The 103,710-nt window shown below is 51.7% G+C and overlaps 4 protein-coding genes across 9 annotated transcripts; 2 read left to right on the forward strand and 2 right to left on the reverse strand.

Annotated features, from left to right (window-relative positions):
• Positions 1-13,461: 13,461 nt before the first annotated feature.
• On the forward strand, positions 13,462-21,695 carry LHX5 (LIM homeobox 5; the record flags this gene model as incomplete). The annotated part of the gene is made up of 5 exons (XM_082667186.1): positions 13,462-13,634; positions 15,488-15,711; positions 16,412-16,689; positions 17,391-17,556; positions 21,328-21,695. 5 exons carry the CDS (start codon positions 13,462-13,464, stop codon positions 21,693-21,695), a joined length of 1,209 nt encoding a protein of 402 aa, XP_082523312.1.
• Positions 21,696-36,244: 14,549 nt separating this feature from the next.
• Positions 36,245-47,035, reverse strand: SDSL (serine dehydratase like). 4 transcript variants are annotated; one of them, XM_082667964.1, is made up of 9 exons: positions 46,934-47,035; positions 43,854-43,933; positions 43,317-43,511; positions 43,137-43,176; positions 41,745-41,884; positions 40,493-40,581; positions 39,531-39,758; positions 37,677-37,801; positions 36,245-36,647 (listed from the first exon to the last, which is right to left on the reverse strand). In XM_082667964.1, exons 3-9 carry the CDS (start codon positions 43,488-43,490, stop codon positions 36,454-36,456), a joined length of 990 nt encoding a protein of 329 aa, XP_082524090.1. In that variant the 5' UTR covers positions 43,491-43,511; positions 43,854-43,933; positions 46,934-47,035; the 3' UTR covers positions 36,245-36,453. The 4 variants fall into 4 exon arrangements, with proteins under 4 accessions (XP_082524090.1, XP_082524092.1, XP_082524089.1 ...); XM_082667966.1 differs by having other exon boundaries at positions 41,793-41,884; positions 43,854-43,976; positions 46,934-46,996; XM_082667963.1 differs by having other exon boundaries at positions 43,854-43,976; positions 46,934-46,996.
• An 11,424-nt stretch (positions 47,036-58,459) lies between these two features.
• Positions 58,460-66,621, forward strand: SDS (serine dehydratase). 2 transcript variants are annotated; one of them, XM_082667621.1, is made up of 8 exons: positions 58,460-58,592; positions 62,249-62,403; positions 62,700-62,739; positions 62,936-63,075; positions 63,174-63,265; positions 64,018-64,245; positions 65,044-65,168; positions 65,878-66,621. In XM_082667621.1, the coding sequence occupies exons 2-8, from the start codon at positions 62,254-62,256 to the stop codon at positions 66,084-66,086; spliced, it is 984 nt and encodes a 327-aa protein (XP_082523747.1). In that variant the 5' UTR covers positions 58,460-58,592; positions 62,249-62,253; the 3' UTR covers positions 66,087-66,621. The 2 variants fall into 2 exon arrangements, with proteins under 2 accessions (XP_082523747.1, XP_082523748.1); XM_082667622.1 differs by having other exon boundaries at positions 62,939-63,075.
• A 2,160-nt stretch (positions 66,622-68,781) lies between these two features.
• PLBD2 (phospholipase B domain containing 2) lies at positions 68,782-97,308 on the reverse strand. 2 transcript variants are annotated; one of them, XM_082667188.1, is made up of 12 exons: positions 96,987-97,308; positions 86,278-86,371; positions 84,005-84,163; positions 82,099-82,199; positions 81,666-81,880; positions 75,907-76,004; positions 73,062-73,222; positions 72,371-72,466; positions 72,039-72,110; positions 71,220-71,372; positions 70,439-70,601; positions 68,782-70,335 (listed from the first exon to the last, which is right to left on the reverse strand). In XM_082667188.1, the coding sequence occupies exons 1-12, from the start codon at positions 97,274-97,276 to the stop codon at positions 70,168-70,170; spliced, it is 1,770 nt and encodes a 589-aa protein (XP_082523314.1). In that variant the 5' UTR covers positions 97,277-97,308; the 3' UTR covers positions 68,782-70,167. The 2 variants fall into 2 exon arrangements, with proteins under 2 accessions (XP_082523314.1, XP_082523313.1); XM_082667187.1 differs by having other exon boundaries at positions 71,220-71,375.
• Positions 97,309-103,710: the final 6,402 nt, after the last annotated feature.

Consider the following 103,710-nt stretch of genomic DNA (forward strand, 5'->3'; position numbering starts at 1 on the left):
GAAAAAGGGTAGGTTCTGGAATCCTGGGTCTTGAAGAAGTCTGGCAGATCTGGTTTGAGATCAGAGGTTCTCAAGCAGGGATGATTTTTGTACCCCAGAGGACATATCTAAAGACACCTTTGGTTGTCATAACTTGCAGGGGGAAGCGCTAGTGGCATCTGGTGGGTAGAGGCTGGGGGTACCACTAAGCATCCTCCTATGCACAGGACAGCCCCCCACCCAATGAAGAATTACCCAGCCCGAAATGTACAGAGTGCCAAGGTGGATAAACCCTGATCTATTTGTATCAGCAGATGAATTATGATGCGGGGTCGTTACAAATGCTGGGGGACAAAATGCTTTAGGGTCACCTGGCTATTCATTCACTCACTCAGAACACCTTTATCAAAACCTTCTGGTAGAAGACAACCATGAGAAGGAGTGGGTAAGGGAGAGACAGGGATGAATATGGCCCAGCCTCAACCCCGGCCCCCCACCAAGCTTACCAGCTCCTGGGGTCTCCAGTAAGGATGGGCAACACGAGAATGCTGAGTGAAAAATGGGAGGTGTATGCAGTCAGCCAAAGGGAGAAGAACCCAAGAAGAAGAATGAAAACTGCCTTGGAAGGTACTCTGAGAAAGGGAGACACCGTCCCTCTTTAGTGTCATCATTATGTGATCTTTTCAACTATGTGTCTGTTAGGTACACCAACAGGGGAAACACATTGAAAGAAGTATGGCTTTCAGGGCTGGGCCCCATTTTAAGTATTTCTGCTCTATTCACAACTAATATTTTTGCATCCCTCTACAGAAGGCTTTTACAGACAGTCCATATTATATTGTGACAGTTTCTGTTTAAAACTATTACAAAAAAAAAAAAAAAAAAAGGAAAGGTACATTTACATCATGGTCAGTCATCAGATCCGGGAACAACGCTGGGCAGGCTCTGACACTTCCTAGCTGTGTGACTCCCCTGTCTTCCTTTCTTCCTCCGTGAAATGGGGCTAATAACAGCCCCTCGGTCCTAGCGCTGTTGTGAGAATGCCAAAAGATGCTGTGTTTTCTATAAATCATCTCACTCCATAGCAAAAGATCCGGCACCTCAAAAGATTCAATGACTTTTTAATGCTTACAGATTAGGGAGTGATCATTAACTTAACAAAAGGATTGTTGGCCGGGAGAATTACCTTAAAGTCACATTCCAGTAGCGCGTTTAACATCTAGTGACATTGGCCATCATGGGATGGAGACACATCTCGTAGAGCACTTCTAGCATGTAAAGGATGGTTCCCACTGAAGGGTGACAGTGACCACAGTGGCCCAGATAATGCCTCTGGGAGCCAGCTCTGTCGGAAGCAGGGCCAGCTCCAGCTCTGGGACTGGATATTGGAAGGCCCTTTAATGACTCCAAGCACATAATTATTTACCCCTTTCTCCAAGAGGATAACCCTCACCTCCTACTCTATCTATTCCAGGCCCCAACAAAATGGATTCATTCACTTTAACCAGCTCAAGGAGACACTTTGTAAAGGATAAAGAAATTAGTTCCCCCCCCCCCAACCGAATAAGGCCCAGTAACAGCAGCCGTCTACTGCTTTCCAGTTTCCCGAACATCTCCCCCAGTGCTCCAGGAAACCCTATGAGGCAGGCACAGTTATTGCCCCACTTTACAGATGAGCAGACTGAGGCTCAGAGAAGCTGAGAGTTCCTACCTGCCATGACTGAGCTGGTCAACATTGGAGTTAGGACTCAGCCAAACCCTCTAATTTCAGACCCTCTTCTACCTTGACAGACAAGAGAAGAGCTCTTGAAGAAGAAAATGAGATTTTTGAAGGTGAGTCTCATCTTTTTCCCTTTGTAATTCAGTCTCTTTGCCCCATCACCTCCCCAAACCCACATCCCCAAACATGCTCTGCTCCCCTTTTCCTCTCCTATACCAAACTCTGACACAAGGAAAACAGACTAAAACAATCCCACATGGCCACTCTCTGAGACAGGCATACTCCTGTATCCTTATTCCACAGATGAGCAAACTGAGGAACAGAGAGGCTAAATGACTTGCCCTATATCACACAGCCTGTAAGCGGCGGAGCCAGATTCTAACCCTGGGGAATTGGGCTCCAGAGTCTGAACTGATAACACAACACTGTATTACTTTCCCTGCAAGTAGGACTGGTTAGATTTAAAAAAAAAGAAAGAAAGAAAGAAAAGAAAGAAAGAAAGAAAAAGATTTTGTAACTTAGACAAATTCCTGGTTTGCTGTGTTTTTCCATTATCACCCTTTTGTTTGTAACCAAGTGAAGGTTTCAGACCCAACAAGAGCAAATAAAAATCACTCTCCAAGGTCAAAGGTCCATTTCTCCATCCTGACTCGATATCTAGTCTGCAAAGACTACACCCCCTTGGGGTCCTTGGGCAAACTTTTCTTACTTCCTTTATCCAAGCTGGGAACCCACCCAGCCAGCAGCTCCATTTGCAGAGCCCAGAAGATAGGCAAATAAAGTTCAGTCCCTTCTCAGCTTTGCCCATCCATCTCCATTCATTTCTGTAGCTCTCTCGTCGTCTGTGTACTACTCCTTCATTATTCATTCAGTCAACAAATACGTATTGAACAGCTATGTTCCAGTTACTGAGCTGGGCACTGGGGATTCAACAGTGAACAAGACAAACACAGTCTCTACCCTCATGGAACTAATATTTTATTAAGGAAGATAGACAATATGCACCTAAACATATAAATAGGATAATTCTGGGTATTGATGAGGGCTACAAAGAAAACAGACAGAGAGGTGGACTAGAGAGTCGCTGGGGATGGGGTGCTTTTAGATAAGATGGTCAGGAAAGACTTCTCCTGAGAAGTTGACATTTGAGCCGAGACCTCAGTGACAAGACACAGCCAATCTTGTAAGGATCTGGAGGCAAAAGGACAAACCAAGTGCAAAGGTCTTTAGGTGAGAAAAACTAGGTGTGTGTGAGGCTAAACAAGGTGGGGCACTGAAGGGGAGGGGGAGTGTTACAAAAGGCGGGCAGGAGCCCATCACAAAGGCCCCTGCAGATCGCGGTGAGGAATATGGATTTTATTCTAAGTGCATTGGGGAGTCGTTGGAGAGTTGAAAGCAGGAGAATGACAAGCTCTGATGGCAGAGGAGGGCAAGGATAGAAGAAACAGGGAGGCCAGTCAGTAGGCTACTGCTCTAAAACAGATGAGATGATGTCGGCTTAGACTAGGGTGATAACAGAGAAGAAGATGAGAAGTAGATGGGTTGGAACATATTTGGAGGCAGAGTTAACTGAACTTGCTGTTGGATTGGATATGAGGCAGGAGAGAAAGAGGGAATCAAGAATGACTCTTAGGCGTGGGTTTAGGAGATGGTCCAGGACGCTTTTCATGGAAAACTATTCTTATTTTGTGAAACACCCACCCAACCCACATGAAGGAAGAGTCCTGTTTCCTCTTCATTCTAATTTCTTGCGTTCACATTTAAGGTTTAAACCAACTTCCAAATCCAGACCATGGGCCATAATGGCCTGGAAACCCAAAGGGATTGTACTAAAGAAACTTAGCAGAGTAACCACTGGAATATCCCCTGTATAACTGTCAGTGTGGCCCCCTAGAGCAAGCACGGGCCCCATAACCAATGAGACCTGGGTTAAAATCACAGGTCTTCACTGTGTAACCATAAGCAACTTAATGAACATCTCTGAGCCTCTATTTCATCACCTGTAAAATGAAGTCATGATAAATATCTATCACTTTTCAGAGTTGCAATGAAAACTAAGGAATCAGATGTACATAACGGTCATTCAATAAGTGGCTTTTTTTTTCATTTCTCCTTCACCCACCCAAGGGCAGGTTTTCTCTCCTGGCATGATGAGGTTCTGCATTCCAAGAGGTTGAAAGGCATATGATCCAAAGGGATGACTGTTTTGGCCTTAATAAAAGATCTGTGAGTGTTTTGGTGAGAAGATAACAGTCAGGGTGTGGAAGAACTGGGGTCCCATTACCTCAATCCCAAAATGCAACCTCTTATTAAAAATCACTCTCATTTGAGAATTCTAGTTCCTCTTCCTTTATGGGCAAATTATCTCTAGAATGTCCAGGTGGGGAAAGGAATGAATCTATTCCATTGAATTCTCAGGGACCCCTCTCCATAGATATTGGTGATGCTGACAATGGGGCTTAGCTGGTGGGGAGGCTTGGAGGGTGCTGAGAAGACCAAATAAAGAGGTGGCCCTAGGGCATCTGGGCTCTCTGGGAGGCAGTGTATCTATGAGACGCCACAGGGATTGTGTATAATACTTCTGTGTGCACTAAAATGGGTGTGCCCCCCTTCGAGGGAGTAGGTAATTTTTTTCTCCCCTGTGCAAACTTCTTTAGACAAGTGCTGCATACAGATATGAGCGGAGGAATCAATGCTTGGTTATACACCACCCAGAAGTCTAGATAACACCGCGCACATTTAGAAAATGAAGAACCAGATTAACACTTTTGTACCCAAACTTTCAAAGGGAATCGTTTCCCTGTTAATAATCCAGAAGGTTGTTATCCTTACAGATCTCATCTTTTCCTCAAAGGGTTAAGGCAACTTAATGTCCATCACTTTCACCCTCCTAAGCCATCTATTGACTCACAGGCAAGCTCCTTAGCCTGTTCACCTTCATATTTGACCGCCAATCCTCCCAGCTCTTATATTTTCCCACTCAAGAAGTTAAGATGCCAAGGATATGATATTCCTGGAATTAAATATTCTAAACCCCTTACCTCTTCTTCAGAATAAAGCAAAGGAAAGATTCAGGATATTTGTATCTATTGTTTTAAGCATGAATTTCCACTTCTTTGGGGGTCGGGATAGCTGTTTGTATCTGCTTTAGAGTACATTTTCAATAAACCTTTCTTTCGTCATTTATTTGGGAAGAAAGGAGAAGACACCGTTTTTAATCAATTGTTTTGTTCTTTGATTACACACGCACACACACACACACACACATCTGTGTACAGGACGCTAGTTCTAAGGAAAAACAAAAAGGGGAAATAAACGCAGGAGAGGACAAGAATCACAGAGTGAAGGAGAGCTAGAACGAGGGCGTAAAGGAGGAGAGGGCGGGTTACAGGAGCCCATTTGCCCTCGCGGCGGCGCGTCAGGTTCAGCACCGCGGACAGCTCCCGTCTTTGTCTTGGTCCAAACTCCCGCGCCCGCGCGTAGCCAGGCTGCGACCGGGGCGCACCCGCTGCCTTCTCCGCCAAACCTGCTTCGGGAAAAAAGAGAGAAAGACCAGAGCGGACAGGTAGAGGTTTTCTCATCCTCTCCCCGCATCGTCCGAACTCGGCCCTGATCCCATCCCACTGCATTACGGCGGTCGATTTTAACTTGGTTTCACGCGGAACCTTGCTTCTGTCTACACAGCGTTGGGGGCCAGGGAAGTTCACATGGCGAGTTCAGATTAGGTTTGGAATTCGTTTCACTGTCACTGCCCCAGGCCCTAGCCGCCCACAATCTGTCCCCAGACAACACCTAGCCTAGCCTTCGACCAAAGAGGGGGGAAATAGCGATGTCTAATGTTTTATCGTGGGTATACGGGGCTGTGAAAACGCAAGACCACCCAGACCCCAAGACCCGCAGCATCAAATCCAAGGGAGGGGAAACCGAAGCTCAGAGAGGGAAGTCAGAGAGATGAGAAAGGGTTGATTCCCATGCAACCAAGGCCCAGCAAAAAGGAATGAATTATGCTCTGATCGGAGACTGTACATCCCGCCGCTGGAATTCTGCAGAGTTTTTTCTCCCTTTTGCCAGGAAAGGCGTCTTTCTCCGAGTTCAACAAGCTTCACCCACAGAGGCCTCTCAAAATATTTCTTTCTCTTTTTTTTTTATGGGCCCCTTCGTAGAAGCCAGAATAAAAAGAATTTCTTCTCACGTTCTCCTCTGCCTGAAACCTTGCTTCCCCGAGGGAGTGGGAAATGCCGCGCGTGTGACGGTCATTCTCCAAATCCTACAACCACATACATAAACACACAGAGACACACACTCCAGCCCATGGTCAATAAAGTTATGCGCTTCCGCCAACCTTCAGAGAAGTCGGCCAGCCAAGCTACGATGTACTCTCACGGAATTCGTTCCCTAAAGGAGCCCTAGGGTAGGGGTACACAGGGGAAGTTTAGGAATGAGTCTAACCACGAGAAGAAGACTCTTCCTCAGTCCGTCTGCCAATTTGTTGGGAGGAAAGAAAGAGAACTCTTGCAGACTTTCTAATGCCTGGGGCCTCCACACCTGCGTCCAGGCCGCAGCGATATTGCCACAAACCAACCAGCCAAAGACCCGGAGCCCAGCTCCAGCCGCCGCGGACTGATTGGTATTCACCTCCAAAATAAGACCTCTCACCGCCCCCCGCCTCAAAAAATCCCTGGAATTTTTTTTTTCGGAACAGCATTCTGCCCTTCCCCTCCTCTTCCCCCAAGAAACGGAGGAGAAAGGCCACCGCGCACTGTTGGGCAGCTCAAAGGAGTTTTAGAGAAAGCGCGATCCCCGCTGTGGTCCCCGAGGAACAGAGGGGCGCGCAGCAGGGTAAACATACTCGTCTTGGGAGGAAGGTGCTGGGGGTCGCCTTCCCGGAGCCCTTCCCCCCTCCCGGGGTCCAAGGACGGTGGGCAGCCCCTCCACCCCCCAGCCGGCTCCAGCGCGTTGTTCAGCCAGGCTGCGGTGTAAACCGCGGCTTTCCGATGCAGATTTCCCTTTTAACACCTTCTAAACAAAGGCTAATGAGGCCACTGCGTTGCTCTATCAACACACAATCATTAGCAGCCGAGAAATACACACACTCACGCGCGCGCGCACGCACACACACACACACACACAAACACAGCGCGCGCGGGCTGCCAAAGTTGGGCGATTTCTAAAGGAACCCATATTAGGCTAACAAAAAGGAGGTGGGATATTGGGGGGGGCGGAGAGGAGGTGGGAGAGAATGGGGAAAGGAGGAGAAGGAGGTAGAGAGCCAGAGCCGGAAAGGGAACGAGAGAGAGAAAGAGAAATGCTATCGAGACCACAGAAAAGACCAAGATAAAAGAAAGGGGAAGCAAGATACAGACTCAAACTCAGACTAGCTAGCTAGTCGAGGGAGGATAATTAGAAAGTCTGCGGGATGCTGAATTTGGAGGTTAGCGCTCCCCATTTGGGCTCCAGAGGTGGAGCAGAGTTGCAAGCATCTTCTTAAAAACAGCTCCCGGAGCTCTGGTGATGGCCTCCACCGTCGGTTACCTCAATGGGGGCAGAGAGGCCATGACCACAACCCCACGTGCCCCAGAGCTGCCTGCTCTCGGACATCAATGGGCTGGGGCGGCCGTCCAGGCTAAACCGCCACGGCGAGAATGCGGAAGATGCCAGCGGCTCTCAGCTCAAACCCTCGGCTAGTCTGGCCACCTAGGATTTGAGCCTCACTGGGCAGCTGTCGGGGCAGCCTCCAGCTCTGCACAAAGTATGGGGTTTTCCCTCTCTGAACAAAGAGTCAGCGTTGCCCCCCACAAGTTGGAGGACTGGCTCGCACCTTTCCTTCTGTCCTCCCCAGGCCCCCCTCGGGCCCCCAGGGATCAGCTCCAGTCTGCACCCTCCCTGCTACTGCTGCCTAAGTTGGGCCCTGGGTTGCAGCACCGAAGAGAGTGATGTAGCCTGCGGGAGCTGGCAAGGCAGCCTGATGGGTGGGGCCTCTGAGAGATGCATTCCAGGAAGGGGTGTCTTGCTGGAAGGAGAAAGGGGACACCATGCTCCACCCTACCCTGGCCCCAACCAGCCAGGTCTCTAAGCTGGCCAGCGCTCACACACACACACCCATTCACTCTGGAGCTGGATCTCCCCGAACGGCCAAGTGCGAGCAGCCGCTGGCCTCCAACCTGCTCCCACCCAGAAACACTGGCCGGGCCTGGCCCTGGTGGCTCGTAGGGCTCCGCAGCAGACTCCCACCAGCCTCTGCCCCATGAAGCTGACCACGCCTTCTGGCCTCAGTGCCTGTCCCAAAGCCACTGAACACAACAGTGCTGCCCAGCTCCTGCCACCCGCTCACGCCCCTCAGGCCCCTTAAAGTCCCGCCCCAGATATTGGACTGGGGACTCAGAGCCTCGCTCCCCAGCGCTGGGAGGGGGTGTTTAAGGAGGGGAGAAGCTTTGCCATTGTTGATGGATGAATAAATAGATGAAGGAAAGAGGAGGGAGGAAGGAAGGAAGGGAGGGAGGGAGGGAGGGAGGGGAGGGGAGGGATTCCCTGCCTTTTTGATTAAACGTTCCAGGTCGGGCCAGCCCAGTTAACGAGACCGTTAATTAAGCCGCGCACGATTCAACTGACAGGAAGGCCCTGCGCCCCGCAGAGGTGTTCTGGAAACCAAGCAGTCCACAGCAGAGTGCGAGGGGACACACTGGCCTCGTCGCCCCTGCCTTCCAGGGTTCAGCCTATGTCCTGCCCTGGTGGGGACGCCCAGGCCCGCACACTCTCCCAGCCTGGACTCGGGGCTGCCCCCAGCTGGCCGCCCCCGCGGGTATCCCAGAAAGCTCCTCCACTGCCCCCTCACTCCCATTCCCCCACCAGTCCCTTCTGCATCCCTGCCCGGATGCCTAGGCCCAAGCCCTCGCCCCGATCCACGCGACGCACCCGGTGGACGTCCACCCAGGCCAGCCTGGGCGCACACGGTCCGGGGATCATCGGGCAAACCCGAACTCCCGAGGGCAGGGACCGTGGACTGCACCTGTCGGCTCGGCTCTCTGGGTCTCTCCGGAGCGCCAAGCCAGCCGCTCTTCTCCGGCCTCCGGGCGGTAGGGCCCAGCCTCCACGCCCGCTCCTACCCGGGGGCCGATTCCTCGCGGCGGCGCGGCGGGACGCTGAGTATGTGTGCGCAGCGCGGCCTATATTTACACCCCAAACAAAATAATTACACTTTTGTCGGAGGGAGAAAGCCAGTGATTAGGCGCGGGTTCTTTGCGGCAAAACAGTTTCTCAGTGGTACACCAGTATAATTTTTCACGGCTGGCTGAAATCAAAGAGGGGAGGTAATGAATCCGGCGAGCAATTTAAATTTACAATTTGTAACGCCGCCGCCGCGCAGACCCGGCCGAGAGCTCAGCTCTGAGGCGCTCGCTGCGTTTGTTTAATGTTAAAGCCGCGCTGGCTCCGGCAAGGGCGGGGGCGGGGGGGGGGGGGAGGGTGGAGTGTGCGTGTTGGGTGGGGGGCGGTAATGATGGAAGTCTCGGGAGAGGATGGGCTGAGTCGCCCAAGAGACCACGGGGAGACGAGGGCGAGGGGCGCGCTTCCCGGGTCCCCCCAACGCGCGCGCTCCCCGAGAAAGCAGGCCACTCCAGTCCGTTCAAAGGGAGGGGCTGTCTTCAGATGGGGCGAAGGGAGATACTCTGGCCTCCAGAAAAGCCCCCGTTTCTGCTCGGCTGCAGAATCTCCCCAGGCTGGAGAGTCCGGTGAGGAGCCGGGAGGTGTTGCACGACCTGCGGGAAGGTCGGCTCCAAACGCCCAGAAGAGTCCGCATTCCAGCCGCTGCCCCGTGTCCCAGGCTGCAGAAGTCGGGAAAGGCGCACCCCGCCCCAATCCCCAGCTCAGCGTGCCTCGAAACTCCCACCCCGAGCGGCTGTGTGCCTCCGCGCCGGTAATTAATTACCGAACTCAAGGGGGAATATGCAAACCGCATATTACTAACTCTACAGGGCTTAAGTGATTGGAAACAGATTATTATCTTGTTTGTCTTTTGTCTGTTTTACTTATCCCGCTGCCGTCTGTCGCGTTGTAATGTTGATACTCTTTACTCTAGGAGGAAGATTTTTATATAGTAAATTCCATCAACATCTTGTATAAGTGACATTGCGTCTCCATGCATTACCCTGTTAAGACACAAGCGGTTTATTAGTTACATATAGGAGGGGATTTCGCTGCCTGGTCGCCATCTGTTAGCGCTGTTAGGGAGGGATAATTCGTTTAATAGTTGGTCTGCTGGCGTTTTTCGGAGGCTGTGCGCCCTGGAAGGTGGAGGGCTGACAAGGGCCAAGCAGTATCCCCTGAGACTGGGCTGGAGCGAGGGGGTTCTGGACTGAGGGTGGGCTGTGCTGAGGCTCCCAGGGCGATTCCAAGGGTCTGTGACCTGGACAGGATGCGTAAGCTCAGCTACTGGAGGGAGGAGGCCAGGCCGGGGCTTCTGGAAGCAGAGACCTCATCTCCTGCCACCGGGCATCCAGCCCCGGGTGACTCGCCCGCATCCAGGCTCAGAGCTGCTCTCTGAGACTGCCCACATTCCTCCTACCTCCCCGGCCTGGCACGGCAGCAGCTGGGGCCAGGCTGTGCACTGGCATTTAAGCATATCCAGGAGGTGAGGGTGGGTGAATTTGTCCTAGAGGGAGCCTGGCACACAGGCACCCAGCAGCCAGCGTGGTGTGCAGAGCTGGGGCTAGAAAGACACAGCAGACCTGGCTCTTCAGATACCCACTTGGGGGTGGAGGTGGCAGCTAGGCTCAGCGCACCTAGTCCAGGGCGAGGGAGAAGCCTCCCATCTAGATGCCGGCTTTTAATGACTGTAGAGTAGTTCCCCACACACCCCCCAAAATCCGCCTGGAACACAGTGAGAATCCTTCATCTCAGCCTTTGAGCCAGATGCTGGACTTGGATGCCCAGAGAGAGGCAGAGGCAGAGAAATAAAAACAGAGAAACCGAAAAAGAAAGCGATGGGGCAACAGCGGGAAAGGGAAACAGAAGAAGAACAGAGGCTGAACACAAGAAAGAGAGACAGAAAGGAAATGAAGTGAAGAGAACTCAGGAGAGAGGAAGAAACCCCAGCGAGACAAAGACCAAGTACGCAGCGCAATTCGCCTCCACTTGGAGCCCGGGTGCCTCTCTCCTCTCAGGTTCTTGCTTCTCTGTCCCTGCCCTGTCTGAGCCCAAGGACCCTTCACACCCCAGGAGGGCAGGGCCAGGCACTGCCAGAAACTGCAATTGATTTCATTTGGGGCTCCTGGAGCTCTCCCAGCCCAGCCTGGGAGACCAGACAAGATCCGGCCTGCTTCTTCCTGGCCGAGCCGAGCTCCGTCCAGCCACACCTGTCCCTTGCTCGGCAAGCTGGAGGTTGGAGTAACAGCAGAAGCTGCCCAGTCCAGGGACTCCTTTTCAGAAGCCCAGCTTCTGGGTCAATGCCCCACCCAGTGACCAGCACCTGTCAATTCCCTGTCAGAAGCCAGATCACTTCACACAGAAACTGTGGACTGTGGGGGGAAGCTGGAGGTCTGGACAGGAACCAGGGGGGAAAGGGAACATCTCTGCGCCTCCACCAACTGCCCCAATACAGGCATTCACAAATCGTGCTCCCATTCAAATCTACAAAGGCAAGCACACTAGAAGTGCACACACAAACATACACCTCCCCTCAAAAATAAACACGACAGGAGTCACATAACCAAAACTACTGCTATCTGCAGAAATACATACATGCAGACACACACGTAATGACTGGCCCACAAACACAGATCCAAAAACTTCTGCACTCACAAACACAGCCAGCCCGGCTCAGTCAGTCACATACACGTACGCTCACCTGCACGCGATTCCGACGTTTCAAAGTCCACTTTCACATCAATGTTACCACACACCTGTACAAATAATCTTACACAGATGCACACTCACACAGGCAAACACCATCACATTCATGTGACTGCAGATACGTATGCACATATATGTATATACACACCGACCAACAAAAACAGGACCGCACAGACTAATACACACAAATATTAGCAGAACTATGCACAGATACAAACACACAAAAATACACGTGCCAAAACGTATTCACATGATTGATTCATGAGTAACTCTAAAGAGAGGCAAAAACAGGATTCTCAAACAGCAAATGTATACTAACAAACTCAGCAAATGCACCCAAACACACATCCACAGGCGAGCCTTAGCGCACACACATGCTCCTCTGGCCCCCAGCCTGTGGGCCCAGGCCCTACAGACCCCGTTAGCCCTCTTTCCTGGACCGGGAAGGGAAAATTCCCACTTTGCCTGCCTGCCCTCCCTAACTTAGAGCACCCCGGTCAGGCGCTGGGCTGGCATCTTGGGAAAGGAGGCATGGCCCTCTCCCTCCCCCCACCAGAGTCACATTCCTCCTCCACACACACCTGCGAACGCCCCACACACCCTCCGAGCCCCGTGGAATGGTACTTCCTGCTTCCTATGATGGATCGAACTTGCACACTCCGCCCGGACGCCCAGCGTGTGCAAACAGCGCCCCGCGCAATCTCCAGCGTACCCTCCTCGGCCGCGCTACCCACTCACCGCGGCGCCCCGACTGGCTGACCCGGGATCTGGAAGGTGCAGCGAGGAAAGCGGAGACGCGGTGAACATCACTTCAGAGCTGGCTTCGGGAAGACCGGTGCATCCTGGATCTCCCCCTCCCCACATCTCCCCCGAGCCCCGTGGCCAGCGCGCTCCGGCTGGAAACAACTCCGCGGTCTGAGACCGGGCCAGAGGACATCCCCCGCCAACCTGGGTCTGGGCTTGCTCGGCCTTTCTCTCTCTCTCTCTCTCTCTCCCTCTCCCTGAGAAAGGCCGGGCTGGGCCCCAGCCCCCGCATATGACAAAGGAAGCCGGTGCCGCCTCCGGGAGTCCCGAGAACCTCGCCGCCGCAGCTCCAGGGCGCTGACCCCAGGGGTGCGCGGATGGGGGAGTCCAAAACGACAGGCTGGGCTGGGAAAGAGGAGGCAGACGTAGAGCGCGATCCCGGCCTCGGGCAACTTCTGCAAGTTCCGTGGATTGTGAAGGGGGCAGAGGTCCCCCTCCCACTAGGCCTTCGAACCCCAGCCCCCCAAATATGTGTGAAGAGAGAGAAGAGAGACGCAGTTTTCAGATCGCGCGGCCCCCAGCCCCAAGCCCCAAACTGGAAGGTAAATACTTACTTAGCCTCCGAACCAGGTACAAGCTAATACTCAACAATACTGATGCCTTGTTTTTTTTGCTCTGTCCGGACCGCAACGCTGTAGCCAATTTAGATATGCTATAAATTTAAGAGGTTGCCATGGCCACCGCGTACCCATTGGCCGCCGGGCCCCCTACGTGCCTCGCCACGTCACCAAATCTGAATAAGGATGCGCGAATTAGGCGGCGGCCAGACAAAGATGAGGATAGGAACCGCTTGAAAGTGGGGGAAAGTGCCGGCGCCTCCGCCACCGGGAAAGCCGCTCGGCAGAGGCGAAGCCCGCGGCCACCCAAGATACACTGGGGCGCGCGGCCCGGGGCATGAGGCTGTGAACGCCACCACTCCCCACCCCGCCCAGGGCAGCCCAGAGCCAGGCCAGCAATCACCCAAGGACTTGACCGGCTGAGTCTTGGTTCGGACCGGACTCGCCCGGCGGCGGCCAAGAGAAGAGGCGGAGAGCAGCGGCGGGGCCAGGGGGCCCGAGGGCCGGGGGCCCAAAGGGAGGGCAAGGCGGCCCGAGCCGCCGGGGCGCGGGGCTATGATGGTGCACTGTGCTGGTTGCGAGCGGCCCATCCTCGACCGCTTTCTGCTGAACGTGCTGGACCGCGCGTGGCACATCAAATGCGTTCAGTGCTGCGAGTGTAAGACCAACCTCTCGGAGAAGTGCTTCTCGCGCGAGGGCAAGCTCTACTGCAAAAATGACTTCTTCAGGTAAGAAGCCGCGCCGCCCTGTTGCCCGAGCGCCCGCCCTGCAGGCGCTCCGCTGGGGCGCCGGGGAAGGGGACACCACGAAACCCATTCCAGCCTCCCAGGCCCACCAGGTTCAATGGGGAGCCGGGGAGCCCACCACTCTCCTCCTGCCCTCGGTCCAACAAGGGCCTGAACCCAGGCAGAGTGAGAAGAACGCTGCTGGGCTGCTTGTAGCTGGCTTTTCCAGGCCAGCTTGGATCGGTGGTGGGCCAGGGGGAGGAAGCTTGACAAACTTGCTGCCCATCCGTCTCTGCCTCTTGCTAGCTGAGGCCACCCCAAAGGTGGAAGCTTCCAGCCAGGCTCGGAGAGACTAAGGATTTTTGCGAAGTTAGGGGCAGGCAGAGTGCGGAGTCCAGAAGCTGGGCTCCAGGCAGGTGGGACCCCCAGAGTGCTTCTGGACAAACAGAAACTTCCCAGCTCCTGAGGGGACTCAGCCAGAAAGGCCTCCCCTGGTGATGGGGCAGGGAATCTTCTCCTCACTCCCCCCACCAACTCCTTAAACATTTTCTCCTCTGTTGAAAGTACAAATGAAATGGAAGCTGGAATCAGGACCTCCGGAGTCCAGCCTTGCTGCCCACGGGCGCCCTCAGGCAGGGCACAGCAGATCACTTCTCTGAGCCTCACTTTCCCAGCTGAGAAACGCCGAAGGTCGGCCTGGGAGGCTGTGGGGCTTTTGGCATCTCAGCTCTGCCCGCTTCCCCCGGCTTTGTGAGCGCCAACTGCGTGGAGGGAAGGGGGGGCGTGATTAACGCCCTGGAGAAAGGCTGCTCGCCGGCCCCAGTACCTGGCACTAGGGAACTTGAATAGGAGAAAAGGTCAGACGCGCCTTTACACGTGTAGACTCCTCGGCCCCAGAGGCCCGAGGCCCCTAATGTGGTGGTGCTTGCAAAGCACCTAATGATTTTTGATAAGGTGCATGTGGCCAATTACGCTGCCGGATAAGGCCCAAAGTGACTTATGGCTTCTAATGCCCTCACTACATCAACGTCACCCAAATTCGCCCTGTTTAGAGACGTGGGTACGAGGAGCCGTGGGGCCCCAGCGTCCTGGGCCCTCGTCCTCCCCCTCCCCCGGCACCTCACCCCTCCCTGTGCCGGTCTGCACCATCCATTTCGGGGGAGGCCAGCCGTCTCCCAGCGCTCAAGGGAGAGAGAAGAGGATTTAGACCAGGGACACAGAAAAGGTGGCATGGGAGAGAGCCCGTGTTCTGGCCGGGCAGGTTTGGGATCGCCTTCTGGTCACATTTTCCCGCTGCCTGCCTGAGGACCAGCAGAAGGTTCCCTCCTTCCTGCTAAGGTTCAGCTCAGAAGAGGGGCTCCCCCCAGCTCCATCGCTAGGACCCGACAGCCAGGCTCCTTGGCCCTACCTGGACCCCAGCAGACTGTTAAGGATCCAGGAGGCAAAGCTGAGAAATGGTCCAAACCCGGCCTGCCTGGCTTTAAATGCTTCACGACCTCCAGAGCAGAGTTTGCCAGGAGCAGCCCCGGCCCATCTGGTAGCGATGTGGGGTGGGGGAGGGGCGCCACTTGAGGTGCTCTGGGCCGTCTGCTGGGCTGAAGGCTGCGGCGCCCATTGCCGGAAGCCCAGCAGAGTCCAAATAAACCTGACCGAGGCATGACAGTCCCAGTCCCAAGAAAAGACCTGGATATTTGTCTCACGTCTTGCCTTCTGACCAGGGAGGACAGGATTGGGATCTCATTTGACAGATGTGGAAACGGAGGCTTTTCAGAAGCTAGGGCAGGGTGGGAGGTCAGGGCTTCAGGAGGATGGGACACTGGGCTGGCCCTGGGTGACAGGCCCTGTTGTGTCCGCAGGCGCTTCGGCACTAAGTGTGCAGGCTGCGCGCAAGGCATCTCGCCCAGTGACCTGGTGCGTAAGGCCCGCGGCAAAGTCTTCCACCTCAACTGCTTCACCTGCATGGTCTGCAACAAGCAGCTGTCCACGGGCGAGGAGCTCTACGTCATCGACGAGAACAAGTTCGTGTGCAAGGACGACTACCTGAGCTCGTCCAGCCTCAAGGAGGGTAGCCTCAACTCAGGTAGGAGGCCCCCTGCCCCTCCCCAGGCCAGGCCCCAGCGCCCTCCAGCCAAGACCTGCCTGCGCTCCCCTCCTTTGCCCCCTGCGTGCCCGCGGTGCACGGCTCAGAGCTCTCCACTCGCGCCGGGCAGGTCAAGGTGGGGGGGAGGTGCGGGGGCTGGGAAAGAGAGTCAGCGTTTGGAGCCAGCCTTCCAGGATGCCTACACTGCCAGCTCTAACCCGCCCTCCTCCAGTTCAGGAGGCTTTTCCAAGCTGCCCTCCTCCCCAAGTTTGGAACCGCACAATTTCCCCTTTCCGAGTCTTTTCAGCTCCTGGTAATTTCTAGCTGCACTGGGAGGACACTAATTGGGGTCTCGAGGAAAGAGAGAAGGGAGAGGAAGATCCCTGGCCCGGAAGGCATCTGTACCCTCCTCCCGTCCCCTCTCCTAGAAGGCCGGGCTCTCCAGAGAGCGCGACTCCCCCTTTCCCAAGCACTAGCTGAAAAGTGCCGAGAGGGCTTGAGAAGGGCGCTTCCAAAGGCCCAGCCCCGCCTGGAGGGAGTGGGCGGGCGTCGGGCCCCTGGGGGAGGGGCTGTTGCCGGCTTTGGGAGGGAACCCGCCGGGGTTGGCGGTGGCCTGAGCCTGCAGGAACAGGCTACCCGACGGGAGAGGTCTCGGGCCGCCGCTGACACCCTGTCCCCTTCCCGCTCCGTCCTCTCGCAGTGTCGTCCTGTACGGACCGCAGCTTGTCCCCGGACCTCCAGGACCCACTCCAGGACGATCCCAAGGAGACGGACAACTCGACGTCGTCGGACAAGGAGACGGCCAACAACGAGAACGAGGAGCAGAACTCGGGCACGAAGCGGCGCGGCCCGCGAACCACCATCAAAGCCAAGCAGCTGGAGACGCTCAAGGCCGCCTTCGCCGCCACGCCCAAGCCCACGCGCCACATCCGCGAGCAGCTGGCGCAGGAGACCGGCCTCAACATGCGCGTCATCCAGGTTCGGCCCGGGTCGGCTCTGGCCGGGTCACCCCAACGCAGCCCCGCTGCGTCCGCGAGCTGTGAAGCTCGGAGGAGCCTCCCACCCAGCCTCCTTGGCTAGGAGCGCGCCGAGCCCGCTCTAGGGGCAGACGGTGCGCCGGAGATCGGGGCCGGCTGGTCACACTCCGAGCCAAAAGATTCAGCCTAGCCCTGCTGGCTTCCGGCGGCGTCATCTTGGGCGGGTCACTTCACATCTCTGAATCCCACCCCCGCCCCTTTCAGGGAAGGTTTTAAGCCTCGCTTAAAGGACAGGACCTTTCCTGTCCTCCCGTCCTCTGAGCAGAGAAAGAGGCGATGCTCTTCACGTGCTCCTTCCCTGCGCCCGACGCGCGGGCAGACAAACGGCCAGAGCCCGGCTGGGGAGTCGCGGGGCCGAGACCAGAGCCGTGCCGGGCGGCGGGCCTTTATGAAGCCGTCAGGCCGCGGATGGGCCGAGGACCAGGAAGCTCAAGTCTTTATGAGTCGCCCCACGGGTCCGCGAAATCCTTCATCCTTGGCTGGTTCGCCGAGGCCCCTCTCCACCCCTTTGGTCTAATCCGGCCCGGCCCCCGGCTCAGGGCATTCTTGGTGCGGAGGAGGCGCTAGGACTCAGCGGGGGTGGCCCGGGCAGGGAGAGAAGGGGACCCGGAACAGAGTTCACAACCCCTTCCTCTGTCCCAGGTGTGGTTCCAGAACCGACGGTCCAAAGAACGTCGGATGAAACAGCTGAGCGCCCTGGGCGCCCGGAGACACGCCTTCTTCCGGAGTCCGAGGCGCATGCGCCCGTTGGGTGGCCGCTTGGACGAGTCTGAGATGTTGGGGTCCACTCCGTACACCTACTACGGAGGTAAGCAACCTCCTAGGACGCGGTGCCCCACACCTAGGTCAATGCTGCTTGAGGGTGCAGGGCCGGATAGCCGTGATCTCAGGCTGCGCCTGGACCCCTCCCTCCCTTCTACCGCACCAACACAGGTACACTCACCCGCAGATACTTCCTGGACAGAAAATCAGACACATGGGTTCACTCAACCATGCAGTGGTACCAACAGATAATAAACACGTGAGAAAAGCAGTGACACACTCACCCATGCAGGACCACACGAGTTCAGAGACCTCGGGGACACGCATCTAGACACATGGTCACCCGTAACCAGCACAGGTATACCCCACCGCCTAGATATGCTGGCACTCTCACGCGTCATACCAAGTCAGGCACTTCTGCACGCACCGCATCCCAACCTGATACACAGCCCTTGCTGCCCTGGCCCACAGCCTGGTGTATTTGGCACCAGCAGGAAAGCAGGCACTGGAGGGCAACACCGGCAGTAGGGATGGAGGGGTCAGGATTCATCTGGGGTTGCCCCCTTGCTGTCTTCCAAGTCTGCATCTCCTGTCGGGCTGCGGGGACTGTGTGCACAGCATCCGGCCCGGTTAGCCCAGACGCTGGCGGTTGCCCTGGACTAGGACGCCCGCCCACCCTCCAGCTTCAAGCGCACCAGGGTTCATCAGGGCTGGGGTGGGCACGGATTGAGCCAACCCAGTTATGCATTCTCTGTCTCTGGGGCTGCAGAGGGCGAGGAGCCCGCTTTGCACAGAGGAATTTCCTGGTTGGTGTTGCGAGGCTCAGGCCTGGGTGAAATCTCCTCTCAGGTCACCCCTTCCCTTCCTCCTTCCCGCCTCTCTCCTCCCTTCACCCCACTATGTTAACTTACTTCACTCTCCTTCCTGGATTACCTCTTCTGACTCCCTCACCTCCGTTTTTCGTTTTTTGTTTTTGTTGTTGGTTTTCTGGTTTTTGGTTTTTTTGAGACCCAGTTGCTTTGGGGCACTACTGCACTGAATCACCATCCGACACATTTCAGACTTGTGGACTCTAGGAAGGCACCTTCCCCTTCTATTCCAGAGCCTCTGGATTTGGGGAGCCCCCAGGAATGCCTCTGCCTGAGGGGAATCTGTGCTCAGTGCCACCCAGCCTGGGGGAGGAGGGGCAGAGGCTAGTAGCCCAGTCTGGGGAGAGGTGGCAATGTGGAAGGCCAGGAGCCAGGTGCCCAGGCAGACCCAGAAGGGAAAAGAAGAGAACCCTATAACTCGCCTTGGTACATCCGCAGGCCTGGGAGGTTAGATCCTCTGGCCTGGCCAGGGGCCCCAGAAATTGTGGATGAAATGTGGTGATGTGCTTTTTCGGGAGAGACAGAGATGGCAGGGTCCAGGTTGGGGGGCTACAGACACCAGAGGCAGCTGGGATGGTGGACTTGTCCTGGGGCCTCTACTCACCAACTCTCTTCACCTATCTTTGGCTCCTTGAGCGCAAAATCTCCGCCCGGCGCAGGGAGGCTGGCGGGGTGGTACCAGTCCGGAATTTTTCCCCGCCTGGGTAATTAACCAAGGTTTCCCCCAGGACCAGTGTGCCTCTCACCAATCCCACCGCCTCCTCTACCCGCGTGGCTGCTGGATGGGGTGACGGCCTGGACACGCGGGCCCCTCTTTCCCCGGAATGGGGGGGGCGGACCCCCCAATCCCAGGGAGGCAGCCCCTCCTAATCCGTGCTGGGAGATCCCGGCGTCGGCGGCCGGCAGCGGGCGAGAAAGGGGCCGGGCGGCGGGGCCGGCGGCTCCCCGTGGGAGCGCGGACAAAGCCCCAGCTGCGGCTTTTGTGCGCTTTTCAGACGGCGTTTGTTCCAATTACCTCCGGCCCGGCCGCCATATGGGCGGAGGCGGCGCGCTCCGCGCGGGGGCCGAGGCCCTCCCTGGCTAGCCGGCTTGCTAGGCGCCGTGGCCGTCCCCCATCCCCGTCCCTTAGGGGCCCCAAATTCGCCGCTTCCAACCTTTCTCTTCCCTTACGGGGAGAATGGAACGAGTGGTTTTTAAAAAGTAATTGGCGACCGTTTTAGCTGTGGCCTAAACCGTCTCCAAGCCCGCCTCCAGACACTCCCCATTTGGACTGATGTCAGGGGGGGTTTGGAGAGGGAAGGGGGCGGCAGGGGGCGTCCAGAACTCGCCCGGGTGACAGACCCCCAACACTAAGCAGGAGGCGTGGGTTTGCAGAGGAGACCCCAGCTTCCGGGCGCACCGGTTTTCCCGCCGTACAAAGCGGGTTATTGTCACGAGTGCGGGCTACACGGTGCTCCTTTCCTGCCTTCCCACACCCCACTCCTTCGGGGCCGACCCAGGGGGAGGGGAAGAGGCTATGCGGAAGGACTTCAGGAAAGGGGGCTCTAGAAGGAGGTCACACGGTTGATGCAAAAACACTTTGTTGAGAATGGGCGAGCGTGTCATCTGGAGCCCCTGTGCTCCCTGAATTTGTGGGCAAAATTCGCGTTTGTGCATTTTTCCGGAGAGAGAGCCCATAGCTATCATCACCTTATCAAAAGAGCTCCATGTCCCCAAATACTCCAAAACCTTGGGGTCCTGGCAAACCCGCCCGGGGTCAGCCTGGAGGACCCGAGGCACAGGGAACTCTAGACGTGGCCCGGCGAGTGTTCTCATCCTCTTCCCCTCTCCCGAGTGTCTGGGCCTCAACTTTCTCCGTTCCAGGCCAGGTGAGGCCAGGACAAACGGTCGGAGTCCCACGTTCACCGGGACGGACGCGGGGCACGGGGCCGCGCCAGGTCGGCGGGGTGCAGGGGGCGAAGGAGAGGGCGCTGAGGCCGCCTTGCGCGCTCCGAGTCCAGGGTTCCGCGGCCGGGGCCCGACTCGCCAGCCCCTCGGTGCTCCGGCCGCGCTTCTTCCCGACGGGGTCTCGGGCCGATCTCAGTCCCTTCGCGTTCTGGTCTCCGTCCGTCGCCCCTGCATCCCCGCCCTACTCCTCTCGCCGGCCTCTCAGCCCCAGCGCCTCTGGCCGTCTCTCTGACTCATCTCGCGCATCTCTGGGCGCCTCTGTCTCTCCCGACCTTCCGTCTCGTTCCTGGGTCTCTTGCCGGGTTTTTCCCGTGTCTCTAACCACACGACCGTCTCATCTTTCTCTTTGCGTCCCCTAGACTGTCTCTGCCTTAGTCGAATAAAGCCGGGTCTCCGGCTCAGCCGTGGGTTCGGTGACTGAGGCGCTTTTCTTGCCTTGACACCGACTATGAGTCTGGGGGCTCCCTGCTGCATCCCCTCTCCAACCCCCTTTCACCCTGTCCTCTGCCGATCTCTCCCTGTCTCCTTATCTGGCAGTCATCGTGACTCTCGCTCTCTGTGTATCTCTCACCAACTCTAAGACACTGTCAGGAATCGTCACTGTGTTGCGCCTCCCGCCACCGCTGTCTCCCCTCCATCTCTCTTTGTCAAGGAACCTCTCTGTGTGTTCCTCATCGTCTCTGAGCCTCTCCCGGCCCCTGAGTGTAGCCTTTCCGTACTTCTGGTTGTCTCTCTGCCCAGCACGAGCTCCGGGGCTGGTCCTCCGCCCCTCCGGCCTCCCTTGGTCTCCGCAGGCCTCTCCACGGGTCTTTCTCTAACCCCGAATCAGTGTCGCGCGGTCCCCCGTTAACGTCTTGTCCCGGTGGCCCCCACCACGTCCCACGTCTCTGGCCTTCGTCTCCCCGGATTCCCTCCCCCGAGTCTCTTCCGCCGGGTCCCTCGAGTCCCTCGGTGATCTCGCATCTCTCACTCTCCCCTCTCCCGCCCCGTCCCGTCCGCAGACTACCAGGGCGATTACTACGCGCCGGGAGGCAACTACGACTTCTTCGCGCACGGCCCGCCGTCGCAGGCGCAGTCCCCGGCCGACTCGAGCTTCCTGGCCGCCTCGGGGCCCGGCTCGACGCCGCTGGGCGCGCTGGAGCCGCCGCTCGCCGGCCCGCACGCCGCCGACAACCCCAGGTTCACCGACATGATCTCGCACCCGGACACGCCGAGCCCCGAGCCGGGCCTGCCGGGCGCGCTGCACCCCATGCCCGGCGAGGTGTTCAGCGGCGGCCCCAGCCCACCCTTCCCCATGAGCGGCACCAGCGGCTACAGCGGACCCCTGTCGCACCCCAACCCCGAGCTCAACGAGGCCGCCGTGTGGTAAGGCCGTCGGGCCGGGCCGCCCCCCGCCCCCCGCGCTCGGCCCTGGGGCCCCGCCCGGCCGTCCCCACCCCCCACGCCCCCCCACCCCCGCGCCCGGGACGCAGCCTCCCGAAACCAAAGCGCCCGACGCGGCCGCGGCGCGGGGCGCCCTCGGGGGCTCTCTCTCGAGTCCGAACTCAACCGGCAGCTGCTTCTCGGCTGGGCGCGGAGGAGTACCGACCCCCGCATCTGCATCCACCCCTGGGACTCTCCGGGAACCCCCTGCCCTCCACCAGCGCTCCTCGGCAGCCGCGAGCAATTTCTTGGGACCAAAGTGAATACGGAGGGTCAAGAGATTTCAAGCACGCTCTAGACTTCCCCCGAACCCCCACCACCACCCCGCACCTCTTTGGACCAAGAGAGGGCTGAAGCCAAGGGACAGAGACAATTTTTCCCCCTCCTTGCAATCCGAGTGGCATTTTGTAATCTTATTTCTCACTCTGCTTTCCCCTCTTTAAAAAAAAAAAATAAGAAAAAGAGAGATCGAAGAGAAGAAAGGGAGCAAAATGAGTTAGAGAGAAGATGGAGAGAGCGCCAGTCAGAGAAAGAGAAAAGATGGAGAGAGAGAGTGAGAAACACGCTTGGATGGGGGTGTCACTGGGAGGAAGACAGATCCACCTGCGCGTTGGCGCCCCCTGGTGGCCAATCTTGAGGATCACGGTCAGCTTCTCTAGGAAGGGGCGGGGGGCGGTCCGGACATCGGCGCCCCAGGGCCAGACCCCCACCTCTTCCTTCCTTTGACATTTATTCTGACCCCGGGGGTCCAGGCCAGACTCAAACACTCGCCCACCCTGCGCTCCCCCTGGGCAAGGCGCCAAGATTTCTTGGGCCCTGGCCCACAGACCACCCTCCGTGCCCGGGTCCTGGAGGCTGGGTGGTCAGGATGTACAGTATTATACTTTTTTGGAAGTTGAACGCTTCTAGTTTCCTTATTTTGTATAAAGAAGAAACAAATAAAGTATGTTTTTGTGTTTACTGTTTATTTATTGTACACTAGTTATCTGGGGTTGGACATTTTATATTTTTAAGAGGAGGGTGGGCAGAATGAGGGAGGGGAAGCAGAAAGAGGTTTACCTAAAAAAAAACACACAAAAAACCCCACAAAAAAACCCACAAAAAATCAACTTTTTTAAAAAGAAAGATTAATAAAAAAAATTCTTTTTCCCTCCGTGCTGTGTGGTTTTCTTTCTTTCTTTCCTTGTTTCGTTTGTTTGTTGTGCCCCTGTCTTCAGTCACTCAGAGTGAATGGAACTATTCTGGTTCCTGTTTCTGACATAAAACAGACTTGATGGGTGCAAAGACCTCTCCTCATCTAGAAGGGTGGCAGGGGGGTCTTTTGGCTATTACCAGGTAAGGAAGGTGCCTGTCATGTTTTTTCTTTTCTTTTTTTTTTTTTTTGGACTGCTACTATGCACCAATAGCATCTCCCCCTGTACCTAATACCCCGCTCTAACACAAGCCAGCCTGGCACACAGGAGGCCTTCAAAATATTTGATGACTGAATGGATGTGTGATTTGTTTGTCCCCAGAAGAATTCTAGCTTCACTCCTAATTGCGCCCCCATGTAATTCCAGGTAGCAGAAACAAAACCAAACAAACAAAAAAACAGGCTGGTAGGTCCAGTGCTAGTTATCTGCAAGGCTGTATTAGGACAGAAAATGCCCCCAGGGAGAGCAAGGCTGTTTGCCCTGCAGTTCTTATGCAGTGCCTGCGTGTGCCCTTCCGTAAACCAGCATGACGGAAGGGAGTCCTCCAGGAGACTTAATGGGCCTGAGGCCACTCCCTAAAGACAAGTCTCTCCCTCTCTCTGCCTCAGTTTCCCTACTTTCAAAAGTGGGGACTGGAGGGAGGGCTTCCTATGCCTCATTTCCTTTCTGCTCAAACACTGTAAGATGAGAAAAGCAGATGAGGAGAGAAAAATAGATGGAAGAGGGTCCCGCGTTTAGATGCCTTTTCGCCCAAGCTTAGGGTGGGGGGAGCTTGCCCATTTTAGCAGCAGCAGGAAAAGAGGGGGGACAAGGAACTGGTGGGTAGTGAACCACCAATGGGCACATGCTAAGAGTTTTCCTCATCTGTCCTTCTTTTGTGTGGACATCACAAGAATTCATTCGAGGTGACCTGGCTTTTCCTTTTCGTTCCTTATAGCGTATTTATCTTTATCAGACAAATGCGACTTGCTCTTTGTGGAAAATCTAGAAATTTCAGATAAGCAAGAGGAAGAAAAGGCAGTCACCCAGAATCTCAAGTAAAGTAGTGGATGCATTTCCTTCCAGTCTTTTTTTTTTTTTTTTCTTTTTGAGACTAGAGATCGTGCGCACATAGACACAGAGCATAGACTTGCCCTTGGCACGCTCACAACTCTGAGGGCACCAGGCATGGGAGAGGCCCACTCTTGTGTCAGGGGATCCTGGAATAACCCTGGGGTGGCCCTATCAAGATGTCAGAGGGTGGCTTCGGAAACCAGAGTCCAGGAGGGATGTGATCTCTGGCGTCACGATCCGGACTTGAGACTAATTCCCCAGGGGCTCTTCCTCTGCGTGTTTGTTAGTTAGGAGGGTTGGGAGCAGAGGTCACCTAGGAGTGGGATGAGGGAAGAACAGAACAAGGGCCCTGGGGTCTGGGAGACTATCTGGCTGGTCACTGCATCACCTTTTTGAGCCTCAGTTTGCTCCACCGTGAAATGGGCTCACAATGGCATTTCATCCACATTGGAGAGATGCAATTTAACCCATGGCCAAGGTTTAGGAAATATAGGTCTTGGATTCAGTCCTCATCTCCATCCTCTGCCAAACACACACACACACACACACACTCACACACCAGCCTCCTTGGACGATGACAAGGGGAGAGAGAAGGGGACGCTTGTCAAAATCAGCTCAAATCCACCCCCACTCCTGTGAGCTCATTTCAGCTCCCCTAGTGCCTGCTGGGCCCAGGGGCTCTGGGAGGAGAAATCCCACCCCCACTCCACCCTGCAGCAGTGACCCTGCAGGTGTCACTGTCATGGTCTTGGGTGCACTTAATTAGGGAGGCAGTTCCTAAGGAAGGCTGAGTGGAGAAGGAAGAGGGTTGGAAAGGGACATTTGTCCCTACACACCCACAACCATTTTCTCCAGGTGTGGGCAGAAGATGAAGCTTGCTAAAAATACGTATCCCTGGGCCCCCGGCTCACGGCTGGAATTGCTCTCTGGCATGGTGCCCAAGATGTTTCACATTTGTCGAGCTCCCCCGTTGCTTCCGAAGTCTCCCAAACTTGCAGGACCTCTGCCTGAAATCGACTCGTCCAGAGTCTAATACGGTCCTCACAGCGCCCCTTCAGGATGAGCGTCGTTATCCCCATTTTACAGACGAGGAGACTGAGACTCATGAGCTGCCTGGGGTCACACAGACATGGAGTAGTTTTGAATCAAGAGCTTCTGCTTCCAGAGCCCACATTGTCCCTGGACCCAGGACGTTGCCCGGCACAGGTAAGACCTCATTCTGTGTCTAACGACTACATGAACGAATGAATGAATGAATGAACGAATGAATGAAATGAAAACAATGTGCTCCAGCTGCCGTAAAAAGAGCTTCAAGAAAGACTCTCATGAATGCTAATTCTTCCTGGTAGCAGCCTCACTGGATTTTGTTTAAAAGCCCTTCCGGGGTTAAACAAAGCCAGTCAGAAGGGCAAAGGGCTCAGTGAAAATTGCCAAGGTCAAAAGACAGAGGACTTCCAGCTTCTCCACGTTTGTCCTTGTTTCTTTCTCTCTCCCCCGTCCTCGTCCCTTTCCTCCTACATTAATGTATCTGTTCATCTCCTCTATCTCCTCATTGCCTGTATTTATTATCATTTAAAAATAAAAGATCTCCGAGAGGACAAAAAATACTGTGAGCTGTGCAGGTAAGGAGGTTAGCCAGCCCCTGGCTGCGCCTTCCAGCTCTGGGAATAGGGGGACATCGCCTCTCCCTTGCTGCCCCGAGGCTGTAATTCTGGCCAGCACTGGACAGTGAAGCCACATGTATTCCAGCCCCCGGCATGCATGCTCTGCCCCGCCCCCATCTCTGTCCTCCTGCGCTGAAATGAACACCTCACGGAGCCCGAGCCTGAGATCTGACCCACTGTGCTTAGGACTAATATTTAAAATGCAGAATGGCTGTGGAGGGTTCCTGCTCCCAAGCCTTGTCGTGCAGTAAAAAGATATAAACAGAATAAATTACCTCTCTAGCTCGGATTATGAGAATACCCATCTCCTGACCAGAATTTTAAGTCCTGTCTCCCTCGTAGCGCTGCATCCGGCTGATTTATGGAAACCCGAGCACTTCTCTGCGTATTTCTCCTGCTCGGCCAAGTGACCGAGTTTACCCTTCCTATGCCATTAGCGTTATTAACACCTGGGCAACCGATCATTGCAAATGGGCCATTTCTGTGATGAACGGAAACCTCTCCCACTGCTTCTCCGGGGCCTTGCCGCCTCCGGCCTCCTCTTTCTGCACCGTGTGCCGGAGCTCAGGACCACCCCCAGCACCTGCTGATGGGCTCCAGGGGGTCTGGGAGGAAACCTCTCACCCCAGCAGGCGTCCATGCTTTCAGGCGAGCACGCAGAAAGTGATGATACCACTCCTATTTTTATGCCTCAGAGAATGTTCCAGATGGAGGGCAATGCCCCCATTGACCAGGGAAAGAAACTGAGGCTCAGAGACGGCAAAAGACTAGCCGAAGTTCCCTGAGAAAGTTTACGGCAAAAGTTGGGATCTGAATTCAAATCTCCAGCCCCTTGATACTCAAAGTATGGTCCGCGTATCAACAGTAGTGAAATGCAGAATCTCAGGCCCCACCCCAGAACTTCAGAGCCAAAGAGGCACAAGCCCCAGGAGACGAGGGTGCACGTTCGGTTTTTCGAAGCATTAGCTTAGAAACACATGCAGGTTCTCAATAATTCCTTTTTCACTGGAGGAAAACCTTATGGTGTAAATTCTCCTTGCTCAGAAGCAGCAGGGACCCCGCTTCCACGGTCATATCGAGTGAAGGTGAAGCAGTCGGCCAAACCAGTGTCACCCACCTAGGCACCCGTAGCACTGTGTCCACTGCTTCTTCCATTATAACACCTCAAACCCACACAGTGTCTGTGTCCTGATTCCCAGGCTGTGAGCAACTTGAGACCAGGAAATGTATGTGACTTGATTTCGGGCACTCAACCTCTTTGAGCCTCAGCTTTGCCATCTATAAAAAGGGCACAATAAGATCTAACTTCAAGGGTCATCACAAGGGTTGGGACTTCCCTGGTGGTCCAGTGGCTAAAGCTCCGTGCTCCGAATGCAGGGGGCCTGGGTTCGGTCCCTGGTCAGGGAACTAGATCCCACATGCCACAACTAAGAGTTCACATGCTGCAACTAAGATCTCACATGCCGCAACTGAGACCCAACACAGCCATATAAACAAATATTAAAAAGAAAAAAAGAATCATCACAAGCGCTAAATAAGTCTTCATATGTTATGGTCTAGACACAGTGCTTGGCACGGAGCATACCATTGACTAATAAACACTGAATGAAATAATAATAATACAGGGATAATACCAATGGCTGTGTATCGGATGCTGTAGCTACTGTTATCATTATCCCATTTTCTTCTTTGAAGAAATGCTTAAAACGTATTCTAAATCCAGGACTAACTTCACAGCCCATTTGGACAGAGATGCAATTTATTACTTTCCACAACATACCTCAACATATCAATGTTATCTAACGGAAAATTATAGGGCTTGTAGAGATAAGAATAGTAAGAGATCAAGGGCTAATGAAGAATAATCTGGCAATCTGTTTCTTTTTATTTTTTGGCCGCACTGCGTGGCTTGTGGGATATGGGATCTTAGTTCCCTGACCAAGGATTGAACCTGGGCCCTCGGCAGTGAGAGCGTGGAAACCTAACCACTGGGCCACCAGGGAATTCCCTGGCAATCTCTTTAAAAAGAAATGCACCACCAATGGATGAAAAGGGAAAATGTGGCATATCCCTACATGGAATATTATTCAGCCATGAAAAGGAAGGAAGTACTGGTACAGGTTAAGACGTGGGTGAACCTTGAAAACATGATGCTAAGTGAAAGAAGGCAGTTGCAAAAGGACCATACATTGTATGATTCCATTTGTATGAAATGTCCAGGACAGATAAATCCATAGAGACGGAAAGCAGATTGGTGGTTGCCAGGGGCTGGGGAGAAGGGAGGTATGGTGATGGCTTAATGGGTGCAGGGTGTCCTTTTGGGTGACGAAGATATCTTGGAACTGGATAGAGGAGGTGGTTTCACAACCCCGTGAATGTAACAAATGTCTCCGTATTGTTCACTTTAAAAGGATCAGTTTTATGTTATGGTTCAGCTCATTTTAAAAATATGGGGGGAAAAGGAATGCAATTTTACTATATTCGGGGACCTACAGGACATCCAAACCTTGCTTAAAAAGAAATCCTGGTACCTAACAGAGAGCGTGGGAACCTCTGCTCAGACCTGCTGCAGGCACTCGGGCTGTCACTGCTTCCCAATGGCAGAAATTGCTGGAGGAAGAGTTTGCCTCACATGCCTTTGCGGGTCCCTGAGATCAAAATCGGTATCATTGTGCGATGCTGCCATGCTATTGTTTAACCAACAGTGTGGGACACGGACCCACGGGAGGAAGCAGGCATTTTCACAGGTGCCTGATGCCTCATGAACAAGTCACTGTCTTTTCAGTTCTTTGTCAGTCCTTCTGATCGTTTTAGGGAGAGTCTCTGGTGCTAGCTTGCTAACCCTGGCTTACACAGGCAGGCGTGGAGTCTCGGCGGGACAGAAGCTAGCTACATGTAATGGCATCGTTTTGTTTATCCTTTTATATATTGCTACATGTATCTAATTCTGGGAAGTGATACCGTTTCTCCATTTAGAGTGGTGATAACTGTTCCCTTTCTAAACAGCATTTAAGGTTTCAAGAAACGTGTGAATTAGGTAATAGTAAAGATGATGCATGGACCTGGCACAACCCTAGGTGGCAAGATGGGTCTGGGGATGATATTTCAGGAATGTGTGCACTCAGAGAGAGTTGGTCCCTAAAGGCCCACTCCAGGTCACTGGAGACTTCTCTCTGATGAACTCACAGTCCCATGGGATTTTCAGTTTTGGACCGGCTTTGATGTGGCTGTGCTGTGTGACTATGATTAGGTTACTCACCCTCTCTGGACCTCAGCTTCCTCGTCTGAAAAATGGGGATGGGACATGGAATGAAGACCCTGCCATCAAGTTATCCAGACCTCTACCTGCCTTCCTGAATCTGCTCTTCATTCATTCACTCGGTCATTCAGCAAATATTAGTTGAAATAGTATGCACTGGGCGCTCTTCTGGGCTCTGGGGTACAGATGTGAATAGGACAGACTTGATCCCAGCCCTCACTGAGATGATATTTTAGTGGGGGAGACAGACAGTAACCAAGGGAGAAAATACTTGGTCATTCCAAATAGTGGTAAGAAAAGAAGGTGGTGAGATTGGGAATAACTGGGTGTTAAAACAGGCAGTCAGCCAGGCTGGGCTAGGGTGAGGCAACTGGGGTACTCATGTTGAGTGCAAAATTTAAAGGGGGTGCACACCAAAAACTTAGGAGTCAAGATAAATAGTACTTTTATATAATATTTTGAAAACTCAAAATTAATGCAAAATAATCCGTAATGAACAAAACGGCAACATTTTAAATAAAGACAGGATCCGACAGATCTGCCATTCAGGGGGGATGAGACATCCAAGTGCAAGATGAGATCCTACCTTTATGTAAAATGTCCCTATGTTTTTCACCATGAATTTCTGTTGCCTTAATTTTCATTTTAAAGTTGTTTTATTACAATCTTTTTCTTGATTTCTGAGGTTTTTTTCTTCCTTTTTGTAAATTGATTTCCAGTTTTGTGGCACCCCTTCCATTTTCCTCCCAAAGTGAGTCCCTTGCTCGCCTCACCCTCGTCCTGGCCCTGAGTGGCAGGCAGTGGGTCAGGAGGGCCTCTCTGAGGAGGTGACACTTGAGTCGAGTCCTGAATGAGAAGTTGCCAACTTTGCTGAGCTCTGGAAGGGTGTGGCAGGCAAAGGGAACAGTACTGACAATGGCCCTGAGACAGGATCAAGCTTGGTGAGTTCTAGGAAGAGAAAAACGCTGGTGTGGCTGCAATTCAGGGAGTCTGGAGCTGGGGGAAAGAAGGAGGGGCTGAGATCCCAAAGGTCCACAAAAACCAGATGACATGGGGCCCTGTGGGCCTAGGTGAGGTGTCAGACCTTTATCTGAAATGCAGCCAGAGGCACGGGAGGGTTTCAGCAGAAGGGGTGATGCTCTGCCTTGGGCTTAAGACTATTCTGGTGGTCCAGTGGTTAGGACTCTGAGCTCCCACTGCAGGGGGCACGTGTTCGATCCCTGGTCAGGGAACTAAGATCCCACGTGCTGCACAGTGCGGCTGAAAAAAATCCAAAAAAAACAAACCAAAAAATCTATTCTGTCTGCTGAGTGCGAAATAGGTTGGGGATGGGAGTGAGGACAGCCTCAAAACTGGTGGCAGGAAGGCCTGTGGGGAGGTTGCTAGTCACCCGGGGAAGGGACATGCCCAGCTTCTGCCCTCTGTGTTTGCTGTCGCATGTCTTCTCCCTGGAAGCCTTCCCGGCTTTATTCCTCATTTTGCAGGAGAAGAATTTTGAGGCTCAGAGAGGTTAATTCATCTCCTCAGGGTCCTAGCTAGTAAGAAGCGGAGGTAGGCTTTGAACCCAGGTCTTCAAATACCCAGCCTGGCCCATTCTCTGCCTACCTTACCACCTCAGAAGAAAGGGTTAGCATGTAACTTCAGGCAAGCCTCAGTTTCCCTCATCTGTAAGATGGGACGAATGACAGCACCCACTTCCTGGGGTGAAGGAGTCCGGAAAATTGAATATGCCCTGCACAGGCTGAGTTCTCAATAACTTTTACCTTAAAAGGAAGAAAAAAGACCCTTTCCCACCACTTTCTCTCTCCCTCTCTCTCTGTCTCTCTGCTGGTTCTCCCCTAAAAGGAGAAACTTTGGTATTTATTCTTCAAACATTTATTTTATTCTTTAGGGTTTTTTTGGAAGGGGAAGGATTGGTGAAGGCAATCAGTTTTCGGACTTAAGATAAAAAATCACAGCAAAGGGTCGACTTGACTCTTCATAATTAATGGGGCGGCTTGTAATAGGATTCTCCTGCCCGTGGCGCTCCCAGAAACACCTTTTTACATAAGATATTGCCCACGCCGGAATGGCAGCAGGGTGATTTATGGGGTTCTTTGCTCCAGAAAACCTCTCCTGGGGTTGCCCAGCCAGTGGAATTTATCAGGGAGTTTGGAAACCAGGGAAGAAACCTGCCCGTGACATTTTTGGTGGAGTTTAAAAAGCACAAACACTGGGGAAGGGAGAAGCCAGTGGGATGGGGGCAGGGGGAGAGGGTCCATTTACGTTGGGTTTTCCACCAGCAGAGCCTGAGATGGGGGTTCTTGGCACGTGATTTATCAAGAGTAGAAGGGGATGGGAGGTGAACAGGAGGAGGGGAGGGTTCAGGCGGAATCGGGTCTCAGCCTCATCCCACGGGGAGCTCTGCTCTGTGGATGGGACCACAGAGCTGCCCCCACCTTGAGGTTGCCGGAGAGACTGCATCTCTGAACACAGTGGTTCCCACTGGCTGTTCTCTGGAGAAGGGGGCAGCTGTGGGCCGTCAGCAGCCAACACTCTCAGCAGCTGGGGGGCATGGCTGCACCCGCCTGATCCAGGAGATTCGAGTCGGTGGTGAGGCGAGCACCAATCGTAAGCGAAGGTTTCTCAGAACAGGAGATGAAGATCGAGGCTGGGGACAGAGCGGAGGGAGACGGGAGGCAGGGATATGGTCTCATGCTCCACTCCCCTAGGGCTCTTCATCGTCCTCAGAGTAAACACCAAAGTACTGACCACAGCCCGCAAGGCCTTTCGTGATCTGGTGGCCCTTCCCTCCACCCATGCACACTCCTTACCTCCCTGTCCATCTTCCACCATCATCTACTTTCTCTCCCTTGCCCTTCCCTCTGCATTCACAGTGGCCTCCTCACAGGCTCCCACCTCAGGACCTTTGCACATGCTGTTCCCTCTGCTCTTCCCCCATACACCCCCACATACACCTTCATTTCCCTCAGTCCTCAGCTCAAATGTCACCTTTTCAAAGAAGCTTTCTTAACCATCCTATCTCAACTAACCAAAAGGTTAAGACACTTAGGAAACAGATCAACCCGCTGTGTGACTGGAGGCTCCTGGCGCTGCTTCTCTAAACCTGTTTCTTCTGCTATAAACTAGGATCAATAACCCCAGCTTCATATAAAGAGCTTCTGTAAATGGATTCCGTAAATTCAGCCGCTACCCTGGTGAGGTGTTGGTGGGATCATTTAAATTTTCCAGAAGTTTCTTCTTCAGAGCAGTCCAGGGACTTCCCTGGTGGCACAGTGGTTAAGACTCCACGCTCCCAATGCAGGGGGCCCGGGTTTAATCCCTGGTCAGGGAAGTAGATCCCACATGCTGCAACTAAGAGTTCGCATGCCACAATTAAGGAGCCCGCCTGCCACAACTAAGGAGCTGGCAAGTCGCAGCTAAGACCCGGCTTGCCAAATAAATAAATAAACTTTTTTTTTAAAAAAAAAGCAGTCCAGTGGGTTTAGGGACTTGGTGAGATGCGTTGCCTCATTGGGTTCACTACTTGCCCGTCATCACAGCTCAGCGAACCAGGTTCTACAGGGGGCGGACCGGGGTTCCACCTGCCTCCTTTCCTCCACTGTGGAACCCCTGGCTACTCTGGCTATTATGGTAATTAGGGTCCTTGACTCTGGAGTGGGCCTGGGTTCTGCCTCTCTCTCAGCATCCCTTTCTTCATGTGTAAGACAGGGACTCCTCCCAGGCATTGAGTAGTTGCTTGATAAAGTGATAACAATTAAAACAGCATGCCATCTCCCAGGAATACACAAATAGAAATAATCCAGAGACACCTCCCCCCTCCCAAGAAAAAGGCCCAGAAGAGATGAGATTTGCCTAACACAGGGTTTCCCAACCTCGGCTCTACTGCTCTAAGGTCCAGTTACTCCTTGCCGTGGGGGCCATCCTGTGCATTGTAGGGTGTCGGGCAACTTCCCTGGACCTCATCCACCTGGTGCCAGGGGCACGCTCCCCCAACCCAGTTGTGGCAATCAAACACGTCTCCAGAATTTGCCAAACAATTCCCAGCTCACATCCTGAGAGCTGCTCTGATTGGACAGTTTGGCTCCTGGGCCTGCCCTGAACCAGTCACCATGGCCAGACAGAATGCAGTGCCTGGATTGGCTGAGGTTGGGGTCACAGGTTCCTCCTCCTTCCCTGCAGGACCTGCCCAGAGCCTTTTTATAAATATGCAGGCTTTTCCTAAATTGCTTTGAATCTGAGCTAACACCAAGCAATTAGGGGATCTGTTATGCTGGGCCTGCTATTGGATAAACTTGAGCAGTGGCCACCTCCTTTAGGCAGAATAGGAGCTTCCCCGTTTGCTCCAATCCCCACCACTCCCTAATGTCTAGCCCCCAACCTGCTTCATCGTATACATCTGAGTTTGATGCCTGGCTAGTGACTGGATTATAAGTCCCAAGTGCAAAAATGTGAAGCCCTACACGGTTTGAGGGAAATCCTTCAAGGCATTGCAAGCGTTGCCTCATAAATACATGAGTGCATGTACTCTCCCACACATGGACACAAACATACATGCATGCCCACAGGTACAAAAGCACACAGCCATGCACGGATGACTTGGGACATAAAGCCAGTCTGAGCCATCGTGTCCACAACTGAGGGTCAGACCCTTCTCTGAAGGTACTGGAGCACGTATCTGCTTTGTACTGGGCTCTTGCCCAGGCTGGAGAAAGGAGAGCAGCAGTGGCATAACCCTGGTCCGCCTTCCCATGCCCCTGCCATGCCTGGGGCCAGCTCTGGGGTAAAAACACCCCCTTTGCCAACCAAAGGCTGGATTTCAACCGTCACCTTGGCTTAAGGCTGGAGTGAAGGACTAGACGGAGGCAGCCTCTGGAGGCAGGGGTTTTAGAGTCCACCTGATGAGAAGACAGAGGGAACCTCGGCTGGTAGAACCCACAGGGAACCAAAGGGCCCCCCCCTCCCAGGAGAGGGGCCCCAGCTGGGATGGGGAAGCTGGGTGTATCTCAGGCAGGTACACACACCTGGTGACCCAGTGTTCAGTGCTCTCCACAGAGCCCTGGACCAATACAGAAAATCTCGTGCTCCCAGGACCCTCTTCGTAGGCTCCCCATTTCCCCCACTGAGTGGTCCAGGAGGGCAAAGGCAGAATGGCAATAGTTTCTCAGCTCCAGTGCCCATCCTGCTACATCAGGTCATAACAACCATCACCTCAGCTTCAACCATCCACGTCCTGCTCTCTCCCTGTGCCTCCGCCCTGCCCTTGGCATTCCTTGGATGTCAACCAGGAAGGGCTACTCCAAGGTAATTGACATGTGTTATCTGAACAGGGTCAACAGGCCCCTCGGGTTCTTATCTCAAGCTTGCGGAGACCAGGAGAGGAGCAAATGGCAGCTGAAAGGTCTCCCAAGAGTGCAGCCAAGGACAGGAAGCCTGAGTGGGAGACAGAGCACCTGGAGTGGAGATGGGCTCTGCCACTCACCTGGAGGAGTGTGGGGTTGGGGAGACGGTCTCTGGCTGAAGCAATCCCAGGGGCTTCAGGGAGGAGGCTGCCTTTACACTGAGCTTCGAAGAATGTGTAGGATTTAGAAGCGTAGAGGGCATGGCATGCAGGAGGCATGGCTTAAGCAAAGGAAAGGTGGTAGGAGAGCAGTCGTGGTTAGAGGCACAAGCCCAGGTGTTTACATAGCAGCGTTCCAGTTCAGCTGTGTGACTTGGAGTAAGTGCTTGACTGCTCTGTGCCTCAGTTTCCTCATTTGCAAACATGAAGATTATAATAGTATCTACCACATAGGTTACTGCAGGATTAACTGAAATGACTGCTGAGACCTGAAGCACACAGTAGGTGCTCAACACAAGAATAACTACTAGTTCCTCTGCACCCCTCACTGTTGCAGGAGGAACACTCAGGAAATGGTAAGAACTAGCAGTTACTGAAAGACGACACCTGTGCCGGGTCCTAGGCGGAATCTGCAAACAACCCATTTTACTAATTAGAACACTGAGGTACTGAACCAGACCATCATTTACTCAAGGTCACTGTGGTAGTGAGTAGGAGCAAAGTTCAGGCTCAAGCCTGGCTGTGTCCCGCTCTGGAGCGCTCAGTGTCTATTCCAGGAACCCACAAGGACATAGGGCTGGGTCCTGGAGCCTTCTGGAGGGACAACCTTGGCAACCGAGGTGGACGTCTACGGTCAAAGGGAGGATGAAACCGAAGCAGCGGGAGAAGCAGAGGGAGGCCACTGCTGCTCTCAAATCCTCAGCCACACCTGGTGGAGGGAACAGTTTGGCCACAGGAAAGGAGGTGGGAAGCAGCAAGTGGGCCTCCTCCAGCACAGAGGGGCAGCCTGAGGCCCAGAGAGGAGAAGGCACTTGCCCAAGGTCACACAGCCCTCATGAGGCAGCCCCTCAGCGGGAGCCGGAAGCTGGGTTCTGCCATGGGCTGTGACACAGGGTGGCCCCCACCCTCTCTGAGCCTTGTTTCCTGCAGCGCTGGGAGGGGTTGGATAGGGCTCCCCCCATGCCCAGACTGTGCGGGCCCATTCGCCTCTGGACCTCAGCACTCCCCGGCTGGGTAGAGTCAAGGAAGACCCTGGGGCAGGTCTCACCTGCCTGGAGCCGGGCTTCCCCATTGGAGACAGTTTGCTGCCCCCTGGTGGCCACAAAGGATTCTACTTTTCTCTCGGTTTCTGAAGAGATCCTTCCCAGGGGCTGCAGGTGCCCAGTTTCAGGACCAGTGTCCACCCTCCTTGTGTCCAGACCGACCTGGAGGCCCTACCTCCTTCTCCAATGTCCCACCACACAAAGAAGGCGGAGGTCCAAGAAATACAGAGTCATGTCGAAAATCACAGGGTTTGAAACTGGCCGGGCTACATTCCAGCCTGTGTGACCTCGAGTGAGTTATGTCACCTTTCCATGCCTCAGTGTCCCCATCTGTAGAACAGGGACGATAATAATGGTTTCTACTTCATAGTGCCTTTGTGAACGTTAAAGAAGCCAAGGAATAGAAAGTTCTTAGAAGCATTTCTGGCCCATGACAAGCACTTGATAAAGATTGGTAATATTGTCCTACCAGCCCAGGCCTGAGAAGTGACAGAATGTCCCTCTCCCCTTCCTGAGCAGGTCCGCCAGGGAAGGGAAGCCCGGTTAGGAGCTCAGCATGGCCGGATTCCCTTAGGAACCGGAGTTCTGAATTCTTGGCTTTGTTGCACAAGCTGTGTCATGTGAAGAGAGTCACTTCATCAGAGTGCTGGCATCAGGCTGCTGTGTGCCTTCTCTGAGTTCATGGAGGCGGAAAAAATGGACCTGCTGGAGTTACACGCCCAACTCAGAAAGAGTTTATTGGCCAGAGCTGCAGGGAAGCCAAAGGGAGTTCAGGAGGGCTTCCTGCAGGAGGCAGCCAGCGTAGCAGCACAGGGCAGCTGCCACTGCCATCCATGAGCACAGAGGCCCCTCAGCCAGCAACCCCCTCCAGGGGTGTCCAGGAGCCTCTTGGGGATCACTAGGGACCAGCCGGCCCTCCTAAACCAGGAGCCCTCAGCCCTGGCCCAGCTGGGCTTTCAGAGCCTGTAGCTCTCCACTGTCAATGTTGTTGCCTCCACACACGATGACCACGACTGAGGCCGGGGAAGGGTGCAGGCGGCCCTCAGCCTGGAGCCTCCCCAGGAGGCCTGAGTAGATGGCGGCTAAGGCTGCCCCGCAGGCAGGCTCCACCAACATTCGCTCATCATCTGCCCAGAGCAGGGGAACAGGGGTGGGGGGGGGGAAAAGGGAGGAAGAACCAGTTAGTGCTCAGCAGGCTCTGGGCACTGCAATTCCATGAAGCCAGCCATCCAGGCACCCATCTCGCAATCCATCATTTGTCTGACTCTCTCTCCATCCATCAATCTGACCATCTATCCCTCCATCCATCCGCCTTTCATCTCTCCATCCATCCATCCCTCCCTCTATCCATCATTAGACTGTCTGTCTGTCCATCTATCAGTGTATCTATCAATCATTGTTTTATCCATCCATCCATTCATCCATCCATCCATTCATCCCCTATCCATCATTTGACTGTCTGTCTGTCCATCCATCAATGTGTCCATTAATCAATGTGTCCACCCATCCTTCCATCCATTTCATCCATGTCATTTGTCAATCCACTGCCCATCAATCCAACCGTCTATCCACCCACCCATCCACCTATTCATTATCCACCTTTCCACTCACTCATACATTCATCCATTCACTCAACAAATATTTATTGAGCGCCCCCTCCCTGCCAGGCCCAGTGCTAGGAAGGCCCTGGGGACACAACAATGAACAAGACACACCAGCCCCCGCCCTCATAGAGTTCACAGTCTAGCGATGTAGTTGGATAAGAATCTGGCAGTTATGAGACTGTTGGGATTGGTGCATAGGAAGTCTTCAACCCAGGTGGGGTGGGGGTGAGAGATCAGAGGAGGCTTCCTGGAGGAGGTGCCATGATAGCTGAGTAGCCCTTAGTTACATGAAACCAATAGGGAGCAGGGCCAGGATGGGCAGCAAGAGGGAAGAAGAGTGGGTGCAGAAGTCCGGAGGCTAGAGACAGCAGGACACACCCCTTCCTCACCCCCACCCTTTCCATCCACTCAACGTGCACTTACTACATGATTACTGTATATCCAGCCCTGCGATAGGCACTGAGGATACAGGCAAGAGAGAGCACACCCTCTCCAGGGGATCCAGGGACTTTGCTGGTTTCTGAGCCCGGGTGGGGGGCAGTGCTTACTCACCCAGGAACCGCTGCACAGCGCTCACGGCCTCAACATCCTCCACCACCTCAGAGAAGACCTTGAACTCCTTCGTACACGCCAGGGCCTGTGCAGCCACCGTCCTGGCACCCAGGCACTTGGCTACACTGCAGGAGCGGGCAGGCGGGGCAGGGAGGGCAGGGGTGCGGAGAAGAGCTGGGGACTCAAGTCTACTCCCCGCACAGCCCCAACCCTCCCCAGCCCCGGGCCCCCCTCCCATCCTGCAATGGGCCGGGGGCCCAGCATTCCAAGAGTCTCGAGCAGCGCCTGGCTCAGAGGCAGCACTCAGAAATTGTGTGTCCCGTGAACAGCTGGTGAATGCACATCACCCCCTCTGGCTCTGCAGCCGTGACTGTGTTGTTCTTGCACAGACCCCAGAAAGCCAAGCCTAGAAAATGAGTTTTTCATTTTATTCATTAATAACCATTTACCGTGTCTACGCTATAGCTAATATTCACTGAATGTTTCCAAGGTGCTGGATGCTCGGATTTTCCGACAGGGGTTTTGTTTGTTTGTTTGGTTGGTTGGTTGGTTGTGCCGTGCAGCATGTGGGATCTTAGTTCCCCAACCAGGGATCGCACCTGAGCCCCCTGCAGTGGAAGCACGGAGCTGTAACCACTGGACCGCCAGGGAAATCCCTGGATTTTCTGTCTTAATCCTTATGCTGTCCCTTGGAGTTAGAAATGTATGAGTTCCATTTTATAGGTCAGGAAACTGAAGTTCACAGAGGTTGAGTAACTTGCTCTAGGACACACAGCTAGTCAATAGCAGAATGTGGGCTCAAATTCAGGTAGTCTGGCTCCAGAGTCCACGCTCTTTACCTCCGTGCTTGGGATCACCTACCTGCTGGTATTTCCCTGAGCTAGGCAGTGTTTCAGGCCTGGGAGAGGCTTTGCTGAGCTCATAAGAACTGGCTCTGAGCCCTAAGTGGCCCAGAGTACGGACTCTGGTACCAGGCTGCCTGGTTTCAAACCCTGGCTCTAAACTAGCTGTGTGACCTTGGAAAAGTCACCTCGCCTCCCTGAGCCTCAGTTTCCTCATCTGAAAAACTGGGCTAATAACAATAGCTGATAACAATAGCTAATAACAATAGGCTCACGACGTTGTCGCAGACAATGAGCTAAAACATTTCAAGTGCTTAGAATAGAGCCTGACAGATAGTGAGTTCTACAGAAGTGTCGGTTGCAATTATTGTTATTGCTGTTATCAAGAACCAAGTCTGGGAGGGGAGACAGCAGTGAGTAAGGAAACGCAAGAACAAGTAAGTAAATGCCCACTGTAGGTAGACACTATGAGGGAGAACTTGGGAGGGGAAACCTCGATGACAGGGTTGTGGGGAGAATCTCTCTGAGGGGAGAAAAAACAGCCAGAAGAAGAAGAGGGAACCCTAGGACTTCTGGGCCGAGGACACAGCCCGTGCAAAGGCATGGCGGGAGGAAAGAGCATGACCCCTTCAAGGGACAGGAAGACGGGCCAGCGGCTGAAGTGGGATGGGGAGGAGTCTGATTGGGGCCTGAGAGCGTAGGGAACACACTGATGGGTTTAAGCGGGGAATGAAAAGTCCTATAGATCAGCCATGCAGGATTAAGGAGACCCCCCCTTGAGGGGACTTCCCTGGTGGTCCAGTGGTTAAGACTCTGTGCTTCCACTGCAGGGGACATGGGTTCGATCCCTGGTCAGGAAACTAAGATCCCGCATGCCATGGTGTGGCAAAAAAAAAAACTTTTTTTAATTAAAAAAAAAGGTGACCCCCTTGAGTGCCCCACTTCCACTAAGTGGCACTGGGAGGTCCTAGGGCAGCCTAGCGCCCCACAAATGCCCCCAGCCTATGCCTACCTGGTGATGTCCGGCAGTGTCACCAGCCTGCCTGCCTTAACGGCCGCATTGAAACAGTGTGCCCCTTGGGTCTCCATGGCAATTATGGGCACGTGCTGCCAGCCCACCTCCGCCAGACCAGCTGACACCCCGGCCAGGAGGCCTCCGCCCCCCACTGCCAGCACCAGGGCACCCGGTGGGGTCCCCAGCACTGCCTTCAGCTCCCGCACCAGGCTCCCGTGGCCTTCCCTGCAGGATAAGGGAGCAGGAGAGAGGAGCAGGGGTGAGGGAGGCCGCAGTCCCACAGGCTCACAACCACACAGACTCCCCGCGTCGCCATCCGCCTCCCCACCCGTGGCACGTGGAGGGGAGACCCTGCCACGCTTAGTTCACTCAGCTTTCATCCACTCAGGTTATTCATTCACTCATTCTTTCCGCCTTTCATCAACCTCCCAGGCACATTCTCAATCCATTTAATCCATTCCACAACGCTGGAAAGAGGCAGCGTTCTTGTGTCTGGTTAAGGGGAGACCAGAGTAACACTCAGAACCAGCCCAACTCAAGTCCTGGACCTGGGACCCAAGGTCTCTGCCACTTACTAGCTGTGTAATCTTCAGCAAGGAGCTTGACCCCTCTGTGCCTCAGTTTCCTCACCTGTAAAATGGGCATTAAAAAAACCATGTGTAGGGCTTTGGGGAAGACTAAACGGATGGAATGTGTCCCAAAGTACACACTCAGTCAAGGGGATTTATTATTAGCATTTCCATTTTACACACGTGGAAACTGAGGCACGGGTGGTGAGATGCTTTGCAGAGTCACACAGGTCACAAGTGGCAGAGGCGGGGTCTGGACCTCCACGTGCCTGGCTTCCAAGCCTCTTCTCCTCTTGGGGCCTCAGTTTCCCCTCTGTCCAGCGGGAGGACCCTGACTCAACGAGGGTCTCTCAGTGCTGAGTTCCATGGGGAGAGGGGCACCAGCCTTACCATATTAGGGGGTGGTCAAACGGGTGGATGTTCACCCAGCCGTCCTTCTTGGCCAACTCTTGTGCCCTTAGATTGGCCTCGTCCCAGACCTAAAGAGAAACCGAGGCCCTCAGAAGACGGGAGTCAGACGGCTATGGAGGTTGGAGCAGAGCCTGAGGTCTCCTGGATGGCTCCAGGGGCCAGTGGGCTGAGGAGACCCCCGAGGGTGAGACCAGAGCTGGTGTGGACCCAGCAGCCTCCTGGGACAAAGGCAGAGGCTTCCAAGGGGACAAATGGATGCCATGTGCTTTCTACAATCCAGGCAGGACCCATCATGTTCTATTCTCATCATCTGGTTACCTGCGAGTCTCCCCAGCAATATTTGGAGCTTTGTAAGAGTAGAGACCATGTCTTATTACCTCTGTATTCTTAGCACTGCCTAACATAGTGCAGGCACATGGTCTGTGCTCAATGAATATCTGTTGGATGGATGATGGACGGATGGAGGGGTGGAAAAGAAGGCAGAGGGAGGGAGAAAGGGTGATGGACGGAAGGATGTTGAATGAATGAGTGAATGAATGAGTGAGTGAATGAATGAATGGATGAATATATGAAGGAAGGAAGGAGAAGGGAAGACAGAAAAGCAGGCAGGCAGGAAGGAAACTGTATACACTAAGTATTTGGAGACCAGCTTTGGGGTACCATGATATGGCTTTTAGTTTTAACCTTGATGGTTTTTAAAAGCCTGTTTTCCAGGGATGATGGATGGATGGATTTTTTTTCTTCTTCTTCCCAGGAGGGGGGAAGGATGACATGTTTGGGTCTCTGTTTCTTGGGTAACAAAGTGAACCAATGATATCCTTATCAGATGAATATCCTTTCATTTCGGGGTGGCCTCAGAATGGGGGATGATGCTGTCACCATCTTTCTTTATACTTTTTGTCTTATTGAAAGGCAAAAATTTTAAGTGGATAGTACCAAGTGTTAGTGAGGGTGCAGGGAGACAGATACACTCCTGGTAACCACCAGCCTCCTGCTTCTCTTGGGATCACACAGGAAAAGTCTCCTCGAGGTGGGGAGAGGCAAGTTGACAGATCCCAGCCCTTAATACACAACACATCCCACTCACCCCTCAGCTCAGCCATCCTCGGGGATGACTGGGTCCCAGGCACAATTCACAGAACGGAAAAGGAAACAGGATCTCTTGGGGCTGAGGAGGGAGTAAAGGGGGAACAGCTCCCTTCAGCTGGTCTCCCCTTCTTGAGGTCCTTACCTTTCCCGTCAGCTGAACTTCGGCCCCCTCCCCCTGCAGCCTGCTCACCACCTGCAGAGAGGTGCCCTCGGGGAGCACAATGGTGGCTGGGATGCCCAGCTTCCGAGCAGCGTAAGCGGCAGCGATGCCTGCGTTACCCCCTGTGGAGGCAGTAGAAGGGGGGGCTGTGGGCATTTGCATTAGCCTGTTGACACACTGCTCTCCCACCCCCTCCATTCCCCTTTGGGAGTCACGCCTTCCCGACACTTATACGCCCCACCATTGGCCCCAGAGGTGGACACATGATCTATGTGGAGCCAATCAGAGAACGCACTCACCTGAACCATGATTGGTTCAGAGATGAGTACATGGGACAAGCTGGGCCAAAAAAACCAATTCATGGATTGATGAGGCCATTGGGAAGGGGTACTCCCTTTTCACCAGGGTTGGTAGGATGGTAGGAGGCAAGCCTAAAACTCCGGATGGCCATCTTGCTACCATGTGGTCTATATGAGAGTAAAGTTAGTACAGAGGAACGACAAGCCAAGAAAAGGAGAGATACAGAGGAGAGCTCCTGGGTCCAGCTGTGCCTGAAAGCCAATTATCCCAAGAATTCTTCAATTCTTGGAGCCTGTAACTTAAACCCGCATGATTGCGGTTTTATCACTTACTACCAGGAGGCTTGAATGATGGGAAGGGGGCTGGGAGAGGACATACAAAGCAGCCATCTGACCATGACCTTGATGAGACTGGACCTTTAAGAAGAGGCCAAGGACCTCCCTGGTGGCGCAGTGGTTGGGAGTCCGCCTGCCAATGCAGGGGACATGCATGGGTTCGAGCCCTGGTCCGGGAAGATCCCACATGCCGTGGAGCAGCTAAGCCCGTGCACCACAACTACTGAGCCCACATGCTGCAACTACTGAGGCCCACGTGCCACAACTACGGAAGCCCAGGCGCCTAGAGCCCGTGCTCTGCGACAAGAAAAGCCACCGCAATGAGAAGCCCGCGCACCGCAACGAAGAGTAGCCCCCGCTCGCCGCAACTAGAGAAAGCCCACGTGCAGCCAAAATAAAACAAACAAATAAATTTATTTACAAAAAAGAAAAGAAAGAGGGGCTTCCCTGGTGGCGCAGTGGTTGAGAGTCCGCCTGCCGATGCAGGGGACACGGGTTCATGCCCCGGTCCGGGAGGATCCCACATGCCGCGGAACGGCTGGGCCCGTGAGCCATGGCCGCTGAGCCTGCACGTCCGGAGCCTGTGCTCCACAACGGGAGAGGCCACGGCAGTGAGAGGCCCACGTACCGCAAAAAAAAAAAGAGGCCAAGCCCTGGACATCTACTGCTGCTCCAGCCAGGTCCTCCTACCCCAACCCAGCCCTGAGGACCCGCATGAAGTAGAAAGGGGTGGGCTCACCTGAGGAGCACACCAGGTGTCTGCATCCCTTTTTGGCCACCTGGGAAGACAAGGTATGTGGGTGGGGGCTGACCCAAGCAGGTGTCATGGAGGCCAACTCTCCCCACCCCTCGTCCTGCCCACAGCTGTCCCCTTCCACCTGTACAACCTCACTCTCCCCTCCTGCCCACACACCCTCACCTCCTGGCAGAAACGTCCAATGCCACGGATCTTGAAGGAGCCAGTCGGCTGCACGTTCTCATACTTGAGGAAGACAGGCATGCCCACCACCTGGGACAGTGCCCAGCTCTCCAGCAGAGGTGTGACGATGTGGAAGTGCTCACCCTTGGCGCACTCCGCCAGAGGGCCCTCCATGCCAGCAACCACCTAGAGGGCCTGCAGGAGGGCACAAACATCATAGCCCAGGCAGCTCCAGCCAAGAGTCCCTGTGACCAGAACGGGGAACGGGGAGAGGGAGAAGCTCCTCCGCTTGGCGCCCTTAGTGCCATATGGCTGCCAAGCTGTGAGGCTCCAGGGAAGTATCCGCGCCTCTCTGGGCCTCACTTTCACCAGCTGGACAGGGAGGTTTGGACTAGGGGCTCTTTTCTTCTGTAACTGGGGCTGCTCACAGCGCTGGGGATGGAGAACGTGGCCAATATGGTGATGAATGAATGAGAGTGGGAGAATTCATTCATTCATCATTCATTATTCATTCAAAAGACATTACTGAGCACCTACTATGTGCCAGGCAGTTCCAGGTTTTGGGTCCCAGCAGGGGACACGTCAGAGGCAGCCCCTGCTTTGCCGGAGCTCACGGTCTAGTTGGGGAGACAGAACCACAGAATTTCAAACAGGAGTGACCTAGAGGGGAGGGTATTATTTTAGCAAGGGTGGTCAGCAAAGCCGTCTCCCAGGAAAGAAACTTTTTTTAAAACTTGTATTATGGAAAATTTAAACACAGCAAAAGTGTCAAGAACTGTCTGACGAAGCTCCCGTGTAGCCATCACTTAGTTTCAACAATCATCAACGCGTGGCCTGCCTTGTTTTCTCCATATCTGTGCCTAATCCTCCTTGCTGTATTATTATTTTTTCCTCCTTTATGATTATTATAAATTTCCTCCCATATTATTTCTTCTGTAAATATTTCAGCATGTAGCTCTAAAAACAAAGAACTCTTTTTAAACATTGTAGCCACAGTTTCAGAACAGTATACATTTGTCCAAACTCTTCAAATTCTAACCTTGAGTAAGCTAATTTTATTTTATGGAAATTATGCCTCACTGATGTTTATTTTTTTTAATGTAATCACAACGCCATTATCACGTCTAAAAATATTAAAATGATTTCTTAATATCATCAAATATCTGCTAAGTGTTCAAATTTCCAATCATCTCATTAAATGTAATAAACCACCCGTCTTGCTGTTGGTGATGGTTTAGGGTTTTGTGCATTTTTGGTTGGTTGAGAGGTAATTTACTTTCTTTTGACCTGCAAGTTCTCGAAGGGGGAACTTTGAGATGAATGACGAGAAGAGAAGCAAGGGAAAAGCGTTCTGTAGGGGGAACAGCAGGTAGAACCACTGCCTTGAAGGAAATGAACTTAGAGCGTTCCTGGTGCTGAGAGAAGGGACTGGTGGAGGTGCGAGTAGGAGGCGAGCGAGGAGAGGTGGTCAGCGATGTTGGGGAGGGCGTTCCAGCCCACGGTGAAAGTTGAGATATTATTCTAATTCTACTTGCTATGGGAAGCCGCTGGGAAGTTTTAAGCCTGAGTGCGGATGAGTGAGTGAGTGAATGAACCAGTGTGTAAGGGCGAGAAGCAGAGAGGGAGGACATTAGAAGGGAGAACAATAGAAGGATTTTTTTTTAAGGAGCAAACGCTCTGCCCTCCCACTCACCTCCCTTTTTTTTTCTGGCGCAGAAAAGCATTGGGCCGCCCAATAGTGGGGCTGCAGTTCCATTATTTGCCACTAGGCAGAGCGCTGCAACCTCCCCCGCCCACCACAAGCCCAAGTTTCTCGTCCACCCTTGCTTAGTCAAGAGCTGGGCTCCCCGCTTCAGAGGTTTCCAGGTCTCCTGTCCCTGGATTTGACTCTGGGCCTTTGTTGGGATGGCCCTGGGGTTCCCCAGGCATGGCAAAGCCTGAACCACCTCCACCCAGTTCCATCCAGGACAATTCTTAAGCGGGGCATGGCATTGGGGGAGGGTAGCCCACGGGTCACCCAAATCCCTCATACCCAGCCCTGGGCCTCACCTCAGCCCCAGAGCCGAAGAATGTGAGCTTTGGGGTCAATCAGAGACCAAAGTTAGAAACTAGCTATGACTTCTTGGCTGTGTGACCCAGACAAGTGTCTCAACCTCTGTGTGCCTATTTCCCCTTCTATAAAATGGGAATAATAACATCCCAACTCACAGGTTTTGGGGCAGATTAATAATAATAGTAATAATAATAATAGCTATCCTTTGTGGAATCCAACTACCAGAAACTGACTGAGTCTTCTGGAGGCATTATCTCACTGGGGTCTTCTAACAGTGCTGGTAGGCTCATTGTTACTCTAGAATGCTTCCAAGGTGTAGGTCCTGACCTAGGAACTGGGGACACCATGGTGAACCAGACAAATATCTACTCCTGGGGGTGACTTATAATCTCAGAAGGGGATCGACATTCAACAAATAACTGTATAGACAAACAATCAGAAATGGTGAGAACTGCTAAAAGGGAAACAGGCATATACGGAGTCTTGAAGAGAAGAACAGGGGACCTACTTTGGGTCAGGAGGTCAGGAAAGGCCTTTTGGAGGAGGTGACCATTAAAACTGAAACCTGAAAAATGCAAAGGAACTAACCACACAACAAACTGGGAGAAGAGCTTGTACATCACAGGATCATTGTGATGATTACGTGAGACCACAAAGTAAAGGCATCAACTCTGCTTCACATATAATAATAGCTAATAATTATATGGGACTTACTTTGAGCCAGGTACTATACCAACCACCTTATATTTTATCTCATATAATCATTACAATGACCCTGAGATAGGTTCAATTATTAACTCCACTTTATAGACAATGAAACTGAGGCCCAGAGAGGTTAAGTAACTTGTCCAAGGTCACACAGCTAGAAATGGCATGGCCAGGATTCAAACTCAGGCAGTGCACTTTGGCATCTGTGTTCTTACCCACCATGCTTTACTTTCTCTTTTATATTAGCATTATTATCATTAAAGGGGTGAGCATTTAGTACTTAACTTTCGGTTGTCCTTAGGAGCTAAATGCTCCTGTCCAGTCCCCAGGCGCCCCCAGCCCTCTTGGTTATACCGACTGCCCAGAAGAGGACAGCAGGCGTCAGTGAACCCCAAGCTGCCAACAGCCTTATCAAGCCCAGACGCCCAGGAGGGCACCTGCTACTTCTATGAATCGGGGTAAAAGACCAACTGACTACCTTTTCCACCTCCCTTGTCCCTCACGCTTTTCCCCAGAGGCCACCTGGGTGACGCTCAACAGTCAGATCTCTGGTGCCAGGGCTGGGAAACCTCAGCCACCCCTTGGCTGGCAGAATGTCAGCCCCACCCCACTGGGATCAGGACGTGCTCCCCGATCCTCAGGGTCCCAGATCCCTAGCCTTCTAGTCCAAGGCAGACGGGCCACAAGCACCCTGAGCTGAACCCATGTTCCTGGGAGGACTTCGGACAGTCTCACCCTCCCACTTTCTGTCCACTCAGCTGGAACTTGGCCCCAGAACTTTCCAGACTAGCCTCTACTCACATTCACAAATGTACGTAGAGCCCCAGGGCCCTATTTGGGCCCCAGACCCCCTTACCTTCCTTCTCAACAGTCCCCAAACCAGCTCAGTCCCAGCCCACTGCCCACCAGCCTGCCTGGGCACTGGCTCTGCCAGCTTCCTGCAGCTTCCTGTGGCCTTGGCCGCTCCTCCTGTATTAAAGGGACAGCTCCCCACTGAAGGAGAAAGGGGACAAGATCAGCCTTCATTGCCTCCCGGTTTGCTGTCCGAGACATGTGATTACCTGGTCCCATTTCACAGACGAAGAAACTGAGGCCCAGAGAGGGGGACTCACTCAGCCAAGGCCACCCAGCCAGCGAGGGGCACCCTTTAGCTCTCACCCTGGACCACCTTTGCTGTGACATAGACACCTCCAAGCCCAGTGCTTGTGCCAAATGCCAAGCCACTTCCCCTGGACCACTGTCAAGGTCAACTTAGGTCTGAGACAAGAAAACAAGGATAAAGGAACAATTATTATCTGTCACATGAGAAAGGCATGTTTTCTTCTGAAGCTCCTCCTCATCTGTGATATTTTATACCCAACATTGGGACTCAAACAATTATTTATTGTTCAAATGAATGACTCTGACAACCGATTCATTCACTCAAAGAATATTTATTGGACACCAACTATGTGTCAAGTCCTGGGACCTTTAGCTTCAAACAAGACAGCATGTCCCCTGCCCTCAAGAAGCCCCAAGATACCACTGAAGAGCAGCTATGATCAATGCTGTCAGATGTTGGCAAGAAGAGGTGGGGTAGGGCTGTGGGCGCCCAGAGCAGGTACCTCACCTGGCCCTTGAGGGCTGGGAAGGCTTCCTGGAGGAGGAGACTGAGAGGGGTCAGGAATCAGGAACAGGGAAAGCAAAGATCTGAAACTGAAAAACATGGGGTGTTCCAGGAACAGAGACATGTGCAGGAGGACTCGAAAAGAAAAGGCAAGGATGGGACAGCATGTGGGTTTGGGGCTGAGGAGGTGGGCAAGGACCAGAGTCCACTGGATGCCTGTGCCAATCCAGAGTCTGAACCTCACCCCAGGGGCACTAGGGAGCCATGGAAGGCTTTAGGCAGGGGAATGACGTGATCACATTCATGTCTTGTCTCTATCAGCATCTCACTGGGTGAATCTGAGCTGGTCACATTAATTTGGGGGGGGCCTCAGTTTCCCTATATATCAAATGGGAGGTGAGGTCCAGGCAGCACCTGGCAGCCCAGATGGTCTGTGCCCTTCTTGACCTGTGTGTGACCTCCCCGGGTTTGATGATTAACTCCTGGCCACTTGGGGTCAAGAGGAACTGCTTGGTCATGATCCTTGATGAGGACTTTAGCAGTTTCATCCCCATCCTCACATTATACAAACACCATCCTTGACAGGTGTCCTGTCCTGGCCTGGGCACTGGGGACACAGAGGTGATAAACCCAGTTCATGCCCTGAGGTGGCCCCCAGCCTGGAGGGGAGAGGAAGTCACTAATTCAGTGACAACCCTAACACCCCCTAGGAGAACAGAGAACAGAAGGTCCCCATAGGGCAGCTGAGGGTGGGTGTGATCAGGGAGGGCTTCCTGGAGGAGTGGGGCCTTAGCATATAGTTCAGGTTTGGACAAGAAGCATGATGGCTGCATTTATTGCACGCCTACTGTATGCCAGCCCTTTTGTGTTGATGAGAGATTCCCAAAGGTTTTTTACTAGTTGGGTATTTATATCCTCTGTGTGTGTGTGTGTGTGTGTGTGTGTGTGTGTGTGCATATAAAATAATACACATAATTTTACGGATGTTATTGCTTAGGAAGAAGCTAAGGCAGGTATTAAAGTTTAAAAATGGAGGTTTTTTTCTTTTTTTAATATTAAATAGTAGCAGTAAGTTTCTGGCATGAAGAGGCAGTAACAATTAGAACACAGACCCTGAAGCCAGCCTCTAGTACAAATACCAGCTTTGCACTTACTGGCTGTGGCTTGGGTAGGTTACTTAACCTCTCTGTGCGTTGGTTCCTCAAGTGTAAGATGGGGATAAAATACTACTTCCCCAGTAGTGTATGCAGCTTGTTGCCTGTATGGGTTGCCCTAAGGGACCTTGGAGACAGCCCTTTCCAGTGGACATTCATGTCCGGCATGCGGTCCCCAATCTAGGCTCCAGACAGGTATGCGCGGTGCCTTTGGAAAGCCCCAGGGCACAGTGGCCAGGGTCCACATTGGCCAAGTCATAATGTTCATCCGCACCGAGCTGCAGAGCAAGGAGCATGTGATTGAGGCCCTACACAGGCTGAGTTCAAGTTCCCTGGCCCCCAGAAGATTCACATCTCCAAGGAGTGGGGATTTACGAAGTTTAAGCAGATGAATTTGAAAACATGGTGGCAGAAAAGTGGCTCATCCCGGATGACTGTGGGGTCGAATACATCCCTAATCGTGGCCCCCTGGACAAATGGCAGGTCCTGCATTCATGAGAGCCTTGGCACTGTCCTCTCCTTACTCATGCCCACCAATAGATACTACTTTCCTGTCCAAAAATTAAATTAAATTAAAAGCTATTTTTCCTTACATTAAAGCAGTATGGGAGGAAGACTTTGAAGTTTTGATTATAATACTGAATTTCCATTTGGTGCGTAGAAAAAAAAAATACTGCTTCCCTAGTGGAGTTTATGTGAGGATCAAAAGAGTTAACAGATGGGGACTTCGCTGGCAGCCCAGTGGTTAAGACTCTGCGCTCCCCATGCATGGGGCACGGGTTCGATCCCTGGTCAGAGAACCATCCCCCATGTTGCACAGTGCGGCCAAAAAAAAAAAAAAAAAATTAACAGATGTAAACTATTTAGAACAGTAGGAAGTATCCTGTGTTTGCTGCTGCTGCTGCTAGTGTTGCTTTATCAGTATTATAAAAGGTGTGACACAACAGTGTGGCAAAAATTGCAAAGGCAGCACGTGAATGTACGAAGTTTGGGAACATGACATCGTTCTATCACAGGACGCTTACAACACCCTGGGGGAGGTAGGTATTGTAATGAACTCCACATTGTGGAATCAGATTTGGCTCAGAAAGGCTAGGTCATTTTCCTGAGGTCACACAGCAGGGGCAGAGCCAGGGCTTAGACCCAGAGCTCCTGACCTGGAAGAGGATGGAGTGAGGAAGCCAGAGTGGCTGCATCAGAGAGCAGATGAGGCTGGAGAGGGGTCCAAGTCACTGACCCATCCCCTCCCAGATCCACATTTGTTAGCCAGGCACTGTCCCTGACACCTCAGGCTGCCAAACACCCTGGCCAGTCTCCCGGATTATTCATTAAGCTTCATTTCACCATCTTCACCCCCAGCTGGCCTTCTTGTTCCCAGGGCAAGGAAACTGCGTAAAGGGGAGGGATGGAGTCTTGGACACAGTTAACTGGCCCTCTGAATTTGCAGGTTTAACTCTGGACTCTGCGTCATACACTTTCCAAGGCACAGAGGTTCAGTTCCATTAACAGATAGAAGAACTGGAGTCCATGCAGTCAAGCATCCAGTCTAGCTGCTGCGTAGCCCAGCTGGGATTTGCCCTGGATCTTCTAACACCCAATATGTCTTAGCTAATGTCTCAGACCCTTGCCAAGATGATCAATCATTCTAGAGCAGAGAGGGTCTCAAACTAGAGGGCCACGTTTTTGCTGGCCGGAGCTGATTCACTCTGTCCTCTGTAGAGCTATCCCGTGGGGGACTGTTCTATTTGCCACTGTCCCCATCTTTCTCTATTGCATCCCTAAGACCCAGAAGGCTCCTGCCTGGTTCCTGGAGTTCTTTGAGTTTGAAACCCTGTGCAGAGGAACTTTCCCTCTCTCCTCTTGCCCTGATAAGGAAAGGAGTCCGTTATTAAGGGAGAAGCTGAGGCACAGAAAGGTTAAATCACTTGCCCAGCAAATAGCCCATGGGACCAATCACTGAGGGATCCCACATCCAACATAGGTGTTCTTGTCCCAAGAGACTTACAAATTCACAGCCATGATATCTGAGCTGAAAGAATTTGTCAGGGCCATCTAAGCCATCCTTATAGTGGATGGGGAAAACGGGGCCCAGAGGAAAAAGGGGAACAGTTCTGGCCCCATGTTCAGATTTTTGAAATAAAGATAAATGGATAGCCAGCTTTAAGGGTGCAGTGTATTAAATATTGCACAATATAGGAGGTGGTACAACTCGATACACTTGTATACATTTAATAGCACAAGTGTAGGGACAAGCCATGCGATTGGAGGAAAAACCCAGGACTGAACTGAGTGGTCCTCTGTTACTGATAGAAGCTCCCTGTGAATTCAGACCTGAGACCGAGGAGTTGGTCAGTACATAAAACGCACTGAATTCAAGACAGACAGTAGCAGCAGGGTAGATATTAAGGAATTGTCTCTTGCCAATTAGGATTGGCAGTAGGAGCCAGTCTGAAGTGAGCAGGGTGGCTGGAGACTGGAAATCTAGATGCTGCAGCTCAAGTCCAGGATCTGTAGATTAGAACAGTGGTCTAGAGATGGAATGATTAGTGCATTCTTCAAAAATCCCAGATTTTCCAAACAACTTCTTAGGATGCTTTCCTCAAACAGGGGTATGATGACTTTTTTTTTAAACAAACAACAATGTTGCTTTTAAAAAGACAACAAGAACAAAAAGTTCCTGATACACCAGTCTATGATTGCATCAATACCTGTAGGTTCATGGAGAACAATACTGATAACATCATTTGTCCTGGGGAAATGAGAGAGGTGGGGATGAGGGCGGAGTGGGGCAAGGAGGCGGGGGCCATCATGGAAACATGGCATGAAAATGGTCCGTAATCTCCGCTGTGCAATATGGTAGCCGTTCACCACCCATGCATACCGAGCTCTTGAATTGTGATTCTGCAACTGAGGAACTGAATTGTAACTTTTGTTTAATTTTGTTTAATCGATATGTAAATAACCTTAGGATGGATAAACAACAAGGTCCTACTGTATAGCACAGGGAACTATGTTCAATATCTTGTGATAAACCATAATGGAAAAGAATGTATATATATATGTATAACTGAATCACTTCGCTGTACAAGAGAGATTAACACAATATTGTAAATCAACTGTACTTCAATAAAAATTTTATTTTAATGTAAATAACCAGAGGTGGCCAGGGGCTACCATACTGGAGAGCATGAGCTAGAGAATCTGTCTAGGAGGCAGTGTGGACCCAACACGAGAGGCGTTACTGTCACCAGGGGAGGGGAAAGCGTGTTAGTCAGTCCTTGGGCTTTGTGTAATGATTCCCCCACTGAGACAGACAGATCCAAGTGACATGCAGACAGAAGGACAATCACAACACAGGGACAGGAAGTCCCCCAAGTAAATATGGGATCTGTGCGCCATACACATGGACGCAGCTCAGAAACACTCCACACCTGGAAGAAAGAGGAACGTTACAGGGGGGACACCTGACAACCAGCACCTGGGCCAGGTGATCGAGGTCAGCATCCACAGTGATGAGTCATGTTGGGAGTTGGCATGGTCTTAATGGGATGGGATGAGATATCGCCTCCATGGTCTTCCTCCCCAAATCCTATAACCCCCGTCCTTCCACTCATGAGAAAAAACATAAAATCCACGACAGTTCTGTTCAAATCTGTCAAGGTCATCAAAAACAAGGGAAGTCTGAGAAACTGTCACAGCCAAGAAGAACCTAAGGAGACAGGATGGCTCAATGTAACGTGCCGTCCTGGATGGGATCCTGGAACCGAAAAATGACGTCAGGGAGAAACTAAGGAACTCTGAGTAAAATATGGACTTCATTGAATAATAATATATCGACAGTGGTTCAATAATTGTGACAAATGTACCGTGTTAATGTAAATTAATAATAGGGGAAACTGGGTGTGGGGTATATAGGAACACTCTGTACTATCCATGCAGTTTTAGATTTCCATTTCTGTAAATCTAAAACTATTCTAAAATAAAAAGGTTTTTTTTTTTAAGTCCCTATACCCAAACCTGCAAAAGTAGTGGAAAATAACAATATTTCTTACAAGAGGATTCCTTGCTTTGCAGAAAGATTCTCCTCAGAGGGTGCTTAAATAACGAGGTGCTTTTTTTTTTTTCATTCTCATTCAAAGCGAGCTTAACTGACTAAAGTCCTATGTTTTAAAACGGAGGGAGAAACAGGCCCACTGCATGGACGCAGATGTTGAGAAGCTAGCCGATGACAGAGAAAAAGCTGGAAAAGAAACTGACTGCAACCATTCAGTAAAGAGGGGGCAATGAACAAGAGCCAGTCCGGGATCCGCAGTAACAAGTTTTTCCCTTTTGCCATAGTTATTTTTCTGTATAATCAGGGGAAATGCATAGCAGAGGCATGTATCATGGAGGAATAATATTTTGAGAATATTAACTTATCACTCCCTCCCCCTCACTTCCCTCCCCTGGGGAGGAGACAGACAGTGAGAGACAGAGAGTAACAGAGAGATAGAGACAAACACAGAGAGACAGAGACAAAGAAAGAGAGACATTGAGAGACAAAGAGGCAAATCAGAGAGAGACAGAGAAAGAGAGAGAAAAAGAAAAAGGAAAAGAAGGAAGGAAGGAAAGAAGGAAGGAGTCCTCATTTGTAACATTTGTTGATTTTCATGGTATCAATAGTCTCCAGCGGATAGTTCAAGCTACCAAAGTTTAACGACTTATTCAAACTTTCCTGCAGATGTACAGTTGATAGGCATCTACTCCACACTCCGCTGCTGGAAGAGGGGCCGTGCACTTTGCCTCAGGGAATGGAGATAAGAGAAAGTTTAAGGCAGTGGCCAAAACAGGGAGGGGAGTGAAGATACCTTGAGTCTCCAACCTTTCTCTGGAATGGTTGCCCGTGGCCCCCAGACTGTGGGACAAGGATTCACGTGGCAGGGAATGAGGAAGGGCCCCCCCAGCAAGCTGGGGCGGGGGTCAGACAAGTGAGGACCAGGCAGCATCCCCACCCCATCTTGTGTTGACTCAGCCCTGGAATGTCACTGCCACCCCTAGTGGGGAGGGGGGAGGGAAAACCCCTCATGGTCTCCAATTATTTACCTGCTTGAAATAAAAATTAAGCAGAGTTAGAGGAAAATAAAAAAGTCTTCATTTGGTGCACATGCGGTTTGTGTTCTGAGACTGAAACCCCCTGCAAATATCTTGGTATATGCTGGGCTTACAACTGTCCTTACAACTTTACATCAATTAAGTCATTAAATCCTCACGACAAATCTAAGGGGTGGATACTACTATCCGTTAAAGCAAGTTCATGGCAAAAGTTGGATTTGAACTTGGTTCTGTCAAGAAACTGACTCACTTGCTATCTGGAAACGGACACGCCTTGGATGCTAGAGTCATGGGCATGAACTGATCTCTCTGAGGTTTGTACAATGACAGCGGCCAGCCTCCCCCTAAGACCCTCCAGCAGCTCTCCGCACTCTCCCGGCTCTGAAGCCTCGAGAACACCGCTAGGCAGCAGTAGTTTAATGGGGAGTTTGCCTGCTGGGAACTGGGGGCCTGCTGGGGTCTCAGTTCTTGGCTGGCCCCCGAACACGAGGTTGGCAGGCGTGTGACGGCAGCAGGTAGGAGTGAGCCACTGGTGCGGTGATGAGCAGGAAAGGGAGGGCAGCGGCTGTTGGCCTGTGAACCTAGGCAAGAACGACCAGCCAACACAATCCAGACCAAGGTCCGTGGCTCAGCTCGGTCCTGTGCAGCTGGTCAGTGGAACAGACCTGCAGGTGTGGCTCTTGTCACTCTAGGACTGGGTTCAGGGTAGAGCCTGCTGACGAGCCCAGGGCACCGCCCTCAGTTCTCCAGGAGAGTGAACCGGAGTGGAGCCGGGGGGGGTGCGCCCACTCAGCACCACGGCCACGCGCATCCCGTCTGCCGGCAAGGGCAGTGGAGAGCCCGGGAAAGTCATGGCCTTGAAAATGTCCTCTGATGACAAAGAACCTGCAGGCTTAACTTCTGTGTGGAACGTTGGTGTGCTGAAAAGCAGTTCTGTGTGCCTTTCCCCCTTGGTGTGGATCAGCGATGCTGAGGCAGCAGGCGTGTCACAGAAGTGTGAGCAGAGACCGTCCGGAATGCCCGAACTCCAGGGAAACTAGAGGTGACAGCCAGCCTAGTGAACAGGACAGGAGGCGGGGGCAGCAGCCCAGCAGGGGCCCCTCGTCTCAGGGCCCTAATCCTGGCTCCAGCCGGGTGGTCAGGGAAGCCGCAAGGTCTTCTGGGCGAGCAGAGCCCACAGTCCTAGCTGTTCTTCGCTGTGTTTGGGTCATCTCCTCCCATCCAAGGGGAGAAATCTAGATGAGGTTTAAGAATTAGTGCTTTAAGAATGTGGATCTCATAGTCGAAACCTCGGAACACGTGTTTTCAGCACAAGGTGTTAAAGTGAACAGAAGGATTCAACGCCCTTTCAAGGAGGGTGTGGGCAGAACTAGAGAACAAATGGATCTTGAATTTTAAAAAAAAAATTAAAATTAATAAATAATAAATAACAATAAAAAGGAAGGAAGCACTGACACATGCTACAATGTGGTTGAACCTTGAAGACAGAATACTCAGTGAAAGAAGCCAGACACAGAAGGCCACATAGTATATTACCCCATTTATATGAAATGTCCAGATAGAAGAATTCATAAAGACAGAAAGCAGATTGGTCGTTGCCAGGGGCTGGAGGGAGGGGGGAGAAGGAGAAGTGATTGTTATTGGGTCGGGGGTTTCTTTGTGGGATGATGAAAATGTTCTAAAGCTGATACTCTGTAAATGGGTGAATTGTATGCCTTGTGAATTATATCTCAATAAAGTTACTTTTTTTTTTTTTGGCTGCACTGTGCAGTATGGTATGCAGTTCCCGACCAAGGATGGAACCTATATGCCCCCTGCACTGGAAGCACGGAAAGTCCCAGTAAAGTTACTTTTTTTTTTAAATGCCCAGACGGTATATCAAAAATGATATATCTTTTGTCTTTTCCTCTCTTTTTGGTTCTTATAGGATTGATTTTCTTAATTTGGTGTTTTTCAAATCACAGCCGTGATCCATTCTTGTTGAAATTAATGGACCAATACATAGAGGTCAAAAGAAAGAATTAATCACCTTGTTTCCACCACTTGCAGCTTCCCACCGCCCAGTCAGGGTGCTGTTCCACTGGAATGGAGCTTAATCCCCCATGTGGAGGCAGCATCAAAAGCCTAAATCTGGGACTTCTGACTGTGACCAGGCTGGGCCAGATGCCCTCCCTGACCCCCACCTCCAACCCCTCCATCAGCCTTGTATCCATGAAGGACTCAGAATTCCTGAATTTGCACTTGACAACTAAAAAATGTCACTGGTCACCTGGTTCTACAAGAGTGACGTCGCTAGCCACTGCAATCTCTGACCTTCAACACACCCTGCCCAAAAGGAGTTCAGGGCTGTGATCAGGAATGAGGCGCTCTGTGCTCTGGGAAAATTGGCAGAACAGGCCTTCAGACAGTTGGATATTTTCAGGAAAAATTTTTAGGAACCCAATTTCTTGTATCTTCTCATACCTAGAAAAGCACTAAAGTCATTAACGGAGATGTCTGTTCCTGGTGAATAGCAGCAACGCTGTACCGAGATGTTTGCTGGATTGCGTGCACCCCCTTCACCAAATCTTATATGTATTGACCTCTCCGCGCCCCCCCCTCCCACCCGCTCCCGCCACCACCTCTTTGGAGCAGTTCCTTAGAGCGATCTGGGAGGATGTCTCCCGCCCGGGCTACTGTCCTCAGTAAATTCCCAAATAAAACTGAAACTCACAGCTCTCACCTTGTGCGGTTTTATTTCAGTTGACTCATTTCATCCCTGCCTCCTGGGTGACCTTGGGCAGTTTTACTTCACCTCTGAGCCTGTTTCCTTACCTATGATGTGGGATTCAAAATGCCCACTCCCCTAGCTGTCTGAGGGTTAAGTGAAAACCCACATAGGAAACACTTGACATGGAATCAGGCACAAGCAGATACTCGGGCAAAGTGAGCGCCAGCTGTATACACTCAGATGCACACCAGGAGGCTGTGGCTACACGTGAGCTTCCTGATGCTCACGTCCCTTCAGCTCCGCCACCCTGAATCCCCAACACACAGCTGTGGATGTCCCACTAGGAAGGGGGGCTCGGGATTGTAAGGAACGGCACCAAAAAATGGAGGAGAGCTTAAGCAAGCTTTATTTGGGAACGCTCCCGGGCGAGGTTCACTGGTCCGAGAGAAAGGGGCCAGAGAAGTCGCGCCCGGGTGTGGGCACGAACAAAATTTATAGGGGTGGACGCAGGGGAGGTGCTTGCTGTGTGAAGCAGCACTTTTTTGGTCATCTCTCGGGTGTTGTGGCAATGTCAGGTGTCGGTTGCATCAGTCTCAGAGCCCTTGGTTCCGCCCCTCGGGGAGTGGGAAGACCAGGGCCGAGTGGTGTGGCAATGTCAGGTGTCGGTTGCATCAGCCACTTTGGTGGGGGTTCCGTCTGGCTCCCTGGGCCCTTCCCCGGACCTGCTGGCCTTACAGGGATGGCCTGTGGGCAGTCAGAGGGGGACAGCTTGTCGCATGGAGAGGGATGGCTGTGTGGTCTGTTTGTGCCCTCTCTGCCCTCTGTCTCATCGATATTCTCGTCCTGGCCAGTTGGACAAGAAAGCTTTGTTGAAGGGGCCAGGGAGAAAGCCGACTCTGTGTGTGTGTGTGTGCGTGTGCGTGTGCGTGTGCGTGTGCGTGTGTGTGTGCGCGCGCGCATGCGCACCACCCCTGTGGGGATGCAGACCCCTGCAGACAGCCAGCGACAGATCCGAGGCTTGGCATGGGGCAGGGAGGCAAGACCTTCCACTTCTGTGATAATGAAGATGATGGTGATGGCTGCCAGCACTTACTGAACACTCACACTCAATTCCATACATACATACGTTATCATGTCATCTAATCCTAGGAGGGAGGTACCATTATCATCCCCATTTTACAGATGAGTAAACAGAGCCCCCAGGAGCCAAAGTGACTTGCCTAGGGCCACGCAGCTAGTAAAGGGCAGAGGCAGGATTTGAACCCTGACCCTCCTGGGTCTTACCCATAAGGCTGTCTGCCCCTTTAGGACAAAAGGGTCATAAAGGATGACAGGGGACGGCAATTTTAAAAACCGTGTTTAGATTGCAGTTTTGGGAGTCAGACTGCTGCGTTCAAGTGCCAGCTCATCCCTCTTACTGTGTGCCTCAGTTTCCCTTTCTGTAGGACGGGGATGATAACAGTATCCACTTTCTCCACTGTTTGTTTCTTGGGTGCCTACGAAGTGCCCAGCACGCGCTAGCGACTTTAAGTGCGTTATCGCACACCCTCCTCCAGCAGCCTCCTAAAATCCCTAGGGAAGTAGGTATTTGTCCTCATTTGCAAGTGAGGTTGTGGATGGGGAAGGAGAGGTGGCTAGCGGGACTGGGAAAAAGACAGAAGCAGCTGCCAGAGAGGCGCCGCTAGCTGCTGGTTCCCCTCCTGGAAGCCCCCGGCCTTGCGCCAGGGGGCGGGGCCTGGAGGGGGTGTGGCCTGTCCTGGGGCCCCATTGGCTGCCCGGAGGCGCCTGGGGGGATAAAGCCCGGACCCGTTAGCCCCGGGACGATTCTGAAGACACTCTCTACCTGTTCTGCACTTCATCTGTCCGTGGGCCGTCTACCCATCTAGACCATCTCCAATCTATCCCTCCCTTGCTCGCACGCTTTGTGCAGCCGCCAGCTCATCGCCTTTGCCGGGTAAGCGGCCCCATCCATCCTCAGCTCCATCCCTGCGACTGGAGTGCCTGCGGCCAGCCTGGGTTTTCCCAGGGGAAGAGGGGGAGGTAGAGTCAGTTGAGCATAAAAACCCATGCTTTGAAGCCAGACTGTCTGGGTGCACTGCCAGCTCTGTGCCTCAGTTTCCTCATCTGTAAAGTGGGGGTAATAATAACAGAACCTTCCTCTTAAGGTTGTTGTGAGGGTGAAATGAGATAGTGCACTTAAAGTGTTCAGTCCATGTATAATAATAGTTCATTTTTACTGAGCTCGTACTGTGAGTCACGTGAGACTGTAACTTCTGACTGCCGGGTGACAGGTAGGCAGACTGCAGCTTCCCGCGCCCTCTCTCTCCTCTGCGCCTGGCTCAGCCTCCTTTTTTGAAGTCTTAGCAGGTGGGAATGGCTGCCCAGTGCAGTTTACAGACGCCCCCTTTCCACAGGGCACTGTGCTGGAGGGACCCTGCCCCCTCACCTGAGGGCATCCGATGGCACAGTGGGAGACGGGTTGGGGGCGGGTGTTCCGAATCCACCTGAAAGGGGTGGGTGCCTCCCCCACCCCCACCAGGAGGGCTCCCTGAGGCCAGGACTTGGCTACCTGCATAAGACCTGCATAAGACGTTAAGGTCCAATCAGTCAGAACAAGAATGCCATTGTTTGAGGAATAACCTCCAGGAACTAAAAGTTAATTCAAACAGATCTGGGGATGCCCCTGGTTTGGAGTGCCTCCTGTCTCTGACTTTTATTCAGCAGATCTAGGGGAGAGGTGGTGTGTGTTTGGGCTCCCCCCTCCCAGGCCCTGAATGTCAGTTAATTCAGACAGACATGGGAGGCCCATATTTGGGGGGTGCTAATGCTGCTGGGGTGGTCAGAACGCCATCCCCCACTTTTCTTCCAAGCCAGGCATACCTGGACCATTCCGGGAGGGGGGATGCCTGGGCCAGGAGTACCCAGGTCCAGGGGCTGGACCAGTGGAGTCACTGGAAACGTAGTGGGGGGATGGGAGGGAGTAGCCACCCTTGCCTGGCCTTCTGGGGTGGGGGGGAGGGGAGGAGCAAATAGGCTGTTCAACCACCCGCTGATCAATTCTGGCTCCGATCAAGTTGGGGAGAATCAGTTTCCCCTGTGACTCAGCAGGAGAGGCAGGATGGAAAGGGGGCGTGGTCAGAATCTGGGCCACCTTAGTTTCTCAGTCACCCAGAATCCGTGCAGACAGGAGACCCTGAGCCACACCCATGTGTCCTGGAGAGAGCCTGGCTCTGGGCCTAGACTGCCTGGTTCAAATCCTGTCTCCCCCACTTAGGAATTCTCTGGCAGTCCAGTGGTTAGGATTCCACGCTTTCACAGCCAAAGGCACAGGTTCATTCCCTGGTTGGGGAACTAAGATCCCACAAGCCACGTGGCATGGCCAAAAATAAAAAATAAAAGTCCTGCCTCCCCTACTCCCTAGTTGTGTGATCTTGGGCAAGTCAATACTCCAGCCTCTATTGCTGTGTGACAAAGTGCCCCAAGGTGAGTGACTGAAAACAGCAGCAGACATTCTTTACCTGTCATGACTCTGGGGCTTGACTGGACTCAGCTAGGCAGTTCCCACTTGGGTCTCACCTGGGGGCTGCAGTGTGATGACGGTAGCTGGGCTAGAGTCATCCCCAAGTCAGACCCCATGTCTGGCCATCAGCTGGAATCTCAGCTGGAACTGTCGGGCGGGACACCTACCTGTGGCCTCCACGTGCGGCCTGGGCTTGCGCCCATCATGGCATCTGGGCTAGGACAGGGAGCTTACCAGCCAGGTGGAAGCTGGGTCACCTTACGTGGACCAGCCTTGAGAGCCACACTGGGCTAGAGCCACACACTAGAAATCAGGACTTTCTTTTCCTTCGGAGAAGCCACAGTTAAATATTCACCAGCACCTCACTGCTTGGACGTCACATAGCGTCACTTCCACTGCAGCCACAGCGCCCCTCCCACCTCCGGCCCAGTTCAAGAGGAGGAAGCATAGACCCCACCCCACCTCCCATCTAGAAAAGTGTCAATGTCGCATCAGAAGAGGTACATGTGGTCAAACTGAAACACAGAGTCAGAGTCCGTTTCCTCCCCAGAACTGGAGAATAATGACACCTCCTAGGACTGTTAAAAGGATTAAGTGAGTTAATATCTGTAAAGCTTAAGACAGTGTCTGGCACATGGTAATCACTTTAGAAGTGATTATTAAATAATATAATAATTATTATAAAAAATAACAATAGGGCTTCCCTGGTGGCGCAGTGGTTGAGAGCCCGCCTGCCGATGCAGGGGACACGGGTTCGTGTACCAGTCCGGGAAGATCCCACGTGCCACGGAGCGGCTGGGCCCATAAGCCATGGCCGCTGGGCCTGCGCGTCTGGAGCCTGTGCTCCGCAACGGGAGAGGCCACAACAGTGAGAGGCCCGTGTACTGCAAAAATAAATAAATAAATAAAAATTAAAAAAAATAAAAAGCTTCCCCTAACTGGGTACAGGGCTTTCTGAAGGTTAGTTTTTTTAAAAATGAATATTTTGGACTTCGCTGGTGGCGCAGTGGTTAAGAATCCACCTGCCAATGCAGGGGACACGGGTTCGATCCCTGGTCTGGGAAGATCCGACATGCTGCGGAGCAGTTAAGCCCTTGCGCCACAGCTACTGAGCTTGCGCTCTAGAGCCTGTGAGCCACAACTACTGAAGCCCACGTGCCCTAGAGCCCGTGCTCCACAAGAGAAGCCACTACAACGAGAAGCCCCGCACGCCGCAATGAAGAGTAGCCCTGGTTCGCCGCAACTAGAAAAAGCCCACACGCAGCAACGAAGACCCAATGCAGCCATAAATAAATAAATAAATAATTTTTAAAATAAAACAAAATAAAAATGCATATTTAAATAAGTAATATATATGCACATGGCAAAACATTCAAATTGTACATAAGAGGATGCCGAGTGCCAGTTCTCCTCAGAGGTCCCCACCCTGACTGGTTTCTTGTGTGTTTGCTGAGATGTTCTGTGCACACAGGAGCATGTGGATTGTGTGTGTGTGCGTGTGTCCCTGCACAGACTAGATCTGATATCCCGCCCCTGCTTCAGCCACTTAGCCATCCTGTGGCTCATTCTGAATCAGCACCTGCAAATCTATTTCCACCTCATGCTCTTCAAAAGTTACAAAGTCTGGATGTTCTTTCTTTCTTTTTTTTTTCTCTTTTTCACCGCGCCATGCAGCTTGTGGGATCTTAGTTCCCTGACCAGGGATCGAACCCACGCCCTCGACAATGAGAGCGAGACGTACTAACCCCTGGACCGCCAGGGAATTCCCTGGATGTTATTTCTGATGTTCATAGCTTCCCAGCATAGCGTGTGTGTGTCTTGGGGTGGGCAAGGTGGGGGGCAGATGACCCTTATGCCCATTTTACAGATGAGGCAGCTGAGGCTGAAGGGAGATTCCTTGTCCCATGTCAAGTAGGTGGCCGAGTTGAGATTTGAGCTCAGGTCTCCAGGTTGCTATAAGCTGGGCCTTGTCCTTGGCCTCCTGGGAAGTTAGGGACAAGGTCCCTCCCAGCCACACTGCCTACTGAATGGCAGCAGCTGCCACCAGGGCCAGCTCCCCTGACCCTCTGGGTTTCCTTCCTTTCTCCCAGCAACGATGTCAGGCGAACCCCTGCACGTGAAGACCCCCGTCCGTGACAGCATGACCCTGTCCAAAGTGGCTGGTACCACCGTCTATCTCAAGATAGACAGTGCCCAGCCCTCCGGCTCCTTCAAAATCCGGGGCATCGGACATCTCTGCAAGACGGTACAGCACGGGCTCTGCATCACCTGGGAGAGTGCAGCAGGTCCTCTTTCTGGGCAGGCCAGGGCCAGTGCCGTGTGAAATCCTAGGAGATACAGGCTAGGCCCTGCAACTTCCCTGCAAGGCCTGAGCACCCACCAGTAACGCCTCCTCTGGTTAAGGGGTGCCAGTGCAGAGGGTCCCCTTGTGGACTGATCCCAGAGCCATCAGTGGCCTGACTCTCCCTCACCCTTCCCTGAGCCAGTCTCTTTGGGGAGGGAAGATGTACGGCCTGATCCCCTCCCTCTTTGTCTCTACAGTGGGCTGAGCGAGGCTGTGAACACTTTGTCTGTTCCTCGGGTAAGTGGCCTGCATGCCTCCTCCTGTCCTCTGCTGTGTGTCCTGAGGCCAGGGGCTCCACCTCTCTGGGCCCTGCAAACATCTGCAGAAGTCCCAATTTAGAATTCCAGCTGGAGGCCAGCAGCCACCCAGGGAGGGTTCAGAGCCTGGAGGTCAGGGAGTCCCACTAACACTTTCCACCCCCCACCCCTGGCAGCAGGCAACGCGGGCATGGCAGCTGCCTACGCGGCCAGGAAGCTGGGCATTCCCGCCACGATCGTCGTGCCCAGCACCACGCCCGCCCTCACCATCCAGCGGCTCAAGAATGAGGGCGCCATGGTCAAGGTGGTGGGTGAGGTGAGTGCCAACCTGGGGCAGGGGCCACGGAGGGCACCTGGTAGCAGGGCCAGGTCCCCCAGCCCCTCACCCCTCCCGCCTCGTCTGTGATCTTGCAGACATTGGATGAGGCTGTCAAGGTGGCCAAGGCCCTGACGAAAAACAACTCAGGCTGGATCTACGTCCCTCCCTTCGATGACCCCCTCATCTGGTACGTGGAGCCCAGGGTCACCCGGGGTGGGTAGTGACCACCCCACCACCCCACCGAGTAGACACCTGCCATGATGCACACCATCACACACAGCGGTGTACACGTGTGTGCACATCACCATGTAGAAGCACACGCACAGGCATGGCAGCTGGTGCCCACACACACGTGCACCAATGCCCATTCTCCTTGACCGTGAGCAAACACATGGGCTCAGATACACAGGTGTGTGCGATCGGGTCCCCCAGAATCAGACCCCGAGACAAAGATTTCAGGGAAAGCAGTTGACTTGGGAGGTGACTCATTAGAGGAGTGAGGAGGGAAGCCAATAAAAAGCACTGATGGGCCAGTGACCACTGTGGGCAGCTGGCGCTCAGTCCCTCGGGGGCCCCTGGAAGCCAGTGTGGAACATGAACCAGAGTTACCACACCTGCAGAAGATGATGCTGGGGCGTCTGTGCATCGACTCCCGTAATTCTTAATTCCCATAGTTGGTTGAGGGCTGCTCTCAGGGGGTTTCGTCTCCTGGCACCGCCAGCTGCCACAGTCATAGTGCTCCAGTGGTCAGAGAAAGCCCTCAGGTAGAGATGCAGATTCTGCCAGCTGGAAATCAGGGCGGAGTCGGGGACGAGGTGACCAGCCCCGAGGCCCATTAGCCGCCTGGGATGAGGGCAAATACAGAGGGTAAGTGGCATCTTCAGGGCTGCCTGGGGTCTCCAGGAAGCCCAGCCCTGACCTGCCACCCCCCTCCTCCAGGGAAGGCCACTCTTCTATCGTGAAGGAGCTGAAGGAGACGATGAGCGCAAAGCCGGGGGCCATCGTGCTGGCGGTGGGGGGTGGAGGGCTGCTGTGCGGAGTGGCCCAGGGGCTGGTGGAGGTGGGCTGGGGAGACGTGCCCATCATCACCATGGAGACCATCGGAGCCAACAGCTTCCACGCTTCCACCAAGGCCGGCAAACTTGTCACCCTGCCCCAGATCACCAGGTAAGTAGGCAGGGGTGCTGCCACTATGTTCTGTGAGCCTTGGGGAGCTCTCCCCTCGGTGCTGGCTGTGAGGCAGATCCCGATGCCAGTCCCATTTTATAGGTGAAGAAACTGAGGCTTTGGTCACTTGCCCAGAGTCACACAGCCAGTGAGTGGTACGGCTGGGACCAAACCCAAGTCTGTGTGACTCTGTACCAACATCACACTTCCTTGCATGAAAAGTCTAAGATTAATCATTTATTGGGTTCCTCTGGGGCAGGGTTTTACACACCTCACTAATTTACCAACCATTTACTGAGCCCCTAATATGTGCAAGACACTGGCTGATCCTGGGGAGACAGTGGTGAATAAACACAGCTCCTGCTCCCAAGGAGTTCTTATCCCAGACCCAAACTTTTGACAGATGGTGTTTGATTAGGATTAGGTTTGGCCACATTATACAGGAGCCCAAAATATCAATGGCTTAAACAAAATTGAACTTTATTTCCTCTCATATATAAAAATAATCTGGAGGTAGGCAGTCCAGGGGCAACTCCACGAAGCCAGGGGCCCAGGATCCTTGAGTTTGTTCTCCATAATCCTTATCATGTAGACTTATGGCCCAAAATAGCTGCTTAAGTGCCAGCTATCACACCCATACTCCATCTAGCAGGAAGAAGTCAGGGCAGAAGCTATGCCCCCTCCCTTTAAAGACACGATACTTCCATTTACCTCTCATTGGCCAGAAGGTAGTCACATGGTCTGCCTCCCTCCTCTCTCCTATCTCTTCCCCCGCTTCTCCATCCTTGCCTCTCCCAGTGTTGCCAAAGCCCTGGGCGTGACCACTGTGACAGCACAGGCTATGAAGGTGTTTCAGGAACACCCCATTTTCTCTGAAGTTGTCTCGGACCAGGAGGCTGTGGCCGCTGTTGAGAAGTTTGTGGGTATGTGCCAAGTCCTTTCAAGACCCGACCTGCTGATTCAGGACCTAAGTGGCTGTCCACTGGGCGTGCCAAGGGATCCCATTCACAGTTCTGTCTCCCGTCCCTCCCTGGAATTTCCCATTAATGGAAGTTAATGCAATGCGGTGGTAAAAATAGAAAGACCAAAGGGACAAATGAAGAAGTCTGATAACATAACAGCAAGGAAAAATAACGAAGTATTTAAAATGTTGGCTCTGAGTTCCCTGGTAGCCAGGGTAACAAAGGAAACTATGGGCCTCAGTGTTGGATTCAGAGGTGGGTCTGTAACTAAGTTGGACTCTTACCGGGTTCATCCTGGGACAGGGATGACAAACATACACACACACACACACACACACACACTTAAGCTGCCACTTAATTCTCCTATACTCACAGTTAGTTTGGCTAATCAACCCTGGCATTCTTGCTCAGATGATTCCTCAGAATCCTCAACACGGTGCTCAGGAAATTACAATCATCTTTTCAGTGTTAGCACTGATGATGAAACTCAGCCCTGGCTCAGACCTTGGAAGTTCAGTGTAGGGTAATGATGGCAGGTGGGGTTGGTCCTGGACCAGAGTCTGTGCCCAGGGCTGAGAGCTGAGTGGCTTATGCTTTACCAGTGGCCCGACTGTTCCCTTGCACCCTGCGGAACTCTGGCTCTACCCTCACCATCCCCCTCCTCTGGCAGATGAGGAAAAGATCCTGGTGGAGCCCGCCTGTGGGGCAGCCCTGGCCGCCATCTACAGCAACGTGGTTCAGAAGCTGCAAGGAGAGGGGAAGCTCTGTACCCCACTGTCCTCCCTCGTGGTCATCGTTTGTGGGGGCAGCAACATTAGCCTGGCCCAGCTGCCGGAGCTCAAGAAACAGCTGGGCATGAAGAGCGGGCTGCCCCAGTGAGGACGCCTCCCCTACCCGGGAGACCCCTGGAAGGGCTGGAGTTTTATCTAGTGACTTGTGAAATATTATTCTCGTGTCTGTTGGGAGCCTGTGGCCCGGGCCAGCCCGTAACCTCATTCTCATGAGAACACTGTGCAGAAGGCCCGGAAGGGAAGCAGCTAGCAAGGCTGTGAACTGCACTCTTTGGTATCTGTGTGACTGCTCTGTGGTTTCTCCCCGCCCCCCGCTCTTATCCACCCCTGCTAGGGTGACAACTGCCCACGTGGGATAGACCAGGTACCCAGAGAGGGTGGGCAGGAGGGACAGGAACCACAGCAGCGGGGCCTCCTCAAGATGAGATGTCCCCTGATGCAGACGCCCCAGCATCATCTTCTGCAGCTGTGGTAACCTCTCCCTGGGAAGGTGGACAGGGCCACAGTCCAGGGTGGAAGAACCATCTTGTCTGTCCTCCCAGAAAGCCCAAAGTCCATCCTTACTCACTTTTCTAATGTGCAAACTTTCATTGAAGAAGAAAAGCATTATTTATTGAAATGAAGCTCCTTTGAGTTTTTCCAACATGGCTGTCTTCCTCCCTCCCTCCCTCCCACCCCACCATGCCTGCTGTCACCCCCAGCTCTCAACACTGAGCACCATTACATCCTCCACCCCACCCCCACCCCTGGGAACCCCGGGCTCCCACTTGGAGGCCAGGATCCCAACTCCCGCTGGGCTTGTGTGCCGGGAGGGGGCATCCCTGCATGGCAGGGAGCAGGTGAGGGGGAGCTCTGCTGAACACCAGGGGTTTGGGATGGGATGCGGGCCTCCAGTGGAGGCAGAAGAGTCCAACCTCATTCTGTTCAGAAGTCCTTCCTGATAACAGAATGATTTTATCACAGAACCACTGGGAGCGGAGTAGTGAGCCCCCCATTCGTGGGGGTTTGTAAACTGACACTGGACACCCATGTCTGGTCAACGTCAAGCAAACCCTCTCAAACACAAACCCTCTCTTCCAAGGACAGCACATTACTGAAGCCAGCCTATAAACGGACAGAAGAGGAACTGCCGGGGCTGCCTGGAGGTCCTGAAGGGAGTCCCGCATAGCCACTCAGGAACACCCCTGCACTACCTATAGCAGCCCCTGGGACACTAGTGGACCCCCAAGTCCAAAGTGAAGTTTGAGAACCAACCTAACCCTTTGGGATACCACACAGATCCACATGGGCTTGCACGCCTTGACAAAGAGCAGGTGCTGTGAAATTTCAGGGAAAACCCATCCCGGCGACAGGCCTACATGCCGATTTCCAGCCAGAAGGGACAGCACATGTACTTTAAAAACCCAGGAGAGAGGACAGCAGGAAAGGGCAGGCAGGGATGGGAAATCATCAGCCCCAGGAGTCTCCAGCTTCCACAAAACCCCCAAAGAAGGGAGGCAGACATCTCTGCCCACTAAAGGAGGAGCCGCTGTGGGCCAGGGTCGACCAGCTGGCCAGACCCTTGTCCTGCAGGGGAGGGCAGAAGTCACAGATGAGCCTGCGGCTGCCATCTTGAAGCTGAAGATTGTGGGAAACCCCCAGGGCAACGGTGCTGAGGGAAACTGCCTTTCAGGCTGCCCCTGCAAAGGTGGGTTCTGCCTTTACTGGATCAGCTGAAGCTCAAGGAGGGGCCATCTGCATGGCCCCGCATCCTCTGTTCAGTCACCTTAGCTTCACGCCTACCCTTAACTCCTGAAAAGCCGCAAGAGGGGCCAGAATCGTCCTAGGGAATAGACAAGAGTTGCCCCTTCCTAGAGAGTGGCCCTGTTTGAGTTCCACCAGCCTGAGCCACTGACTGTATCTGCCGAATGGGTCTCATAAAAGCCTCAGCCTCAGGAGTGGTTGGGAAGATCCAGTGGCCGGCGCACGGTGGTGGGGGGTGGTGACCTTTGTCCTGCTGGGGCCTGCGCCATCACAAGGAGGTGGGGAGGGAGAGCTGTGTCCCGTGGGAGAGTCTGCAGACCTGGGCCCCCGTCCTAGTTCCGAAGGGCCCAAGACTGGAGATTTCAGGCACGTCACTTCCCTTCTCCAAGTCTGCATCCGCACCTTTTCACCACATGTGAACATCCCGGCCTACCCCGCCTAACAGGGCTGTTGTGAGCTCAAGAGACCTGGGAAAGACAACACTCTTAAGGGAGCTGGGAAATGTACCGGCAGAAAAGTTACTTTTTAGAACCACAAGTTGTCAATTCCCAGATAACAAGAATTGTAAAGCTATGGTGAGAAACAGCAAACTTCCCTGGCGGTCCAGTGGTTAGGGCTCCGTGCTTCCACTGCAGGGGGCACAGGTTCGATCCCTGGTCAGGGAACGAAGATCCCACAAGCCACACAGCGAGGCCAAAAAAAAAAAAGAAATAGCAAACCCATCCCCGGCCCTCAACTGCGCTTTAGTTTCTCCAGAGCACTTACCAGCATCTCACACGCTGTATGTCTATTTTCACTATCTACCTCCCCAATGTAAATGTCACAAGAGCAGGGATTTTTTTTTGGGGGGGGGATACCTGTTGTTCTGAGGTATCCCCAGGACCTTATAACAGTGCCTGGAATGTTCTAAGCATTCTATAAATTCTCGCTAATGAATGAACGTTGCGTGTGTGAGGCCCCGTGTGGGCTACGTCACAGCCACCTTTGCAGCAAATCCTCACCCTCCTCCCACCAAACGTGCACACACACGCGTGGGAAAATGCTGCTCATGTGGTTATATCTATTTTACAGATGAGGTAACCGAGGCTCAGAGAGATTAAGTCCCATAACTAGTAGGAGGTGGAGACAGGATTCGAACCCAGGCCTCGGACTCCCGGGTTGTGTGCTTTCCTCTCCCGAAGCACATCGCATTGTGCGAGTCTCCACTGTAGGCTTTGGGTAAGATCAGGTGGGGAGGGACTCTGTGTTGTGTTGATCTGTCCCCGCCCCACCAGTAGGATTTGGGAAGGTCTTGGTGGTTAAGAGAGCCCTAGAACAGGACCCAGAACAAAGTAGGTGTTCAATAAACACATGGATAGACGGATGGTGGGATAGATATGGATGGATGGATGAATGGGTAGATGGGTCAGTATCTGGATGACGGATGGACGGATGGAAGATTGGAAAATGGAAGGATAGATGGATGGATGACTGCAGATGGACAAGGGGTGGGTGGGTTGGCAGGTGAATGAAGGTATAGATGGACAGACAGAAGGATGGACAGGAGGATGCATAGGTGAATGGTCAGAACCCAAACCTGAGAAGAGAGAGGGCGCCAACCCAGCCTGCCCCATTGCCCCAAGAAGCACAGCACGGGGGCCATGGCCTCTCTTTTTAATGGCAGCACAGCCTGCAATTTGGTTCCTGTAGCAGGGGACCTGTGGGCAATGCCCTGAGGCCAGGGGCAGGCCTGGGTTTGAGGGGGCACGGGCCGAGGCTGGAGCAGGGGGCTGACACTCCTGCCTGCCCCCAGAGAGAGAAGGACACTCAGGCCCTTCCACCCACAAGTGGCCAGAAACTTTGGTTCTTGTTTGGTTTCAAGTTCCTGTCCTCAAGGGGGCTGTCCAGGAGGAGAAACAGGGGAGCTACTTCCCAGACGGAGCAGAGTGGGGCTGGGGTCGGGAGCTGGGAGGAGAGATGCCAACCAGAGGCAACGCCCGGGTCTCGGGGGCTGGAGCTCCAGAGCCGCCGTTAGAAACAGCACTGGGAAGCAGGCACTGGAACAGGCCTCTCCTGCCGGCCCCACTAGGGGCCCCGGAACCTGGTCCCAGGATCCGGCTCCCGCCCTCAGGAAGGGGCGGCATGAGGAGGGGGCCCAAGGCTGGAAAAGAGTGAAAAGCAGGGGGAGAGAGAGAGACGCAGAGAGGCAGAGGGAGACGGGGATGGCATCACCCACTTAGGGGGACAGAGGCAGTCCTGGGTCCCATCGGGTTCCGTTCCCCACCCAGGAGGCCACCCAGACGAGAGTGAACCTGGCCGACCCAGGTCCCCAACCTGGGCACAGTGGCAACGCTCACACGGGGGACCGGGGCGGGGGGCCAGGCAGGAGGGCAGGGTGGCAGCCAGTCGGGTGGCCCTGCTGGGGTCAGCAGAGTAGAGATGGAGCCTCAGTCCCACCAGACCTCGATGGGTGAGAACTTCCAGAGGTCGGGCTGGCCCATGTGCAGCAGGCAGCTGAAGGGCGAGCTGCTCCACTGGAACGGGGGCAGCTGGTCCCACGTGGGGCCGCTGACCGCCAGGAGACGCAAGGCCTTGGCCAGTGCCGTGCTGGTCACCTGGGGGTAGAGGGGAGGGCAGGTCGTTGAGCTGTCCCAACCTGGGAGTCTCTGCTGCTCCCTGCCCCAACTTGGACCCCATCCACAGCCCCAGGCCCGGCACCTTCACGTCGATGCCCCCATGCGAGCGCTGGTGCAGGGCCTGGAAGGGGTAGGAGCCATTGGCTGGGTTGAGGTCAGAGCGGGCCGAGACGGCATTCTCCCCGTTGGGCTTGGGGTTGCAAACTTTGCACAATGACAGGGGGTCATGCAGGAAGTCGTTGTACCTGGATGTGGAAAGAGAGGAAACCTCAGTCGTGCGGGGAGCGGGGGAGGCCAGACTGCTAGCGGCAGCCCCTAACCCAGCCGCCTGCTTTCAGTGTGCCCAGCTCCCTCCCGCCGCCTGGGCTTCAGCCACCACCTCCCCCTTCAGCTGGTCACTCCACAGGTATCACTCAGCCTCGGCTCTGCCATCCCTCCCTCCGGGAATCCCTCTGGGCCCCCATCCCAGGCCAGGCTAGAGGCCCCGTTTTGTCCCTTCATAGCATTTCCTGGAGCTCAGACGGTTCTCGTTACACGTCCACATCAGTGTGAGTACGGGAGGGATTTCTGCATCCCCCAAAGGACAGGGTGCTCCCCAAGGACAGTGGGGACACGTTCTGTGCCCGTTTCCCAGTCCCAAGCGCGGAGCCCGGCACAGGGCGGTCACTCCACGGCTGTCCGTCATCCTCACCCACGACATGAGGGCAGCAGCAGGGCTCAGCTGAGCGCTGCCCCGGTTCTGCCGTCTTGGCTGCTACACAGTTGCACCCCACCCCTGCCGCCCCCCCGGGCTTGTCGGGAACTTGAAATGAGTTACGACAAAGCCCCACCACGTGACTCTGGGCTCATGATCCCCCATGTACCTCATAAGCCGGATCATGGAATTCAGGTCGTGTACCAGGGACTGGTTCCGCCGGAAGATCTGGGCCCGGGGGCTCCCGTCGTAGGAGAACCAGTCCCCAAAGTGGGCCACCAGGGCCGGAAGCCCACTGGCATTGAACACAGACTCAAAGGACCTGCTGGGAACGAGGATGGTCACTCACGACCTCCACTGACTTCACCTGGCCGTGACTGTGGCCAGGGAGGGGAAGGGGGCGGTCGTGCCACGACATTAACACCAACAACCACAACAGTCGGGATAGCAATAATCATGTCTTTTGTTTGTGCTGTGGGGTGGCTTGGTGGGGTGGCCAAGCTAGGGCTCTGGGGTCCAAGAGGCATGGGTTCAAATCCTGACTTCACTGTTGGCCACCTATGGAACCTTGGGCGAGTCAGGTACTTTCTCAAGGCCTCAGTTTCATCATCTGTGAAATGGGAATAGGAGCAGTGGCTACCACGCACGGTGGCTGTACGGATCAAAGGGGATGACCCAGGTAAAGCACAGTGAGGGTCAAGAGGTGCTGGCTGTGCAGCCCAGTTAAAGCAGCGCCAGCTGGAGAGCCACGGCAGGGGTCGGCACCTGAGCCAGGCCGCCCCTTACCACCCTGCGGTGGGTGGGTGCGGACTGGGAGGCTGAACGGATGCCGACCTCCCAACTGTACCCTAAAACCGTCAGGGCTTTCCTGGAGAAAAAGGGGGAAGGGTGGGTTTCTTTGTGGAGTTAAAGAATCTCCTGGGAAGCACCCCTCCCCAGCACGGAGAGCTGAGCAAAGGGTGGGGAATACCAAGAAGGGGGGACATACGGGATATTGTAGCTGGCCCAGTAGGTCTTCTGGTAGAGTTCCGAGGTCCTGTCAGCCACCACCACCATGCCCCTGCAACCGGGAAGGGACAGGAGGCAGGAGTGGTGGTGAGAAAGGGGGCTCCTGTGGGTGCTGCCCTGCTCAAGGACCCTCGCTGGCTCCCCATTGCCTGGAGCTAGATTATGTTCCCAATCTCTAGCAATCAGGGGCTGCCTTCTCCTCCAGTACTGCCTTCCTGAGGTTTCCCCTCCCACACACGATTCAGCTGCCTCCAGGCCTCTGCCTTGGCAGTTCCCTCTGCTGGAACGCCCTGCCCCTTTCCGGGTACTCACGGGATCTGCTCCAGGATGGTAAGCACCCTTCTCCCAGGGCTGGGCCCGCCGGGGACAAATGCCTTGTAGTCCACGATCATCCACTGGTTGTTGTACCTGCCATGCCCAAGGAAGGAGGGCTGAACAGACCCTGGGGTCACTGCCCCGGCCTCCCCCTGCCCCCAGGGCCACACACAGTCAGGAATCATGGGGCCGGGGTGGTCTGGGCACGTCCGGCCATCCGACCGTCACCCGGACACTTTAGCTTGACCAGGTGTCCTCAGGCTTTTCTCTCATCATGCTGCTCACCTGCTCCAGAGGAGTCTATGGCTCCCTAGTGCTTACTGGAACCAAGGTCAATTCTGCGCAATGTTCTAAGACCCTGCCCTATCCAGTTCCCGCGTCTCTGGCTGATGGGGCCCCCATCCACCCATGTCCATCTCCTCAGACGGCCCTCTCCACTGTCCCCAGAGCTCTCAAGTTCCAAGTGTCTTCCTGTCCTTCCTCTGGGAGCCTTTCCCTGGATGGAGAAGCCTGCAAGAGGGGGGCAAATCCTTTCCTTCCCCGTGCCTGTTTCCCCACGTATAAAACAAGGAAAGGACTCAGCAGAGGGTGTGGGGTGTGTGGCCCTTGTGCCACATCAGGTCTCCCAGGGTCTGAGCATTAGCGGGGAGGTTGGGTGGGACGGCCACAGTTCCAGAAGCCCACTCACGTGCCACTATTGAACCTCTTGAAGATATCGGCCCAGGAGTCCCCATCCAAGGCCAGGCGATTGGCCACAACATTTCGCATCCACTCCAGCACACAGCCCTCGGGTTGCACGTACTTCCACAGGGCCGAGTTCCGGTTGCCGATGGTGGTCTCCAGGGTCACCTGTGGGAGAGCCGAGGGGGCGCTGCACGAAAGGGCCCCCTCACTCACAACCGGGGCATGGTGTCACCAAGTGGCAGCGCTGCATCAATCGTGGTTCAAATCTGTTGACTCGTTTTTTAAAACTTCATGTCCTGGCTTAGGTGCGTGTTCCTCACTAGTTCTTTGGATGAGCATTGAGGGGGTTCGTGATCAAGATCGTGCATCCACCTTTGCCCTGGGAAACAGCCCCTAAGAGAGCCCAGGGTGTTGCTCCTACGGGACCCACTCCCCCTACCAAGTGGGTCAACTCTTTCCCCAGAGAGATAGTATCCCATCTCTACCCCTTCCCTGCAGTTCCGCAGGGAAAGCTGGGAGGCTTGGGGTTGGTAGCCTGATGGACAATCTCCATCAACTCTTACAGCCCTCCGGGGGAAAACACAGCATTGCTATTAAGCCCCCTTCTTCTTGAAAGGTAAACTTGAGGCCTGGAGAAGCTAAAAGACTTGCCAAAAGGTCATGGCCGCTACGTGGATGGGCCAAGATTTGACCCTCAGACTTCCAACTCTTAAATCGGGGCTTGCTCCCCTACAGCAGGATATTAGCATGCTTCTTCCTTTTTTATACGAAGCTGGAAAACAACTAAGAGACAGCAGTAGCCATAAATATGTTTCAAAGAGGAATGTGCAAAGCAAGCCTCTCAATAGCGATGCCCAGGTAGGAAGAGCTTCTCTACTCCCTCCACACTTGTACCCTCCTCATCCCTCTAGTGTCCCACGTCATCGCCAGGATTCAGACCCGCATGGCCTCAGAAGCCCTGGAGGGCAGTTTCCTCTCTCTGCGCCAGGGGTTGTTCTCAACCTGGGGCAGTGCTCGGGGAGTCTGCAGACTTGGGTGGGGAAACATTACATCTTTATTTCCACTAATGTCAAACCGAAATGCAGCATCTCCTTCCACTGCTAATGAGGTGACACATGACAGTGTTATTAGCGGTAACTGAGATCGTCACCAACAGAAATCACAGATGTTTTCCCACCACAGGACAGGATTGCACACATCTCAAGATATCATTTATGCTCCTCACTATTTGTAAATTATGGCAGGTAGCCCACCTGCGACCGGAGTTTCTTTCTGTTTTTGGCCACACCTTGTGGCATGAGGGATCTTAGTTCCCCGACCAGGGATCGAACCTGTGCCCCCTCCACTGGGAGCACGGAATCTTAACCACTGGACCACCAGGGAAGTTCCTGGAGTTTCTTATTTAACGTGCTAGTAAAGCAGCACATACAGGCGGACCCGAGAGAGATCGCGGGTTCTGTTCCGGACCACTGCAATGAAGCGAATACCACAAGAAAGCAAGTCACGTGGATTTTCTGATTTCCCAGTGCATATAAGAGTTATGATTCCACTATACTATAGTCTATTAAGTGTGCAATAGTATTATGTCTTAAAACCCAATGTACATACCTCAATTTAAAAATAGAAAAAAAAAATACAAAACAAAAAATCAATTACAATAGTCACATCAAAGATCACTGATCACAGATGACCATGATGAATATAATAATGAAAACCTTAAAATATTGTGAGAATTACCAGCATGTGACACAGAGATACAAAATGAGCAAATGTTGTTAGAAAAATGGTGCTGACAGACTTGCCCGATGCAGGGTTGTTACAAACCTTCAATTTGTAAAATCTGCAATATTTGCAAAGTTCAATAAAATGAGGTATACTTGTATATTACATTAAAAGTTTACTTATATAATATTTCGATAAATGCATGTCGATACACTTGGTTTCCTTTATAATCCCATATATGTTGGCTTGTGCATTTAAAAGCATTATTCTGAGAAGGGGTTCACGGCTCCCCAGACCGCCAAAGGAGTCTGTGGCGTAAAAATAGTTAAGAACCCAGATGGAAGGTAAATTTCCTTCCCGGACACTTTTTGTAACTGGATGAAACTATTTCAACTGTCCTTCCCCAGGCTTCACTCCTGCTTTCCCCACCCCAGACCGCAGCAAGGGGGTCCCCTCACCCACTGCCTGGCCCCTTTCATGCTTCTTCCCACATTTAAGGGAACTAAATCCCACGCTCCTCTCACAAAGTAATAGAAGAAAAAGAGCCCCTTCCTCTCCCCTCCCCAGAGTTGGCGTCTTCTGCGTCTAGGATTTTTTTTTTTAAGTGATGTTTTTTCTCCTCTGCAGTGTTACCCTGGCGACTACAGGGCTTGCTGTGTCTAGAGGGGTGCCAGGAACAGATTTCTAAATGAGTTTGGAGCCCAGCCAGGAAAACCGATAAAAACAACACATTGTAAACAACATTTATTCAGAAAACCCAGCCAGGTTTAGAGGGGGTTTTGTGGAAAGCAAAAGGGAAGGCAGAAAGAGCAGAGTCATGGTAGGGAGAGAGATGGCTCGTCCTAAATACATAAACACAAAATGAGGTCACTGGGGCCACGGATGTTTCAAAAGGGCCCAAACCAGGGATTTCTGAGGAGCTGCAGGACAATACAGAGTCCCAGGCCAGCTGCAGGGTCTGGAGGCCCGGCCGTGACCTGGGGAGCGACATTTTACAAGCGCTTCCTGGCCTCGGCCCTGGGGTGGTGGTGATGCGGGAATGGGGGAGTCTGCGTCCCCCTGCTGTGCCTAAGCTGCTGGGTGCAAAGCTGCCCCGGGGAGAAAAGTGACACCAGAGGATGACTCACCAGCCCGCTGCCCAGGATGTAGAAGTCATCACAGGAGAAAATGGTACCAGGGTAGGATGAGAAGATCACCCTGTTGCCGGGAGCCCGGGTAGATTGCTCTGCAGGCGGGAGAGTGAGCCCGGGGTGGGGGGGGGGGGGGAGGGGGCCTGGTCAGACAAGCACATACAGAGAACCCCACTCCCCCTCCCAGCAAGACTTGGGAGTCTCCAGGTGGAACAGCAGGCTTCAGAGAAAGCCCCTACTCCATTCTTTCTGAGAATCAGCAAACCAGGCCATTTGTGTAAAAGCTAGTAGCAATATATATACATACATACATATACATATATATATATATATAAAATTGTCTTGATTACTGTACCTTTTTTTGGCTTGCTTTCTTTTTTTTTTTAATTGCAAAAACCTATTGTGAAAAAGCTAATTCACAGAGCAAATACCCAGGAAGTCTGAGAGCACGGACTTTGTTTTTTTGGGGGGTGGGGGGAGGGTTTATCCCCTGCTTTACTGAGGTATAACTGACAAACAAAAATTGTCTGTGTTTAAGGTGCACACTGTGATGTTTGGATAGGCGTAGATGCTGTGAAAGGATGGCCACAGTCAAGCTAATTTACACAGCCATCACTTCACATCGTTACCTCTGCTGTGTGTGTGGTGAGAACACTGAAGTTCCACTCTCTTGGCAAGTTTCAAGTATACAATACAGTGTTGTTAACTACAGTCACCATGCTGTGCTTTAGACGCCAGAATTCACTTGTCTTCTGACTGGGAGATGGTACTCTCTGACCAGCATCTCCCCATTTCCCCCTCCCCCCAGCCGCCTGCAACCACCATTCTACTCTCTGCTTATAACAGTTCAACTTTTTTTTTTTTTTTTTTTTTTTTGGCCGTACCACGCAGCTTGCGGGATCTTAATTCTCCAACCAGGAACTGAACCCGGGCCCGCAGCAGTGAAAGCACAGAGTCCTAACCACCAGACCGCCGGGGAATTGCCTCGAGTTCAACTTTTTTAGATTCTACATGAAAGTGAGATCATACAGTATTTGTCTTTCTCTGACTTATTTCACTTAGCATAATGGCCTCCAGGTTCACCCATGTTGTCGCAAATGGCAGGATTTCCTGCTTTTTTCAGTTGAATAATACTCCATTGTGTGTGTGTGTGTGTGTGTGTGTGTGTGTGTGTGTGTACGCGCACATTTTCTTTATCCATTTGTCTGGCTATGGACATTTACGTTGTTTCCGTATCTCAGCTATGGTGAATACTGCAATGAACACAGGAGTGCAGACACTTCCTCAAGATTTTATTTCCTGGAAGTGAGATGGATGGATCAGATGAGAGCACAGACTTTGCGGGGAGGAGACCTGGGCAGAATCCCGGTTCAGGCCCTTATCAACTGTTTGATTTATGTCAAGTTACTTAGCCTTTCTGAGCCTCAGTTTCCTTATCTGCAAACTGGGAATAATAATCCTTCATCCCACACAGGGCAGTTGTAAAGATTTAATTTATAAGATCGTGGAGGTAGTTTCTAGCACAACAGTGGGTACCCACTAGGCCTACAATCAAGGTTACTGCGTAACCAGACCAGCACTTGTCAAGGGATGGACTTTCGGTACAAAGTGTTCTGGGGTGGGGATGAGGGCCACTAGGGATGAGGGGATGGACCAAAGGAGCTATTTCTATATAACTGATGAATAGATAAAAGTAAAAAGGGCAAAGTCATCAATGAACAGCTAAAACTGGAAGGGAAAACAACCAACACCAATGGTGGTTTTTCAGGGGCTGGTGGCAGGGTGGGTTACAAGTGATTTTTATTCCTTCCTTGTGCTCTATTTTCTAACTTCCTACAGTGAACATGTATGACTTGATTAATTTGTTTTAATTATTGAAAATTAGTCTAGAATACAAAAAGAAATAACACAAATATCCATCAATAGATGGATGGATAAACAAACTGTAGTATCGCCACGCGGCGAAATATTAGGCAGTCGGAAAAAGGAATGAAGTGCTAACACCTGCTACGACATGGAGAGGCCTTGAAATTATGATGCTGAGTCAAAGAAGCTAGTCGTAAGAAAACCACCATTGTATGTTTCCATTTTTATGGGATGTCCAGAACAGGCAAATCTACAGAGATAGAAAGTAGTGGTTGCCAGGGGCTGGGAAGAGGGGGAAAAGGGAGTGATTACTCAGTGGGTACAGGGTTTCCTCTCTTGGTGATGAAAACGTTTTGGAACTAGACTGAGTGGCAGTTGCACAACACTGTGAATGTACTAAATGCCACTGAATTGTTCACTTTAAAACAGTTAATTTTATTATGTGAATTTCACCTCAATTAAATAAATAAATAAAACTAGAAAAAAAACCTTTTTTTTTTTTTTTTTGGCTGCACTGTGAGGTACGCAGGATCTTAGTTCCCTGACCAGGGATCAAACCTGTGCCCCCTGCAGTGGAAGTGCAGAGTCCTAACCACTGGACCGCCAGGGAATTCCCTTAGAAAATTTTTAAAAATTAGTGCAGGTTTATATGAAGTTCTAGAACAGGCAAATCTAACCTCATGGGAAAGAAATCAGAAGAGCGGTTGCCTGGGGAGAGGGGTGGAGGCTAACTGCAAAGGTCACAGGGAACTTTCTAGGGTGATGGAAATGTTCTATATCTTTATGGAATGGTGTTTACATGACTGCATGTTTGTCCAAACCCATCAAATTATATGCTCTAAATGTGTATTTAAGCTATCCATCAATAAAGTGAATTAAAAAAAAAACCAGAACAAACTTAGTCCGGGACATCATTTATCACCCAGTAGAATGGCAAAAAAATGTGAAGTGAACGATAATACCCAGTGCTAGCAAGGCTGTGGGGAAAGACAACATATCCACAGAATGGCGGTGGAAGTGTAAATTGGCCCAACCATTTTTTGAGGCAATTTGGCTGTTATCTATCTAGAAACTAAAATTTTAATTATACTCATCTTTTAACCCAGCGTTTCCACCAGGAAACACATCTGGGGGCCCACTTGCTTGCTGTAGTACTGTTTGAAACAGCAAAGACCTGGGAATTCCCTGGCAGTCCAGTGGTTGGGACTTCTTGCTCTCACTGGACAAGCCTCACGGTGTGGCCAAATAAAGAAATAAATATTTTTTAAGAAGAAAGAAGGGAGGGAGGGAGGGAGGGAGGGAGGAAGGAAGGGAGGAAGAGCAAAGACCTGGAAATGGCCCACATCCTCAACTGGGGACTAATTAAAATTTAACGTCCAGGGCTTCCCTGGTGGCGCAGTGGTTGGGAGTCCGCCTGCCGATGCAGGGGACACGGGTTTGTGCCCCGGTCCGGGAAGATCCCACATGCCGCGGAGCGGCTGGGCCTGTGAGCCATGGCCGCTGAGCCTGCGCGTCCGGAGCCTCTGCTCCGCAACGGGAGAGGCCACAACAGTGAGAGGCCCGCGTACCGCAAAAAAAAAAAAAAAACAATTTAACGTCCAGCTGTTAAAAGGTGGACCGAACATGACAATATCAAAAGCTCTCCAAGGCTGGCCGTGGAGCAAGAGGAGCAAGTGGCAAACAACCCATATAGGATGATCTCATTTATGTTTTTTTTTTAAAAACCCAGAAAGCAAACTTTTTAGGGCTGTACAACTATTCTGTAAATACTGTAATGGCGGATACATGTCATTGAGCGTTCATCAAAAATCCATAAAGCTCTACAAAGAGTGAACTCAAATGTAAACCATGGACTTCAGTTGACAATAATGTATCAATATTGGTTCATCAATTGCAACAAATGAACCACACTAATGCAAGAGGCTAGTAACAGGGGAAAGTGGGAAGGGGGATATATGGGAACACTCTGTACTGTCTACTCAATTTATGTCAATGTAAAATTTTTCTAAGAAATAAAGTCTATTAATTTTTAAAAGGTCCATATATACACACATATAAATGCATCCCCCCAAATCTAGATAGATCCAAACCAAAATGGCATCAGTGCTTTCCTCTTAGGAGAGATCTGGAATTTGGGACGAAGGGATCAAGGGAGATGTATTTCTTCATCTCCGTTGCTGGAATCTGTGCCAGTGAGGATGTATTTACATATAAATAGTATAATAAAAATATTGATAAGTTAAAACAAATGGAAAAGTGAGGTACGTTTTTTAAAAGTCTGAAAAAACAACCAAGTGTTTGCAGAAATGACCTCTTGTGGGATGTGGGGTGTTCCAGTGACTTTCATTGTGTGTATGTGTGTTTTGCCGCATTTTCCAATTTTCTATAACATACATGTATGACTTATGTAGGTTTTTCAGATATTAAGATGATAGTGGATACACAGCAATGGGAACGACAGATCTGCAGCTACAGAGGACAACGTGGATGAAACTCACAGACGTTACACTGAGTGAAAGAAGCCAGGTGCAAACAAGCTCATGCTGCATGATTCCATTCGCAAAACATTCCAAATCCATCGAACCTAATCCAGGCTGTGAGAAGTCACTACGGGCTGGGGACAGTGCCTGGAAAGGGACAGGAAGGAAGCTTCTGGGGGCTGGGAATGTTGTTTCTCTGTCTGGATGCTACACACACAGGTGTGTGTTCAACGTGCAAAAATTCCAGCTGTACACTTATGATGCCCACACTTTTCTGTACAAATGTCAACGTAGAAGTTTAAATTTAAATTAATGGGCATTAGGTTGTTTCCGAACCACTAATGCAGCTGACAGCCATGTACACAATCCCCTTGCAGAAATAGAAATGTTTCTCCAGGGACAGATCTGAGCCAGAGGGCTGCTGGATCACAGGCGAGACAGATTTTAAATTTTGTTAGACGCCAGCTGGGCTCCCCTTCAAAGTGGCCGTGCCAGATCCCACTCCCGTTAGCAGTGAATGAGGGTATACATTTCCCCACCCTCTCGCCACCTCCTGGCAACATTAATTTTTTTAAGTTGGGCCAAGAAGGAGGCACTGCAAACATCTGGCAGTGGCTACCTCTAGACTTAACACTGGGGCCAGGAATGACGGGCACACTGTCTGGCACTTGGGCCTTAGTGGCAAGGTTTTCACATTTGACAGGAAGAACGTATTCATCCATTCCTGTGTAGCTGTTTGCAAAAATGGCTGTAACTCTCCCCATGCTTGTATCCACGTCATCTGCAATGTGACTGCAGTTCTTTACATCACATGGTCGGGTCTATTTCCCCACTTCTTGAATCTGCACGGGTCACTTGACTTGCTTTGAGCAACAGAACGCTGTGCCAGTTTCAATCAGCCCTCGAGAGGCCTTCCACACTTGCCTGCCCAGATGTCACATGAACAAGCCTGAGCTAGCCTGTGGGAGGATGAAAGACCATGTGGCCCAGCTGTCACATCCTCCCAGATGACAGCCAACCCCCAGACGTGCAGACGAGGCCATCCTAGGGCAGCCAGCTCACCCCAGCTGACTACAGAAGCATCAGTGAGGCCAGCCACAATCAGCAGGCTTGTCCCAGAATAACAAAACCACCCAGCAGACCAATGGACATGTGAGCAAAAATAAATGGCTATGTTTTAAACCTTTGTTGTTTTAAGTTTGGGGTGATTTGTTACACAGCAGTAGCTTACTGATATGTCTTGTGAGATAAAAATTAAAAGGAAATAGACATGTTAAAAATAACATGAACTCTTAGACTGGCCTTATGGTGACCCCAGTGTATACGGGGCTGAGGCCCACACCTCCCAGTACTAAGCCCACTGTGTACCCACATACATGCTCACACACAGACCCACCCACATCTACCCACCTTGGGGCCCTTCTCTGAACTGGAACCAGTACTTTTTCATGATGCGCAGCATGTACTGGTAGGAGTGCCAGGTGTTGTGGGCGACCAGGAGGTCACTCTGGCCAGGCAGCAGCTTGATGAGGGCAGAGCAGGAGCCAGAGCCCGTAGCATGCTTGGTCTTGGTCTTATTCAGGGCCAGCTCTAAGTCTTCGAGGTCCCCAGAGATCTGCAACAGGCTGAGGAGGGTCAGAGTGCCGGAGGGTTACCATGCCTGCTGGGAGCACCATTACATACCCATTTCACAGAAGAGAAAGCTGAGGCACTGGGAGGTTGGGCGACCGGTCCAAGGCCATGTAGCCAGGAAGTGGCAGGGCTGGTATTGGAACCCAGGTCTGTCTGACTATAGGTGTGCGGCACTTCCCCCTGCCCTGTCCACTCTGGGGGTGGCACTTACAGGAACCCCAAGGGTTTGACGGTGAACTTCCCAGTTGGAAAGGTCACACTGCCTTCATAGCTGTCCTCTAGGCCTTTCAGCTGCAGGAGGGTCAGCCGCACCTAGGGGGAGGGGGAGGGGGCAGGGGGCAGGGGGCAGAGGGAGGGTGAGGCCTCTCCCCCAGGCTCATGCCTTCTGCAATGGGAGGGGCTTCAGCAAGGGAGGCTCAGGTGCACCCTCTAGGCTCCAGCCAACCCTGACCCCCCCCATAACCACCACCCACCCCTCCATGCCAAGCACCCTCCTGCCATCATTTAACTATACGTCTCCATCCTGTGGCAACCCCAAATCACCACACTTAAGAACCCAACTCAAATCCACCTCCTCCAGGAAGCCTCCCAGCCTGCCCAGGCCCACTGCTGGCTGCTCCCTGTTCTGAGTTTTACTGGCTGTGCTGCTGGCTCAGCAAACTTGTGTCATGTGGTTGACTTCTCCCCACTGTCACTGTCATTGTTCTGTAACCATGGAGTATATCACTGTGTCCCCCACCGGGCCTTGGCCTGTGCTGGGCATACACCAGGCACTTAGCAAGCATCCGTAAGATGGATAGACAAAAGGACAGATGGATGGATGGATGGATGGTGGCTACTGAGTTAAACGAGAGAAGGACAGAGAGAAAGGCAATCATCTAGATGGACAGGAGGGTGAAGAAAAGGATAGCTGTTCAGGCAGGTGCTGGAGTAGATGGATGGGACCAGATGGATTCACTCCTTCATCTGTAAATACTCAACAAACCTTCACTTATAAAGCGCCTCCCATGTGCCAGCCCCTGTGCTAGGTACTGGGGATACCACAGTGGACAAGGCAGATGTGGTCCTTGCCTTGTCCTCATGGGGCCCAAGTCCAGTTGAAGACAGAATCTGAATGCCTCACAAGAGGGCTACAAAGAAGTGCAGGGAGGGGACGTGGAGGTGAGGAATGGTGGGGGTGAGCCGGGCAGAGGGGGAGAAGGAAAAGTGTTCCAGGCAGAAGGAACAGCACACTTTAAAGCCCTGAGTGAAGAGGTAACATCTTGTTCAAGGAACTGGGAGGAGGCCAGGGAGGCTGGAGCACAGATTGAGAAGGCCAGTAGATGAGGCTGGGGAGGGAGAGGGTGCAGGGGGGTGTTGAGGCCACATTAAGGAGTGTGGGCATCACCCTGGGGAACTGGGCAGCCCCTGGCGAGATGTACGAGCAGCAGAGACAGAGCAGAGGGGATGGACCAACAGATGGACAGACTGAGAGGTGCCTAGGCTCTGGCCAGAAGGAAGAGGTGGAATGAAACAGGGAACTTGGTCCGTCAGGAAGATGGCTAGGCAGGTAGATGGGAGGGTAGATGGACAGACAGGTAGATGATGAACAGAGAGAGAGACAGGCAACCAAATGGGGTACATCAACAAGGCGGGTGGATAGAATATCTGACAACTAGGCTAAGATGGGCAGCTCGGTGACAGATGAATAAATGGGAAGAAGAGAGTGAAAGATGGATAGACTTGTGGGTGGGTGGATGAATGTGCTGAAAAACTAGATGGATGGATGGATGGATGAATAGATGGATGGATGAATGGGTAGATGGATGGAGGGGTAGGTGGGTGGATGGACAGACGGATGTATGGGAGGGAGAAAGGGAAGGATGGACATGGAGGGAGGGAGGGAGGGAAGACTGGATGGATCTGTGGATGGATGAGTAGATGGATGGGAGGATGGGTAGGTAGATGGGTGGATGGATGCGGGAGGGAGGGAGGGAGGGAGGGAGGAAGGGCTGGCTAAGAGGGGCAGGGGACAGATAGGTTGGCCAGCTGGAACAGTAGCAGCTGCAGTGGTAGCAGGTCCCCAGAGCAGACCCAGCCTGCTGCCCCAGCCCTCTGAGCACGGGGGCCATGCCCACCTGGTGCCAGTAAGCAGAGCCATTGTTCAACTCCATCTCCTTCTGCATCCACTCCAGGTTGGCCTCCAGGAATTTCTTGAGCCTCTCGCAGTAACTGACTTCATACTCGAAGGGGCCGCAGTAATTCACCACCGTGTTCATCCAGTGCATATAGATGAGCTGTAGGGTGGGCGAGGACAGGGGCGGGGCAGCAGGGCTGCGCTCTTCCCTGAGGACCCCACTGGCCCCCACTCGGGCTCAGAGTCCTCACTCCTATCCAGGTCTCCAAAGAGCTGAGGAGCTCTGGTGATGACACCTCCGCACCTCTGCTCACGCTGGCTTCTCTCACCCAGCCAGCTCTCACCCCCACCAGGGCCCAATGCCTCTGGATGCCTCCCTCCTCTGAAAGCCGTCAGCACTCACAGTCTGTCCTAGATTATGCCTCCTCTGTTACTGGGGACCGCCACCCCCATCTATACATGTATTCAGTCACTCAACTACCTTTTTTTTTTTTGAGCACCTACTATGTCCTGTCCTGAGCACTGAGGACACAGCAGTGAACCTGGCAAGAGAATCCTGTGGCAGTTCCACCAGCCCTCAAGAGGCCTTCCCCACCTCCCCACCCCGATGTCACATGAACAAGCTGGGCCAGCCTGCTGGGGGGTGAAAGATCATATGAGCCCATCGTCCCCGTCACCCCAACAGACGGAGAGCCTCCCTCGGGGGCTGGTGTGCAAGCTCAGAGGGGTAACGTGGGCAAAGCCCCTGGCACGTGTGTCTGGGCTTCCTCACGTGAGAACCACGTCGGGCCTTGCCTCAGTGTTCCTGGCTCAGGCTACGGGGCCCTTGAGGGATGGAATCTTGTCTCAAATACCACCAAGCACCCAAAACACGCGGTCTGACCCAGTGTCTGACACCTCCCCAGACATTGAGGTCCCAGGAGGGCATCTCAAACTGCAGCTGGATGTCAGAATGAGGAGAGGGAGTTTATTAAACGCTGTCACACTGTACACCATCTCCTGTGACGTGCTCTGTCCCTCTCACCACCATGCATCTCACACCCATCCACTCTGCTCGTTCATTTTCACTGCTCTATGATCCTGCACTGTGTGACACTACTGCAATCCGGTTACCCGTGCACCCACCGGTGGCGTTTGAGTGTGTTTGCCTCGAGGCTGCTTTGAACCCCTTGGGTCACCTCTAGGATACACACCTAAGGAGTGGGGCCCCTGGGTCCTAAGGCATGTGTGTATTCAACTCTACAAGTTAACACCAAATTACATTCCAACCTGGGTGTCACACCTTCACGCACAGTGTGGGAGCATGGCCAGCCCACCACGGCCTCACCCACTCCTGATGCGGTCTGCCTTCTGAAATCTGTGATTATCACTTTTAAAAAGCCCAAAAGCAGGTAATGCAAAATAATATGTTGTTTAAGGCTTCATCACATGTAGTAAAACTAGTTTAACCAAAGGAAGGGAGTGGAAATAACTCAAATGTCCACCCACTGATGAAAGGATAAAGAAAATAGTCTATCCCTACAATGCAATATTATTCGGCCATAAAAGGGAATAACGTACTAACATACACCAGAACATGGAGGAACCGTGGAAACAAGTTAAAGAAGCTAGCCACAAAAGACCACATATTGGATGATTCCCTTCATAGGAACTGTTCAGAACAAGCAAATCCGTAGAGACAAAGTAGATGAGTGGTTGCCGGGGGCCGGGTGGAGTGGGGAAAAAGGGAGGTGACTGCTAACAGGTATGGGGTTTCTCTCTGGGGAGATGAGAATGTTCTGGAATCAGATAGTGGTAGTGGTTGTGCAACCTTATGAATATACTAAAAGCCACTGAACTGTACATTATAAAATGGTGAATTTTAGGGCATGTGAATTCTATCTCAATATAAATGAATGAATGAATGAAAGGGAATGACAGCCACCACATGTAGTGTGGTGGGTGTCTCTGGGGTAGGAGAGGCAGGGAAATGGGGTTGAAAGGGGGCTTCAATGGTTTTAGTAACATTCCAGGGTTTAGTTTGGGTGGGTGTTCATTTTATTACTAAGCTTCGTAACTTGGAATGTGTTGTGTAGTTTTTATATGCATCAAATAGCACCCAGTGTAAATTTTTAACAAATACATGTGAGCCTTTTCTCCCCAACTAGATGGAAGGCTGGGGGTGGGAGAGCCCCCTCTACACATATTTCAGAACCCTCCAAAGCTCCCTGGGGAACACACTTGGTGGGCGGGGGAAACCCCGGGGTCCCTGTCTGGCCCGCGTCTGGCCCTTACCTCCTCGGACACAGCGGCCTCCACCACGCCCGCTGCGTAGGCCTGCAGGCTATCGTTGTAGTGGCCGTTCGTGTGCAGCTCCAGAAAGGCCCACCTGCAGGGGTAGGAGAGGGGACACTTGGTCAGCGAGGGGGCAAGCGTGAAACGGGCCCTCAGCTCGGCATGCACCTGTCTGCAGTTTTAAACCATAGAAAACAACGCAGTGACGCACTGCCATTCACATGAATGTCTGTCGGTCTGTCTCTGTGCACGTGTCAGGCTAAATCCCTAAAAGAGGAACTGCTAGGTCAAAGGACACATGCATTTTTAATTTGAATAGATACTGACAAACAGCCTCCCCCAGGGCTGTACTAACCTTCATTCTCCGCCCCTCCCCCAGGATAATACCAGCTAATATCTACTGAGGGTTTCTTCTGAGCCAGGCACTGTTTTAGTCACTTCCATATCTATTAACTCATGTACTAGTCCTCATGACAATCCCACAGTCCTGCAAGGCAGGCACCGTTACTGTCTCCGTCGTACAGAAGGGGAGGTAGTTCAAGCAGAGTTACGCACCTGCAGTGGCAGATGGCATCGCAGCCTCTTCCCCCCACGTCCATGCCTTTTGCTGGGTGGCTTTACATCCCTCCCACCACTGGCCAAATGTCCTTCCCTGTCCCCTTGATTTGGGCTCAGTCATGTCATATGACTTGCTCTGGCCGATGGAATGCGGTAGAAGTGACTTGTCTCAGTTATGAGATTAGCCTTCAAAGGGCCTCCCGTGTTCCCACTTGTGTCCCTCCTATGGCCACGAGAGAAACATGCCCGGCCAGCTCGCTGGTCCCAAGAATATGAGAGACACATGTTGCTGACCAGGTCTGCAGAACTACAGCATGAAGCAGAGCTGCCCCAACTGCTCCAAGGATCCATGAGCATAAACGGCTGTCATTCCAAGCCACTGAGTTTGGGGGCAGTTTGTTATGCAGCACTGTTGCCCAGTACTAGCTGATATACCAGAGGTCACAGAGCTAAGAAAGGGCAAAGCTAGGATTCAACTCCAGGCAGGCTGGCTCCCAGGAAGCAGATTCTGATCAGGAGGTATGGGGTAAAGCCAGCTCCCAGGTGATGCCTGGGGTATATACTGCATTTCTACAACATACGAACTCCTGTCTGTGCACTTCCCTGCTTAAGATCAATCTTTTTCATCCTTACTAAGGTGACAGTTGAAAAATTCAATCACGTAATTATAATCCTTTAATGAGTTAAGTTACATATATTTTCCTATTTCTTATTGGTCATTTATAGTTCTTTGGTTCATGTCCTTTACTCATTTTTCTCTACCGTGGTTTTTTTCATCTTATTATTATTATTATTTTTTGGCTGCACCGTGGCTTGTGGGATCTCAGTTCCCCAACCAGGGATTGAACCTTGGCAACGGCTGTGAAAGCACCAAATCCTAACCACTAGACCACCAGGGAGTTCCCATCGCCTTTTCTTATTGGTTGGTGAAATTCTCTATATACATGTTAGCCCTTGGCTTGTCACTAATATTGAAAATACCTGTATTTTAATTGATTTTTGCTTTTGTTTTTGCCATATGATAGTTTTCAGTTTCGTCCTGTCAGTCTTTCCTTTATGGTTCTGGATTTCATCCTTGCTCCAAGTACACAAAGAATATTCACCCAGGTGACTCTGTAACTAAGGAAAACACTTGGAAGGCAATTTCTATTAAGAAAATGAGGGCAACAGAAGACACTAATGAGACCTTTAAGAGGCTACACAACACGGAGAGCCAGGCTCAGCCAGGACTGTCTCACAGGAATTTGGCTATAAAGTCACCAAAGAGCTCCAGGACAGGCACAGCTCTGCCCTAGAGAAGACACAGGAGAGGAAATGACTATCAAAATACTCACACCCAATAGTTTCGGCAATCAAGCTTCTTTGAGCACCTACTGGGTGCCAGACACCGAGGGTATACAAGAATGAATATATGTAACTGCTATGACGAGAAAAGGAATAAAGTACCCTGAGGAGTACGCTCCTGCTTCTACTGAGTGAAATCTAGGAAAGCTTCACAGAAGAGGTGACAGCTGCTCCAGGTTTTGAAGTTTAAGTAGGAGCTTGCAGGGAGAAGGGGGGTTGGGGGGGAGGAGAGGGAAAGTAAAAGAAGGAAGCCTGAGGTCTGAGAGTTCCAAAGCAAAGAACTAGAGCTACAAGATAAAATGGAGCTGTGGGGACTGATAATGAGGCCCTGCTACGGTGGATAACAATAGCCCCCAGTGCTAAGCACATCACATGTCTACTTCTCTCTCTAAATTCTCCCAAAGACCCTATGACATGAGTTTGATTCTCCCAATTTACAGTTGTGGGACCCGAGGCTCAGAGAGGTGAAGTCACTTGCCCAACAGAGCTGAGACTAACATCACAGAGCATGATGTGCTCTGAGCCTCTGCCTTAACTGAGTTTTGTGGGGGATTGTTTTGTCCTTGAAGGTGAAGGAGTTAGTTCTTATCAAACAAATCTAAGAGCCATGAACTTCCGGCTAATGACTCACATATAATCACAGATATGGACAGAAAAACACAAGAGACTAGAATAAAGGTCTTAAATTTCAAGGAGAGTGGAGGACAAAGAGTCTGGGATTGTGGGTCCCTCAGGCATCGTTTGAATCCCCAGGTCTCTCTCTTATCAACTGTGTACCTTTGGGCAAATTGCTTAAGCTCTCTGGGCCTCAGTTTCCTCACTTGTAAAATGGGCAAAGCGATTCCCACTTCAGAGGGTTTCCATGGCAGGTGCCAGAAGAGAACTCACGTTTTATACTCAGTAAATGTGTCTCATCATGAACCTGAGAGGGGAGGTTTGGAGCAATCTAGTAGACTTGGTGATGGGAAGAAATTTAAAACAGGGTACAGAATGTAGTTCCCCTTGTGATTAAAAAAAAAAAAAAAAAAAAGCGGGGGAATCAAGGGAGAACATACACAACTTACATAAAACCAAAAAGGCTGTTCAGATGCCAAGTCCTGGTTATAACTGAGAGGCCAGTGGCCTTCCAGACAGCGACTGCTTAAAAGCTCTCCTTCTGCAGGGAGCAGGCGCAGTCAAGGCCACAGTGCTGAGGCCCTGAAGACAGGCAGCAGCTAGGAACTCACCCTGGGACCGGGGCTCACACAGCCCTCACGGATGTGTGTGAGCATCCCTGTTCACAGCAGCATTTTTTTTTAACATCTTTATTGGGGTATAATTGCTTTACAATGGTGTGTTAGTTTCTGCTTTATAACAAAGTGAATCAGTTATACATATAAATATGTCCCCATATCTCTTCCCTCTTGCATCTCCCTCCCACCCTCCCTATCCCACCCCTCTAGGTGGTCACAAACCCCCGAGCTGATCTCCCTGTGCTATGCGGCTACTTCCCACTAGCTATCTATTTTACATTTGGTAGTGTATATATGTCCATGCCACTCTCTCACATTGTCCCAGCTTACCCTTCCCCCTCCCCATTATCCTCAAGTCCATTCTCTAGTAAGTCTGCATCTTTATTCCCATCTTGCCCCTAGGTTCTTCATGACCATTTTTTTTTAATATTCCATATATATGTGTTAGCATACTATATTTGTTTTTCTCTTTCTGACTTACTTCACTCTGTATGACAGCCTCTAGGTCCATCCACCTCACTACAAATAACTCAGTTTCGTTCCTTTTTATGGCTGAGTAATATTCCACTGTATATATGTGCCACATCTTCTTTAGCCATTCATCTGTCGATGGACACTTAGGTTGCTTCCATGTCCTGGCTATTGTAAATAGAGCTCACAGCAGCATTTTTGACTAGAGCTGAGGAAAACAGGACCCTCCCAAAACATCCAATGTTAGGGGCCTGATACAATAATCTATCCATATATGCGGTGGGCTTCTAGAACCATGTGGCAGACCGCCGTGTGCTGATGAGATGTCAGACAAAGTTTTTTTAAAAAAAATAAGATTAGAGAAGGACAAACGGTAGACTCAGGATAACCCCATGTACAAAAACATTACACGCACACACATACCAGTACGTGTACACATGTATGTATGTATGTACGTTTAGGCCTGTTTATGCATAGAAAATTCTAGAAGAAAGAACTAACAGTGGTTATATATAAAAAGAAAGAGTGGGGAGCGCAGTTTACCTCCCACATTCCACCTCACCTTTCTAAACTTTCTTACCATGGAAAGTTAAGCACTTGTGTAATAATTACAAAGATTTAAAAGAGAGCAGTGTGACTCTTTCAAGCTGGACAGAAAGGAAAAGGATGAGTGGAGAGTGACAATTCCCCCCCGACCACCCCCACCCCCAGCCAGGCCACAGTACGGTAAATATGGAATTAGTCACTGCCCTTGTTGGAGAGAGTGCCTTCTGCATTCCTCTCTGAACCGCCTTATTCCAAAGGGCGATTGGGGTGATTCGGTTTGGATGGAGTTTGTGCACTTTGCTCGAGTTCTCAGAAAACCTGGCTATGTAGGTGTCTGCCTATCTTTCCAGAATACCTTGGAAAGAGAGAGATTCCCATTCATGAGGGAATTTCAGTGCTAGAGCCCCTCTGGCTGATCTCTGAAGATCCCTCTGTTGCCTCGGGCCCTAAGCCCTAATCAAATGATGTTCTTCTAGGCCCCTGCAAGGCTGGCGCCATCCTCATCCCAGTGGGGTGAGGCAGCTGCCGACAGCCACCTGTAGGAAGTGTCCGGGCAGAGATCTGAACCTAGATCTCTCTCATGTTAAACCTGAAACCCTGCCTCATACCACATCTCCACGCTCTCCCAGCCTCAGCTTCCCCATCTGTAAAACGGGAAGGCTTGGACATCAGCAAATGGCTTCTGGAATCCCTCACTGCTGTGCTGGCTGACAACTTTGGGAGACTCTACCCCAGTCCCTGGCCAAAACAAAACAAAAAACCAAACCACTGGAAAGAATGTGTTTCTAAAGCAAAATGTCCCCATTAGACGGTTCTTGATTCAGAGATCATGTCCTTCCTGCTTGTTTGGTTCTAAAATAGCTCATCTTTTATTAGATGAAATGGGCAGAGATCAATAAATATTGTTCTGGTTTGTTTTTAATGCACTTGCTTGGCAAAAATTAAAAGTCGGCTGCACTGAATCTATTTCCCCCAATTTTTTTTTTTTTTTCTGGAAGGTGTATGGGCCACACTGTGGTTTTGTGTCAGGGACAGCTAATACCTCTGAGATGACTCCAGGATCTAATGAAGAGGCCATGTTTGGAAAAAGCCAGACCATTCTTGTGAGATGAGCAAGGGGTCACAAATCTCCCCTCACCATCATTGTCCCTTCAGCGTATAGTGTGGCCTGGACACCCGCTACTATGCGGGATGTACCACCTCATCTGTGGCTATCACTCCTTTTCCATTCTTGATGGTGTAAGTTTATCTTTTGTGACTTTTCAAAGAAACAGTTGGATAACTAATAAGAACCTGCTGTATAGCACAGGGAACTCTACTCAATACTCTGTAATGGCCTATATGGGAAAAGAATCTTAAAAAAGAGTGGCTATATGTATATGTATGACTGATTCACTTTGCTGTACACCTGAAACTAATACAACATTGTAAATCAGCTATACTCCAATAAAAATTTTTTTAAAGAATTAAAGAGAGAAGAGAAGAGCTAACACCCATCCTTCTCAAACTCTTCCAAAAATTTGCAGAGGAAGGAACATTCCCAAACTCATTCTATGAGGCCACCATCACCCTGATTCCAAAACCAGACAAAGGTACTAGAAAAAAAAGAAAATTACAGACAGATAACACTGATGAATATCGATGCAAAAATCCCCAACAAAATACTAGCAAACAGAATCCAACAACACATTAAAGGGATCATACACCATGATCAAGTGGGATTTATGCCAGGGATGCAAGGATTCTTCAATATATGCAAATCAATCAATATGATACATGGTATTAACAAATTGAAGAATAAAAACCATATGATTATCTCAATAGGTACAGAAAAAGCTTTTGACAAAATTCAACACTCATTTATGATAAACACTCTCCAGAAAGTGGGCAGAGAGGGAACCTACCTCAACATAATAAAGGCCATATGCGACAAACCCACAGCAAACATCATTCTCAATGGTGAAAAACTGAAAGCATTTCCTCTAAGATCAGGAACAAGACAAGGATGTCCACTCTCACCACTATTATTCAACATAATTTTGGAAGTCCTAGCCATGGCAATCAGAGAAGAAAAAGAAATAAAAGGAATCCAAATTGGAAAAGAAGAAGTAAAACTGTCACTGTTTGCAGATGACATGATACTATACATAGAGAATGCTAAAGATACACCAGAAAACTACTAGAGCTAATCAATGAATCTGGTAAAGTTGCAGGATACAAAATTAATGCACAGAAATCTCTTGCATTCCTATACACTAATGATGAAAAATCTGCAACAGAAATTATGGAAACACTCCCATTTACCATTGCAACAAAAAGAATAAAATACCTAGGAATAAACCTACCTAGGGAGACAAAAGACCTGTTTGCAGAAAACTATAAGACACTGATGAAAGAAATTAAAGATGATACCAACAGATGGAGAGATATACCATGTTCTCGGATTAGAAGAATGAATATTGTGAAAATGACTATACTACCCAAAGCAATCTACAGATTCAATTCAATCCCTATCAAATTACCAATGGCATTTTTTACAGAACTAGAACAAAAAATCCTAAAATTTGTATGGAGACACAAAAGACCTCAAATAGCCAAAGCAGTCTTGAGGGAAAAAAGCAGAGCTGGAGGAATCAGACTCCCTGACTTCAGACTATACTACAAAGCTACAGTCATCAAAACAATATGGTACTGGCACAAAAACAGAAATATAGATCAGTGGAACAAGATAGAAAGCCCAGAGATAAACCCACAGACCTATGGTCAACTAGTCTATGACAAAGGAGGCAAAGATATACAATGGAGAAAAGACAGTCTCTTTAATAAGTGGTGCTGGGAAAACTGGACAGCTACATGTAAAAGAATGAAATTAGAACACTCCCTAACACCATACACAAAAATAAACTCAAAATGGACTAGAGACCTAAATGTAAGACCAGACACTATAAAACTCTTAGAGGAAAACATAGGAAGAACACTCTTTGACATAAATCACAGCAAGATCTTTTTTTGATCCACCTCCTAGAGTAATGGAAATAGAAACAAAAATAAACAAACGGTACCTAATGAAACTTCAAAGCTTTTGCACAGCAAAGGAAACCATAAACAAGACAAAAAGACAACCCTCAGAATGGGAGAAAATATTTGCAAACCAATCAACGGACAAAGGATTAATCTCCAAAATATAAAAACAGCTCATGCAGCTCAGTATTAAAAAAACAAACAACCCAATCCAAAAATGGGCAGAAGACCTAAACAGACATTTCTCCAAAGAAGACATACAGATGGCCAAGAAGCACATGAAAAGCTGCTCAACATCACTAATTATTAGAGAAATGTAAATCAAAACTACAATGAGGTATCACCTCGCACCAGTTAGAATGGGCATCATGGAAAATCTACAAACAACAAATGCTGGAGAGGGTGTGGAGAAAAGGGAACCCTCTTGCACTGTTGGTGGGAATGTAAATTGATATAGCTACTATGGAGAACAGTATGGAGGTTCCTTAAAAAATTAAAAATAGAACTACCATATGACCCAGCAATCCCACTACTGGGCATATACCCAGAGAAAACCATAATTCAAAAAGACACATGCACCCCAATGTTCACTGCAGCACTATTTACAACAGCCAGGTCATGGAAGCAACCTAAATGCCCATCGACAGATGACTGGATAAAGAAGATGTGGTACATATATACAATGGAATATTACTCAGCCATAAAAAGAAATGAAATTGGGTCATTTGTAGAGACGTGGATGGATCTAGAGACTGTCATACAGAGTGAAGTGAGTCAGAAAGAGAAAAACAAATATCGTATATTAACGCATATATGTGGAACCTAGAAAAATGGTACAGATGAACCGGTTTGCAGGGCAGAAATTGAGACACAGATGTAGAGAAGAAACGTATGGACACCAAGGGGGGAAAGCAGCGGGGGGGTGGGGGGGGTGGGGGGATGAACTGGGAGATTGGGATTGACATGTATACACTGATGTGTATAAAATGGATGACTAATAAGAACCTGCTGTATAAAAAATAAATTAAATAAAATACAAAAAAAATAGATAAAGAAATGGTTGGGTGGTATTTATCCATTTTACTGGGCTGGGCTTCTGCCTGTTGGGTGGTAGATTTGGGTTGTTTCCCAGTTTCCTAATAGGTTAGTTCCCTCTTATTGGTATTCACTTCCTCTCCCAACTCGAAGGCTATTTAGGTCAATCAGCTTGTTGGGGGGCATCAGGTCAGAAAAGGAGGAAAAGGTAAGGTTGGAGGGTTCGGCCTCCCCAGGACCAAGACCAGAGCGAGGCTGGAGCAGGTGCTGCCTCTGGGTGCATCTCTGATCCCCTAGCATTAAATCCTAAATGTTTCAGGCTCCATGGGGAGTGTCAGTCCAGAGTCAGATACAGCACAAGTAAGAGGAAAGATTATGGGGGAAGGAGACGTGCAAGTTATCCTGACAATCCCAGGATCTGGTGAAATCTGGGAGCCAGAAAGGAGGAAGGATCCCAATTCTAGGTGAACAGAAGAGTCAAACCATGATTTCCACCCTCCAAAAAATAAGACAGTCACCTGCAAATCAGCGGTTTTGTTGCTCGGGCACCAGGACACCCCAGATGTCTTTCTTACATCTCACTCCTGAGTTCTCAAGAGGGTGTCTTTGAAGGCCTCCGTATCCCTGCTTATAAAATGGGGGCTTCCCATACAGTTTTCCCTACATCATAGTCCCAAATGCTGTCAAACCCACAGGGAAAGGGGCAGACTGGACAGAAAAGATGCTGCAACAGTGAAGTGAGAGCAAGAAGTGTGGAAGAGACCAGGGCTCACTTCTCAGTTTCCCCACCTGCAAAATGGGGGCAGAAGACACGCGCTCCTTTCTCTTTCATTCACTCCTTCCTTTAGTAAATAAACAGAGGTGCTTTCTGTGATCCCCCGAATTTCACTTCGAGCTCCACCTTCAGGAAGGAAACAGGCTCAGAGAGATGAAGTGATTTGCCCAAGGTCACACAGCGCCAGAGCTGAGCCTGGAAGAACTTTCCATCCAGCACAAGCAGGGGAGCCCTCTCCCCACTTCTCTGTTTTCCATAATTGACAGCAACACAGCCTAGCGGGGAAGTGCTGGGGCCAAAGCCCCTCCCCATGCTGAGCCTTACCTCTGTGCCTCCTCCCTAGTATCTCTCTTAGCTCTGCTAAGCGGGGGCCCAAAACACATGAGTCAGCAGAGACTGGGTCACCAGATTCCAGAGTCACGTCGCCACAGAGTTCTGATTCCCTCCACAGACGCCAGCCCACTCTGTGGTTTCCTCTCCCTGGGAGCCTTCCCAGATTAGCCGCACCCAGCTCCTGTGTCTGCAGCAAATCCTCTCCCCACAAACTCTGGTCTGTCTATCTAATATACTCCCAAGTGCCACAAAGCACCAGAACGGGGGTGTCCACAGTGTCCTATGTCACCCCAACACCTGCAGAAATGAATGCGAGCCAGCCAAATGGATGGGGGCAGCAGTGGGAGAAGCCCTGCCTGCTGGAGGGGGTAACGTATTCTAAGCACTGGGATGACCCCAGGATGGGATAGTGCAGGTGGGGGAGGGGGTGGGTGGGACACAGGGTTCCCCAAGATTCCCCAACACAGCGTGGATCCAGGGTCTGGGTCTTGCTGACAAGGTTTTGAGGCAGATATTCCCCACTCCCAGGATTTTCCCTCCTGGCACTGTCTCCCTGACTGAATGGGGACCCCCTCAGCTCTGTGTCCCCATAGCCAAGAGCACCAGGTGAGTGAATGAATGAATGGGCACCAGCCCTGGTACAAGGCCTGAGAGGGGCACCACCCAACTTCCCAGTCAGAGCACATCATCAAAATCCAAGTCACAGATGGGGAAATGAGAGCCCAGACAGGCAGAGCAGTTAGGTAAGAGCCATACAACAGAATGACAGCCTGGGTCCCGGTGATAAGAATAGAGACGGTGACGGCCAAAGATGGAGTGCTTGACTCCATACTAAGTATCTGGCCAAGCGACTTTCCCCTGGACCAGGAGAGAGGAGGGAAGCAAGGAGCAGAGGCCAAGCAATGATACAGTCTGCGTCTTTGTGAATTTAGGGACCCTCTGTTTTCAGACTGGCCTGGAATCCAAGCTCAGTCCTGCTGCTCTGGTTCTGGAAAGAAGGCAGGGGGGCTGGCACCCATGGGGTTAAGCTAAAACCAAGGAAGTGAGAATCTCTCCTGGAGAGCCATTACCACCCCTCTGGTCATGGGGGTGAGATGAGGGTTGAGGGGGAGAGTGCCAGCCTACGTGGGGATAAGAGTTACTGTATCACTAGGGAAACAGAGGTACTGTCATCCCTGGCTGAAGGCAGAGGACTGGTCCCCATGAGCTGAGGGATGCTGCATCAGCCCCACCCAACTACGGTGCAGCAGCCTCAGAGGTGGGACACTGACCCCTAGGGAGACAAGGATGGGACTCTGTCACCGGCAAGAGGCTGGTCCTAGGGGCAGGTGAGGTCCGGCGCCCACGCAACTCCCTCCCCCGGCTGGTCCGCGCGAGATCGGGCCAACCCTTACCCGGTCTCGCGGATGGCGTTGGTAAGGTTGGCCCAGGCCACGGCGTCAGGGTGGCGGCCATCTACCAGGCGCAGCTGGCCCGTCTCAGGGTCCAGGAGCACAGAACGGCAGCGGGAGGCGGGTGGGACCGGCCTCCCCGGTCCCCGGTGACCCCTCGGGGTCGGGATCGCGCCTGTCAGGCCGCTCAGGAACAGCCCGACCAGCAGGGCCAGCACCAGGGCCAGCGCCAGTGCCCGCGTCAGCGCCCGGGCCAGGCGGCCGCCCGGGCATCCATACATCGGGTCCACCATGACGGTGCGGAGCGGGGCGCCGCAGCCCGGCTCACGTGACTACACTCCGCTGCGGAGGACCGGCCCAGGGCTGGCTGGAAAAGGAGGTTGGCGGTGGAGGGGCGGGACTTGGGCCGAGCCCTTCCGGGTGGGCGGGGCCCGGGGGCGGGACGTAAGGGACGGGGCCGTCTTAAAGGGGCCGGACGCCCTCGTCAGCCTACTCAAACCTTGCAGTGGCACGCTTCCTCCTGGCTTTTTATTTTTCAAAAGTTTGAACCTGAAGAAAAGTTGCAAGAATAGTAAAGGATAATAAATATCCATATGCCTGTCATCAATTGCTAATATTTTGTCACATTTTATTAAGTGTCTCTTCATACTTATATGTAATTTTGCTCAACCATTTGAGAGTTAATTGAAGACAGTGACGTATCAACCCTAAAGACAGCAGGTGGTCATATAAGATAAAAGACATTATTCTTCATAACCACAGTACCATTATAACACTCAGGACATTTACCATTTACTTCATACTATTGTCTAATACAGGGTCTTTATTCGAATTTTACCAGTTGTCCCAAAAATACTTTCTCTGTTTTTCTTTTCTTTTGACCCAGTATCCACTCCTCACACAACACACAAGAATAAACTCCTGGGACTTCCCTGGGTGGTGCAGTGGTTAAGAATCCGCCTGCCAATGCAGGGGACATGGGTTCGAGCCCTAGTCTGGGAAGACCCCACGTGCCGCGGAGCAACTTAAGCCCGTGCGCCACAACTACTGAGCCTGTGCTCTAGAGCCTGCGAGCCACAGCTACCGAAGCCCACGCACATAGAGCCCCTGCTCCACAGCAAGAGAAGCCACCGCAATGAGAAGCCCGCGCACCACAACGAATAGTCCCCGCTTGCCGCAACTAGAGAAAGCCTGCGTGCAGCAACGAAGACCCAACGCAGCCAAAAATAAATAAATAAATTTATTTTAAAAAAAAGAATAAACTCCTAAATGATGAGCATCTAGGTGTAAAACATGAAACTGCAATTCCTAGATGTATATGTATGGGTGAATTCCTCCATAACTTGTGTGTGGAAAAAAAAGGCCTCTAACTATGACTCAAAATCCAAATGCAATAAAAGATTAGTACATTTGACTACATAAAACTTTCATCACTTTTGCATGTCGAAAACACCATAAGCGAAGTCAAAAGACAAGTGACAAACTGGGAGAAGATATTTATAACATGTATCATGGGTAAAGGGCCATTCTCACTAATATATGAATAACCTTTTAAATTTGAGGGGAAAATGTGAAAAACAGATAGAAAAATGGACGAAAACTATGAACAGACAATTCATGAATAAAGATGTTAAAATGATCTTTAGGGGTTTCCCTGGTGGCGCAGTGGTTGAGAGTCCGCCTGCCGATGCAGGGGACGCGGGTTCATGCCCCAGTCTGGGAAGATCCCACATGCTGCGGAGCAGCTGGGCCCGTGAGCCATGGCCGTTGAGCCTGCGCGTCCGGAGCCTGTGCTCCGCAACGGGAGAGGCCAAGGCAGTGAGAGGCCCGCGTACCGGAAAAAAAAAAAAAAAAAAAGGCAAATGCAGGATCCACTGAAATCCTGCCACTGGGGTGTGCAAGGCACAAACAGGATCTGTCAGTGACTGCAGCCACAGTGAAACTGCTGAGGAGAAGGGCAAAGGAGCAATGTAGGGGCTCAGAAGTTCTCGGTCTCTCCTCAGCTGGGTAACCACGATAGGTTGAATAATGTCTTTCCAAAGATGTCCACATCCTGATCCCCACAAGTGACAAATATGTTAGCGCACAAGGCAAAAGAACTCTGCAGATGTGATTGACATGAGGAGATTGTCCTGGATTATCCAGATGGTGGGCCCAATGCAATCGCAAGCGTCCTTAGAAGAGGGAGGCAGGAGGTCAGAGTGAGGAAAGGCGGCGTGATTGGAAGATGCTACACTGCTGGCCTTGAAGATGGAGGAAGGGGCCACAAGCCAAGGAACACAGTGGCCTTTAGAAGCCGAAAAAGGTACAGAAACAGACTCTCCCTTGAAGCCTTCAGAATGAACGCAGTCCTGCCAACACCTTGACTTTAGGATTTCTGACCTCCTGAACTGTAAGATAATAAATTTGTATTGTTTAAAGCCACTAAGTCTGTGGTCATTTGTTACAGCAGCAATAGGAAATGCATTGGGCAAGGCTTTTTGACTTTCTGGACCTCCAGGACCTCATCCATATAATGAGAAGAATGATATCTGTCTCCCTTGCCTGTGGGGATACTTAAGACGGTAAATGTGAAAAGGCTTGGAGAGTATCCTATAAATGAGGATTGAATTTTCCAACCCGGTTCAGGATACCCTTGACCTCTCTCTTTTTTTTTTTTTTTTACTGCTGTGGCCTCTCCCGTTGCAGAGCACAGGCTCCGGATGCGCAGGCTCAGCGGCCACGGCTCACGGGCCCAGCTGCTCCGCAGCATGTGGGACCTTCCCGGACCGGGGCACGAACCCGTGTCCCCTGAGCCCTGGACCCGAGCCGTGTCCCCACCCTTGACCTCTCTTACTGGCTGTTAGCTTTGGGGTGGAGAGCTCCCCTTCTTCCCTCTCTCCTTCCACCCCTACTCCCTGCTGGGGAAATCTCCACGGTCTCCCGCCTGCAGAGTCAGCTTCTAGAACAGCAGATGGCTGTCCCGGTGTCAGAGGGTTGGCCAGAGCCCAGGCTGGGAGGCCATGGGACGGAACCAGATTGTCACATCAGAGAGGACAAAGGCTGGTGGTGGCCACTTCTTCCTCTGCAACTGGGCTGCCCTGTCTACCTGACCAGCTAGGGTCTCCCAGATAGCCTGTTCATCGTCAAGGGCACTGGGCAAGCCATGAACGCTAAGCTTGCAAAGGAGACCCAAGCCAACTCTCTACACACTTGGTTTCCTTCATCGGACTCTTGCCTCTACCAAGTTTAAGTCATCCATTGGTTCACTCCTTAGCGTTTATGAGCATCGAGCACACACCAGCACTGTTGGTTGCCTACCCAGCAGTCATTCCTCTATTTTCCCTTGCTACCCAAATTCATCCACCTGGTCCCAGGGGATGAGTCTTGATTGGTCTAAGCCAATTCTGGCATCCTGTGTCCCCTTTCCAGTGATTGGTCTAGAGGTGGACATGTGACCTTATTCAGTCCAATTAAACCTAGAGAGAAGTCTGCTAAGGGATTCTGGGAAGACTGTCTTCCAGTCTATTCCCAGACTGTCTATTAAGAGAGAGATGGGCAAAGAAAAGACTTCCACTGCTCTGGACAGTATTGTTGTCTGAGATTGTGATTTCTGGAGTTCAGCAGCCATCTTGTAACCTTGAGGTGACAATGCTAAGGCTGAAATGTCAACACATCTAGGACAGAAAAGCAGAAGGATGAAAGAAACTTGATAGCTGGGATGGGTAATTTTATGTGTTCCCTTGGCCTGGCTATAGTGCCCACATGTTTGGTTATACACCAGTTGAGATGTTGCTGTGAAGGTATTTTTAGACGTGATTAGCATTTAAATTGGAAGACTTTGAGTAAAGCAGATTACTTTCTGTAATGAGGGTGGGCCTCATCCAATCAACTGGAGAGAGAGAGATAAAGAAAGTAAATACAGTAAAATGGTAATATTTGAAGACTCTGAGTGAAGGATATACAATAATTCATTGAATTCTTTGCAACTTCTCTTTAAGTCCAAAATGAATTTTTTAAAATAATTTTCTTTTAATCTATTTATTATTTATTTATTTTTGGCTGCATTGGGTCTTCGTTGCTGCACATGGGCTTTCTCTAGTTGCAGTGAGCAAGGGCTACTCTTCGTTGCAGTGCGTGGGCTTCTTATTGCGGTGGCTTCTCTTGTTGCAGAGCACAGGCTCTAGGCGTGCGGGCGTCAGTAGTTGTGGCACACGGGCTCAGTAGTTGTGGCTCGCGGGCTCTAGAGCGCAGGCTCAGTAGTTGTGGCTCACGGGCTTAGTTGCTCCGCAGCATGTGGGATCTTCCCGGACCAGGGCTCGAACCCGTGTCCCCTGCATTTGCAAGTGGATTCTTAACCACTGTGCCACCAGGGAAGCCCCCCAAAATGAATTTAAAATAAAAATTTAAACAAAAAAGAAAAAGGGAGCCAGGTACAAACTTGATTTGTTTGATACAAATGCCTGAGCTTTCCTTGGGAGCCCAGGGTTGGAGTACCAGCTCCCAGAAACACAGAGATGATCTCAGATCAGTCACGGCCCCTTTCATACTCAAAACCAGTCCTTTTTCAACAAAGGTGGCATGAGGATTAATCCCTCTGAGCCGTGAGAATCCTTTGCAAACTGTACAGCATCACATACACACCAGGAGGGAGAGTTGTGGTAGTGATGCTTTTATTACAGCAAATACTCCTTCCCTCATTTTTACTCTGGGAGGATTTGGATTTTCATAAACAGGATTTGCTGGAAGCTATGTGTGCCCATAGGAAGGCAGAATAGGACACTGGCTTCAAATCCTGGCCACTATTTAGTGGCCATCTGACATTGAGCATGCAACTTGAGTTTTCTGTGCTTCCGTTTCACCATCTGTTAAATGGGGATAGTAATATATCTCATAGTATTGTTGTAAAACTTAAATGGGTTAAAATATATGTTAAAAAGTGGAGGACAGCACCTGGCACAGGCATAATGCTCTGTGACCACTAGCTGTCATCATCACCACCATCATCACCAAGATGAATAGGATTGCTGTCAAGATCCTGGGCTGTAGAGAGACACACAACTAAGTTTGAGGCCTTGATGTAAATATTACTGGCTGGTGACATTAAAGTTAGTTACTTGTCCCTTCAACCTCTGTGCCTCAGTTTCCTCATCTGTAAATGTGGACGATGCTAACACTTTCACTTGCTAACATGAGGATTAAATGACAGCAAACATGGAACCCACTTGGTCCGGTACTGGGCACACGTAAGCCTTCACTGAATGGTCAGGAGGAAAATTACCTGGAACACCCATGAGGATGGTTACTATCAACAAAATAGGAAATAACAAATGTTGGGGAGGATGCAGAGAAATTGGAACCCTTTTGCACTGTTGGTGGAAGTGTAAAATGGTGCAGCTGCGGTGGAAAACAATACAGCGCTTCCTCAAAAACTGAAAGTAGATTTACCAAACTGTAATAGTCAGTCCAGGCTGCCATAACAAAATACCATAGACTGGGGGGCTTAAACAACAGAAATGTACGCCTGGAAATCTAAGATCAGGGTGCCAGTTTGGTGAGGTTCTGGTGACAGCTCTCTTCCTGGCTTGTAAATGACCACTTTCCCTGGTGGCGCAGTGGTTGAGAGTCCGCCTGCCGATGCAGGGGACGCGGGTTCGTGCCCTGGTCCAGGAAGATCCCACATGCCACGGAGCAGCTGGGCCCGTGAGCCGTGGCCGCTGAGCCTGCGCGTCTGGAGCCTGTGCTCCGCAACGGAAGAGGCCACAACAGTGAGAGACCCGCGTACCACCAAAAAAAAAAAAAAAGACCGTTTTCTCGCTGTGGCCTCATGGCCTTTCCTCAATGTGTGAATGAAGACCGGGAAAAGAGAGAGAGAACTCTGTCTCTTCCTCTTTTTATAAGGCCGCCAGTCCTATCAGATCAGGACCCCAATATGACCTTGTTCAACCTTAATTACCTCCTAAAAGCCATGTCTCCAAATAGAGTCACATTGTGGGGTTAGGGCTTCAGCAAATGCATTGGGGGAGGGGAAGGAGACACAAGTCAGTCCATAGCACGTATGATCCAGCAATTCCACTTCCGGGTATAGATTGGAAAGAATTGAAAGTTTGATCTCAGATATTTGCACACGCTTGTTCATGGCAGTACTATTTACAATAACCAAGAGGTGGAAGCAAACAAAATGTGGTGTGTACATACAGTGGAATATTACTCAGCCTTAAAAAGGAAGGAGATTCTGACACAGGCTACAGTATGAAAGAATCCTGGGGAAGTTATGCTAAGTGAAATAAGCCAATCACAGAAAGACAAATACTGTATGAGGCCATTTATAGGAGGTCCCTAGAGCAGTCAAATTCATAGAGACAAAGTAAAAAGGTGATTGCCAGGGCCTGGGGGGAGGGAGGAATGGGGAGTTGTTTAATGGGTATAGAATTTCAGTTTTATGAGATGAAAACGTTCTGAAGATTGGTTGAACAACAATTTGAATATGCTTAACACTACTGAGCTGTATGCTTACAAGTGGTTAAGGCGATAAATTTTATGTTATGCGTTTTTACCATGACAAAAATAAAATGAATTACCGGGAAATCCCTCCAGCATTAGAGCAATGACCCAAAATAGGCCACCAGGGGGCGCTATGCTTCCATTTCAATTCGCAGCCCTCGCCGCCCTTCCCTCCCCTGGACGAAACTGGCCGTTTCTAGAGGGGGAAAAAAATGCACTAGGATCCTGGAGAAAGTCAGAGCTC

This window comes from Grampus griseus, assembly GCF_964374135.1.
Source record: "Grampus griseus genome assembly, chromosome: 12".
Classification (NCBI taxonomy): domain Eukaryota; kingdom Metazoa; phylum Chordata; class Mammalia; order Artiodactyla; family Delphinidae; genus Grampus; species Grampus griseus.

What these genes read in the sequence shown, in the direction of transcription:
- SDSL (XM_082667964.1), bottom strand. Translation starts at nt 43,490, where the DNA reads ATGGAGGGCCCTCTGGCGGAGTGCGCCAAGGGTGAGCACTTCCACATC. An exon ending in ACACTGCCGGACATCACCAG is followed by an intron (nt 37,802 to 39,530) that starts GTAGGCATAGGC and finishes CCGCTCCTGCAG; the next exon opens with TGTAGCCAAGTGCCTGGGTG. An exon ending in CGCTGTGCAGCGGTTCCTGG is followed by an intron (nt 36,648 to 37,676) that starts GTGAGTAAGCAC and finishes TGCTCTGGGCAG; the next exon opens with ATGATGAGCGAATGTTGGTG.
- SDS (XM_082667621.1), top strand. Translation starts at nt 62,254, where the DNA reads ATGTCAGGCGAACCCCTGCACGTGAAGACCCCCGTCCGTGACAGCATG. An exon ending in TCGGACATCTCTGCAAGACG is followed by an intron (nt 62,404 to 62,699) that starts GTACAGCACGGG and finishes TTGTCTCTACAG; the next exon opens with TGGGCTGAGCGAGGCTGTGA. An exon ending in ACCCTGCCCCAGATCACCAG is followed by an intron (nt 64,246 to 65,043) that starts GTAAGTAGGCAG and finishes TGCCTCTCCCAG; the next exon opens with TGTTGCCAAAGCCCTGGGCG.
- PLBD2 (XM_082667187.1), bottom strand. Translation starts at nt 97,276, where the DNA reads ATGGTGGACCCGATGTATGGATGCCCGGGCGGCCGCCTGGCCCGGGCG. An exon ending in AAGAGGTTCAATAGTGGCAC is followed by an intron (nt 72,467 to 73,061) that starts GTGAGTGGGCTT and finishes TGGGCATGGCAG; the next exon opens with GTACAACAACCAGTGGATGA. An exon ending in TGGGCCAGCTACAATATCCC is followed by an intron (nt 71,376 to 72,038) that starts GTATGTCCCCCC and finishes CCTCGTTCCCAG; the next exon opens with CAGGTCCTTTGAGTCTGTGT.